Source organism: Leptodactylus fuscus, chromosome 9 (genome assembly GCF_031893055.1).
Source record: "Leptodactylus fuscus isolate aLepFus1 chromosome 9, aLepFus1.hap2, whole genome shotgun sequence".
Classification (NCBI taxonomy): domain Eukaryota; kingdom Metazoa; phylum Chordata; class Amphibia; order Anura; family Leptodactylidae; genus Leptodactylus; species Leptodactylus fuscus.
In genome coordinates, this window is record NC_134273.1 from 2,772,710 (window position 1) to 2,914,159 (window position 141,450).

General features: G+C 41.3%; 1 protein-coding gene and 1 long non-coding RNA gene across 3 annotated transcripts; one reads left to right on the top strand and one right to left on the bottom strand.

Annotated features, from left to right (window-relative positions):
* Positions 1 to 42,881: 42,881 nt before the first annotated feature.
* LOC142218155 (uncharacterized) lies at positions 42,882 to 55,300 on the top strand. Its single transcript, XR_012717446.1, has 3 exons — positions 42,882 to 42,972; positions 53,386 to 53,704; positions 55,134 to 55,300. It is a non-coding gene; the product is annotated as an uncharacterized LOC142218155 (long non-coding RNA).
* Positions 55,301 to 75,940: 20,640 nt separating this feature from the next.
* Positions 75,941 to 116,479, bottom strand: IPO13 (importin 13). 2 transcript variants are annotated; one of them, XM_075287311.1, is made up of 21 exons: positions 116,375 to 116,479; positions 113,085 to 113,149; positions 108,560 to 109,296; positions 101,997 to 102,137; positions 100,364 to 100,505; positions 98,984 to 99,150; positions 98,383 to 98,503; positions 96,596 to 96,743; positions 95,685 to 95,866; positions 94,918 to 94,944; positions 94,692 to 94,826; positions 94,195 to 94,338; positions 93,734 to 93,814; positions 93,197 to 93,334; positions 91,863 to 91,959; positions 85,448 to 85,500; positions 80,537 to 80,603; positions 79,835 to 79,893; positions 78,822 to 78,911; positions 78,073 to 78,254; positions 75,941 to 77,626 (listed from the first exon to the last, which is right to left on the bottom strand). In XM_075287311.1, the coding sequence occupies exons 2-21, from the start codon at positions 113,139 to 113,141 to the stop codon at positions 77,530 to 77,532; spliced, it is 2,865 nt and encodes a 954-aa protein (XP_075143412.1). In that variant the 5' UTR covers positions 113,142 to 113,149; positions 116,375 to 116,479; the 3' UTR covers positions 75,941 to 77,529. The 2 variants fall into 2 exon arrangements, with proteins under 2 accessions (XP_075143412.1, XP_075143411.1); XM_075287310.1 differs by having other exon boundaries at positions 113,085 to 113,407.
* Between the last annotated feature and the right edge of the window lie 24,971 nt (positions 116,480 to 141,450).

The window sequence follows — 141,450 nt, forward strand, 5'->3', positions numbered from 1 at the left end:
ATAACTACTATAATACTACTCCTATGTACAAGAATATAACTACTATAATACTGCTCCTATATACAAGAATATAACTACTATAATAATACCTCCTATGTACAAGAATATAACTACTATAATACTACCTCCTATGTACAAGAATATAACTACTATAATACTACTCCTATGTACAAGAATATAACTACTATAATACTACTCCTATGTACAAGAATATAACTACTATAATACTACCTCCTATATACAAGAATATAACTACTATAATACTACTCCTATATACAAGAATATAACTACTATAATACTACTCCTATGTACAAGAATATAACTACTATAATACTGCTCCTATGTACAAGAATATAACTACTATAATACTGCTCCTATGTACAAGAATATAACTACTTTAATACTTCTCCTATGTACAAGAATATAATTACTATAATACTACCTCCTATGTACAAAAATATTACTACTATAATGCGACTCCAATGTACAAGAATATAACTACTATAATACTACTCCTATGTACAAGTCTATAACTACTATAATACTACCTCCTATGTACAAGAATATAACTACCATAATACTACTCCTATATACAAGACTATAACTACTATAATACTACTCCTATGTACAAGACTATAACTACTATAATACTGCTCCTATGTACAAGACTATAACTACTATAATACTACTCCTATGTACAAGAATATAACTACTATAATACTACCTCCTATGTACAAGAATATGACTACTATAATACTACTCCTATGTACAAGAATATAACTACTATAATACTACTCCTATGTACAAGAATATAACTACTATAATACTACCTCCTATATACAAGAATATAACTACTATAATACTACTCCTATATACAAGAATATAACTACTATAATACTACTCCTATGTACAAGAATATAACTACTATAATACTACTCCTATGTATAAGAATATAACTACTATAATACTGCTCCTATGTACAAGAATATAACTACTTTAATACTACTCCTATGTACAAGAATATAATTACTATAATACTATCTCCTATGTACAAGAATATTACTACTATAATACGACTCCTATGTACAAGAATATAACTACTATAATGCTACTCCTATGTACAAGTCTATAACTACTATAATACTACCTCCTATGTACAAGAATACAACTACCATAATACTACTCCTATTTACAAGACTATAACTACTATAATACTACTCCTATGTACAAGACTATAACTACTATAATACTGCTCCTATGTACAAGACTATAACTACTATAATACTACTCCTATATACAAGAATATAACTCCTATAATACTACTCCTATGTACAAGAATATAACTACTATAATACTACTCCTATGTACAAGAATATAACTACTATAATACTGCTCCTATGTACAAGAATATAACTACTATAATACTGCTCCTATGTACAAGAATATAACTTCTATAATACTGCTCCTATGTACAAGAATATAACTACTATAATACTGCTCCTATGTACAAGAATATAACTACCATAATACTACTCCTATATACAAGACTATAACTACTATAATACTACTCCTATGTACAAGACTATAACTACTATAATACTGCTCCTATGTACAAGACTATAACTACTATAATACTACTCCTATGTACAAGAATATATCTACTATAATACTACCTCCTATGTACAAGAATATAACTACTATAATACTACTCCTATGTACAAGAATATAACTACTATAATACTACTCCTATGTACAAGAATATAACTACTATAATACTACCTTCTATATACAAGAATATAACTACTATAATACTACTCCTATATACAAGAATATAACTACTATAATACTACTCCTATGTACAAGAATATAACTACTATAATACTGCTCCTATGTACAAGAATATAACTACTATAATACTGCTCCTATGTACAAGAATATAACTACTTTAATACTAATCCTATGTACAAGTCTATAACTACTATAATACTACCTCCTATGTACAAGAATATAACTACCATAATACTACTCCTATATACAAGACTATAACTACTATAATACTACTCCTATGTACAAGACTGTAACTACTATAATACTGCTCCTATGTACAAGACTATAACTACTATAATACTACTCCTATATACAAGAATATAACTACTATAATACTACTCCTATGTACAAGAATATAACTACTATAATACTACTCCTATGTACAAGAATATAACTACTATAATACTGCTCCTATGTACAAGAATATAACTACTATAATACTGCTCCTATGTACAAGAATATAACTACTATAATACTGCTCCTATGTACTAGAATATAACTACTATAATACTGCTCCTATGTACAAGAATATAACTACTTTAATACTACTCCTATGTGCAAGAATATTACTACTATAATACTGCTCCTATGTACAAGAATATAACTACTATAATACTACTCCTATGTACAAGAATATAACTACTATAATACTGCTCCTATGTACAAGAATATAACTACTATAATACTACTCCTATGTACAAGAATATAACTACTATAATACTACTCCTATGTGCAAGAATATTACTACTATAATACTGCTTCTATGTACAAGAATATAACTACTATAATACTACCTCCTATGTACAAGAATATAACTACTATAATACTACTCCTAAGTACAAGAATATAACTACTATAATACTACCTCCTATGTACAAGAATATAACTACTATAATACTACTCCTATGTACAAGAATATAACTACTATAATACTGCTCCTATGTACAAGAATATAACTACAATAATACTGCTCCTATGTACAAGAATGTAACTACTATAATACTACTCCTATGTACAAGAATATAACTACTATAATACTACTCCTATGTACAAGAATATAACTACTATAATACTACTCCTATGTACAAGAATATAACTACTATAATACTGCTCCTATGTACAAGAATATAACTACAATAATACTGCTCCTATGTACAATAATATAACGACTATAATACTACTCCTATGTATAAAAATATAACTACTATAATACTGCTCCTATGTACAATAATATAACGACTATAATACTACTCCTATGTATAAAAATATAACTACTACAATACTACTCCTATGTACAATAATATAACTACTATAATACTACTACTATGTACAAGAATATAACTACTATAATAATACTCCTATGTACAAAAATATAACTACTTTAATACTACTCCTATGTACAAAAATATAACTACTATAATACTACTCCTATGTACAATAATATAACTACTATAATACTACTCCTATGTACAAGAATATAACTACTATAATACTACTCCTATGTACAAGAATATAACTACTATAATACTACTCCTATGTACAAGAATATTACAACTATAATATTGCTCCTATGTACAAGAATATAACTACCATAATACTACCTCCTATGTACAAGAATATAACTACTATAATACTACTCCTAAGTACAAGAATATAACTACTATAATACTACCTCCTATGTACAAGAATATAACTAGTATAATACTACCTCCTATGTACAACAATATAACTACTATAATACTACTCCTATGTACAAGAATATAAATACTATAATACTGCTCCTATGTACAAGAATATAACTACTATAATACTGCTCCTATGTACAAGAATATAACTACTATAATACTGCTCCTATGTACAATAATATAACGACTATAATACTACTCCTATGTATAAAAATATAACTACTATAATACTACTCCTATGTACAATAATATAACTACTATAATACTACTACTATGTACAAGAATATAACTACTATAATACTACTCCTATGTACAAGAATATAACTACTATCATACTACTACTATGTACAATAATATAACTACTATAATACTACTCCTATGTACAATAATATAACTACTATAATACTACTCCTATGTACAAGAATATAACTACTATAATACTACTCCTATATACAAGAATATAACTACTATAATACTACTCCTATGTACAAGAATATAACTACTATAATACTACTCCTATGTACAAGAATATAACTACTATAATACTGCTCCTATGTACAAGAATATAACTACTATAATACTGCTCCTATGTACAAGAATATAACTACTTTAATACTACTCCTATGTACAAGAATATAATTACTATAATACTACCTCCTATGTACAAGAATATTACTACTATAATACGACTCCTATGTACAAGAATATAACTACTATAATACTACCTCCTATATACAAGAATATAACTACCATAATACTACTCCTATATACAAGACTATAACTACTATAATACTACTCCTATGTACAAGACTATAACTACTATAATACTGCTCCTATGTACAAGACTATAACTACTATAATACTACTCCTATGTACAAGAATATAACTACTATAATACTACCTCCTATGTACAAGAATATGACTACTATAATACTACTCCTATGTACAAGAATATAACTACTATAATACTACTCCTATGTACAAGAATATAACTACTATAATACTACCTCCTATATACAAGAATATAACTACTATAATACTACTCCTATATACAAGAATATAACTACTATAATACTACTCCTATGTACAAGAATATAACTACTATAATACTACTCCTATGTACAAGAATATAACTACTATAATACTGCTCCTATGTACAAGAATATAACTACTTTAATACTACTCCTATGTACAAGAATATAATTACTATAATACTACCTCCTATGTACAAGAATATTACTACTATAATACGACTCCTATGTACAAGAATATAACTACTATAATGCTACTCCTATGTACAAGTCTATAACTACTATAATACTACCTCCTATGTACAAGAATACAACTACCATAATACTACTCCTATTTACAAGACTATAACTACTATAATACTACTCCTATGTACAAGACTATAACTACTATAATACTGCTCCTATGTACAAGACTATAACTACTATAATACTACTCCTATATACAAGAATATAACTCCTATAATACTACTCCTATGTACAAGAATATAACTACTATAATACTACTCCTATGTACAAGAATATAACTACTATAATACTGCTCCTATGTACAAGAATATAACTACTATAATACTGCTCCTATGTACAAGAATATAACTTCTATAATACTGCTCCTATGTACAAGAATATAACTACTATAATACTGCTCCTATGTACAAGAATATAACTACCATAATACTACTCCTATATACAAGACTATAACTACTATAATACTACTCCTATGTACAAGACTATAACTACTATAATACTGCTCCTATGTACAAGAATATATCTACTATAATACTACCTCCTATGTACAAGAATATAACTACTATAATACTACTCCTATGTACAAGAATATAACTACTATAATACTACTCCTATGTACAAGAATATAACTACTATAATACTACCTTCTATATACAAGAATATAACTACTATAATACTACTCCTATATACAAGAATATAACTACTATAATACTACTCCTATGTACAAGAATATAACTACTATAATACTGCTCCTATGTACAAGAATATAACTACTATAATACTGCTCCTATGTACAAGAATATAACTACTTTAATACTACTCTTATGTACAAGAATATAATTACTATAATACTACCTCCTATGTACAAGAATATTACTACTATAATACGACTCCTATGTACAAGAATATAACTACTATATTACTACTCCTATGTACAAGTCTATAACTACTATAATACTACCTCCTATGTACAAGAATATAACTACCATAATACTACTCCTATATACAAGACTATAACTACTATAATACTACTCCTATGTACAAGACTATAACTACTATAATACTGCTCCTATGTACAAGAATATAACTACTATAATACTGCTCCTATGTACAAGAATATAACTACTATAATACTACTCCTATGTACAAGAATATAACTACTATAATACTACTCCTATGTACAAGAATATAACTACTATAATACTGCTCCTATGTACAAGAATATAACTACTATAATACTGCTCCTATGTACAAGAATATAACTACTATAATACTACCTCCTATGTACAAGAATATAACTACTATAATACTACTCCTATGTACAAGAATATAACTACTATAATACTACTCCTATGTACAATAATATAACTACTATAATACTACTACTATGTACAAGAATATAACTACTATAATACTACTCCTATGTACAAGAATATAACTACTATAATACTACTCCTATGTACAAAAATATAACTACTATAATACTACTACTATGTACAAGAATATAACTACTATAATAATACTCCTATGTACAATAATATAACTACTATCATACTACTACTATGTACAAGAATATAACTACTATAATAATACTCCTATGTACAAAAATATAACTACTATAATACTACTCCTATGTACAAGAATATAACTACTATAATACTATTACTATGTACAAGAATATAACTACTATAATACTACTCCTATGTACAAGAATATAACTACTATAATACTACTCCTATATACAAGAATATAACTACTATAATACTACTCCTATGTACAAGAATATAACTACTATAATACTACTCCTATGTACAAGAATATAACTACTATAATACTACCTCCTATGCACAAGAATATAACTACTATAATACTGCTCCTATGTACAAGAATATAACTACTATAATACTACTCCTATGTACAAGAATATAACTACTATAATACTACTCCTATGTACAAGAATATAACTACTATAATACTACTCCTATGTACAAGAATATAACTACTATAATACTACTGCTATGTACAAGAATATAACTACTATAATACTGCTCCTATGTACAAGAATATAACTACTATAATACTGCTCCTATGTACAAGAATATAACTACTATAATACTGCTCCTATGTACAAGAATATAACTACTATAATACTGCTCCTATGTACAATATTATAACTACTATAATACTACCTCCTATGCACAAGAATATAACTACTATAATAATACTCCTATGTACAATAATATAACTACTATAATACTACTCCTATGTACAAGAATATAACTACTATAATACTACCTCCTATGTAGAAGAATATAACTACTATAATACTACCTCCTATGTACAAGAATATAACTACTATAATACTACTCCTATGTACATGAATATCACTACTATAATACTACCTCCTATGCACAAGAATATAACTACTATAATACTGCTCCTATGTACAAGAATATAACTACTATAATACTACCTCCTATGCACAAGAATATAACTACTATAATACTGCTCCTATGTACAAGAATATAACTACTATAATACTACTCCTATGTACAAGAATATAACTACTATAAAACTGCTCCTATGTACAAGAATATAACTACTATAATACTGCTCCTATGTACAATAATATAACTACTATAATACTACTCCTATGTACAAGAATATAACTACTATAATACTACTCCTATGTAGAAGAATATAACTACTATAATACTGCTCCTATGTACAAGAATATAACTACTATAATACTACTCCTATGCACAAGAATATAACTACTATAGTACTGCTCCTATGTACAAAAATATAACTACTATAATACTACTCCTATGTACAAGAATATAACTACTATAAAACTGCTCCTATGTAGAAGAATATAACTACTATAATACTGCTCCTATGTACAATAATATAACTACTATAATACTACTCCTATGTACAAGAATATAACTACTATAATACTACTCCTATGTAGAAGAATATAACTACTATAATACTGCTCCTATGTACAAGAATATAACTACTATAATACTACTCCTATGCACAAGAATATAACTACTATAGTACTGCTCCTATGTACAAAAATATAACTACTATAATACTACTCCTTTGTACAAGAATATAACTACTATAATAATTCTTTTATTACTTCTGCAGATTTTTATACTAACATGATGGATGTGACCAATATCTGGATGATGGGGTTTAGCAGAATGGTGCGCACCTGGGGCTTTTGTCTGTGTTTAGGTTACAGTGCCCACTAAGCCACTAAGAATAGATGGCGGTTGCTGCTCTTTCATTATTGTGCTGAATTGCAGACAATCTTCTCTCTTTGTGGGATTGCTCCTTTTATGTCTCCTCTGGCAGAAGAACCAGAAACAATTTCAAAGCAGAAGGATTCTGGTCTCCATTAACACAGCGACCAGCTGATCCCCATAATGAGAAGGGTCAAATGCTGGAACTCAGTGACCTTCCTGCAGTCCAACTACATTATGTAATATTTATCCACAGCATCGCTCCGCTACAATGTCTCAACCTGATCCAGAACGTACAAAACTGACATCTATAGATCACAGATGAAGAGCTGCAATACTGACATCCACTGGCAGAGGAGATCTGAACACACCACAGAGACCGTATAAGATAAGATAAGATAAGATAATCCTTTAATAGTCCCACCTTGGGGAAATTTCAGCGTGTTACAGCAGCATAGTAATACAGATACAGGATAATACAGAGTAATATGTTACAGACGTAGACACAGATAAGCTGAGAAGAGAAGATATACTAGGAGTCCATGGCAGCTGAGGAAAAACAGAAGAGAAAGAGGAAGACCTCATGGTCATCCTCATAATCATTAGTTCTCTGTGCGGAGAGCTCTTCGTTTGGTCTGATGTAGATTATACAGCCTGGTCGCGGTTGGAAGGAAGGACCTGCGATAGCGCTCCTTCTCACACTTGGGGTGAAGCAGACGGTCGCTTACAGTGCTGCCAAGTCCCATCAGGGTCCCATACATGGGGTGGGATTTGTTCCCCCGCATGGAGGTCACCACAGACAGTATCCTTCTGTCACCCACCACCTGTACTGGGTCCAAGGGGCTCCCCAGGACAGAGCTGGCCCTCCTGATCAGCCTGTCAAGTCTATTTCTGTCCCTGGTTGATATACTGCTTCCCCAGCAGGCCACACCGAAAAAGATGGCTGAGGCAACCACAGAGTTGAAGAAGGCCCTAAGAAGTGTCCCCTGGACTCCGAAGGCCCTCAGCCTCCTGAGCAGGTAGAGTCTGCTGTGGCCCTTTCTGTGCAGCGCCTCCAGGTGATCAGCCCAGTCTAGTTTATTATTGAGGAGCACGCCCAGGTACTTATAGGTCCTGACTATCTCAATACATGTTCCTTGGATCTCCACCAGATTCGGGGCCCTCCTCCGTTTACTAAAGTCCACCACCATCTCCTTGGTCTTCCCAGCATTAATCCTGAGCTGGTTCTGCTGGCACCATTTAACAAAATCCCGGTTTAAGTCTCTGTATTCCCTATCATCGCCATCAGTGATAAGGCCGACTATAGCAGAGTCATCGGAGTACTTCTGTAAGTAACAGCTGGAGGAGTTGTGCCTGAAGTCAGCAGTGTACAGTGTGAAGAGGAATGGGGCAAGAACTGTACCTTGTGGTGCCCCCGTACTACAGATCACAGTGTCAGACACACAGTCCTGGACTCTCACATACTGAGGGTGGGGTGTCAGGTAGTCTAGGATCCAGTTGGACAGGTGATGGTCCACACCACCAAGGTTCAGCTTCTCCCTCAGTAGTCCTGGCTGAATGGTGTTGAACGCACTGGAGAAATCAAAGAACATTATTCTCACAGTGTTCCCGGGTTTCTCCAGGTGAGAGAGAGCTCTATGAAGAAGGTGGATGATGGCATCATCTACCCCAATGCCTGGCCGGTAGGCAAACTGGAGGGGGTCCAGAGCGGAGCTCACTAGGGGGCGTAGGTGTGTCAGGACCAGTCTCTCTAGGACCTTCATTAGGTGTGATGTCAGTGCTACAGGTCGGTAGTCATTGTAGCCCATCGGGTTGGGTTTCTTTGGGACTGGTACCACGCAAGATTTTTTCCACAGTTGAGGTACCACCCCCAGCTTCAGGCTCATATTGTACATGTGCGTTATAATACCACACAGCTGGTCACTGCACATTTTAAGAACTCTTGCGCTTATACCATCAGGTCCCCCCGCTTTGTTCGCTCTAATATTCTTCATTTCCTTACACACCTGATACTCCTGCAGGATCAGATAGTCAGATTGCAGTTGACCGCAGTTCGGTGGGGGTTGGGTCTTGGAGTGTGAGGGGAGGGCGGTTGGCTGACATGCTGGTGGAGGGAGCATTTGCTTGGAGTCGAATCTATTGAAGAATAGATTAAGCTCGTTAAGCCACTTCCTGTCCCCTACTGTTCGGTGCCTTGTCTTTTCCTTGTGTCCTGAAATTGCCTTAAGGCTGTCCCACACCTCAGAGATTCTACCCTCCCCCATCTGTAGCTCCATCTTCCGTCTGTAGTTGGCTTTCCCTTCCCTGATCAATTGTCTCAGCTGTTTCTGAACCGCCCCCAGGCCATCTTTGTCCCCAGACCTAAAAATTCTCTTTTTTTGCTTGAGGAGAGTTTTAATCTCAGAGTTAATCCATGGTTTGTTATTGGAGAAACACCTCACCTTCCTAGTTGGTACCGTGCTGTCCACACAGAAATTAATGTAGTCCGTTATGCAATGTGTGAGTCCCTCAATGTCCTCTGGAAATGAGTCTTGAAACACTTCCCATAAAGTTATATCAAAGCAGTCCCTTAGAGACTTGACACTTCCCTCTGACCAAATCTTCACGGTACGGGTAACCGCCGGTTCTCTGCGCACCAGTGGAATGTATGTGGGTCGCAGATGTACCAGGTTGTGATCTGATCTGCCTAGGGGTGGTAGGGCAGATGAGTTATATGCATCCCTTATGGTATAATACCGTAAGGTACATATGAAATACAAGTAGTGGATGTGATGTATCCTCTATAAGTGGAAAAGTAATATGTCTGACCAGAATAATTACCAAAAGGTATATTATACATAGGAGCAGTAATATAGTAGTTATATTCTTGTACATAGGAGTAGTATTATAGTAATTATATTCTTGTACATAGGAGTAGTATTATAGTAGTTATATTCTTGTACATAGGAGCAGTATTATAGTAGTTATATTCTTGTACATAGGAGTAGTATTATAGTAGTTATATTCTTGTACATAGGAGTAGTATTATAGTAGTTATATCCTTGTACATAGGAGTAGTATTATAGTAGTTATATTCTTGTACATAGGAGTAGTATTATAGTAGTTATATTCTTGTACATAGGAGTAGTATTATAGTAGTTATATCCTTGTACATAGGAGTAGTATTATAGTAGTTATATTCTTGTATATAGGAGTAGTATTATAGTAGTTATATTCTTGTACATAGGAGTAGTATTATAGTAGTTATATTCTTGTACATAGGAGTAGTATTATAGTAGTTATATTCTTGTACATAGGAGCAGTATTATAGTAGTTATATTCTTGTACATAGGAGTAGTATTATAGTAGTTATATCCTTGTACATAGGAGTAGTATTATAGTAGTTATATTCTTGTACATAGGAGTAGTATTATAGTAGTTATATTCTTGTACATAGTAGTATTATAGTAGTTATATTCTTGTACATAGGAGTAGTATTATAGTAGTTATATTCTTGTACATAGGAGTAGTATTATAGTAGTTATATTCTTGTACATAGGAGCAGTATTATAGTAGTTATATTCCTGTACATAGGAGTAGTATTATAGTAGTTATATTCTTGTACATAGGGGGTAGTATTATAGTAGTTATATTCTTGTACATAGGAGTAGTATTATAGTAGTTATATTCCTTTACATAGGAGCAGTATTATAGTAGTTATATTCTTGTATATAGGAGTAGTATTATAGTAGTTATATTCTTGTACATAGGAGCAGTATTATAGTAGTTAAATTCTTGTACATAGGAGTAGTATTATAGTAGTTATATTCTTGTACATAGGAGTAGTATTATAGTAGTTATATTCTTGTACATAGGAGTAGTATTATAGTAGTTATATTCTTGTACATAGGAGCAGTATTATAGTAGTTATATTCTTGTACATAGGAGTAGTATTATAGTAGTTATATTCTTGTACATAGGAGTAGTATTATAGTAGTTATATTCTTGTACATAGGAGCAGTATTATAGTAGTTATATTCTTGTACATAGGAGCAGTATTATAGTAGTTATATTCTTGTACATGGGAGTAGTATTATAGTAGTTATATTCTTGTACATAGGAGTAGTATTATAGTAGTTATATTCTTGTACATAGGAGGTAGTATTATAGTAGTTATATTCTTGTACATAGGGGGTAGTATTATAGTAGTTATATTCTTGTACATAGGGGGTAGTATTATAGTAGTTATATTCTTGTACATAGGAGTAGTATTATAGTAGTTATATTCCTGTGCATAGGAGCAGTATTATAGTAGTTATATTCTTGTATATAGGAGCAGTATTATAGTAGTTATATTCTTGTACATAGGAGTAGTATTATAGTAGTTATATTCTTGTACATAGGAGTAGTATTATAGTAGTTATATTCTTGTACATAGGGGGAGTATTATAGTAGTTATAGTCTTGTACATAGGAGTAGTATTATAGTAGTTATATTCTTGTACATAGGAGCAGTATTATAGTAGTTATATTCTTGTACATAGGAGTAGTATTATAGTAGTTATATTCTTGTACATAGGAGTAGTATTATAGTAGTTATATTCTTGTACATAGGAGTAGTATTATAGTAGTTATATTCTTGTACATAGGGGGAGTATTATAGTAGTTATAGTCTTGTACATAGGAGTAGTATTATAGTAGTTATATTCTTGTACATAGGAGCAGTATTATAGTAGTTATATTCTTGTACATAGGAGGTAGTATTATAGTAGTTATAGTCTTGTACATAGGAGTAGTATTATAGTAGTTATATTCTTGTACATAGGAGCAGTATTATAGTAGTTATATTCTTGTACATAGGAGGTAGTATTATAGTAGTTATAGTCTTGTACATAGGAGGTAGTATTATAGTAGTTATATTCTTGTACATAGGAGTAGTATTATAGTAGTTATATTCTTGTACATAGGGGGCAGTATTTATTACATATCAATCCAGAGTAAGAGTTATCAGGACACCTCTGGGAAGGACTTGGTTGGATTTGGCTATACTTTCTCCTCCAGATACGATTGAGCCTTTTCAGCGGATGTAAAGTAATTCCGACATCTGAGTGATCAAAGATCTAGAGGCAGCAGTGACATAAATCTTTGGCGCTCGGTGTTGTTATGTGTTGGGATACATTTACGCTCTTGGGCTGCAGAGTCTTTATGTCTCAGCTCCACCAAACAGAGAGGTCAGTTTATAAAAAAAAATATCCTAAAAGTTTATTTTTCAATGAGAAAATTATTTTTTCGACAATAATGGACATTTGTGGACGGTGAAGTCTTGTTGGCACCGGTGGCGCAGTTTAGTCATGTGCGAGTGTTACTGTAACAAACCTTCCATCCAGACGTTGTCTGAGTCATCCGCCTTTCCCTCCCCCTCTCTGGCATTGATGGGGTTAAGGAGGAATCGAGAGAATGAGCGCTTGTTTTCAGTAGCCTCGCGTCATGATTTGGCAGTTTTATGGACTCATTTCCTGCCGTTTGAAAAGCCAACCTTATTTCTAAGTTTAGCTCAGAGAAAAAGCAGCCTTTAATTTAATACTAAAATGAAAACCACCCGTGTAGGTCTCAGCTGACATCAGCAGCGAGCGAACCAACCCTCCCGCCAGCTCGAGGCTCCAGTGTCAGACTCCTTGGGTCACGTCAAGTCTTGGGAAAACAAAGGAATGGGAAGCGAGGCCGCATGCACATTTAGGGCTCAGTGGAAGACCCGCGCTACGTGGAGTTATCATACAGAACCCATAGAAGTCTATGGAGCCCCAGTTGTGTGTCCTATTTCATATAAGCACCATATACAAGCACAACAAGGGCCATAGGGCTGTCATACTACATGTATATAGCTATACGCTGCCTCACATCTAAGCTGACGATTTCTTTAATACTTGTATGTTGGATCAGAGAATTCTTTCCGTATCCTCGGAGTTTGCACCACCACCAAAGTTTACAGATTTACCATTGGCATGAAGCCCATGGGCTAATATAGATGGCCGGATTACAGATCCCTGTATGTATGGAGCAATGAAGTCCTATAGGGTCTCTAACAAACCAGAGCTACAGATAAGTCATGTGAGGCACAGATCCAGAACTTATAGTGGACCTGTCAGCTCCATACGCTGTCCTATAAGGTCCATGTATTATATATAGAGGGCTGTACTACTAGCATTCATAATGGCCCAATGCAGACGGCTAGAAATGCTGAATACATATATACGTAGCCTGTGAGTCCTGTGTGTTCATGAGGACAGCACTTCTGTGTATGTATATACTGTATATATATATTTTACAATCCAATCTGCCTCAAGTTCCTACATACACATAGATATACTGTATTTCCCGTACGTCCTACGGCAGCACAATTACACAAGGGATTTCATCCCCTAGGTACAACCAGAGAGACAGGTTAGTTAGCAATCGTGAATAACCAATTAAACAATTAACAAGGACCCCTCCTATAAAGGTAAGGAAGTAGGCTGGCCCAATTGTGTTATTTAGGGACCTGCAGGGTCATTAATGCGCTGAATCTCCATTTGAGCCACTTCAAGAAGTCTCAATAAATGGCTAAACTTCAAAGTTTCTTCTTAATCGCCATCATATCTACCAGACATATTAGTGTGTTACAGGCTCTCTACTACAAAGAGTCCTATCGGAGTTCCTAGGAGTTTTGTCTTCTCTTGAGAGCCATCCCAGGGTTCCTTCCTAAGGTCCCTCTTTCAAGCAGATCAGCCCGGAAGTTGCCTTGCCAGGGTCTTCCCTAAACCTTAGGGAGAGGAGTAACTAAAGTGGCATCTTTACATGTTACAGAGAACTCCTGTCTGGTTGCAGAGATCCAACAGCTTCAGGAAAGCCAAAATTTTACTGGCAACATTATGGCCCAAATAAGGGGGCAAAGGACAAGTAAAAGCCCCACTGGCAAGATGGTTCAGGGCTGCGGCTGAAATGTGCTACCAACTGAGTGATCTGCAATCTCCGCTAAAGTCAGAGCTCATGCCGCTCGGCCCATGTTCACATCATGGGAAGAAGTGGGACAGATTCCACTAGAACAAATGCACATGGCGGAACCGAATCCTCTTCATTCACATTTATCAAACTCTACAGACTCGATTCACGAGCAGCAGTGCGATCCTTATTAGGCAAAGAGGGGCGGCCGGCATCCCTCCCTATTATCTCATTGCTTCTCAAATCCCTTGTGTAATTGTGCTGCCGTAGGACGTACGGGAAAGAGGAAAATTTACTCACCGAAATTTTCATTTCCCGTAGTCCGTAGGCAGCACAAGCGACCCTCCCTATTGAATGTCTATTGCTTCAAAAAAACACAATTGGGCCAGCCGACTTCCTTACCTTTATAGGAGGGGTCCTTGTTAATTGTTTAATTGGTTATTCACGATTGCTAACTAACCTGTCTCTCTGGTTGTACCTAGGGGATGAAATCCCTTGTGTAATTGTGCTGCCGTAGGACTACGGGAAATGAAAATTTCGGTGAGTAAATTTTCCTCTATACTCACAACATATTATCTATATACAGTCATGACTTACACTAATATCTCGGGGGCAGCTTCCCAGAGTCTTACGGTTCCCCCCTCCTCATGTGTCCAGCCCTCCACTACTGCTGGTTAAGTCAAGTTAGGTGCCAACGCCATACGTACAGGCTCGGTGTAAGACTGTAATGTAAAACAACAGTGTATAAGCCTCATCTTTGACATTATTTGATGCTTTGTTGCAGTTTTTGATGCTTTGTTGCATTTTTTGGCGCTTTGTTGCAGTCAGTTGTTTATCCTGCTGCATTGCACACTGGTGGTTGTGGTGAGGTTTGTGCTGAGCTGTGTGATGGAGACAGATCTAATACAAATCCTCATCAGGATGGATTATTCTGGTAATGATACTTTGCTGTTCTTTCCATTTATGGGGCACACATTGTAATACTTGATGTAATATCCCTCAGGTAATACTACAATGGTGCGGCGATGGCGAGGGTCCGCTGTCAGGGGCAGCCCAGGTGCACAAGTCCTTGCTGCAAAACCAAATGTATGTTTTTCATGGTCTGGTGATAAAGTTTTAGTTTTTTTTTCTTATAACAACAGGGCAAGAAAATGTTTATAGAATTCGGACCTTGTTCACATTTGTGTCAGAGACGCCGGAGATCCTGTTTTTGGACAATATTGATGTGCACTTATAGATCCCTTCAGTCCATGGGGGAAGGTTATTAATATTTTGTGACAAATTTCTGGCATAAAAGTGACTTTAGTCGCCAGTTGTGGTGTAAGTTGTCACATTTTTGCGCCATTCATGGCACTTTCCTGAGAAGGGGCGCAGTGACAGCGTGCGGGGGGCTCTATAGTCTCTCCAAACCTATGGGAGGGTCTGCAGCAAGTCCTCAAAACTGCCCAAACAAAATCCTTGGGTGTGAACAGACCCTGAGTGTAGCGGAGATTCCCCGTCATCCTGCGGCCGCTCTCGTTCCCTCATTTATATTGTGAATGTGAAATGCAAAGAAAATCCACATGACCAAAATAGGACATTTCTGGAGATCGGTGACTCAGGGGACAAGCCGGAACGGAAACTACCGAGGCGGAGGAGATTTTATTTTCCATCATCGGTTTGTGCTTTTTGTCATTTGTAAAACCAGGTGCCGGAGTAAAGATGGCAAAATCCATAGAAACCCTGAAAATCTGGTGACATATGGAATATACGTGCTTATATATGTGTGTGTGTGTATCCGTATCGTCACCCACATCATAGGTATATGTATGTACAGTATGTGTATATATGTGTATGTATATGTATGTACAGACCAAAAGTTTGGCCACACCTTCAAAGAGTTTTCTGTATTTCCATGACTATGACAATTGTAGATGACACTGAGGTCACACATGTGGGATTATAGACTTACCAAACAGTGTGACACCCCTGACAATCTGTCTTCTATTCTCGCTTCCTTTTGCTTTGATTCCTGCTTTGCACACTCTTGGCATTCTCTTGATGAGCTCCATGAGGTAGTCACCGGGAATGGTTCTCACTTCACAGGTGTGTCCTGTCAGGTGTAATAAGTGGGATTTCTTGCCTTATAAATGGGGTTGGACTATCAGTTGTGTTGTGCAGAAGTCAGGTGGATACACAGCTGATAGTCCGACTGAATAGACTGTGAGAATTTGTATTATGGCAAGAAAAAAGCAGCTAAGTAAAGAAAAACAAGTGGCCACTGTTACTTTAAGAAATGAAGGTCAGTCAGTCCGAAAAATTGGAAAACTTTGAAATTGTCCCCAAGTGCAGTTGCAAAAACCATCAAGCGCTACAAAGAAACTGGCTGACTTGAGGACCGCCCCAGGAAAGGAAGACCAAGAGTCACCTCTGCTGCGGAGGATGAGGACCGCCCCAGGAAAGGAAGACCAAGAGTCACCTCTGCTGCGGAGGATGAGGACCGCCCCAGGAAAGGAAGACCAAGAGTCACCTCTGCTGCAGAGGATGAGGACCGCCCCAGGAAAGGAAGACCAAGAGCCACCTCTGCTGCAGTGGTTGAGGATCACCCCAGGAAAGGAAGACCAAGAGTCACCTCTGCTGCGGAGGATAAGGACCGCCCCAGGAAGGGAAGACGAAGAGTCACCTCTGCTTCGGAGGATAAGGACCGCCCCAGGAAGGGAAGACCAAGAGTCACCTCTGCTGCAGAGGATAAGTTCATCCAAGTCACCAGCCTCAGAAATCGCAGGTTACCAGCAGCTCAGATTAGAGAGCAGGTCAGTGCCACACAGAGGTCTAGCAGCAGACACATCTCTACAACAACTGGTAAGAGGAGACTTTGTGCAGCAGCTGCCTTCATGGTAAAATAGCTGCTAGAAAACCACTGCTAAGGACTGGCAACAAGCAGAAGAGACCACAAGGAATGGACATTAGACCAGTGGAAATCTGTGCCAAGGTCTGATGAGTCCAAATTTGAGATCTTTAGTTCCAACCACTGTGTCTTTGTGCGACGCAGAAAAGGTGAAGGGATGGATCTACATGCCTGGTCCCCACCGTGAAGCATGGAGGAGGAGGTGTGATGGTGTGGGGGGGCCAAGCTGGTGACACTGTTGGGGATTTATACTGAACCAGCATGGCTACCACAGCATCTTGCAGCAGCATGCTATTCCATCCAGTTTGCGTTTAGTTGGACCATCAAATATTTTTCAACAGGACAATGACCCCAAACACCTCCAGGCTGTGTAAGGGCCATCTGGTTTGGGGTATAACAGTCCATGGAGTCTCATCTTCCTCTTAGTTGGTGACCGTTATATGGGGAGGTGCGGTGGGGGTGGGGCGGGTGTATTGGGATAAATATAACAGTCCGTGGAGTCTCATCTTCCTCTGGTTTGGTGACAGCTGGACACGTATTGGGCAGCGATCTCCACAGTGGCCTCTTCTTCTCCCAGTAGGATGTAGAGCTTCCTCTTCTCCCAGTCTGGGATGTGGGCAGAGAGTCTTTGGTAGTAGACGGCCCTCACAGCTGAGTATCACACAATAGAAGGACAACCTATTCTGTACTGCACCTCAGGTTTACCGTGTGAGCAGCTGAATGTGGCGAGGGCTACGGTGTGATGGACAGGTAGAATAACACCGTTTACGAGAACAGGAGAGTAGCCATAGGGAGGGCAGAGATACTAGATAGGGAATCCTCCACAGACAAATATCTATCACTTGCAGCAGTTACATCTAACCTCGAGCCTGAGACCCGGAGCAGGTAAGTCCCAGAGCCCTGTAATAACAAGGACACTGTAATATACTAGTTCTAGTTCTGAAAATGGGAAATTCCTCAGCCTTAAAGTGACGTCCAATACTGGAGAACACGCATGGATTTCCCTAATATTGCCCCATTCTGGCCTTTAACAAGTAATATCCTGGGGCTATTCTATAGAAGCCAAGCTTCTCTCACAGCCGCACATCACCTGGCAGAGGTATTCCACAATCCAGGTGGGGGATCTGCTCTCCTAATCCTGAATGGGGTCAGCGCGCTCCACACCCATCATTGTGTTTCATTCAGGAGACATTCATCAGATTCTGTATGACTGACAGACGCCAAATGTTGCTGAAAGACGATAAGAATGCTGCTTGTTTCTTGTCTGTCATCTGCTCAAATATCTCACCTGGAGTAAGGACTGTGCATGGAACCAAGGAGAACAGGAATCTGAGAGAACGAGAAGGACAGAAATCCAGAACTGGAACCAAGACCAAAAATCCAGGAGACCTCAAACTAACAGAAGTTCAGGAAAACCAGAACCAAGAACAGAAATCCTGAAGGCTGGAAATAAGAACAAAAACTCCTAAGAATATGAGATGGTGTAGAAGGGTCTAAGCCGCACCTAGGACCTGGCCCCCCAGTATGGCAGTACAGAGGTCACACCTCAGACCTGTCAGCACACGGCCCTTAGTCACATAAGTATTTTGGAACATGGTAAATGGGGCCCCGATACAGATTTTCCATTGAGTCCCAGGGGTCCTAATTCCACCTCTGACATGGCACATTGTGAGCAGAGTATCATAGAGCCCTATTAAGTTTTGTGTTACAGGGGCGCTCCAGCTCTAGACTATAAGATTGGGTTAGAGGGATTAGAGGGACGCTCCAGCTCTGGACTTGGGTTAGAGGGATTAGAGGGACGCTCCAGCTCTGGACTTGGGTTAGAGGGATTAGAGGGACGCTCCAGCTCTGGAATATAAGACTTGGGTTAGAGGGACGCTCCAGTTCTGGACTATAAGATTGGGTTAGAGGGACGCTCCAGCTCTGGACTATAAGATTGGGTTAGAGGGACGCTCCAGCTCTGGACTATAAGACATGGGTTAGAGGGACGCTCCGGCTCTGGACTATAAGATTGGGTTAGAGGGACACTCCAGCTCTGGACTATAAGATTGGGTTAGAGGGACACTCCAGTTCTGGACTATAAGATTGGGTTAGAGGGGCGCTCCAGCTCTGGCCTATAAGATTGGATTAGAGGGATTAGAGGGACGCTCCAGTTCTGGACTATAAGACATGGGTTAGAGGGACGCTCCAGTTCTGGACTATAAGACATGGGTTAGAGGGACGCTCCAGCTCTGGACTATAAGACTTGGGTTAGAGGGACGCTCCAGTTCTGGACTATAAAATTGGGTTAGAGGGATTAGAGGGGTGCTCCAGTTCTGGACTATAAGACTTGGGTTAGAGGGACGCTCCAGCTCTGGACTATAAGACTTGGATTAGAGGGATTAGAGGGACGCTCCAGTTCTGGACTATAAGACTTGGGTTAGAGGGACGCTCCAGCTCTGGACTATAAAACTTGGATTAGAGGGATTAGAGGGACGCTCCAGTTCTGGACTATAAGACTTGGGTTAGAGGGATTAGAGGGACGCTCCAGCTCTGGACTATAAGACATGGGTTAGAGGGATTAGAGGGACGCTCCAGCTCTGGACTATAAGATTGGGTTAGAGGGACGCTCCAGCTCTGGACTATAAGACATGGGTTAGAGGGACGCTCCAGCTCTGGACTATAAGACTTGGGTTAGAGGGATTAGAGGGACGCTCCAGCTCTGGACTATAAGATTGGGTTAGAGGGACGCTCCAGCTCTGGACTATAAGATTGGGTTAGAGGGACGCTCCAGCTCTGGACTATAAGATTGGGTTAGAGGGACGCTCCAGCTCTGGACTATAAGACTTGGGTTAGAGGGACGCTCCAGCTCTGGACTATAAGATTGGATTAGAGGGACGCTCCAGCTCTGGACTATAAGATTGGGTTAGAGGGACGCTCCAGCTCTGGACTATAAGATTGGGTTAGAGGGACGCTCCAGTTCTGGACTATAAGATTGGGTTAGAGGGACGCTCCAGTTCTGGACTATAAGATTGGGTTAGAGGGACGCTCCAGTTCTGGACTATAAGATTGGGTTAGAGGGACGCTCCAGCTCTGGACTATAAGATTGGGTTAGAGGGACGCTCCAGCTCTGGACTATAAGATTGGGTTAGAGGGACGCTCCAGTTCTGGACTATAAGACATGGGTTAGAGGGACGCTCCAGCTCTGGACTATAAGACTTGGGTTAGAGGGACGCTCCAGCTCTGGACTATAAGATTGGATTAGAGGGACGCTTCAGCTCTGGACTATAAGACTTGGGTTAGAGGGACGCTTCAGTTCTGGACTATAAGACATGGGTTAGAGGGACGCTCCAGCTCTGGACTATAAGATTGGGTTAGAGGGACGCTCCAGTTCTGGACTATAAGACTTGGGTTAGAGGGACGCTCCAGTTCTGGACTATAAGACATGGGTTAGAGGGACGCTCCAGCTCTGGACTATAAGACTTGGGTTAGAGGGACGCTTCAGTTCTGGACTATAAGACATGGGTTAGAGGGACGCTTCAGTTCTGGACTATAAGACATGGGTTAGAGGGACGCTCCAGCTCTGGACTATAAGACTTGGGTTAGAGGGACGCTTCAGTTCTGGACTATAAGACATGGGTTAGAGGGACGCTCCAGCTCTGGACTATAAGACTTGGGTTAGAGGGAAGCTCCAGCTCTGGACTATAAGACTTGGGTTAGAGGGACGCTCCAGCTCTGGACTATAAGACTTGGGTTAGAGGGAAGCTCCAGCTCTGGACTATAAGACTTGGGTTAGGGGGACGCTCCAGCTCTGGACTATAAGATTGGATTAGAGGGATGCGCCAGCTCTGGACTATAAGATTGGATTAGAGGGATTAGAGGGGCGCTCCAGCTCTGGACTATTTGCTGTGTCAGTTGAGTGTTATTCATGTCCCGGTTCCTGCAGCGTGTGACAGGAAGTGTTGACATGTGGGCCGCCTCTATCTTGTCTGTCTGAGGATGAGCTCATTGGGATTAGTTCCTTCTATGTCTGTTTCAGCCACAGTGACGGCTTAGGATCATCTTCCAATGACTTGCATGTCTGTAGTGAGGTTATTTTAAGACTGAGAACATCCCCGTAACCACAAGTTCCATCGCCTCCCGGCTGGCGCGTTCGCTCACTGTACGACCGTGGATCTGTCTGGAATATGAGGTCACTCCTTGTGTGAATGAAGAAATCCCCTGATCTGGCTCTCATTGATGAGATGAGAAGATGAGAAGCTCCAGTAAATCTCAGTCCTGGAGTCAAATAGTTAAATATTTCAGGAAAGCTGGGTGATCACAATATGGCCGCCACATCCTGCACCGCCTGTGAATGGAGAACCTCCCAATTCTATATACAGGAGTAGGAAATATATCCATATATAACACGGCGACAAAGCTGAATTATCCATAAAGTCATCCAGATTGATGCTAACCCAGCTTTCCCAGAAAAAGATATGACAGAGATTTCTGGATCACATCAACAACACAGGAGAAAATACAGAAATCTCGAAAACTGACACAAGCGGGAGGTTTCATCTAGTGAGAAAAATTCTATAAAGGAATTTGGGAAAGTTGGGTGATGACTTGTAATAATTGTCCAGTTTATTTTACAATGTAACACAATGTAACATTATATTGTATAACATCCCATTGTATTACATTACACCACATGAAATATAACCCATGAAAATTAGAAAACTTCACATAGATAAGATGATAGTACCCTGGATCACATGATATAATACTACACTCTGTTATATTGCGCTATTATATACTAGAACATCACATTACATTGCTCTGTATTACACTGTCACATAACACTTATACTTCATGGTATTATCCTACATTGTATTGTTACACTGTATTATGTGGTATCACAACTCATTACATAACATTCTATCATTACACTACAGTCTAGAATATTACAACATATCACATTATATTACACACTAGCCTCTGCCTGAGACTTCGTCTGCGTGTTGTTGGCATCGATGATCCGTCTATATTCAGCAAATTGCTGGCGTTAATGGTTTGCCTGCTCTGGCATTTCGGCAGCTCTTAAGCTGTCCTGCTGCTGAACTTGTTCCTCGCACTGCGCCTGTGATTGTTCCGGCATTTCAGCAGCTCGCTGAGATGCCATATAATGAGCATGTTGTTGGTGTCGGTGATCCCTGTCAGCTCCGCTTGAGGAGAACTCTGTGACTTCTGGCTCCTCGTTGTTTTAGAATTTTACAACAAATTAGATTTTCTTTTTCCCGGCATGTTTAAAAGTAGCAAACTACCAATTTAGATTCAAGGTGTTTCCCCCTCCAGTGTGTCAGCACTGCTTGGAACAGATCAGATAATATGCAAATGCTTGTACACAATGGACTGAGGGTTAGCTGTGTGGTTACATAGAGAGATAACAGACCTGGCTTTATCAGAACCTGAGATAAGCGGCTGCAGGAGCAGTGTAATATAGTATGTGAACATAAATTCATAACAGTAGTGAAGCCATGTCATTTACCGGGATACAAAGTAGCCGATGTGTTACTCCAGGTTACAGAGTATCTATGGGACAAATGTCAGCCAAATCCGCTCAGCCGTTTTTGCGTGATTGAGGAACAAACATCCAAACTGTCACGTATAATATTAGTAGGATAACAATATTACATTCTATTATATTACACTACAGTACATTATATTACATATTATTATATTACAGTACATCACATAGTATTATATTACATGTTATTATACTATATTCCCTTATGTTAGACTACATCATATTCTTTTATATTCTACTATTAAAATCACAATGTAATATATGTTATACTACAATCTATTCTATTACATGATATCATATTATATCACACTACTATCTATTATGTTACACTATTTTTACATTATATTATATTACAGTACATCACATAGTATTCTATTACATCACATTATATTTCATTCTATTACATCACATTATATTTCATTCTATTACATCACATTTTATTGCACTACAATCTATTATATTACACTACATCGTATTCTTTTATATTCTACTATTATATCACATTATATATATGTTATACTACAATCTATTCTATTACATGATTTATTATATTACACTACTATCTATCCATCTTTGCTTATTTCAGTTTACCAGACACCTTGACCTGTAGGAAATGATGTGATAATGGAGAAAAGAGAAAATCCAGAACCCGCCATTAAGATAAAATTAATCCTTTATTAAAGTTTCATAAAAATCTATAATACACAAAATAGAAAACCCCTAAATCAGCGAATGCAGCCGCAGTCCTGGTGCAAAGAGGGAGCAAAGGACACATTACATAATGTACAGGGGCCACTGAGAATACTACAGCTATACAAGGTGCCCCTTTTATATAATGTATCCATTCTGTATAATGTGCCCCCTTACCTATTATATATTCATTCTATATAATAAATGCCCTTATATATAATCTATCCATTCTGTATAATGTATCTTTTTTTTATATCATATACACCTTCTATATAATGTATACCTTTATATACAGTATAATGTAATGATATAGTGTATAGGGGCTCTCTGTCTGCCACTCTCTTTGGCTGACACTGTATATAGGGGCGCTCTCTTCCTTACATTGAATATATGATCACTTTTTGCCTGACATTTCATACAGAATCACTTCTTTTCTGACATTGTATATATGTGCACTCTCTTTCTATCACAGTATATAGAGGCACTCTCTGTCTTACAATCTATATAGGGGCATGCATTACCATAAGATGTATATAGGGTCACTCTCTTCCTTATAAAGTAGATAGGGTCACTCTCTTCCTTATAACGTAGATAGGGGTACTCTCTTTCTGACACTGTATATAGGGGCACCATCTGCCTGAACACTATATATAGGGGCACTCTCTTCCTTATAAAGTAGATAGGGGCACTCTCTTCCTGACACTGTATATAGGGGCACTCTCTGTCTGACACTGTATATAGGGGCACCATCTGCCTGAACACTGTATATAGGGTCACTCTCTATCTTATCAAGTAGATAGGGGCACTCTCTTCCTGACACTGTAGATAGGGGCACTCTCTGTCTGACACTGTATATAGGGGCATCATCTGCCTGAACACTGTATATAGGGGCACTCTCTACCTCACACTGTACATAGGGGCACTCTCTGCACTACAAAGTATATAGGGGCACTCTCTGTCTGATACTGTATATAGGGGCACTCTCTGTCTGATACTGTATATAGGGGCACTCTCTGTCTGACACTGTATATAGGGGCACTCTCTGCCTGACACTGTATATAGGGGACCTGTTTGATGCTGCTCCTTTAGTGTTCCACTCCAGGCATGGTTTTCCCTTCGGGTCAGCATCCTTTTATTGCAGGCATAATGTAAGCGCTGATTTTTGTAAGCCTAGCTGCTGTTTTGCGAGCGATTTGTATATGGTTTGGGGGCAGGAGTTCCCTTTCTAGTCCACCACTGGTCATTGTATGAATGTGCTTGCACTTCTGAAATAGTTCTCCTTCGGGTCCGACGTTAAGAGGCGGGGCCTCAAAAAGTAGGTGTGTTTTCTATGACAGCAAATTCCTTCATAGTTGGTATTTTTGCATCCTCAAAATTTGAAAGGTGAGTGACCTAAAGGGTTAAAATCTATGTGTATGTAAAAGCTCGACCTGTCTATTGGATGTTAAACATGTAAAAGGCGTGAAAAAGAGCCAGCAAGGAGCGAAACATGTTACCTGTCTCATCTACACTTCTAGTCTCTCCCTCTATCATGTTATTACCAATGATGGAATAAAGAATCATTTCTAAGAAAAACAAGACACCCTGGGTGAGAGACCCCCTACATGTGTCTGTACCAGCAGAACAGTGAGCGCAGCTCTGGAGTATAATACAGGATAAGTAATGTAATGTATGTACACAGTGACTGTACCAGCAGAATAGTGAGCGCAGCTCTGGGGTATAATACAGGATAAGTAATGTATGTACACAGTGACTGTACCAGCAGAATAGTGAGCGTAGCTCTGGAGTATAATACAGGATAAGTAATGTAATGTATGTACACAGTGACTGTACCAGCAGAATAGTGAGCGCAGCTCTGGAGTATAATACAGGATAAGTAATGTAATGTATGTACACAGTGACTGCACCAGCAGAATAGTGAGCGCAGCTCTGGGGTATAATACAGGATAAGTAATGTAATGTATGTACACAGTGACTGTACCAGCAGAATAGTGAGCGCAGCTCTGGGGTATAATACAGGATAAGTAATGTAATGTATGTACACAGTGACTGTACCAGCAGAACAGTGAGCGCAGCTCTGGAGTATAATACAGGATAAGTAATGTAATGTATGTACACAGTGACTGCACCAGCAGAACAGTGAGCGCAGCTCTGGAGTATAATACAGGATAAGTAATGTAATGTATGTACACAGTGACTGCACCGGCAGAATAGTGAGCGCAGCTCTGGAGTATAATACAGGATAAGTAATGTAATGTATGTACACAGTGACTGTACCAGCAGAATAGTGAGCGCAGCTCTGGGGTATAATACAGGATAAGTAATGTATGTACACAGTGACTGTACCAGCAGAATAGTGAGCGTAGCTCTGGAGTATAATACAGGATAAGTAATGTAATGTATGTACACAGTGACTGTACCAGCAGAATAGTGAGCGCAGCTCTGGAGTATAATACAGGATAAGTAATGTAATGTATGTACACAGTGACTGCACCAGCAGAATAGTGAGCGCAGCTCTGGGGTATAATACAGGATAAGTAATGTAATGTATGTACACAGTGACTGTACCAGCAGAATAGTGAGCGCAGCTCTGGGGTATAATACAGGATAAGTAATGTAATGTATGTACACAGTGACTGTACCAGCAGAACAGTGAGCGCAGCTCTGGAGTATAATACAGGATAAGTAATGTAATGTATGTACACAGTGACTGCACCAGCAGAACAGTGAGCGCAGCTCTGGAGTATAATACAGGATAAGTAATGTAATGTATGTACACAGTGACTGCACCGGCAGAATAGTGAGCGCAGCTCTGGAGTATAATACAGGATAAGTAATGTAATGTATGTACACAGTGACTGGACCGGCAGAATAGTAAGCGCAGCTCTGGAGTATAATACAGGATAAGTAATGTAATGTATGTACACAGTGACTGGACCGGCAGAATAGTAAGCGCAGCTCTGGAGTATAATACAGGATAAGTAATGTAATGTATGTACACAGTGACTGCACCAGCAGAATAGTGAGCGCAGCTCTGGAGTATAATACAGGATATGTAATGTAATGTATGTACACAGTGACTGCACCAGCAGAATAGTGAGCGCAGCTCTGGAGTATAATACAGGATAAGTAATGTAATGTTTGTACACAGTGACTGCTCCAGCAGAATAGTGAGTGCAGCTCTGGAGTATAATACAGGATATGTAATGTAATGTATGTACACAGTGACTGTACCAGCAGAATAGTGAGCATAGCTCTGGAGTATAATACACGATAAGTAATGTATATACACAGTGACTGTACCAGCAGAATAGTGAGCGCAGCTCTGGAGTATAATACAGGATAAGTAATGTATGTACACAGTGACCAGCAGAATAGTGAGCGCAGCTCTGGAGTATAATACAGGATAAGTAATGTAATGTATGTACACAGTGACTGTACCAGCAGAATAGTGAGCGCAGCTCTGGAGTATAGTACAGGATAAGTAATGTAATGTATGTACACAGTGACTGCACCAGCAGAATAGTGAACGCAGCTCTGGAGTATAATACAGGATAAGTAACGTAATGCATGTACACAGTGACTGCACCAGCAGAGTAGTGAGCGCAGCTCTGGAGTATAATACAGGATAAGTAATGTAATGTATGTACACAGTGACTGTACCAGCAGAATAGTGAGCGCAGCTCTGGAGTATAATACAGGATAAGTAATTTAATGTATGTACACAGTGACTGCACCAGCAGAATAATGAGCGCAGCTCTGGAGTATAATACAGGATAAGTAATGTAATGTATGTACACAGTGACTGTACCAGCAGAATAGTGAGCGCAGCTCTGGAGTATAATACACGATAAGTAATGTAATGTATGTACACAGTGAATGTATCAGCAGAATAGTGAGCGCAGCTCTGGAGTATAATACAGGATAAGTAATGTAATGTTTGTACACAGTGACTGCTCCAGCAGAATAGTGAGTGCAGCTCTGGAGTATAATACAGGATAAGTAATGTAATGTATGTACACAGTGACTGCACCAGCAGAATAGTGAGCGCAGCTCTGGAGTATAATACAGGATAAGTAATGTAATGTATGTACACAGTGACTGTACCAGCAGAATAGTGAGCGCAGCTCTGGAGTATAATACACGATAAGTAATGTAATGTATGTACACAGTGACTGTACCAGCAGAATAGTGAGCGCAGCTCTGGAGTATAATACAGGATAAGTAATGTATGTACACAGTGACTGTACCAGCAGAATAGTGAGCGCAGCTCTGGTTTATAATACAGGATAAGTAATGTAATGTATGTACACAGTGACTGTACCAGCAGAATAGTGAGCGCAGCTCTGGAGTATAATACAGGATAAGTAATGTAATGTATGTACACAGTGACTGCACCAGCAGAATAGTGAGCGCAGCTCTGGAGTATAATATAGGATAAGTAATGTAATGTATGTACACAGTGACTGCACCAGCAGAATAGTGAGCGCAGCTCTGGAGTATAATACAGGATAAGTAATGTAATGTATGTACACGGTGACTGTACCAGCAGAATAGTGAGCGCAGCTCTGGGGTATAATACAGGATAAGTAATGTAATGTATGTACACAGTGACTGTACCAGCAGAATAGTGAGCGCTGCTCTGGAGTATAATACAGGATAAGTAATGTAATGTATGTACACAGTGACTGTACCAGCAGAATAGTGAGCGCAGCTCTGGAGTATAATACAGGATAAGTAATTTAATGTATGTACACAGTGACTGCACCAGCAGAATAATGAGCGCAGCTCTGGAGTATAATACAGGATAAGTAATGTAATGTATGTACACAGTGACTGTACCAGCAGAATAGTGAGCGCAGCTCTGGAGTATAATACAGGATAAGTAATTTAATGTATGTACACAGTGACTGCACCAGCAGAATAATGAGCGCAGCTCTGGAGTATAATACAGGATAAGTAATGTAATGTATGTACACAGTGACTGTACCAGCAGAATAGTGAGCGCAGCTCTGGAGTATAATACACGATAAGTAATGTAATGTATGTACACAGTGAATGTATCAGCAGAATAGTGAGCGCAGCTCTGGAGTATAATACAGGATAAGTAATGTAATGTTTGTACACAGTGACTGCTCCAGCAGAATAGTGAGTGCAGCTCTGGAGTATAATACAGGATAAGTAATGTAATGTATGTACACAGTGACTGTACCAGCAGAATAGTGAGCATAGCTCTGGAGTATAATACACGATAAGTAATGTAATGTATGTACACAGTGACTGTACCAGCAGAATAGTGAGCGCAGCTCTGGAGTATAATACAGGATAAGTAATGTATGTACACAGTGACTGTACCAGCAGAATAGTGAGCGCAGCTCTGGTTTATAATACAGGATAAGTAATGTAATGTATGTACACAGTGACTGTACCAGCAGAATAGTGAGCGCAGCTCTGGAGTATAATACAGGATAAGTAATGTAATGTATGTACACAGTGACTGCACCAGCAGAATAGTGAGCGCAGCTCTGGAGTATAATATAGGATAAGTAATGTAATGTATGTACACAGTGACTGCACCAGCAGAATAGTGAGCGCAGCTCTGGAGTATAATACAGGATAAGTAATGTAATGTATGTACACGGTGACTGTACCAGCAGAATAGTGAGCGCAGCTCTGGGGTATAATACAGGATAAGTAATGTAATGTATGTACACAGTGACTGTACCAGCAGAATAGTGAGCGCTGCTCTGGAGTATAATACAGGATAAGTAATGTAATGTATGTACACAGTGACTGTACCAGCAGAATAGTGAGCGCAGCTCTGGAGTATAATACAGGATAAGTAATGTAATGTATGTACACAGTGACTGTACCAGCAGAATAGTGAGCGCAGCTCTGGTGTATAATTCAGGATAAGTAATGTAATGTATGTACACAGTGACTGCACCAGCAGAATAGTGAGCGCAGCTCTGGTGTATAATTCAGGATGTAACTCAGGATCACTATAAGATGAGTATCTTAAAGTTTTTGCATAGACACACCATATAGGGCACCTCAATATATGAGATATAACACCCAGACAGGACACAGGCAGGGATTGGGATCCCTTTTGGATGTGAGTATGACAGTTGTATAGCGGAAACCAATTACAAGAGGGGATCGCCCCAGTGACCCAGGTGAAGCCCACCCCAGAGAGTCTTCCTCAGGCAGTAGAATGGCTCCACTTGATAAGAGCCAAAGAGCTAGGTTAACACCTTGAGCTTCCCGCCAGCCGCGATGCTGGCAGCCAGATGTGCCGTGTTCACCACAGATGTTTCTCATATGGCAGGAAAAGCTTCTGGCAGAATGTTGCTGGCAGTAACCAGAGGTGGGGCCGGATGGGAGAAAGCCTGAAACCCAAAATTACTTGGAAGTTTCTCTTTTTACCTTTTACATCCCGTACACAGAGCAGCATTATAATAACAAGGAAAACAGGAAAGTCCGAGCTTCAGCTCCCAAAAAAATCACAATCCACCGCCAATGCTGGGAAACAAACTGACCACATGAATCTTTCCAACGTCATCGCAAACACTGGCTCAGAACTTCCTCCGGCTACACAATGACAGACAAACGTGCTGGGTCCGTGCTAAAACGGCACAGACAGTACAAGGATGAAATCCGCTGCCGCCTCTACCGGCCCATCGATGTACTTCAGTGAGCTCCGGCCACAGGACAAACAGGAATAAGATCTGTCCTTAGTCTTGCCTTGAGATCTCAGACCCATATACAGACCTGGGATTTATAGGACCATAGAAAATAATGGTCAGCGGGCTAGTAGTGAAAAACACACCGCACTGACAATGCACATGGTCATGTCCATGAAGACTTAGACGTCCTAAAATTACAGACATAGTAACATAGTAGATGAGGTATATAGAAGCAGTATTATAGTAGTTATATTCTTGTACATAGGAGTAGTATTATAGTAGTTATATTCTTGTACATAGGAGCAGTATTATAGTAGTTATATTCTTGTACATAGGAGCAGTATTATAGTAGTTATATTCTTGTACATAGGAGCAGTATTATAGTAGTTATGTTCTTGTACATAGGAGTAGTATTATAGTAGTTATATTCTTGTACATAGGAGTAGTATTATAGTAGTTATATTCTTGTACATAGGAGGTAGTATTATAGTAGTTATATTCTTGTACATAGGAGCAGTAATATAGTAGTTATATTCTTGTACATAGGAGCAGTATTATAGTAGTTATATTCTTGTACATAGGAGCAGTATTATAGTAGTTATATTCTTGTACATAGGAGGTAGTATTATAGTAGTTATATTCTTGTACATAGGAGGTAGTATTATAGTAGTTATATTCTTGTACATAGGAGCTGTATTATAGTAGTTATATTCTTATACATAGAAGCAGTATTATAGTAGTTATACTCTTGTACATAGGAGTAGTATTATAGTAGTTATATTCTTGTACATAGGAGGTAGTATTATAGTAGTTATATTCTTGTACATAGGAGTAGTATTATAGCAGTTATGTTCTTGTACATAGGAGTAGTATTATAGTAGTTATATTCTTGTACATAGGAGTAGTATTATAGTAGTTATATTCTTGTACATAGGAGGTAGTATTATAGTAGTTATATTCTTGTACATAGGAGCAGTAATATAGTAGTTATATTCTTGTACATAGGAGCAGTATTATAGTAGTTATATTCTTGTACATAGGAGCAGTATTATAGTAGTTATATTCTTGTACATAGGAGTAGTATTATAGTAGTTATATTCTTGTACATAGGAGGTAGCATTATAGTAGTTATATTCTTGTACATAGGAGCAGTATTATAGTAGTTATATTCTTGTACATAGGAGTAGTATTATAGTAGTTATATTCTTGTACATAGGAGGTAGTATTATAGTAGTTATATTCTTGTATATAGGAGTAGTATTATAGTAGTTACATTCTTCTACATAGTAGTATTATAGTAGTTATATTCTTCTACATAGTAGTATTATAGTAGTTATATTCTTGTACATAGGAGCAGTATTATAGTAGTTATATTCTTGTACATAGGAGGTAGTATTATAGTAGTTATATTCTGGTATATAGGAGCAGTATTATAGTAGTTATATTCTTGTACATAGGAGTAGTATTAAAGTAGTTATATTCTTGTACATAGGAGCAGTATTATAGTAGTTATATTCTTGTACATAGGAGTAGTATTATAGTAGTTATATTCTTGTACATAGGAGTAGTATTATAGTAGTTATATTCTTGTACATAGGAGCAGTATTATAGTAGTTATATTCTTGTACATAGGAGCAGTATTATAGTAGTTATATTCTTGTATATAGGAGGTAATATTATAGTAGTTATATTCTTGTACATAGGAGCAGTAATATAGTAGTTATATTCTTGTACATAGGAGCAGTATTATAGTAGTTATATTCTTGTACATAGGAGTAGTATTATAGTAGTTATATTCTTGTACATAGGAGGTAGTATTATAGTAGTTATATTCTTGTATATAGGAGTAGTATTATAGTAGTTACATTCTTCTACATAGTAGTATTATAGTAGTTATATTCTTCTACATAGTAGTATTATAGTAGTTATATTCTTGTACATAGGAGCAGTATTATAGTAGTTATATTCTTGTACATAGGAGGTAGTATTATAATAGTTATATTCTGGTATATAGGAGCAGTATTATAGTAGTTATATTCTTGTACATAGGAGTAGTATTATAGTAGTTATATTCTTGTACATAGGAGCAGTATTATAGTAGTTATATTCTTGTACATAGGAGGTAGTATTATAGTAGTTATATTCTGGTATATAGGAGTAGTATTATAGTAGTTATATTCTTGTACATAGGAGTAGTATTAAAGTAGTTATATTCTTGTACATAGGAGCAGTATTATAGTAGTTATATTCTTGTACATAGGAGCAGTATTATAGTAGTTATATTCTTGTACATAGGAGGTAGTATTATAGTAGTTATATTCTTGTACATAGGAGTAGTATTATAGTAGTTATATTCTTGTACATAGGAGTAGTATTATAGTAGTTATATTCTTGTACATAGGAGCAGTATTATAGTAGTTATATTCTTGTACATAGGAGCAGTATTATAGTAGTTATATTCTTGTATATAGGAGGTAATATTATAGTAGTTATATTCTTGTACATAGGAGTAGTATTATAGTAGTTATATTCTTGTATATAGGAGCAGTATTATAGTAGTTATATTCTTGTACATAGGAGTAGTATTATAGTAGTTATATTCTTGTACATAGGAGTAGTATTATAGTAGTTATATTCTTGTATATAGGAGTAGTATTAAGTAGTTATATTCTTGTACATAGGAGCAGTATTATAGTAGTTATATTCTTGTACATAGGAGCAGTATTATAGTAGTTATATTCTTGTACATAGGAGCAGTATTATAGTAGTTATATTCTTGTACATAGGAGCAGTATTATAGTAGTTATATTCTTGTACATAGGAGTAGTATTATAGTAGTTATATTCTTGTATATAGGAGTAGTATTAAGTAGTTATATTCTTGTACATAGGAGCAGTATTATAGTAGTTATATTCTTGTACATAGGAGCAGTATTATAGTAGTTATATTCTTGTACATAGGAGCAGTATTATAGTAGTTATATTCTTGTACATAGGAGGTAGTATTATAGTAGTTATATTCTTGTATATAGGAGCAGTATTATAGTAGTTATATTCTTGTACATAGGAGCAGTATTATAGTAGTTATATTCTTGTACATAGGAGCAGTATTATAGTAGTTATATTCTTGTACATAGGAGGTAGTATTATAGTAGTTATATTCTTGTACATAGGAGCAGTATTATAGTAGTTATATTCTTGTACATAGGAGGTAGTATTATAATAGTTATATTCTGGTATATAGGAGCAGTATTATAGTAGTTATATTCTTGTACATAGGAGTAGTATTATAGTAGTTATATTCTTGTACATAGGAGCAGTATTATAGTAGTTATATTCTTGTACATAGGAGGTAGTATTATAGTAGTTATATTCTGGTATATAGGAGTAGTATTATAGTAGTTATATTCTTGTACATAGGAGTAGTATTAAAGTAGTTATATTCTTGTACATAGGAGCAGTATTATAGTAGTTATATTCTTGTACATAGGAGTAGTATTATAGTAGTTATATTCTTGTACATAGGAGTAGTATTATAGTAGTTATATTCTTGTACATAGGAGCAGTATTATAGTAGTTATATTCTTGTACATAGGAGCAGTATTATAGTAGTTATATTCTTGTATATAGGAGGTAATATTATAGTAGTTATATTCTTGTACATAGGAGTAGTATTATAGTAGTTATATTCTTGTATATAGGAGCAGTATTATAGTAGTTATATTCTTGTACATAGGAGTAGTATTATAGTAGTTATATTCTTGTACATAGGAGGTAATATTATAGTAGTTATATTCTTGTACATAGGAGTAGTATTATAGTAGTTATATTCTTGTACATAGGAGGTAATATTATAGTAGTTATATTCTTGTACATAGGAGTAGTATTATAGTAGTTATATTCTTGTATATAGGAGTAGTATTAAGTAGTTATATTCTTGTACATAGGAGCAGTATTATAGTAGTTATATTCTTGTACATAGGAGCAGTATTATAGTAGTTATATTCTTGTACATAGGAGCAGTATTATAGTAGTTATATTCTTGTACATAGGAGCAGTATTATAGTAGTTATATTCTTGTACATAGGAGTAGTATTATAGTAGTTATATTCTTGTATATAGGAGTAGTATTAAGTAGTTATATTCTTGTACATAGGAGCAGTATTATAGTAGTTATATTCTTGTACATAGGAGCAGTATTATAGTAGTTATATTCTTGTACATAGGAGCAGTATTATAGTAGTTATATTCTTGTACATAGGAGGTAGTATTATAGTAGTTATATTCTTGTACATAGGAGCAGTATTATAGTAGTTATATTCTTGTACATAGGAGCAGTATTATAGTAGTTATATTCTTGTACATAGGAGCAGTATTATAGTAGTTATATCCTTGTACATAGATGTAGTATTATAGTAGTTATATTCTTGTACATAGGAGCAGTATTATAGTAGTTATATTCTTGTATATAGGAGTAGTATTATAGTAGTTATATTCTTGTACATAGGAGTAGTATTATAGTAGTTATATTCTTGTACATAGGAGGTAATATTATAGTAGTTATATTCTTGTACATAGGAGTAGTATTATAGTAGTTATATTCTTGTGCATAGGAGTAGTATTATAGTAGTTATATTCTTGTACATAGGAGTAGTATTATAGTAGTTATATTCTTGTACATAGGAGGTAATATTATAGTAGTTATATTCTTGTACATAGGAGCAGTATTATAGTAGTTATATTCTTGTACATAGGAGTAGTATTATAGTAGTTATATTCTTGTACATAGGAGCAGTATTATAGTAGTTATATTCTTGTATATAGGAGTAGTATTATGGTAGTTATATTCTTGTACATATGAGGTAGTATTATAGTAGTTATATTCTTGTACATAGGAGTAGTATTATAGTAGTTATATTCTTGTACATATGAGGTAGTATTATAGTAGTTATATTCTTATACATAGGAGTAGTATTATAGTAGTTATATTCTTGTACATAGGAGCAGTATTATAGTAGTTATATTCTTGTACATAGGAGCAGTATTATAGTAGTTATATTCTTGTACATAGGAGCATTATTATAGTAGTTATATTCTTGTTCAAAGACATGACAGGATAGTCACCACCTTCAGCTGCTTTGTCTACAATGTTTCGGGTGGTGGTCTGCCTTGTACTGACACCTGTCAGTAGGCTTTTTTCAGCAGTAACTTTTCCATGGGATCGGACCAGGCGGTTTAGTCTTCTCTCCCCTTGCAATGAGTCTTGGGCACCTATCACCCTGTGGCCAGTCCTTCCTCTTCCTTCCTACTAACCACTACCTATGAGAAGATTTGCTGACTTGCAGAATCTCTGATCCTTACACTAGCTCATTTCCTCATTCTTACATATCTTCTTTAAAGGGATTCTACCATTAAAACTTTTATTTTTGTGAATAAGATGTCGGAATAGCCTTTAGAAAGGCTATTTGTCTCTTACCTTTATATGTGATCTCTGCTGCGCCGTTCCTTTGAAATACCATTTTTAGACCGTTTTTAACTGTATGCAAATGAGTTCTCAGGCAGCGATGAGGGCGTCCCCACTGCTGCCAGAGAAGGGTCTCCAAGCGCCGCCTCCTTCTTCGTCCGCCGCAAGCGGCCATTTTCCCGTCACCTTTGCGCCTGCGCAGTCTGCTCTGCTAGAAGTTATGAGCCTGTGTCGGAAGATGTCTGAACATGACGTGGCGGACGAAGAAGGAGGCGGCGCTTGGAGACACTTCTCTGGCAGCGGTGGGGACGCCCTCATCGCTGTTTGAGTGCTGGGGCCCGCCCCCGTCGCTGCCAGAGAATGCATTTGCATACCGGTAAAAACCAGTATTTCTGAGGAACAGCGCGGCGGAGATCACATCTAAAGGTAAGAGATGAATAGCCTTTCTAAAGGCTACTCCGACGTCTTATCCACAAAAAAAAGTTTTAATGGTAGAATCCCTTTAATGTTTCACTTGTTCTCCTTCTCCGACAGACTCCTTTATCACCAGATAATCAGTGTTTTTCACTTGCCCTGGTTTTGTCTTATGGTATATATGGTGCTGTATGGTATATGGCGCTGTATGTTATATGGTGCTGTATGCTATATGGTGTGTACAGTCATGGCCAAAAGTTTTGAGAATGATACAAATATTAATTGTTACAAAGTCTACTGCTTCAGTTTTCGTAATGGCAATTTGCATATACTCCAGAATGTTATAAAGAGGGATCAGCTTAACAGCAATTACTTGCAAAGTCAATATTTGCCTAGAAAATGAACTTTATCCCCCAAAACACATTTCAACATCATTGCAGCCCTGCCTTAAAAGGACCAGCTAACATCGTTTCAGTGATTGCTCAATTAACACAGGTGTGGGTGTTGATGAGGACAGGGCTGGAGATCAATCTGTCATGATTAAGTAAGAATGACACCACTGGACACTGTAAAAGGAGGCTGGTGCTTGGCATCATTGTTTCTCTTCTGTTAACCATGGTTATCTCTAAAGAAACACGTGCACTCATCATTGCACTGGACAAAAATGGCCTAACAGGGAAGAGTATCGCAGCTAGAAAGATTGCACCTCAGTCAACAATCTATCGCATCATCAAGAACTTCAAGGAGAGAGGTTCCATTGTTGGCAAAAAGGCTCCAGGGCGCCCAAGAAAGACCAGCAAGCGCCAGGACCGTCTCTTAAAAGTGTTTCAGCTGCGGGATCGGGCTACCAGCAGTGCAGAGCTTGCTCAGGAATGGCAGCAGGCAGGTGTGAGTGCATCTGCACGTACTGTGAGGCGGAGACTATTGGAGCAAGGCCTGGTCTCAAGGAGGGCAGCAAAGAAACCACTTCTCTCCAGAAAAACCATCAGGGACAGACTGATATTCTGCAAAAGGTCCAGGGAGTGGACTGTTGAGGACTGGGGTAAAGTCATTTTCTCTGATGAATCCCCTTTTCGATTGTTTGGGACATCTGGAGAACAGCTTATTGGGAGAAGAGGAGGTGAGCGCTACCACCAGTCTTGTCTCATGCCAACTGTAAAGCATCCTGAAACCATTCATGTGTGGGGTGGCTTCTCAGCCAAGGGAATCGGCTCTCTCACAGTCTTGCCTAAAAACACAGCCATGAATAAAGAATGGGACCAGAATGTCCTCCAAGATCAACTTCTCCCAACCGGCCAAGAGCAGTTTGGCCATCAACAATGCCTTTTCCAGCATGATGGAGCACCTTGCCATAAAGCAAAGGGGAGAACTAAATGGCTCAGGGAACAAAACACAGAGATTTTGGCAAGCAAATAAAGAAAAAAGTTTTTGGAGCTCACCATGTATGTAATGGAACTCTTCGGGGTGCACGAGACTTCTCCCTCGGACTCTGAGGGCTTCAACATAAGCAGGAAGGAATAGAAAAAAGCTCTGCAACTCTCCGAGGTTTTCTTTTCATTAAAAAATTAGTTTTTATTCCATATTATAGTAAATACTTATACTTACCTGCATGTATAAAAGAAGGTCTTTGTGGTCATTTTGCTATGCCATGACTAAGGAACAGTAGGTTCTGAAACGCGTTGGCGTTTTTTTTCTCTTGTTTTTCTTTTTTTTTTTTGTATGTCCTCTTTTTTACTATAATATGGAATAAAAACTAATTTTTTAATGAAAAGAAAACCTCGGAGAGTTGCGGAGCTTTTTTCTATTCCTTCCTGCTTATAGAGATTTTGGGTCCATGGCCTGGAAACTCCCCAGATCTTAATCCCATTGAGAACTTGTGGTCAATCATCAAGAGACGGGTGGACAAACAAAAACCTACAAATTCTGACAAAATGCAAGCATTGATTGTGCAAGAATGGACGGCTATCAGCCAGGACTTGGTCCAGGAGTTGATTGAGAGCTGCCAGGGAGAATTGCAGAGGTCCTGAAGAAGGGTCAACACTGCAAATATTGCAATGCCGCATTAACTCCTTCTAACTGTCACTATAAGCTTTTATTACTCAGAATATGATGGCAATTCTATTTCTGTATGTGATAAAAACATCTGACAAACACACAGAAACCAGAGGGAGCAGATCATGTGACAAGAGAAGATTTGTGTCATTCTCAATACTTTTGGCCATGACTGTATGTTATATGGCGCTGTATGTTATATGGCGCTGTATGTTATATGGTGTGCATGTTATATGACGCTGTATGTTATATGGTGTGTATGTTATATGGCGCTGTATGTTATATGGTGTGTATGTTATATGGCGCTGTATGTTATATGGCGCTGTATGTTATATGGTGTGCATGTTATATGGCGCTGTATGTTATATGGTGTGTATGTTATATGGCGCTGTATGTTATATGGTGTGTATGTTATATGGCGCTGTATGTTATATGGCGCTGTATGTTTTATGGTGTGTATGTTATATGGCGCTGTATGTTATATGGCGCTGTATGTTATATGGCGCTGTATGTTATATGGTGTGTGTTATATGGCGCTGTATGTTATATGGTGTGTATGTTATATGGCACTGTATGTTATATGGTGTGTATGTTATATGGCGCTGTATGTTATATGGTGTGTATGTTATATGCCGCTGTATGTTATATGGCGTGCATGTTATATGGCGCTGTATGTTATATGGTGTGTATGTTATATGGCGCTGTATGTTATATGGCGTGTATGTTATATGGCACTGTATGTTATATGGTGTGTATGTTATATGGCGCTGTATGTTATATGGTGTGTATGTTACATGGTGCTGTATGTTATATGGTGTGCATGTTATATGGCGCTGTATGTTATATGGTGTGTATGTTATATGGCGCTGTATGTTATATGGCGCTGTATGTTTTATGGTGTGTATGTTATATGGCGCTGTATGTTATATGGCGCTGTATGTTATATGGCGCTGTATGTTTTATGGTGTGTATGTTATATGGCGCTGTATGTTATATGGCGCTGTATGTTATATGGTGTGTATGTTATATGCCGCTGTATGTTATATGGCGTGCATGTTATATGGCGCTGTATGTTATATGGTGTGTATGTTATATGGCGCTGTATGTTATATGGCGTGTATGTTATATGGCACTGTATGTTATATGGTGTGTATGTTATATGGCGCTGTATGTTATATGGTGTGTATGTTACATGGTGCTGTATGTTATATGGTGTGCATGTTATATGGCGCTGTATGTTATATGGTGTGTATGTTATATGGCGCTGTATGTTATATGGCGCTGTATGTTATATGGTGTGTATGTTATATGGTGTGTATGTTATATGGTGTGTATGTTATATGGTGTGTATGTTATATGGCGCTGTATGTTATATGGCGCTGTATGTTATATGGCGCTGTATATGGGACTCCAGTATTTCTGGCCCCCGGCCGCTGCTGCCATGGATTAGATACAGTGAGATGTTCGATGCGGTTACAGGTTCCTGTATTATGGAATGTGCAGAGCTCAGCGCAGAGTGGAAAGAAGAAGTGAAAACCTGAAATCTGAAGACGGTGACTTGGGGCATTGTGGAATTTAAGGTGGATCCGCCTGATGTGTGACAGATCCGATGGTCTTTGCTTTACACGCAGTGACAGCTGGAAATTCTTAGCTCACGCTTCCTCATTACTATGTGAATGTATAGAATTACATATTATTATTACTCAGTAATGGAACCTTCTATGCAGATACGCCCCATGTTATTATGAGGCCTATGGTGCAGGGCCCCTGGGGCCCGACTGCCACATGGTAATCGAGGAGGTTGCAGACATAACTCACCCTCAGGAATGTATTATGTCAGACACAATGGCGCATTTATTAAAGGGGTTGTCCAGAGACTTCTCATTAGTTTCTTTATGTAGGACCTGGAGGGTCCAGGCTAGTTCTGACCCTGGGTCATGTGATCAGACAAGCCCCACCCCCCTTGGTCACGTCGCCTCCTACTTTGTCTTCCATTTTCACAGGCAGATTATAGTAAAACCATCACCTGTAAATAGAAAAAGCAATCCGGGGGACGGGGGAAAGGGGCCGGTCCGAACACGTGGGGTCAGAACTAACCACAAACCTCCAGGTCATACATGAAGAATCCGCTGGCCAAAGAAGGTCACATAGAAGTATCTGGAGAACCTAAGCCTGGATTCTTGTATATCAGTCTTAATAAAGGCTCCGAGATCTCATAACTCAGCCGCGCCAATTGGGATCTGCTGTAGATCGCCTGTGCGGCTCCTTGTGCCAGGCGGATATCACGTTATTACACATGGACGCTCAGATACTTGCTTAGATCCCTGAGGGGCTGCAACTCCATCATTGGTGAAATAGGAATTGTTCATGTTGCATGAAGGTGACAAGTGACAATCCTGCAACATTTACCTTAGTCATGGATCGCTCTCTTACATATCACATCTGTATAATTATAATGAAGCATCATTGTCTTTGCTCCTCCCTCTTAAAGGGCCACTGCTCCTTTATATTATCGGGGAGATGGTCAGACACCCCCAGGCCTCTGAACTTTGCACCGCTGATGCGTGACTTTCCTTGCAGGATGTGTTTTGGCTGTCTTGTTGGACACTGTAAATATGTGGAGTGATGATGGCGGAATTGTCAAGCCATATAACGGGGTGCTAGGAGGCTGTCAGGGCAGGTGGTGTGCCTGCTGGGTACAGCTGCAGCGCCCTGTATTCTCCTCGGCCGGGTGTGGTTCTTCAGTCTGAGTGACTCATCCCCAGGATTTCCTTGTTGCTTCTGTGGTTTTAGCTCAGGGCTGCGCTCATGTAAGGGGGGGGGGGGGGGGGGGGCAAAACTATGTGATGTGAGCGACACAACCTGAGCAGCACAGAGAGCGGGGGAGACCGAAATATGACAGCTGGAGGGTCAACAGTGTTAGTCAAGACCTCTGACATCTTCTATCTATCTGTCTCCTATCTATCTATCTATCTATCTATCTATCTATCTATCTCCTATCTATCTATCTATCTATCTATCTATCTATCTCCTATCTATCTATCTATCTATCTATCTATCTATCTATCTATCTATCTCCTATCTATCTATCTATCTATCTCCTATCTATCTATCTATCTATCTATCTATCTATCTCCTATCTATCTATCTATCTATCTATCTATCTATCTATCTCCTATCTATCTATCTCCTATCTATCTATCTATCTCCTATCAATCTATCTATCTATCTATCTATCTATCTCCTATCTATCTATCTATCTATCTATCTATCTGTCTGTCTGTCTGTCTGTCTATCTATCTATCTATCTGTCTATCTATCTATCTATCTATTTATCTATCTATCATCTATCTATCTATCTCCTATCTATCTATCTCCTATCTATTTATCTATCATCTATCTATCTATCTATCTATCTATCTATCTCCTATCTATTTATCTATCTTCTATCTATCTATCTATCTATCTATCTATCTATCATCTATCTATCTATCTATCTATCTATCTATCTACTATCTATCTATCTATCTCCTATCTATCTATCTATCTCCTATCTATTTATCTATCATCTATCTATCTATCTCCTATCTATTTATCTATCATCTATCTATCTATCTATCTATCTATCTCCTATCTATCTATCTATCTATCTATCTATCTATCTATCTATCTATCTCCTATCTATCTATCTATCTATCTATCTCCTATCTATCTATCTATCTATCTATCTATCTATCTATCTATCTATCTATGTACCTCACCTGTGCACAGACAAAGACACCTGAGGTTATATGGAGGCTGCCCCTGGCCGCTCCCCGGAGGCTGCCCCTTGGCCTGCACCCCTCCTCCCCTCGGCCTGCACCCCTCCTCCCCTCCTCCCCTCCTCCCGGCCTGGGTGTGTCTCTTATTCTAAAACTATAAAGAATAAAGTGTTTCTGTCAGTGAGTGACAGCCGGGGGCTGATGTGGCTGCTGGTTGGATGAGGCAGAGCCGGGGCTGTTCCTTCTCATTCACTTCTTCATAAAGTAAAGTGTTGCAGGACCAGAGTTGTTTCCGCTTTACTCTCGGCTTCTCTCACTGACTCTTTGTCTCTCCTCATCCAGGTCACTAACTTTCTGCTCACTAAGTTACTGCAGCTAACTCTGCCATATGAGGCGCGAATGTCTCCTATAAGTGTCCTGGAGTTTACCCATCCCCTATGGATACATTACAGCCCGGCCGCCTCCACATTGTGTAAGTACACAGTTTATTCTGCAGCTTCTCGCATTACCGTAAAACTGCGATTTCACCATAAATCAGTCGCCCTAAAAACGGAATTTGGAATTTGTGGAGTAAAAATCAGGAAAGATCACATTTTTTACTGGAAAGAAAAACGTAGCCCGCACCGGTATATCTGACGGAGGACATGAATCAGCGCTGCGGCAAATCTGCGCTCACTATTTCAGTGCAAATTCGGACAAAGCCCAATGGGAGAGAATGGGGAACAGGAAGAATCGCAAGTTGTAGGAACGTTCTGGTCTCGCTTGTGTTCACACTAGGCTGTCTTAGTGAGGAGTCTTTGCTGATACATGTGCGCCATTTCTGCTCACCGTCCTCCGCTGACTCTCGTGGAATTGGAAAGAAACCCGTCATTATTTCTTACACGTTGCGGCCTGCGCTGGGCTTTCCAGTAAAAAAAAAATACATTTTCTGATGCCGTTTTGTTACATTGTTGCAAAAGATTTGATTGACTTTATTACTTTTGCGCCACATTGACCGCAGCCGTATTGTGCACCAGTCTCACCAGTAACCCCACAGCGGGTACTGGACAGACCACTAGGAATTGGATGCCAAGTTTGTGGATTCGGGTCTGATACCCCGTGTCCCGGCATCACTGCATGGTTACATAAGGCGTCTTATATAATATACAAGGACCACAAGACCAAACATCAAGATGGCGCTGGCCTAGGTGCGGCTCCCTGAGTAATGGCTCTCATTAAAGGCATGATGGCGGAAAAGACGCACTAGTTTTGTGGGGTGCACAGGGGGGAGGGGTGCGAGGCCCCCATGTATGGACCTGAGTATAAGTGCACTATAGTAAGAAGGGAAATGGGGCAAAAACAGATCATGTCAGGACAGTTTGGATTGCAGAATATTTTGTGTGAAAGACGGAGTAAAGGTCTACACATCATATATATATACACAGAGAGGGAGAGTATATAGTACAGTATAGTATATATAAGGTGTACTTGGCTTTCTGCAGTGCGATATCTTATCACATATAGAGAGCTAATACTGTAACATTGTAATGTTGGGAGGTTTTCATGTACTTATGTTAACCTTTTGCTCCACTGTAAGTGTGCCTGACCTTATATATACGTACAGAGAGGTCTATATATGGATATTCGTAGGTGTGTGTACTATATGTCTTATTGATTCTGTGTATGAATGTGCCTTTGTTTTGGCTGTGCCGTCAGTGGTTTCCGTGTATTCATGTATATGTGCTGCACACGTGCTGCTGTGACTGTCTGTGTCTTTGTTAGTGTTTTTACATATGAATGTATATGTGTGTGCGTGTAACTTGTAGACGTATATACTATATGTGCGTGTAACTTGTAGACGTATATACTATATGTGTGTGTAGCTTGTAGACATATATACTATATGTGTGTGTAGCTTATAGAGGTATATACTATATGTGTGTGTAGCTTATAGAGGTATATACTATATGTGTGTGTAGCTTGTAAACGTATATACTATATGTGTGTGTAGCTTGTAGACATATATACTATATGTGTGTGTAGCTTATAGAGGTATATACTATATGTGAGTGTAGCTTATAGAGGTATAAACTATATGTGTGTGTAGCTTGTAGACGTATATACTATATGTGTGTGTAGCTTGTAGACGTATATACTATATGTGAGTGTAGCTTATAGAGGTATATACTATATGTGAGTGTAGCTTATAGAGGTATATACTATATGTGAGTGTAGCTTATAGACATATATACTATATGTGTATGTAGCTTATAGAGGTATATACTATATGTGTGTGTAGCTTATAGAGGTATATACTATATGTGTGTGTAGCTTGTAAACGTATATACTATATGTGTGTGTAGCTTGTAGACGTATATACCATATGTTTGTGTGGGTTTTAGATGTATAAATACTACGTATTGTGTAGGTTGTAGGAGTATATACTATGTGTTTGTGTAGTTTGTCTGTGTATTTGTAGATGGCAATTTTTCCATCAGACACAACAAAGTGAGGAAGTGTTTCTGCCACTTACGTGTCTATTATATCTCTAGTAGGTGTCTATTATAACTCTAGTAGGTGTCTATTATATCTCTAGTAGGTGTCTATTATATCTCTAGTAGGTGTCTATTATAACTCTAGTAGGTGTCTATTATAACTCTAGTAGGTGTCTATTATATCTCTAGTAGGTGTCTATTATATCTCTAGTAGGTGTCTATTATAACTCTAGTAGGTGTCTATTATAACTCTAGTAGGTGTCTATTATATCTCTAGTAGGTGTCTATTATATCTCTAGTAGGTGTCTATTATATCTCTAGTAGGTGTCTATTATATCTCTAGTAGGTGTCTATTATATCTCTAGTACGTATCTATTATATCTCTAGTAGGTGTCTATTATAACTCTAGTAGGTGTCTATTATAACTCTAGTAGGTGTCTATTATATCTCTAGTAGGTGTCTATTATATCTCTAGTAGGTGTCTATTATATCTCTAGTACGTGTCTATTATATCTCTAGTACGTGTCTATTATATCTCTAGTAGGTGTCTATTATATCTCTAGTAGGTGTCTATTATATCTCTAGTAGGTGTCTATTATATCTCTTGTAGGTGTCTATTATATCTCTAGTAGGTGTCTATTATATCTCTAGTAGGTGTCTATTATATCTCTAGTACGTGTCTATTATATCTCTAGTAGGTGTCTATTATATCTCTAGTACGTGTCTATTATATCTCTAGTAGGTGTCTATTATAACTCTAGTACGTGTCTATTATATCTCTAGTCGGTGTCTATTATATCTCTAGTAGGTGTCTATTATATCTCTAGTACGTGTCTATTATATCTCTAGTAGGTGTCTATTATATCTCTAGTAGGTGTCTATTATATCTCTAGTACGTGTCTATTATATCTCTAGTACGTGTCTATTATATCTCTAGTACGTGTCTATTATATCTCTAGTAGGTGTCTATTATATCTCTAGTAGGTGTCTATTATATCTCTAGTAGGTGTCTATTATATCTCTAGTAGGTGTCTATTATATCTCTAGTACGTGTCTATTATATCTCTAGTAGGTGTCTATTATATCTCTAGTAGGTGTCTATTATATCTCTAGTACGTGTCTATTATATCTCTAGTAGGTGTCTATTATATCTCTAGTACGTGTCTATTATATCTCTAGTACGTGTCTATTATATCTCTAGTCGGTGTCTATTATATCTCTAGTACGTGTCTATTATATCTCTAGTACGTGTCTATTATATCTCTAGTCGGTGTCTATTATATCTCTAGTCGGTGTCTATTATATCTCTAGTACGTGTCTATTATATCTCTAGTAGGTGTCTATTATATCTCTAGTCGGTGTCTATTATATCTCTAGTAGGTGTCTATTATATCTCTAGTAGGTGTCTATTATATCTCTAGTAGGTGTCTATTATATCTCTAGTACGTGTCTATTATATCTCTAGTACGTGTCTATTATATCTCTAGTAGGTGTCTATTATATCTCTAGTACGAGTCTATTATATCTCTAGTAGGTGTCTATTATATCTCTAGTACGTGTCTATTATATCTCTAGTCGGTGTCTATTATATCTCTAGTACGTGTCTATTATATCTCTAGTACGTGTCTATTATATCTCTAGTACGTGTCTATTATATCTCTAGTACGTGTCTATTATATCTCTAGTCGGTGTCTATTATATCTCTAGTACGTGTCTATTATATCTCTAGTAGGTGTCTATTATATCTCTAGTAGGTGTCTATTATATCTCTAGTAGGTGTCTATTATATCTCTAGTAGGTGTCTATTATATCTCTAGTACGTGTCTATTATATCTCTAGTACGTGTCTATTATATCTCTAGTAGGTGTCTATTATATCTCTAGTCGGTGTCTATTATATCTCTAGTAGGTGTCTATTATATCTCTTGTAGGTGTCTATTATATCTCTAGTAGGTATCTATTAGCTCTCTAGTACATACCTATTATATATTGTCACATGACTACTCTATGTCTGTCTCTTATATCCTATTGCTATTCTATGTCTGTCTCTTATATCCTATGACTATTCTATGTCTGCCACTTACAAGTCTCTTCTCTGCCTGTTATTATAGTGTTAGGTTTGTTATTACTATGCGGTGTGTGATCAGGTTTGTCGTGTTTGTGCGGTTGTTCATTCCCTCTTTTATAACAACCTGAGCAGACTCCAGTTGATCAGATTCTTAGTAAATAAGTGCCCCCCTCCATTGTCTGTGGTCTCGCTGTACGAGTCATTGTGGGATCTGCTCAGCAGGAAGCAACAGAATAAACAAAAGTAACTGAAGGATGTTCAGAATCTTCATTCTCCAGCAGCTGTGGAACTACAACTCCCAGCATGGCCTGTCAGCCACACAGTCCAATGATTCATGGGATTCTATTACATCCTGGGCAGATCGGGCAGTCATTTCCCATTCCAGAGCCGATTTCCTCAGATGCCCCTCTATGTCATCAGATCTGAAGGCTGCTAGTTCTTGGCACCCACCCAGCTTTCCTACACTCCTGAAAAGTATTACAGAAGTGCAACCTCAAACTTCATATTGATGCATACAAATTCTTTTCTACTCATGTCTGTTCTTAAGAAAGCTGGGTGACAACCAGCCTGGAGGTTCTTACTACCTCCACAGGCATTGCACTAAACTTTCCTGGAATTCTGAATGGCAAGTCGTTATTTCTGATTAAGGGGTAGAGAGAAGACCCAGAGGAGGATACAGCCGGTTATTATATGCTATTATGTGGTTCCTCCCTCATAATAGCATATTAGCATAATAGCAAAACATCCAAAATGTCATAAGCAGAATTGATGGGAACTCATCAGGTCCATTCAGGGCCTTAAAGGGATTCTCCATCTGTTATCACATTTTATCATCCGCTAATCAACTTCTTAATATATTGTTATAAAATGCCATTTTCTGGGAACAGAGCTCCAAATCCCCTGCCCTGACATTCACTCACATGAATACATTCTGTCTCCCTGCAGCCACCACTAGGGGGAGCTCAGGAGCTTACAGTATACAGGTCATAGACGGAGCCCTGTAAGAACAGTCCACACTGAGCTCCCCCTAGTGGTGGAGCTTATACAGGTCATAGACGGAGCCCTGTAATAAGTCTGCACTGAGCTCCCCCTAGTGATTGAGCTTACAGTATACAGATCATAGACGGAGCCCTGTAATAACAGTCTCCACTGAGCTCCCCCTAGTGGTGGAGCTTACAGTATACAGGTCATAGACGGAGCCCTGTAAGAACAGTCTGCACTGAGCTCTCCGTAGTGGTGGCTGCAGGTGGCAGAAAGTTGTCATGTAACTAGGTCAATGCAGAGGATTTGGAGCTTTGTATCAGAAAAACAACTATTATAGAGATATCTAGTGAAATGAATCAGCACTGCATTCTGGGTGTATTTAGTGTGAATGTGTCATAGTGTGTGTATATACATGTGTGTATGTAGAGATTCAGTATGTAAGTAGTCTGTGTGTCAGTTTATGTATGTGCCGCTCCTCTCTCCTCTGCTCGCAGCTCCTCTCTTTTTTGCTCCTCTCTCCTCTGCTCGCTGCGCCTCTCTTCTTTGCTCATCGCTCTTCTCTGCTCATCGCTCTTCTCTTCACTGCTTGCCTCTCCTCTGCTCGCCGCTCTTCACTCTTCTGGTCACCTCTCCTCTGCTCCCCTCTCCTCTCTGATGGCCTCTCCTCTTGCCTCTGCTCACCGCTCTTCTCTCTTCTGCTCGCCTCTTCTCTCTCCGCTACTCGCCTCTCCTCTCCTCTGCTCCCCTCTCCTCTCTGATGGCCTCTCCTCTTGCCTCTACTCACCGCTCTTCTCTCTTCTGCTCGCCTCTTCTCTCTCCGCTACTCGCCTCTCCTCTGCTCGCCTTTCCTCTCTCCATCGCTTGCTGTTATTTTCCCCTGAACTAAGCAAAAACAGGAGCCATAAAAATCTTCTGCGATTCTGTTTTCTCCAAACCACCTAAACATTTCCATCCAGCAGAGCAGATGCCAAGTGCAGAGCCCGTCTGTCTAGGCGCGGGGGGAGGGGGCATCAGACGCCCACGTGTCCTGACCTCTAGCCCAATATAAAGGCCACTGAAGGAATCCGCAACCACCGGGCAACAACATCTGATGTAGTATAAAAGTCTGGGAGAGGAGGGCGGTAATAAATGTCAGCGCCAAGTGTAAAAAAAACACAAATCTGGCTGCAACGTTATTTTCTAATATTGAAGTCAGTGGAGCAGCTCAATGGCAGCAGGATCCGATTTTCACGTACATGCTCAAAAGGTTTTGCAATGGTTGAAGTTTCTGCAATTTATTGTCCTTTACGTTGAAGTCCGTGACCGAGTCACGATAAGGCGACAAACACATCATGCATAAAATAGGAAAAAGTAGAAGTACAACGCGCAGTATACGGTATGCTAGGAATAGAACTGCGCCAATCCATGGAGCAAACGTCTGCGTGGTTATCATCTATAGGGTAAGCGAGGTCTATAGGTCCATTCAATGCACAGTCAGAACCCTGAATGTCAGCCTGTCATTATCCTGTACCCCAAGTATCAACCTGTCATTATCCTGTACCCCAAGTATCAACCTGTCATTATCCTGTACCCCAAGTATCAGCCTGTCATTATCCTGTACCCCAAGTATCAGCCTGTCATTCTCCTGTACCCCAAGTATCAGCCTGTCATTATCCTGTACCCCAAGTATCAGACTGTCATTATCCTGTACCCCGAGTATCAGCCTGTCATTATCCTGTACCCCAAGTATCAGCCTGTCATTATCCTGTACCCCAAGTATCAGCCTGTCATTATCCTGTACCCCGAGTATCAGCCTGTCATTATCCTGTACCCCAAGTGTCAGCCTGTCATTATCCTGTACCCCAAATATCAGCCTGTCATTATCCTGTACCCCAAATATCAGCCTGTCATTACCCTGTACCCCAAGTATCATCCTGTCATTATCCTGTACCCCGAGTATCAGCCTGTCATTATCCTGTACCCCGAGTATCAGCCTGTCATTATCCTGTACCCCAAGTATCAGCCTGTCATTATCCTGTACCCCGAGTATCAGCCTGTCATTATCCTGTACCCCGAGTATCAGCCTGTCATTATCCTGTACCCCGAGTATCAGCCTGTCATTATCCTGTACCCCAAGTGTCAGCCTGTCATTATCCTGTACCCCAAGTATCAGCCTGTCATTATCCTGTACCCCAAGTGTCAGCCTGTCATTATCCTGTACCCCAAGTATCAGCCTGTCATTATCCTGTACCCCAAGTATCAGCCTGTCATTATCCTGTACCCCGAGTACATTGTTACCACCTCTGCCGATTGTTTGGTCGGACCCCATGATCGTCCATCTATGGTGATATTTAGGAATATAGAGCCATTTTCTATAGGTTTCTATTATCTTGTCTTTTCTACCTAAATCTTTCAATCAGAGAGATGATACATAAGAGCAGATTTCTGGCTTGTGGCGGCCGCAGACCCCGCGCTCCACATCTGATGAGCACTTTGTGTACTGAACCATCGGCCTGATGAGAATCTTCAGATGTTCTTGTCATTGTCTGGATAAATCACTTATATCATTATCATTAGCAAGAAATTATCTGCCGGCTCTGAGATCAGGACTGGGGGGGCTTCAGGGACACTTCAGGGTGTCGCTCATATCGTTCTCTTGGGCTGAACATGGGGAGGGGATGACGGCAGCTTACAGGCGTCTCCACTACCAAAATCTCACCTGCACTCCCATCCGCTGTTATAGGGAACAGAATGTGCAATCTTACTGCTATCTGTGAAATATCGTCCTCTAATCTGTATGCAGATGAGCCGCTCGGTGCACCCCCAAGGGCGAGAGCCCCCCCCCCCACCCCCACTGCCCTTGTAGGGTGCCCACAGGCAGATGCAGCTCATTGCATATTGATGAAAAGTTGATTTTCTCAGCTGCAAGATTGCTGTTTAACTCAAGTAAGATACAGCACTGTGCAAAAGTTTTAGACAGTTGTGCAAAAATGCTGCTCAGTAAGAAAGCTTTCAGAAATAGAAGGGTTAATATTTATCTTTCTTGTCAATTAATAAAATGCAAAGTGAATGCAGAAAAGAGAAATGTAAATCCCATCAGTACTTGGTGTGACCTTTGCCTTCTTCTCGGTACTTGCAGACAGTGTTTGGCAGATGTGGGCAGGTTGTAATTTAGCAGAATTTGGAGGATTAAGCCCAGATCTTGTGGGGATGTTGCTTACTCCAATCCTCCTGTCTCTTCATGTCATCCCAGACAGACTGGGCTACATCTGTGGGGGCCACATCATCACCCCCAGGACTCCTCCTCCAAAATACAAAGGCCACATCATATAGAGCAATGTATATAGACAGGGGTGTAACTATAGGGGTGCAGGGGTAGCAGTCACTATGAGGCTCTGGAGGCAGAGGGCCCACAGGCTTCATTACAGTATAGTAAAGCAGATTTTGGCCCGGGACCTCGGAGCTTCTAGTTACACCTGTATATATAATATATAATATCCCTCCATGATGAGGCCGGTGCGCGACGTCTCCTCTGGTGGTAGACACTAAACACACCGGAGGATCAAAGGGAGGCCAACACCCAAAAGCACGCTCAACATCAAAGGAAGGCGCCATCTTTTCTATTTTTTTCACAGCACCAATTTATGAGGCCTATTTGCAGATAATGGCCGCCGTCTGTGCGCACTTCCTTGTGGCTGATCACAATGTGGCTTAATGAAGTTTCAGAAGAGCTCAGGGCGCGGTCACATGGCGGTAGCAGACGCTCGGCCCAGGCTGCAAGGCATTATATATGGCAGCCAAAAACTCACCAAGTTATAGAACGGAAATAAAAATGCAATAATGTTGGCAGCGACCGGTCAGAGAGAGCACAATAATACCGGGATATTGACTTACTGAGTGCAAGCCATAGAAATGTACAGATAATGCACAAGCCGGGCCACGCGACAAACTCAGCTCTGCTGCAAGATGGTGGAGAAACACAAAAGTAGCCAAGACTCACTGACACACACGCCCGCCCAGCCTGATCCTACAGAAGAGCTACTGCACACACAGGACATCACAGCTTGTGTATATGGAGTAGTCACAGACCGGTTAGAGCGTCCATGCTGACCCCTGACTACTGCTGACTATGATATAAGGGTCAGTACACACAGGACAGCACAGCTTGTGTATATGGGGTAGTCACTGACTGATCCCTTTAATGGGCATGTGAGCATCAGAAATGGAGCAATGGTCTTATGGACATCATGTGGATAACCGGGTGTGCGTGTGTCACTTACCTGGGGAGGACATGGCTCCCGGTGGGCTATAGTAATACTCTGGGCAATGTTCCTAATGATGTGTACAGTGCTGTAGTATATGTTGGTGCTATATAAATACAAATATTATTTATTATCAGATGGATGTGACCTAAATGTTGTACAGACTAAACCCCCTCCATGGCAGCGGTGCCCCCTAGTGGCAGGTGACTCTACCAGCAGGATCATATTCCATTATACACTGCAAAGATAGTCCAGGAATAAAGAATGTGACGAAGATGAAAAGGTGATGACTCGGCCCCAAATATCCAGATCTGAGTCCATTCGATCATTAATAGGATGTACTGGAAAACCAAGTCTGGCCCCGGAGGCCGCAGCTTGTAGGATTTCCAGGACTTATGTGGAATATTTGCTAAAACATCACACCCGGGGGATCGGCACAATATTAGGCTCTTGTGGATTTAATGTTATGGCTGATTGCTATATGTGACCCGAATAATGTCACCATAGAGTACACAAGTAATCCTTCCATCTCCTAGGACGTATCCGAGTAATAATAGTATATAGTGTATATAGTTTATGTGTATGGTATATAAAACCTCCACAGAGTTAGCCGAGGCTCCTCGATGGTGGACGCCATGATGTATCAGCCCCTCCGGCCATGACATACACACCATGATGTATCAGCTCCTCCGGCCATGACATACATAGGTAGTTGGAGAATTCTTCTTCTTCATTGATACATTTAGGTTTGGAAACAAATACAGAGTCAATGAGATGTCCCATTTGGAGGACCTGAGGGTGTTCGCCTGTTCTTGGCTGTCATACTTGGCCACACATGGGCAGATATCTCATCGGCCTTGAGGTTGTGAGATGTGAATGGTGAGAAGAGTAAATATGTCCTGGAATCTGAGGATAGCCACGTCAGTGAGGGGCGGCTGAGGGCCTGGTCGGACTGTCATGGCGGTAGCGTGGGCCAGTGGCTGCCATTGACTCGCGGGGCTGGCGGAGGATGTTGCTTCACAAGTGGTTCCCAGTGACTCATCTCTTTGTGTTGTTGTTAGGCGTTGACATGAAACCCGTTTCTATGTATCTAATCACGGATATTTCCATGTGTTGTAGAAGGCGGCGGATGCGTCATAGTGGAGGATGAGAGCAACGACTGGAAGTCCTACAAAGGCCTCACAAGACTCCGAGACAAGATCTACGCCTCCCGCAGGACAGATGGCCATACAATCATATCAGAGGGATGAAGGCCATACAGACTGTAGGTTGTAGACCACTGAGGTCCAGTATGTGGGCGTCGTGTGAACCTCAAGGATTATTTTTACGCCCTTCCCCAACCCAAGGCTACAAAACTCATTGATCACAGTCTGGGATTATAAAGTCAAAACCACTGGGGTCAACTCAGGCCAAGAGACAGCCATAGTCAGCAACGTAGGTAAGTGTCCCCGGGGTCTCCGAGCAGAATAAGCAGTGGTTCCCCATAATATTTTTGAGTCAGTTCAACCAGCGGTCGCTATTTTTGGGCTATTCCAGGTTCGGCACGTAATGTGCGCCCCATACATAGATTTCCTCTATACGTGTAATACCAATTTCTTCTGCTTGTTCTCGGTGCGATCTCTCATTGGTGGCAGCCCAGGGATAAATTTCTGTCCTGGTTATGGGATGGACACACGGGTGTTACAAGGTGCAGCTCTTTTAGCCGAGCATCCATGTGCCCATCACATGACCAGATTTAAACACTACACCTATGTATGACAGGTGTCTGATCACAATCGCACATATATGCAGATTATATACACATACAGACCTCTTATATACGTACTGTCCGTACATGCAGCCGCCATTACTCACCTCCTCCAGTCTCGGAGCAGCAGGACGAGGACACCCCCAGGACTGGGACTCTTCTTAATCTGGGATCAGCTGGCTATGGAGCTTACTTGAGCAGGAGGAGGCGCTGCTGTTGTGTATTACAGGGCCGCAGACCTGACTCCTATCACACAAAGTGAATAGCCATAGGCTGCTTAGAGTCCTGGCTGGGCCCCTCTCCCTCATAGGGCCCGTGCTGCGTGCACCGCTACAATACAGTGCTGCTCAATACTTATGTTATACTGCGATACAGTGCGTATATAATAGTACATGGTGTGCAAATAATACCACCAAATACTGCCAGCATAATAGTGCCATACTGTCCCAAAATGACACCACAATATAGAGCTTATATAATATAATACATAGGCACACGGTGTACAAATAACACCACTGCTTACAGAATACCGTCATACTGTGAATATATATAATATTCCCGCTTAGTACCCAAATAAAAGTGCTATACAGTGCTGCTTACTATACCGCCTCCTGGGTTAGGCGAGGTGGAGACCTAGGGAGGACAGCGACTGTGTTAGACAGGAATTGTGTTATTTAGGCTGAACCTTCTGGCTGGATAAAATGCTAGCACTGCAGTGAGGACTGACACTAACCTGGCTCGTCGTCTCAGACTGTGATTTCTCCATCAGAGGATTATGACAAGTCTGGATATTATGGCCACAACATGTGCGGGGGAGGGTGGAGGACATTGGGTCTTATTCCTCTTTTGTATGACCTAAGTGGTGGCTGACTGATGATGATGAGTGTGGTCTGTACGCTGCCAATGGTCTCACACCATAATATATGCTGTCCATATAAACACAGTAGGGGTGAGGGGCTAAGTATATACATCTGTACTGACATATCCTCATCCTGGATCCTCATGTCTATCTATTAGTTAGGACTAGGTGTTCGCTGTAGTGCTGGCATTATATTCATGAACCAGGAGGCTCAGGCTGGACATTCCTTGCACAGCTCATTGTATGATATTGTGTTTGCAGGCTCCTCATCCAGACATGGACTACAACCACCCCCACCATCCTTCGCCGCTGCTGCTGACGTTGACATTCTGGATTGTGCTGTGGCTTACGGGATTCCTGGCAGAGTGATTTGGAAATGTATCTATAAAATCACATTGCCAGGGATTTCCAATCAGTCGCAGATCTGTTGTCGTGTCCCGTCGTCCATGTGAAGTCTCTCCAGACAGCTGGGGCCCCGGCAGTGGATTCGGATGGCGAGGATTCCTCCGGTCCAGAGGGGCAGGACTTAGCTGGCTCTGTGAACAGGTCTGTTGGGTTTATGTTCACAGTGGCTAAGTTCCACCTCGCTGGAACCGCAGAGCTGGCCCAGGGAATAGCGCCCACTATCTGTATATGGTGGTAAGTATCGACTGCTACAATGTATCAGTGCAGAGGATTGTAGCAAACTGTACTCAGCAAGTAATAAAGTTACATCAGTATCTCTACAGGCTGAGAATGTGACACGACCCTCATACGTGTAACCCGTCCTGTACCCTTATGAAACAGGGTTATAGTAATGAGCTATCCTTAGGAAAGGTCATCAATATGTGATCAGTGAGGATCAGACGCTCAGGACCCCCACAGATCAGCTGCTGCAGTCTCTTCTCTGTGTCTATGATATCACATTCATTGGTCACGTTACAGCAGCAGCTTAGTCCCATTCAAGTCAATGAGGCTGAGCTGCAATACCAAGCACAACCACAATACAATGTACAGCACTGTGCTTGTTCCTCAGAGGCTGCAGTGCTCAGCCCCAATGCTGCCTCTCTAACCAGCTGATCTGTGGGAGCCCCAGATATAGGGCATGATCTCAAGGTCAGGTCAGGGGTATATAAGTCCTGGAAAGCCTTTTCAGCCGTGCTGTATACGTCTCTCCCATTCAGAGCTGCATTCACAATTCTGCTGTCAGTGTCACTTGAGGGGACATTATTACTGTAATACGGCCCTAATACTGCCCAGTTCCCCCCACACAGGTAATATTACCTATAGGGAGGGCATGTAAGTGGTCCTTGGTACAAAGAAGGTTGGGGACCACTACCTAAGATCACATTAGTGAGAAGGATTTGTATTTTTCTATAATGCCGCACTACAACTCCCACAATGCAATGCAGCAAAACACATTCAGAGCTTGAGTATATGAAGCACATGAGGCTGCCGCACTACATCTCCCACAATGCACAGTTATAGAGCTTTAGTAGAAATCACACAACACACAGATTTGAGGTCGGATTCAACACTCCAGCACTTGTGAAACTACAACAGTCACTTCTGTGGCTGTTCTGAGAATAGTAAGTGTGCATGCTCGGACGTGCTGCAGGTTGCTGACCCCATCCTAGGACCTGGAGTGACCCTTGTATGGACATTGTATCTGTGGAAAAGCAAATTTAGGACTCGTCCAAACCTAGAAAAGACCTAAAGTGCGTCCAGAACTGAGTGAGCAGATCCGGGAGTCAAATACGTCCCATCTATGCAATCCCATCAGTGTCCAGCTAGAAGGGCGAGCGCTCAGGCGCAGTCATCACGTTGTCACACGCACTTGTGTCACGTTGTATCCAGCAGAATCAATAGAACAAGACACAATCCAAGGGTAGGAAATGACATGTCATTTATAGACAATCCAGGGGGTCCGATAATCCGGCAAAGTACTGGAATTCAAATATGAATATGTCATTCAGGAGCCTGGGAAAGTTGGGTCACAACCTCTGCCAGATCTGTAATGGTGATAGAAATACGGTAGCAACTAAACTAAATTATTAAGAAGAGAGAACGAAAGAAAGGAAAGCGTTAACTAGAAGCAGAGCTTGGGCGGGACAGAATTCCCAGACAGACGGGGGATCCCAAAGCGATGAGGTCTGAGTCACCCAGGGAAGGAGGGAGGGGGCGGCTGTACTAACAGTGTCTCCCCTGGCATCTCAGGCCATTGCTGGCTTTTTGAAGTGGGTTTGCCCCTGGCAAGTGAGTCTGCAGTTCCCTCACATGGCGCCAGAAAATGCTCTTTCATCTCCTGGAGCCCCAAGAGTTTATCCCAGACACGATGGAAAGGATGGAAGTGATCCAGCTGGATCCATGTGAGGTCTACACCCAAACACCCCGCCAGGCAACTGCAGAACACCTGAAATAGCCAGACTATGGGGCAGCTGACCCCAAAGCCCATAATGTATAACAGGGCGGCTGATGTCAATCACGTCATAGATAGGATGGAAATTCTCTGGAGGTTCCCAGCACTGAAGATATGAGACAAAGCAGTGATCATGAAGGGAAAGGAAAATTCTGCACTTCTTGTCACTCATCCCTTTAAATAACACAACAGCCAGAATAACAGATTGTATTCCCCTGTCCTACAGTCGGCCTTTCCTCTCCTGACGTGGCTGATAACAGATAGTAATAGATTGTATTCCCCTGTCCTACAGTCGGCCTCTCCTCCCCTGACATGGCTGATAACAGATAGTAATAGATTGTATTCTCCTGTCCTACAGTCGGCCTCTCCTCTCCTGACATGGCTGATAACAGATAGTAATAGATTGTATTCCCCTGTCCTACAGTCGGCCTCTCCTCCCCTGACATGGCTGATAACAGATAGTAATAGATTGTATTCTCCTGTCCTACAGTCGGCCTCTCCTCTCCTGACATGGCTGATAACAGATAGTAATAGATTGTATTCCCCTGTCCTACAGTCGGCCTCTCCTCTCCTGACATGGCTGATAACAGATAGTAATAGATTGTATTCCCCTGTCCTACAGTCGGCCTCTCCTCTCCTGACATGGTTGATACCAGATAGTAATAGATTGTATTCTGCTGTCCTACAGTCGGCCTCTCCTCTCCTGACATGGCTGATAACAGATAGTAATAGATTGTATTCTCCTGTCCTACAGTCGGCCTCTCCTCTCCTGACATGGTTGATACCAGATAGTAATAGATTGTATTCTGCTGTCCTACAGTCGGCCTCTCCTCTCCTGACATGGCTGATAACAGATAGTAATAGATTGTATTCCCCTGTCCTACAGTCGGCCTCTCCTCCACTGACATGGCTGATAACAGATAGTAATAGATTGTATTCCGCTGTCCTACAGTCGGCCTCTCCTCTCCTGACATGGCTGATAACAGATAGTAATAGATTGTATTCCCCTGTCCTACAGTCGGCCTCTCCTCTCCTGACATGGCTGATAACAGATAGTAATAGATTGTATTCCCCTGTCCTACAGTCGGCCTCTCCTCTCCTGACATGACTGATAACAGATAGTAATAGATTGTATTCCCCTGTCCTACAGTCGGCCTCTCCTCTCCTGACATGGCTGATAACAGATAGTAATAGATTGTATGCCCTGTCCTACAGTCGGCCTCTCCTCTCCCGACATGGCTGATAACAGATAGTAATAGATTGTATTCCCCTGTCCTACAGTCAGCCTCTCCTCTCCCGACATGGCTGATAACAGATAGTAATAGATTGTATTCCCCTGTCCTACAGTCGGCCTCTCCTCTCCTGACATGGCTGATACCAGATAGTAATAGATTGTATTCTGCTGTCCTACAGTCGGCCTCTCCTCTCCTGACATGGCTGATAACAGATAGTAATAGATTGTATTCCCCTGTCCTACAGTCGGCCTCTCCTCCCCTGACATGGCTGATAACAGATAGTAATAGATTGTATTCTGCTGTACTACAGTCGGCCTCTCCTCTCCTGACATGGCTGATAACAGATAGTAATAGATTGTATTTCCCTGTCCTACAGTCGGCCTCTCCTCTCCTGGCTGATAACAGATAGTAATAGATTGTATTCCCCTGTCCTACAGTCGGCCTCTCCTGACATGGCTGATAACAGATAGTAATAGATTGTATTCCCCTGTCCTACAGTCGGCCTCTCCTCTCCCGACATGGCTGATAACAGATAGTAATAGATTGTATTCCCCTGTCCTACAGTCGGCCTCTCCTCTCCCGACATGGCTGATAACAGATAGTAATAGATTGTATTCCCCTGTCCTACAGTCGGCCTCTCCTGACATGGCTGATAACAGATAGTAATAGATTGTATTCCCCTGTCCTACAGTCGGCCTCTCCTGACATGGCTGATAACAGATAGTAATAGATTGTATTCTCCTGTCCTACAGTCGGCCTCTCCCCTCCTGACGTGGCTGATAACAGATAGTAATAGATTGTATTCCCCTGTCCTACAGTCGGCCTCTCCTCTCCTGACGTGGCTGATAACAGATAGTAATAGATTGTATTCCCCTGTCCTACAGTCGGCCTCTCCTCTCCTGACGTGGCTGATAACAGATAGTAATAGATTGTATTCCCCTGTCCTACAGTCGGCCTCTCCTCCCCTGACATGGCTGATAACAGATAGTAATAGATTGTATTCTGCTGTCCTACAGTCGGCCTCTCCTCTCCTGACATGGCTGATAACAGATAGTAATAGATTGTATTCCCCTGTCCTACAGTCGGCCTCTCCTCTCCTGACATGGCTGATAACAGATAGTAATAGATTGTATGCCCTGTCCTACAGTCGGCCTCTCCTCTCCCGACATGGCTGATAACAGATAGTAATAGATTGTATTCCCCTGTCCTACAGTCGGCCTCTCCTCTCCCGACATGGCTGATAACAGATAGTAATAGATTGTATTCCCCTGTCCTACAGTCGGCCTCTCCTGACATGGCTGATAACAGATAGTAATAGATTGTATTCCCCTGTCCTACAGTCGGCCTCTCCTGACATGGCTGATAACAGATAGTAATAGATTGTATTCTCCTGTCCTACAGTCGGCCTCTCCTGACATGGCTGATAACAGATAGTAATAGATTGTATTCTCCTGTCCTACAGTTGGCCTCTCCTCTCCTGACGTGGCTGATAGATAGTAATAGATTGTATTCTCCTGTCCTACAGTCGGCCTCTCCCCTCCCGACATGGCTGATAACAGATAGTAATAGATTGTATTCCCCTGTCCTACAGTCGGCCTCTCCTCCCCTGACATGGCTGATAACAGATAGTAATAGATTGTATTCTGCTGTCCTACAGTCGGCCTCTCCTCTCCTGACATGGCTGATAACAGATAGTAATAGATTGTATTCCCCTGTCCTACAGTCGGCCTCTCCTCTCCTGACATGGCTGATAACAGATAGTAATAGATTGTATTCCCCTGTCCTACAGTCGGCCTCTCCTCTCCTGACGTGGCTGATAACAGATAGTAATAGATTGTATTCTCCTGTCCTACAGTCGGCCTCTCCCCTCCCGACATGGCTGATAACAGATAGTAATAGATTGTATTCCCCTGTCCTACAGTCGGCCTCTCCTCCCCTGACATGGCTGATAACAGATAGTAATAGATTGTATTCTGCTGTCCTACAGTCGGCCTCTCCTCTCCTGACATGGCTGATAACAGATAGTAATAGATTGTATTCCCCTGTCCTACAGTCGGCCTCTCCTCTCCTGACATGGCTGATAACAGATAGTAATAGATTGTATTCCCCTGTCCTACAGTCGGCCTCTCCTCTCCTGACATGGCTGATAACAGATAGTAATAGATTGTATTCCCCTGTCCTACAGTCGGCCTCTCCTCTCCCGACATGGCTGATAACAGATAGTAATAGATTGTATTCCCCTGTCCTACAGTCGGCCTCTCCTGACATGGCTGATAACAGATAGTAATAGATTGTATTCCCCTGTCCTACAGTCGGCCTCTCCTGACATGGCTGATAACAGATAGTAATAGATTGTATTCTCCTGTCCTACAGTCGGCCTCTCCTGACATGGCTGATAACAGATAGTAATAGATTGTATTCCCCTGTCCTACAGTCGGCCTCTCCTCTCCTGACATGGCTGATAACAGATAGTAATAGATTGTATTCCCCTGTCCTACAGTCGGCCTCTCCTCTCCTGACATGGCTGATAACAGATAGTAATAGATTGTATGCCCTGTCCTACAGTCGGCCTCTCCTCTCCCGACATGGCTGATAACAGATAGTAATAGATTGTATTCCCCTGTCCTACAGTCGGCCTCTCCTCTCCCGACATGGCTGATAACAGATAGTAATAGATTGTATTCCCCTGTCCTACAGTCGGCCTCTCCTGACATGGCTGATAACAGATAGTAATAGATTGTATTCCCCTGTCCTACAGTCGGCCTCTCCTGACATGGCTGATAACAGATAGTAATAGATTGTATTCTCCTGTCCTACAGTCGGCCTCTCCCCTCCCGACATGGCTGATAACAGATAGTAATAGATTGTATTCCCCTGTCCTACAGTCGGCCTCTCCTCCCCTGACATGGCTGATAACAGATAGTAATAGATTGTATTCTGCTGTCCTACAGTCGGCCTCTCCTCTCCTGACATGGCTGATAACAGATAGTAATAGATTGTATTCCCCTGTCCTACAGTCGGCCTCTCCTCTCCTGACATGGCTGATAACAGATAGTAATAGATTGTATTCCCCTGTCCTACAGTCGGCCTCTCCTCTCCTGACATGGCTGATAACAGATAGTAATAGATTGTATTCCCCTGTCCTACAGTCGGCCTCTCCTCTCCTGACATGGCTGATAACAGATAGTAATAGATTGTATTCCCCTGTCCTACAGTCGGCCTCTCCTCTCCCGACATGGCTGATAACAGATAGTAATAGATTGTATTCCCCTGTCCTACAGTCGGCCTCTCCTCTCCCGACATGGCTGATAACAGATAGTAATAGATTGTATTCCCCTGTCCTACAGTCGGCCTCTCCTGACATGGCTGATAACAGATAGTAATAGATTGTATTCCCCTGTCCTACAGTCGGCCTCTCCTCTCCCGACATGGCTGATAACAGATAGTAATAGATTGTATTCCCCTGTCCTACAGTCGGCCTCTCCTGACATGGTTGATAACAGATAGTAATAGATTGTATTCCCCTGTCCTACAGTCGGCCTCTCCTGACATGGCTGATAACAGATAGTAATAGATTGTATTCTCCTGTCCTACAGTCGGCCTCTCCTGACATGGCTGATAACAGATAGTAATAGATTGTATTCCCCTGTCCTACAGTCGGCCTCTCCTGACATGGCTGATAACAGATAGTAATAGATTGTATTCCCCTGTCCTACAGTCGGCCTCTCCTGACATGGCTGATAACAGATAGTAATAGATTGTATTCCCCTGTCCTACAGTCGGCCTCTCCCCTCCTGACATGGCTGATAACAGATGGTAATAGATTGTATTCCCCTGTCCTACAGTTGGCCTCTATCTTTCTGACATGGCTGATAACAGATAGTAATAGATTGTATTCCCCTGTCCTACAGTCGGCCTCTCCTCTCCTGACGTGGCTGATAACAGATAGTAATAGATTGTATCCCCCTGTCCTACAGTCGGCCTCTCCTCTCCTGACATGGCTGATAACAGATAGTAATAGATTGTATGCCCTGTCCTACAGTCGGCCTCTCCTCTCCCGACATGGCTGATAACAGATAGTAATAGATTGTATTCCCCTGTCCTACAGTCGGCCTCTCCTCTCCCGACATGGCTGATAACAGATAGTAATAGATTGTATTCCCCTGTCCTACAGTCGGCCTCTCCTGACATGGTTGATAACAGATAGTAATAGATTGTATTCCCCTGTCCTACAGTCGGCCTCTCCTGACATGGCTGATAACAGATAGTAATAGATTGTATTCTCCTGTCCTACAGTCGGCCTCTCCTGACATGGCTGATAACAGATAGTAATAGATTGTATTCCCCTGTCCTGCAGTCGGTCTCTCCTGACATGGCTGATAACAGATAGTAATAGATTGTATTCTCCTGTCCTACAGTCGGCCTCTCCTGACATGGCTGATAACAGATAGTAATAGATTGTATTCCCCTGTCCTACAGTCGGCCTCTCCCCTCCTGACATGGCTGATAACAGATAGTAATAGATTGTATTCCCCTGTCCTACAGTCGGCCTCTCCTGACATGGCTGATAACAGATAGTAATAGATTGTATTCTCCTGTCCTACAGTCGGCCTCTCCTGACATGGCTGATAACAGATAGTAATAGATTGTATTCCCCTGTCCTACAGTCGGCCTCTCCTGACATGGCTGATAACAGATAGTAATAGATTGTATTCCCCTGTCCTACAGTCGGCCTCTCCCCTCCTGACATGGCTGATAACAGATAGTAATAGATTGTATTCCCCTGTCCTACAGTCAGCCTCTATCTTTCTGACATGGCTGATAACAGATAGTAATAGATTGTATTCCCCTGTCCTACAGTCGGCCTCTCCTCTCCTGACGTGGCTGATAACAGATAGTAATAGATTGTATCCCCCTGTCCTACAGTCGGCCTCTCCTCTCCTGACATGGCTGATAACAGATAGCAATAGATAGCGGTGTATTTCTGCATCAGGCTCCTATGTGCTATGTCTGTGCACTCGGTGTTTCGGTCTGGTACTTGGTCGCCTCCTCGCTGACATGTTCGCCGTCTCCGGTCTCCATGTTTCTTCCGCTCACGTCTTCCAGGATCCATCCTCTGATGTTCCGGAGCTCTCAGTTGTTTTTCTAGTTCTTGGTCACGGCTCATAAAGAGTTAACGGCAAATGGAGAAGAATTTCCGGTTTCTCTGATTCAGATGCAGAAACATAAACTTTGTATTTCTGCATTTTCTTGTGTCCTAAAAACTACTTCAGCTCCAGAATGAATTCTCACAATTTGTAGAAAAAAAATTTTTAAGAGCAAAATCCAACTTTTTCAGAAATTTTGGGGCAGGAGTAGGGTTAGAGCGCAGTGGGGGTTTGGGGTCCACTTTTGGAGTCGCCCCTCATGTGATAGACATTTGTTCCCTATTTACTGAAATAAACCGCGTGGCCTAATTAACACTCGCATGGCCAAGAAGCTGGTGGAATGTTTGTACGACGTCCATGCCCATCCGCAGCCAGTAATGGGGCGCTCCAGCAGCTCGCACCGCCCTGTAAACGCCGCAGATTCACACCACATGTGCTCAGGTCTACCAGGAATACTTTACTTTTCGCGGCTACAGAAACATTTCCACGAGTTTTGCAGGCAGCGGATTACACAGAAGAAAATGAAATGGAGACACGGATGTCTCGGGGACCCGCCGAGAAGCAGGGCGCCCCCGTGTGGCCAATACTGACTCTGGGTGACAACGACTAATGGCCGCCATTATAGCAACCACAAGTAATGGGCTGTCGTACAAGATGTGGGCCTTAGATAGTGACATAGTCATATCTCCCACATCTCATAACTTTTATCCCCCCCACCCACTTCTGCTGAGGGTCCCACAGAATAATTTCTGGATGGGGATAGAAGAAGGAATAATATGATCTTTATGTGCCCCAAAAAACGGGCTCCATGACCCCAACGGCACTCAAGGGAGCCTGGTGTTAGCAGATGAGTATGTGGGCCCTCAGGTTATTAGCCTAGGCCCCTGACTACAGTACCCTGGGGGTGGCCCTGCAGAGAGACCCTAAATGGTCCAAGCAATATAACCAAGACCCCAGGCAGTTGTGGGCTCTATGTTATGGAGACCCCCACCCTCCCCACCTCTTGTTCAAACAGAGCCAAAGTCCTACCAAGACATCACCAGAAAGGACTGTAGGGCCCCGTACACACCACAGTGCAAACAGACGCATATCCATTGCTTTTATCCATTTTTATCAGTTTTCCCAGGTCCTTTGCGGGTCCTTTGTATAAGATTCGTTGTATCGGATTTACATCTGTGTTTGGGTCAAAAAAAAATTGGCCAATGAAATTCATCCGAATTCTTATCTGACAAGTAAAAATGGAGACAAACCGAAAAACTGCTGGAACCTAAAGGAGAGGCTGATAGGACAAGGAGAGTGTCTGAGGTTGTCTTGTCACGTAAATGGCGAGATACGATATAAGATGGAGGCTGTCACTGCCATCAGGGACGCGGCAGCGGATTCTGAGATGTGCGGAATTTCTCAGAAGATTTTATAACCGCTCTTCATTTGGATTTAATCAGATAAATTTGTGGTGCCAAAATATTCACCTTGAAGGACACATTGGCGCAGCGAGCGCGGCCTACGTAATGACTGCGGGCACCGCCTCTGACCAGGAAATTACTGGGAATTATCTGACCTTCATCTGCAGAAAGATTAGAAGGAATTGTCCTTAGAACTTGGGTTATTACAGGTTTGTAGCTTACAATGGATCACGATTGGGAGGGGGGTGATATCTGTAGAGACGCGGCGGGCCAGGACAGAAGACGTCTCAGACTCTCAAGAAAATGATAGAAATAAAACGTCTTCATTTATAGCAGGGACAAGATGCTCAGGGTCAGGTCAGGAATAGCAAGAGAGCTGCAATGTCACCCTGTTATGTGGGTGCCGGGGGGCGGGGACGTCTTCTCTTCCTATTAGGACTTGTTCTCTATTAGTTATCTACTTCAGGGAATCTTCTCCCTCTATCACTTGATATAACAGTCACATCTGCCGTGCTCTTATATCACAGGTACTGCAGCGACACCCTGTGGCCAGCAGCATGTTTGCACTGTGTCTGGAACCTGGTCTCAAACTATAGTCCTCGCCTGAAGTAAGCTCCAGCAATATTTGGCCAGGGACATAATGTCCACAATTCGGGCTCTGCGGCCACCACATTGGATGTGAAGATACAATTGCAGTGAAGACTTTCAGCTTTAACACAAGGGCTGAACAAAAATATCTTGTGAAACACTTAATTGGACAAACTCTTATTCCCATAAATAACATCTTCATTTCTGAGACTTTGCAGAGAATCCTTTGCAGTCTGGACGTCCCCAGACACTCGGCGTCCTCCATTGTAATGGCCTTTACTGTCTTCAGTCGCTGCTTGTTTGTGGGTCTCTGTGCGCTGGACCTGGAGGAGGAGATCTGGTGACTGGGCCGCTGCAGAATACTTCACTCATTTGCCGGTATATTTTGGGTCATTGTCCATCTGTTCTGTGCAGCTCCGTCCAGTAATCCTTGCTGCATTTGGTTGGATCTGAGCCGGAAGTCTCTCCCTGGACCCTTCAGGATTTATCCGGCAGCTTCTGCCACATCACCTATAACTACCAGTGACCTCGGCCACTGGATCCTGCCCCGGCCATCACACGGCCCCCACCATGTCTTCCAGAGGAGGTGCTGGATAAGGAGCTGTTCCAAACCTTCTCCAGACTTTCTTCTTCCCATTATTCTCGTACAGACTGATCTTAGTTTCATCTGTCCGGTCCGCCATTTTGGTGTAGTTCACTATATACTGCTCAGTTCTATAGTGAGCCACACCAAAATGGCGCTCCGACATGTGAAGCGGTATTGCACATGCCTGAGATTTCAACAACACCTGAACAGTATTTCTAAAGGTTATTCGGGCATATGTTTAGCTAAAAAAAGCATTTTCTGAATGATAGAATCCCTTTCATACAGACTGTGGGATTATATACTGCTAATGTACATATACATATATATAAATATATACACTGTGGGATTATATACTGCTAATGTACATTTATATAAATATATAGATACTGCAGTATTATGTAGTGATAGTGAACGTATACAGTATATATGTGTATACATAATGTAGGATTATATAGAAATAGTGTAGGTATATATTTATATATACACAGACTGTAGGAATATGCAGTAGTAGTATATATACAGTGCCTTGCAAAAGTTTTCACATCCTTTGAACTTTTTCACATTTTGGTAACAACCATACACTTGAATGATTTTCTTGAGCTTTTCAGTGATAACAACACGATATGATAAGAGTATACAACAGAAAATTGTTCCAGTGAATGCGGCTACATCATTGTCTCTGTTTAAGCTTCAAGGGTTTTTATCCTTCGTATCCAAAAAGCTTCAATGTCAAGTTCCAGTTACCACCACATTGTGGCGTCCTTATATGTTCTAGGACTTGAGAACATAGTTGGTAAATGGTGGTTATACAGGGATGGGCAGAAGGATTTACAGAGATATGTTTGATGTTGATCTGGATTTTTTCAACTAGATTGAACTTTGTGAGTTTCCTTGAAATATTTCCTGAAAACCGTGGCAGGCTTGAAAATGAGAAGTAGCAAAAGAAGCTTAGAGACGCTACATACGTGAGCTGGGGTAAAGAAAAATGTCAAATTTCGCTGCGTCTTTCAGGTTGGAACGGCCCCGTCACAGTCCAGACCCAAATCCCATTGAAGTGACTGATCACAGACACTCCATCCAATCTGACTGCAAAGAAGGGGTCGAAATCTGATTTCTAGGGGTTCAAAGACCGAGCCCAAAAGATTTGTAGCTGGGATTGTAGAAAAAGGCGGCTCCACAAAGTATTGGTATAAGGGGGCTGAAGACTTTTGCACGTCACACTTTTCACAGTTTTATTTGATTAAAATTTTGAAAACCTTCTGTGATTTTCCTTCCACTTCATAATGATCTGCTCCTTTGTGTTGCCCATCACTTAAAATCTCAATAAAATATATTTCAGTTTGTGGTTGTAAAGTGACAAAGTTAAAAGGGGAATGAAAATTTTTGCAAGTCATTGTATATACATATATACAGACTGTAGGATTACGTACAGTTAGTGTAGGTGTATATACAAATATATACAGACTGTAGGATTATGTAGTGGTAGTGTAGTTGTAAATACATATATACAGACTGTAGGATTAAGTAGTGGTAATGTAGGTGTATATACAAATATATACAGACTGTAGGATTATGAAGAGGTAGTGTATGGTGGCGGTATTATTCTCTACCTTGTTACTTAGCCATTTCTGGATACTCTGATGAGCCGTTAATGAGTAGCAGGGGAGCGGGAGCTCCATTAGCGCTTCTTGCACATCTATTTATTGAGTGGACTATGCAGCACTTACCTTGATGTAGATCTGGCAGTGACTCAGCTTCAATAATAAGTCAATGAACCTGTAACCTGCAGAGGATATTGTGAAACATCTCAGGGAGCACAAAACACAACTGCACAATTCACATGTAATACATTATATACTAAAGTAGAATCTGGTGCTACTTACCTGCTGTAAGTTCTGGCTCATTCGTACATTTCCACCTATACTAGCTTTGGCTTCGCTGCATCACTCATTGGAGTCTGTGACTGTTCCACGCCCTCTCTCAGAGTCTCCGGGGGCTTCGCTGTATCTCACATTTTCTACTCTAAAGCTCTGCTTGTTCAGACTGGCTGCTGTGTATAAGCACAAGTGCACTAGCTAAGGGGAGGAGCCAATAAACATGAGGGAGGAGCCTGGAGGGCTTGGCTTCAATTGTAAGTTACAGAATTAAGCAGATGTTACTTTGTAAGGATAAGATTTTAGAAATTCCATTCAAACCTGTAGGAACCGGAAGAACCTCTACCATTACCAGTGACCAGAGAACTCTCACAATGCACTGTCTTCATGTGTCACATGATCAAAATGTAGATTTTACTTCCACACAGACTACTCAGAGTTATGGGCCATGAGATGACTCCAACCATCCTCATCAATCTAGATTCCATACCAACAGTAACACAAAGCAAATGTCACAGAAATGGACACTGGAACAACGGATTATAAAGCTGAAGCGTCACAACTCACAGCCAACGTCCTCTCACTGTAACGTCACAAAAATAGCTGCACGTATAACAATGCTAGAAATACCGCGGGGATAAATATATCATCACTAAACAACCACCAGCATATTATACTATTATACCAGCTCTATGCTTACCATAACAGATCACAAAGTAATATAAACTACTATAATACTGCTCCTATGTACAATAATATAACTACTATAATACTACTCCTATGTACAAGAATATAACTAATATAATACTACTCCTATGTACAAGAATATAACTACTATAATACTACTCCTATGTACAAGAATATAACTACTATAATACTGCTCCTATGTACAAGAATATAACTACTATAATACTACCTCCTATGTACAAGAATATAACTACTATAATACTACTTCCTATGTACAAGAATATAACTACTATAATACTACTCCTATGTACAAGAATATAACTACTATAATACTACTCCTATGTACAAGAATATAACTACTATAATACTACTCCTATGTACAAGAATATAACTACTATAATACTACCTCCTATGTACAAGAATATAACTACTATAATACTACCTCCTATGTACAAGAATATAACTACTATAATACTACTCCTATGTACAAGAATATAACTACTATAATACTACTCCTATGTACAAGAATATAACTACTATAATACTGCTCCTATGTACAAGAATATAACTACTATAATACTGCTCCTATGTACAAGAATATAACTACTATAATACTGCTCCTATGTACAGGAATATAACTACTATAATACTACCTCCTATGTACAAGAATATAACTACTATAATACTGCTCCTATGTACAAGAATATAACTACTATAATACTGCTCCTATGTACAAGAATATAACTACTATAATACTGCTCCTATGTACAGGAATATAACTACTATAATACTACCTCCTATGTACAAGAATATAACTACTATAATACTACTCCTATGTACAAGAATATAACTAATATAATACTACTCCTATGTACAAGAATATAACTACTATAATACTACTCCTATGTACAAGAATATAACTACTATAATACTGCTCCTATGTACAAGAATATAACTACTATAATACTACCTCCTATGTACAAGAATATAACTACTATAATACTACTTCCTATGTACAAGAATATAACTACTATAATACTACTCCTATGTACAAGAATATAACTACTATAATACTACTCCTATGTACAAGAATATAACTACTATAATACTACTCCTATGTACAAGAATATAACTACTATAATACTACCTCCTATGTACAAGAATATAACTACTATAATACTACCTCCTATGTACAAGAATATAACTACTATAATACTACTCCTATGTACAAGAATATAACTACTATAATACTACTCCTATGTACAAGAATATAACTACTATAATACTGCTCCTATGTACAAGAATATAACTACTATAATACTGCTCCTATGTACAAGAATATAACTACTATAATACTGCTCCTATGTACAGGAATATAACTACTATAATACTACCTCCTATGTACAAGAATATAACTACTATAATACTGCTCCTATGTACAAGAATATAACTACTATAATACTGCTCCTATGTACAAGAATATAACTACTATAATACTGCTCCTATGTACAGGAATATAACTACTATAATACTACCTCCTATGTACAAGAATATAACTACTATAATACTACTCCTATGTACAAGAATATAACTACTATAATACTACTCCTATATACAAGAATATAACTACTATAATACTACTCCTATGTACAAGAATATAACTACTATAATACTACTCCTATATACAAGAATATAACTACTATAATACTACTCCTATGTACAAGAATATAACTACTATAATACTGCTCCTATGTACAAGAATATAACTACTATAATACTGCTCCTATGTACAGGAATATAACTACTATAATACTACTCCTATGTACAAGAATATAACTACTATAATACTTCTCCCTATGTACAAGAATATAACTACTATAATACTACTCCTATATACAAGAATATAACTACTATAATACTACTCCTATGTACAAGAATATAACTACTATAATACTACTCCTATATACAAGAATATAACTACTATAATACTACCTCCTATGTACAAGAATATAACTACTATAATACTACTCCTATATACAAGAATATAACTACTATAATACTGCTCCTATGTACAAGAATATAACTACTATAATACTGCTCCTATGTACAAGAATATAACTACTATAATACTGCTCCTATGTACAAGAATATAACTACTATAATACTGCTCCTATGTACAAAAATATAACTACTATAATACTACTCCTATATACAAGAATATAACTACTATAATACTGCTCCTATGTACAAGAATATAACTACTATAATACTACCTCCTATGTACAAGAATATAACTACTATAATACTACTCCTATGTACAAGAATATAACTACCAGTGGCGTAACTACCGTGGTAGCAGCAGTAGCAGCTGCCACAGGGCCCGGGCCATTAGGGGGCCCGGTGACAGCCGCTACCGCTGCGGTTTTTTTTCAATAGGCAGTTACGGGCCCTATTCACTTGCCGATCCTGGCTGGGCCGGGATCGGCAAGTGACACCGCGGGCCCCACAAGGGCTATCATTATACTCGGGGGTCTTTGCAGACCCCCGAGTATAATGATCGGCGGACCGGCGAGGTAAGGGAACATAAAAAACTGTTACTTACCTCTCCGCGATCCTGCCAGGCCTCCGTCCTACTGTTGTCTGACGTCACATGAACCCGGCATGCTTCCCGGGTCATGTGACGTCTGACGTCATTAACGAAGGACGGGAGAGGAGGACAGCACAGCACAGGAGCCGGGGAACAGGTAAGAAGCAACAGTGTTTTTTTTTTTTTTTTTTTTTATGTTTTTATTTCCCGGGTCTCCGATTATTATACTCTGGGGTCTGAAAAGACCCCAGAGTATAATAATTGTTTATGGGTGTCCACAGAGGAACGTAATACTGTGTACAGGGGACACTATTGGGGTTAATACTGTGTGTGCAGGGGACACTATTGGGGTTAATACTGTGTGTGCAGGGGACACTATTGGGGTTAATACTGTGTGTGCAGGGGACACTATTGGGGTTAATACTGTGTTGTGCAGGGGACACTATTGGGGTTAATACTGTGTGTGCAGGGGACACTATTGGGGTTAATACTGTGTTGTGCAGGGGACACTATTGGGGTTAATACTGTGTGTGCAGGGGACACTATTGGGGTTAATACTGTGTTGTGCAGGGGACACTATTGGGGTTAATACTGTGTGTGCAGGGGACACTATTGGGGTTAATACTGTGTGCAGGGGCAAGTAAGGGACATAATAGAGTGCGGAGGAGGGGGTCGGTCGAGGTCTTCGGCGTCAGTTGGGATGGGGGGGGGGGCATGTCAAAAGTTCGCCACGGGGCCCCGCCATTCCTAGTTACGCCACTGATAACTACTATAATACTGCTCCTATGTACAGGAATATAACTACTATAATACTACTCCTATATACAAGAATATAACTACTATAATACTGCTCCTATGTACAGGAATATAACTACTATAATACTACTCCTATATACAAGAATATAACTACTATAATACTGCTCCTATGTACAAGAATATAACTACTATAATACTACTCCTATGTACAAGAATATAACTACTATAATACTACTCCTAATGTACAAGAATATAACTACTATAATACTACTCCTATGTACAAGAATATAACTACTATAATACTGCTCCTATGTACAAGAATATAACTACTATAATACTGCTCCTATGTACAAGAATATAACTACTATAATACTACTCCTATATACAAGAATATAACTACTATAATACTACTCCTATGTACAAGAATATAACTACTATAATACTGCTCCTATATACAAGAATATAACTACTATAATACTACCTCCTATGTACAGGAATATAACTACTATAATACTACTCCTAATGTACAAGAATATAACTACTATAATACTACTCCTATGTACAAGAATATAACTACTATAATACTGCTCCTATGTACAAGAATATAACTACTAGAATACTGCTCCTATGTACAAGAATATAACTACTATAATACTACTCCTATATACAAGAATATAACTACTATAATACTGCTCCTATGTACAAGAATATAACTACTATAATACTACTCCTATATACAAGAATATAACTACTATAATGCTGCTCCTATGTACAAGAATATAACTACTATAATACTGCTCCTATGTACAAGAATATAACTACTATAATACTACTCCTATATACAAGAATATAACTACTATAATACTACTCCTATGTACAAGAATATAACTACTAGAATACTACTCCTATATACAAGAATATAACTACTATAATACTACTCCTATATACAAGAATATAACTACTATAATACTACTCCTATGTACAAGAACATAACTACTAGAATACTACTCCTATATACAAGAATATAACTACTATAATACTACTCCTATGTACAAGAATATAACTACTATAATACTACTCCTATATACAAGAATATAACTACTATAATACTACTCCTATGTACAAGAATATAACTACTATAATACTACCTCCTATGTACAAGAATATAACTACTATAATACTACCTCCTATGTACAAGAATATAACTACTATAATACTACTCCTATATACAAGAATATAACTACTATAATACTACTCCTATGTACAAGAATATAACTACTATAATACTACTCCTATGTACAAGAATATAACTACTATAATACTACTCCTATGTACAAGAATATAACTACTATAATACTACTCCTATATACAAGAATATAACTACTATAATACTACTCCTATGTACAAGAATATAACTACTATAATATTACTCCTATATAGAAGAATATAACTACTATAATACTACTCCTATATACAAGAATATAACTACTATAATACTACCTCCTATGTACAAGAATATAACTACTATAATACTACTCCTATATACAAGAATATAACTACTATAATACTACTCCTATGTACAAGAATATAACTACTATAATACTGCTCCTATGTACAAGAATATAACTACTATAATACTACTCCTATGTACAAGAATATAACTACTATAATACTGCTCCTATATACAAGAATATAACTACTATAATACTACTCCTATGTACAAGAATATAACTACTATAATACTACTCCTATATACAAGAATATAACTACTATAATACTACCTCCTATGTACAAGAATATAACTACTATAATACTACTCCTATGTACAAGAATATAACTACTATAATACTACCTCCTATGTACAAGAATATAACTACTATAATACTACTCCTATGTACAAGAATATAATTACTATAATACTACTCCTATATACAAGAATATACCTACTATAATACTACTCCTATGTACAAGAATATAACTACTATAATACTACCTCCTATGTACAAGAATATAACTACTATAATACTACCTCCTATGTACAAGAATATAACTACTATAATACTACTCCTATGTACAAGAATATAACTACTATAATACTACTCCTATGTACAAGAATATAACTACTATAATACTACTCCTATGTACAAGAATATAATTACTATAATACTACTCCTATGTACAAGAATATAACTACTATAATACTACTCCTATGTACAAGAATATAATTACTATAATACTACCTCCTATGTACAAGAATATAACTACTATAATACTACTCCTATGTACAAGAATATAACTACTATAATACTGCTCGTATGTACAAGAATATAACTACTATAATACTGCTCGTATGTACAAGAATATAACTACTATAATACTACCTCCTATGTACAAGAGTATTACTACTATAATACTACCTCCTATGTACAAGAGTATTACTACTATAATACTGCTCCTATGTACAAGAATATAACTACTATAATACTACCTCCTATGTATAAGAATATAACTACTATAATACTACTCCTATGTACAAGAGTATTACTACTATAATACTGCTCCTATGTACAAGAATATAACTACTATAATACTGCTCCTATGTACAAGAATATAACTACTATAATACTGCTCGTATGTACAAGAATATAACTACTATAATACTACTCCTATGTACAAGAATATAACTACTATAATACTACTCCTATGTACAAGAATATAACTACTATAATACTACCTCCTATGTACAAGAATATAACTACTATAATACTACCTCCTATGTACAAGAATATAACTACTATAATACTACTCCTATGTACAAGAATATAACTACTATAATTACTACCTCGTATGTACAAGAATATAACTACTACAATACTACTCCTATGTACAAGAATATAACTACTATAATACTGCTTCTATGTACAAGAATATAACTACTATAATACTGCTCCTATGTACAAGAATATAACTACTATAATACTGCTCCTATGTACAAGAATATAACTACTATAATACTACTCCTATGTACAGGAATATAACTACTATAATACTACTCCTATGTACAAGAATATAACTACTATAATACTACTCCTATATACAAGAATATAACTACTATAATACTGCTCCTATGTACAAGAATATAACTACTATAATACTGCTCCTATGTACAAGAATATAACTACTATAATACTACCTCCTATGTACAAGAATATAACTACTATAATACTCCTCCTATGTACAAGAATATAACTACTATAATACTGCTCCTATGTACAAGAATATAACTACTCTAATACTACCTCCTATGTACAAGAATATAACTACTATAGTACTACTCCTATGTACAAGAATATAACTACTATAATACTACTCCTATGTACAAGAATATAACTACTATAATACTACTCCTATGTACAAGAATATAACTACTATAATACTGCCCCCTACAGGAATAGAACTACTTTATTAATGACGCTTATTTAGTTTTAGTTTATTTAAATAAACATGTTATTTTTTTTAAACACAAACTTTTAAAAAACTTCATAAAGTAAAATGTAATAGTTTAGATAAACACAGATGATCGATCACATCTACTTTTTACGGATTTTGGTCTTTACCAAAACCACAATTTCTCTTAGGGGCAGTTCACACGGAGTAATGCACCGCTCATTTCAATGCGTATACACGTGTCAGAGCGCAGTGCTTCTAAACTGATCCCATTCATTTCAATGTGTGCCGACATACGCGCGATACACATTGAAATCAATGGGAGGCTTTGTAACCCATTGATTTCAATGTATATCACGCATATGCCGGCACCCATTGAAATGAATTGGATCAGTTTAGAAGCGTCGCGCTCTGACAAGTGTATACCTGTCTAAATGAGCGGTGCGTTACTCCGTGTGAACTGCCTCTTAGGGCGGGTTCACATCTGCGCCCGGTTTCCGCTTTAGGCAATCCATCTGGGTTTCCGCCTTCTGCCCCGAGAAACTGGACAGGGGATGGAAACCCGGCAGTGGGCGCCCATCAGCGTTTTGTACCTGTCCGCTGCGAAACCATTCTTTTTTTAACCGGACTTAAAGTCCTGCATGTTCGACTTTGTGTCTAGTTAAAAAAGAACGGTTTCGCCGCAGACAGGTACAAAACGCTCACAGGCGCTTACTGCCGGGTTTCTATCTACTGTCCAGTTTCTCGGGGCAGAAGACGGAAACCCAGCTGGATTGCCTAAAGCGCACACGGGCGCAGGTCTGAACCCGCCCTTAGTCAGTTGGTAGACTCCATATAATGTGCTTGTTTTCATTTGTTCTTCACCTCATCTTATACTGCGTGAAGCAGAACCACTGCTGGGCGGACAGAGATGCCTTCAGGGATTAGAATAAGAGGGCTGATAAACTTTCTCCTCCCCCAGAAACAGCGCCACCACTGTTCATAGGTCATGTCTGGTATTTACGATAATAGGGAGGAACTAATACACCAGACAGAGTTCCTGGGCAGATGTAGAGTCTGGAGTTCTCCTATACAGAGACACTTCACTCTACAGAACTAGTCCTTATGTGTTAGGTGCAGGAAGTATCTAATAATCCTGCTGGGATACACCTCAGTGGGCCGGATACTAATGCCGCTACTGAGAACCCAAAGGTGCAAATAACTGTTTCTCTGAGATTTGTGGTGTCCCTAAACTGCCTTGTGGTTCCCTACCATGGAACTGCTACTGGAGCAATTTACAACATGTTGGTAACATAGGTGAGAAGAATAAATGACACAGATCAGGCACCTACAACAGGGGCACGGGTGCAGCAGAAACAGAAGAGGTTGGTTTAATAGTGGTTAGGCTGGCATGCTTTTGCAGTGTGTGTAATGAGAAACATAGTTTAATGGAAATCCCTGGGTTCAGACACAGAGAGGACATGTAAAACCATTGCCCTCTATTCCATATCTTAGAGGTGAGCGGGTCTGTGAGACATTGTGACATTATATGTAGTAAAATCTGTAGACATGCTTGTTAACAGTAGTTACAGTCAGAGTGGAAGCAGCAGACGTCTCTCAGCTCCTGCTCGTGTCTTCCCTGTACATATCCTACAAGCAGTCAATGGAGTTTGTGTGTAAACCCCCACAATATCCTTATAAGCCTTCTCCTTCTCACTGCAGTGATTATATATTTCCAAGTCTTACAAGAATGAGGGCAAACCTGGAAGTTCCAATAGTGATAAGCACCCAGCAAGCAAGTCCCAAATGCTGGAACGTTCAGCCATTCCCCAACCTTCATATGCACCAGTGGGGAAATGGTGAAAGGATCCACATGGTTTACACTCACAAGAGGAAAGTCAATCGGCTCTGTATGAGGACTGATGCAGCAGAATCGCAGGTAGGTGGGCACTCCAGCCAGCTCTGAACAGTCAGTAGTCTGCAGTGTATTCTGTCCCATGTAATCCACGGCAAAGCAAAGTGAACTCCTTCACTATGTCTCGTATTCTGCGCTTGTTCACACGCTCCCTATAGGATGTGTTACAGGTTAGTGCTGTATCAAATAATCAATAGGTAAAATGTAGAAAATTGTATCACAGCTTTTAGGATTGATCAGTCCACATGAAAGGCCATAAATGTATATCTAAGCCTTAGGACAAAACCAAGCTGTCACTGCAGCCCCATCACTACTGTCCAGTCACATGGCTACTCAGCACCATTCTTTATGGACCTTGTAGTTGATTGACCTGCAAGTATCAGACACAACTACATATGTCTGTATTGCAGTAACGGGGCTGCCATGGTCTCATGGCTCTGTCTAATTGCTATAAATGTCATATTCCATGAAATTGCCCTTATAATGGTTTTCTTTTTGCATTATGTGCTATTAATATACTGAAGCTGAGTTTTTGCAGCGGTTCCACTGATAGTCTTGCTCAGTCCTGTAGGTGCAATAACTTCATAAGCTGACCTACCTTAGGATGTGCTGAGTGAAGTTATTCTTCTGCTCCTGCGTCACTCGGGGGGAGGGAAAACCACTTTGCTGCATCAACTCTTTCAACCAGACCGTCAAGTAAGAGAAGCAGTTCTTATTGAGAGAGAAAAGGATATCCGCAAAAGAGTCCATGAGATTGCGCGAGGCTTGTCCACCAATTCCCTGGACACAGAATTAAGTGATAGTTATGACACTGCAATGAGTTCACCGTATTAACAAACAACATGTAACCATCACTGAATGCACGGGGCGTACGGGGCGTACGAGGCCGGCTCAGGAGCTAAACCTGTTCCACAACTAACAAAGGAAGAAAGGAAATTCCAAAGGCCAGAAATGTTCCTTGGTTACCTCATCTTCTCATAAGAAAGCAATGAAAGGTCTTAAGGCAACATATGATGATCACTGCACAGAGAATGCTGGAAAGTCCTAAAATACAAATGGGCAAAAGCAACATCTCTGCAAGGGAACAAAGTGCCCCCTTCCCCTGACCTAGTCCGGCTGATACGGCTTGTTACCATGTAAGTAATTCTATGTGAGTAGAACACCACTTCTATCTGTTGGACCACGTATTAGTATCTATTAATGTATCTCAGCCTGGAGTACAAGTTATATAGCAGAAAAGTAACATTACTGCAAACAAAAGAATGTCTCCATTGGGTGACAGAAAGCAGAAATACTGAAAATACAGTAGAATCAAAACCCAAAATCTTTCAGAGTAGAGCGTCTCACCTCCAGTGCAGCCTGAAGCAGCAGCTTGCCATCCTCGTGCACCACGAGCCCAACTGGTGAAAGTTCTCCACATCTTGGTAAGAATTCCATCTAGCATAAAGGAAGAACCCATAGGGGGACATTACTAAGAGTGGCGTTACCTCCCACAGTCCTAAGTCACTGGGGAAATATGTGAGTGAATTCAGAGGCTCCGACCTCTTCATAATTCGGATACATATTGCGAGGTCCAGCCAGGCCCTGGTGTAGATTTCAGATATAACTCATGCAAGATCTCTGCCATGAGTTATTATAAATCTATAGGGTGAGGCCTAATAAATCTGCAGTAAAGTAAAGTAAATCTGCTGGGAGTAAATAATACATTTATATTTAGTAAGTTTTTTAGCGCCCCCTTCTGGTTTCTGCAGGAAGATAAACCATTCTCACTTAAAGGGGCTCTATCACAGGCTTTAGAAAGGCAATTCCACACCTACCTTTTGTATGTAAATCGCCTCAGTAATCTCAGTGAGCACTGTGTGCTGTGTGTGAGAGCAGAGAGAGGAGTCATCAGCAGCTGCAGCCTGTGCTGTACATACAGGAGACAGTGCTCGCTGACACTTCCGGAGCTCGCTGACACTTCCGGCGCTCGCTGACGGCTAATTAGCATATGAGTAAAAATGGGCTCATTCAAAAACTACTGAGGCGATTAACATACAAAAGGTAGGTGTGGAATAGACTTTCTAAAGGCTATGCAAGTATGTGCTTAGTTGAAAATGACTTTTCTCAATGATAGAGCCCCTTTAAAGGGGTTTTCTGGGAATACAATATTGATATGTCTGTCCTAAGGAGGGGCCACCAATATCAGACTCCTGGTCCTCCAACAGATCAGCTGATTAAATTAGCTGTGGTCCTAAAGATCGACCGTCAGTATTGTCATCCCACATAAACTCTCTAACTCTATGGCTATCAGAAAAAAAACTATGCAAAAAAAAAATTGCCTAGGTTTTTTAGCCTCTTATTTCTATGTATGTACTCACAAAGAACTGGCAGCTGGACTTGACAGTTGTTGGCTCAGGGAATTTCAGAGAGAGGACTCCTGGCAGAAACAAAGAAGCAGGTAACAAGGCGTTATACGGTGCACAAGTGTATGAGAGACATAATGCGGAGAAGAATATCACAGTTCTTAAAGGGGTTGCCCAAATCTTTAAACGGATGACCTTAGGACAAGTAATCAATATGAGATTGGGGGGGTGGCTTAACACCAGGCACCCTCACCGATCAGCTGCTGTATCTGCCAGACCTGTACACAACAGATAAACAGCTGTATGAAGAGACAGCAGCCTTTGGCGAGCACCTCTTCACAGGTCATGGGACATCACATCAGTCATATGGTCTATCTGCAGCTCAGTCCCACTGAAATGAATGCAATACATATATAGTAGTGTGCTTGGTAGTCAGGGGAGAAGGTGCAGTGCTTGTTCGCATGCTGCACTCTCTTCAAACAGCTGATTCTGGATTTTACACCTCTGCCAATCTATGACTGATAACCTATCCAAATGACAGGTCAACAACACTACAAACCCCAGCAAAGGCATAACATAGCATTGATACTGGAATCACATAATAATGCCACAGGGGCAGTGAATGAAATGATAAAATCTCATTAGGTTTTATACAAGATCAGGCAACCTGATCAGACAGGACAAGAATACAGTGAAATGAGCCAGGCGCTGCCTTACCACACTGAAAAACCGCCTTGACGTCCAGCTCAGTGGACATGAAGAGACACGGCTTGCGCTTCAGGGCCTGTAAAATGTAAGAGACAGAGAGATGAAGACTTGGTTTGGGCCATCACATGAGAGCACCTTCAGTCACTTACCTGCGGCTACCACAAGACCCGAACTGGCCAAAGGATGACTTTCTTCAGAACCAGTAATGAAGACAGTATGAAGGTAACGCAGAAAGTGTGAACTGAGCGCTAGACAGTCCATCAGCTGTCACCTACGCACACCTCAGATACGAGCTCCCATACTGTGTCCTAAGTCAGGAACTTCAGACATTTAAGGCCTTTCCAGATTTCAGTAAATAAAGCTTAACCATGAGAACATGGACTTATCCACTGCCAGTATAGACTCTGGATTTCAAGACCTCTGCTTGCTGTTTGTTAATGGGAACGTTTGCCTTTCCTGACCAAGTTCTACTCGCACAGCTGAGTGTTTGTTACAATGAAATTCAGTGTGTGAGCTACAATGTGGACTCCAGGATGTGACATTACCAATCTACTATTACATGTGAGAGCTCTATGTAGATGTGTTTACCTTCATACTGACTGTCTGGCCTAGATACAAGTGTAACACAATGTCATATAGAGGCTGCAATCACATCCGCACTAGTATATCAATAGCACTGCTCAATTGTTATAGGAGCAGGAAAAATACAAACAAAAGCTGCAGCCGATTCATTTCAGGAAGGACACAAATGTACCCAGACAGGCCCCACTGAATATGAGGGGTTTGCTACGTTACGCTCAGGGAGCCCAGCATTTTAGCATAGAAATGGCAGTAAATGGTGCAGTTATTTTTGTGCAATTTTTAACTGGATGCGCAGCGAAACCTCCAGATGTAGCACAAGTAGAATTCGCTCTGAGGGTCTCTGGATATAAGCCAAAATGTTCCAGATGCCAGCAAAAAGAGATCTTGAAAGCGGAAACGGTGACACAAAGTCTTCTAGAAAGTTATTATACAACGTGGAGCTTTAGTTACAAAAAACTGGACACGGATCCTTTACATTGTGAGCTGTGAAGTCTCCTCTGTGCGTAGGTGATGGGTCCATGATACAGTGCTATGTACATCAGGATCCTGTATATAGCTGAGCGCAGGGAGTCACAGCCGTAGTATATGTGCAATGTAGCCGCAAACAATATGAAATGAAGACACTCCTGGAACAAACGTTACATGTAACCCTGCAATAATACAATCTCTGCACCAACACTTCAAGGTATGAAGACTGCAACACCATTTTACGGTTTACATACAGAATTATTCAACAGGGACACTACAGTCAGTAGGTAAACACATTAGTAATCCTGTACCAAGCTAAATCTATTATACTCCAGAGCTGCGCTCACTATTCTGCTGGTGCAGTCACTGTGTACATACATTACATTACTTATCCTGTATTATACTCCAGAGCTGCGCTCACTATTCTGCTGGTACAGCCACTGTGTACATACATTACATTACTTATCCTGTATTATACTCCAGAGCTGCACTCACTATTCTGCTGGTACAGTCACTGTGTACAAGCATTACATTACTTATCCTGTATTATACTCCAGAGCTGCGCTCACTATTCTGCTGGTACAGTCACTGTGTACATACATTACATATCCTGTATTATACTCCAGAGCTGCGCTCACTATTCTGCTGGTCACTGTGTACATACATTACATTACTTCTCCTGTATTATACTCCAGAGCTGCACTCACTATTCTGCTGGTACAGTCACTGTGTACATACATTGCATTAATTATCCTGTATTATACTCCAGAGCTGTATGTATGTATGTACACAGTGACTGTACCAGCAGAATAGTGAGCGCAGCTCTGGAGTAGAATACAGGATAAGTAATGTAATGTATGTACACAGTGACCAGCAGAATAGTGAGCGCAGCTCTGGAGTATAATACAGGATAAGTAATGTAATGTATGTACACAGTGACTGTATCAGCAGAATAGTGAGCGCAGCTCTGGAGTATAATACAGGATAAGTAATGTAATGTATGTACACAGTGACCAGCAGAATAGTGAGCGCAGCTCTGGAGTATAATACAGGATAAGTAATGTATGTACACACTGACTGTACCAGCAGAACAGTGAGCGCAGCTCTGGCGTATAATACAGGATAAGTAATGTAATGTATGTACACAGTGACGGCACCAGCAGAATAGTGAGTGCAGCTCTGGAGTATAATACAGGATAAGTAATGTAATGTATGTACACAGTGACTGCACCAGCAGAATAGTGAGCGCAGCTCTGGAGTAGAATACAGGATAAGTAATGTAATGTATGTACACAGTGACTGTACCAGCAGAATAGTGAGCGCAGCTCTGGAGTATAATACAGGATAAGTAATGTAATGTATGTACACAGTGACTGTACCAGCAGAATAGTGAGCGCAGCTCTGGGGTATAATACAGGATAAGTAATGTAATGTATGTACACAGTGACTGTATCAGCAGAATAGTGAGCGCAGCTCTGGAGTATAATACAGGATAAGTAATGTAATGTATGTACACAGTGACTGTATCAGCAGAATAGTGAGCGCAGCTCTGGAGTATAATACAGGATAAGTAATGTAATGTATGTACACAGTGACCAGCAGAATAGTGAGCGCAGCTCTGGAGTATAATACAGGATAAGTAATGTAATGTATGTACACACTGACTGTACCAGCAGAACAGTGAGCGCAGCTCTGGCGTATAATACAGGATAAGTAATGTAATGTATGTACACAGTGACGGCACCAGCAGAATAGTGAGTGCAGCTCTGGAGTATAATACAGGATAAGTAATGTAATGTATGTACACAGTGACTGCACCAGCAGAATAGTGAGCGCAGCTCTGGAGTAGAATACAGGATAAGTAATGTAATGTATGTACACAGTGACTGCACCAGCAGAATAGTGAGCGCAGCTCTGGAGTATAATACAGGATAAGTAATGCAATGTATGTACACAGTGACTGTACCAGCAGAATAGTGAGCGCAGCTCTGGAGTATAATACAGGATAAGTAATGTAATGTATGTACACAGTGACTGTACCAGCAGAATAGTGAGCGCAGCTCTGGGGTATAATACAGGATAAGTAATGTAATGTATGTACACAGAGACCAGCAGAATAGTGAGCGCAGCTCTGGCATATAATACAGGATAAGTAATGTAATGTATGTACACAGTGACTGTACCAGCAGAATAGTGAGCGCAGCTCTGGAGTATAATACAGGATAAGTAATGTAATGTATGTACACAGTGACTGCACCAGCAGAATAGTGAGCGCAGCTCTGGAGTATAATACAGGCTAAGTAATGTAATGTATGTACACAGTAACCAGCAGAATAGTGAGCACAGCTCTGGAGTATAATACAGGATAAGTAATGTATGTACACAGTGACTGTACCAGCAGAATAGTGAGCGCAGCTCTGGAGTATAATACAGGATAAGTAATGTAATGTATGTACACAGTGACTGCACCAGCAGAATAGTGAGCGCAGCTCTGGAGTATAATACAGGCTAAGTAATGTAATGTATGTACACAGTGACTGCACCAGCAGAATAGTGAGCGCAGCTCTGGAGTATAATACAGGCTAAGTAATGTAATGTATGTACACAGTAACCAGCAGAATAGTGAGCACAGCTCTGGAGTATAATACAAGATATAGCTCAGGATCAGTAAAGAATAAGTAATGTAATGTATGTATATTTAATTCTGTATTAACGCAATAAAATGTTGTTGAGCAGTGAATAGACCCATATTAAAACATTTTAAGACATTATAAACTGCAGACATTCATCTTCTCAATAAGGATTGACATCTTAGGGGTGCGACTACTCGGTATCACTGAGGTTGTAGTAGGAAGTCATCTGGAACTGTTTGTGGGGATTCAGCCAGAGCCCATAAGATCCAAACATAGAGAATGCAAAACCAAGCTGATGCATCTCTCTACGTTTATACCCCATACTGAAGGACTAGCAAAACAAGAGGCAAGATTAGATGACATAACTTATATATGAGATCGCAAAACAGCACCGTGAGGGCGACGATCCACCACTTGTTATCATCCTTCTGCTCCCTTATTTTCATACGCTATGAACAGGCCACGTATATATGTAGCCATAGTTTCTCCTGTTGTAGATACATACAGGGCTCATGTGGACTCTGCTGTAAACAAATCTCATTATTTTATAACTCATCACACTTGACCTTCCTTTAGTTGTTAGGAAGTCTTCTATCTGTACCTGGAAAAGCTGGATGACACCAATGAAGCTGCCTTCCAGCTTTTCTATTTTGACAATTTTGTCCAATTATGCAGCAAGAATGATGAAATAATGGGGCAAAATTAGCCATTCAGGACTCCGGGAAAGCAAAGTCACCATGTCTGTGGAAGCTGTAATGGTCTCCATCCGGCTTTCTAACAAATTACACAAGCACCATCTTTCCCTACAGCTTGTTCATTACTTGCACATTTGTCACTCTCGGATGTCTAATATCCATAACAACACAGAGAAGACAACATTGACATGAGCGTAGGATGAAGAGCGTGCGACCATCTTAGAACATCTGGAGTGTCAGCAGTCCTGACACCTGACATGGTGGACGCCCAGTCTGACAACCATGACCTATGTCCTGGCACTAACTCCTAGTCGCCCAGAGCTCCAGCTCTTTACAGACACACAGGATATTGGTTTATTTTTTGCTTTCTGTGAGGGTGTCTCAAAGAAAGAACTGGAGCAAAACTTGATGGAGAAAGGCTACAGAACATAAAGAAATCATAGGGGGAGGAGGGAAGATAACAGAAAGCTAAATTGAATCAAATAAGGAGGAAGAGAGAGAGAGAAAGAAAGAAAAGTGAATGAAATAAACCCAAAACACACCTGTGCCAGGAGTTGCATAAATGAATCAACAATATCAGGATGGTCCCTGGGTCCTAAAAATATAATAAAGATGTAACTTAAGAGAAAATTATACAAACAGCAACTTAATCTCATATAAGTCATGTGGTACAGAAAGAAGTTCACAGGGGAGATGTGAGGGGGAGGGGAAAGGACGGAGGGAGGGGGCCGGGACGTGGATGGGAGGAGGAGGAGGATAAAAAGACATGAACAACTTGTCAAAGAAACAAAATTATGAGACTTGGAAAACCCAAAAAATAGAACGAACAAATTAAAAAGAAAGATGCTTCAGACCCTGACCATCCCGCACACTCAAGACATCAGTGATGGAATGCGGAAAGAGGACGTGGACGAGCCAGTGGTCATGGAGCGCTGCCCCCTACAGGCTGAGGGATGGGGGGCCCCTGAATAGCCCCCAGGTTAGATGGCTGCTGATCTGCACCACAGCTTTAACTAGGATAAAGCTCGGAGCTCCAGTGCTTGGCGTCTCATCTGTCAGAAGCCAGTGACATTGTCCGGTTTTCTGGGATTTACAACGTTCTCGCGTACACTTTGTACAATTTCCCACCATTGTGAAGATCTTGCTGTCAGTGAATAAACCATTCAGAGACTACGAAACAAAATCTGCAGAATTAAATGGGGTTTCCAGGGCTTACATATTGATGGCCTATGCTTAGGACTACACAGCTGACAATAACCTTACAATGCAATCAGTGGAGGCAAAGACAGCGGCAATACAGATGGTGAAGGTTTCCTACAATGCAGCAATAAGAGCTCAGCCGCAACGTTCACCTGCCACAAGCATTTGCTCCAAGTCCTGGGCACAGCTCGCAGGCTTTCCACAGTCTTACACCAGGCTAGGACCTATTGTCAGCCTTCTGGACAAATACAAGAATGTTCTCATTCAATGACAGCAAACTCTGGTAGAGAGATTATTCTAAAGCTGATAAAATATTGAAGCTTTTTCCACATTTGCCTGGCCGGGCCCCGTGAGGGCAACCTTCTGGTCCAGACTCAATGTCTACAGACTGAGGGTGACTGCATGCAATGCAAAAGAGGAAAGAGAAAGCAGAACACTGACAAGCAGAGAGAAGAACATGGACTACACCCCGGGGGACAAAATCACTCCCTTAGGGTGCATGCACACTACGTAACGCCGGGCGTGTATGAGAGCCGTACACGCCGGCGTTACAGCAGGGCTGCCGAACACTTCCCATTCACTTCAATGGGAGCGCTCGTAAACGCCGCTGTTACGAGCGCTCCCATTGAAGTGAATGGGAAGTGTTCGGCAGTCTGCTGTAATGCCGGCGTGTACGGCTCTCATACACGCCCGGCGTTACTCAGTGTGCATGCACCCTTACAGGATAAGCACAGTTTATTGCTCCAAAACTGTTGTATATTTTGGTATATACAGCACCAGTGTGGACCTGTGTATATATATATATATATGCACTGAATACAAGCTCCACCTCTTTTTGTAGACTCTTGGCTATACATCAGACACCTATAGCAGCGCTTTAGGCTTCTCTGAATATTGGCAGCGGCAATGCTGGAGCTCTTAGGGTGTCCGAGTGCTGAGATAAAGGTATATACTGTTTGCTGCCCAGATAGGGTAAGTAAATAATTGTCAGACAAGTACAGAGTACAAGCAGCGGGTACTCTCGCTTCTGTTAGAGGTATATGCCAGGGATTATATAGATAGTTTCCCATAGCGGCAGATCAATCACTAGATCATGAAGAGGTTATAATCTGTTCCATGTCACCATTTCCTCTACTTGCTGTCAGTGAATGGCATCAATGATTTGGCTGCTTAGGATGTTTCAGCAGAAGGACGGGATCTGGATATAGGCTAAGTTCACACGTCTATCGAAGGCCCAGAACAATGGGCAAGCGGACCGTTAAAATAGAGGTAACATATGGACCCCATCGGGTGCCCATTGTCTTTAAACTACAGGCAGATTCTCATGGAGACTCAGACACAGATAGAACGCAGCCTAACATGGATTGCCTAGGATGATACATTGAAACAAAGTCATCAGCTGAACAAGGTCAGGACAGATTTCCTATTCAATAACAGCAAGCAGAGATCTTGAGGACGGTTAGTGATTGAGAGTATAGTGTGTTGTCATTCTACAATGATTATGTGTTACTCAGACTACTGCAGAGGGGTGGAGGACAGCGCTACAGGCAGAAATGGTATACAGGTCCTATAGAAGTATATAGTAAGCAGGCCTACAGCTCCGTCACACACAGGAGTATAGTTAGCAAATACATTTTAAGTGTAATCCACTAACAATTTATCGGCTCCCGGGACCGGAGAGGCATTTGGCTCACCATCTGGACCTGAATATCTTGTGGCCTGTGCTGGACCAGTCTCGGTTGTTCAGGGGTAGGCTTTTGCCCATTCATACTCTGGCGGCGCAGGTTTGGGCGCAGGCCCGGAAAGTATCTTCTTATTCGGACACCCCTGCAGAGACCCCCTTGTGGGACAATCCTGGCTTGTCTGATCTATTCGTGTTACCTGATGCTAGGTCTTGGTCACGATATGGGGTGTCTACTCTAGCGAATTTATATACACAGGGGGTGTTTGTTACTTTTGACTCTTTGACCGCATCACATGCGATACCAAGACACCAGTTCTTTAGGTTTCTTCAGATACGCCATGCCCTTTCCTCGATATTTCCTGCCCAACCGTGTGCCATTTCCGAATACCCGCTCATTGGTGTGCTACGCTCTCAGGGCCCTGGGGGTCTTATTTCGGTTCTATATAACCATCTAATTCATGTAAAGGTATCTCTGGCTGAGTCCCCGGCTCTGACGCGTTGGCGCACCAATATCCCGGAATTGACTGATGAGCTGTTTCAGGAGGTTTTGGAATCTCCTCTTTATGTCTCTCCTTCAGCTAATAATAAATTGATCCAAATTTTTATCATACACCAATGTTATTTGACCCCTGTCCGTTTGCACAGAATGGGCCGTATGTCTAGCTCGACTTGTCTCAGGTGTCCATATCCTCGTGCAGATTTTTGGCACATGATGTGGGGTTGTCCGGTGGTTCGCACCTTTTGGAGGGGAGTGGTAGACCTTCTGGCAGATGTCCTGGGCCGCCCAGTCCCGTTTTCTCCCGAAGTCTGCCTGTTTGGCGTTTTGGAGGAGGAGTTGTGGCAGCATCATACTCGAATTTTTCTTAGAGAGTGCTTGTTTTATGCTAGGAAAGCCATCGCCTTGCGGTGGATGGCCCCTAGATCCCCATCTGTCTCCCAATGGCGGAAAATGGTTAACTCGGTTCTCCCATTTAATCAGATTATATATAAAGGGAGGGGCTGTCCCCAGAAATTTACTACGGTATGGGGTGCGTGGTGTGATTCTCCCGTGACCCAATACTCTGCTCCCATGATGCGTTTGGCCGTAGACACCTTTGCTCCATAAATAGGAGCTACTGCCAGATAGGTTTGTGACTCCTCGTGTGGGGAATATATGTGACTGTTGTAACTTTGTTGTTGTGTCATGTGATATTGTGTTCAGAACTGTGTTGTGGTCGGGGTGGTTGGGTTGGGGTCGGGATGGACCAGTGCTGTGGCTTGTTTCTGGTTAACTGTATGTTTCTTGTGCTTATACTGTACCTGTGTTTTTCTTTTGTTTTGATTGTATTACTTGCTTTGTTATGTAATCTTCAATAAAACGAGTTTAAAAATCCACTAACAATTTTCTTGAAAATAGCCAGCTAATAATGCAGCAATGTGCACAAAGCGTCCCATGTAAATACAATGCACAGTCTGCCATGGACAGAAGGGACTAAGCTGCAGTGAGTGGCCGCTGCTCTGATGCAGACAGCACATACTGGGGTTATGGCAGAGACAAACTGTTCTGAGTATTTCCCAGATGTGATGTTACATTATCTCCAGACTAATACAACCTATTAGAGAGAACCACTCAAGTAACACCCGTCTACTACACCATACCCAATGTGGCCGTCACTGGTCTCCCTCTCTATCCCCATGAAGACCTGCAGCATCAGTAGTGACACCTGCTGGCCATTACTGGTTCTACTGCAATCACCATCAATCTACACGGTGCAAAAAATACAGGTTAAGGGTTTTTCTCTTAAAACAAATTTGTGCATTTTACTTTTAATGCAAAATAATAAAATGTATCATCAGTGAGGAGATCAGCTCAGCAGATCCTACAGGCTGCACCATACTGTAACATTATTTAGCAGCTGGTGATTATTATTATTGTTTATTTATATAGCACCATTAATTCCAGGGTGCTTTACATTTGGTGATTTTTATATATGCTGAAATGTCTTAAATAATACCAACCTGCTTAGATAGCTATTCTCCCAATGCAAACCGTTGCTCCTTGTGAAGCAGAGACTTCGCGCCATGTACTGATCACACACCAACATGCAGTAGAGGGGACTGTCTGCCCTGCACTGATCACACCATCATGTGTTAGAGGAGGCTGTCTGCCCTGCACTGATCACACACCAACATGTGGTAGAGGGGACTGTCTGCCCTGCACTGATCACACCATCATGTGTTAGAGGAGGCTGTCTGCCCTGCACTGATCACACACCAACATGTGGTAGAGGGGGCTGTCTGCCCTGCACTGATCACACACCAACATGTGGTAGAGGGGACTGTCTGCCCTGCACTGATCACACCATCATGTGTTAGAGGAGGCTGTCTGCCCTGCACTGATCACACACCAACATGTGGTAGAGGGGGCTGTCTGCCCTGATCACACACCACCAGGAGGTAGAGGGGACTGTCTGCCCTGCACTGATCACACACCAACATGTGGTAGAGGGGGCTGTCTGCCCTGCACTGATCACACACCAACATGTGGTAGAGGGGGCTGTCTGCCCTGCGCCATCTATGTATCTGCACCTCCAGAGACAGCTAAATGATGGAATGCTTCTAATGTATGTGGAATCGCCAACTCCTTATATTTTCTATTAGGGCCCCTTCACAAGGAGTTTACGCTCCGCTCATTCAGACACATATACACGAGCGCTTCTAAACACATCCCATTCACTTCAATGAGAGCACACAAAGCCGGCTTTACACGCACTCCCATTGAAGTGAATGGGATGTGTTTTGCAGCGCTCATGTATACGTGTCTGAATGAGCGGAGATTAAACTCCGTGTGAAGGGGCCCTTAAAATGCATTAGTTCAGTATTACGTACAAACAGGAGACCACGCTGACCGGCCACTGCTGCAGTGTTAGCAGCCTAACAGATTTAGGACTAAAAGGCTGCAAAAATCAGCAACATCTTACAGCAAACTGGATGAGACTAAAACTTCATTCTCAAAGAAAAAAAAAAAGCACATTAAATTCATGTGGAAATGAACCTGCAACGCAGACGGCAAATCTGCAATATGTCAATTATATGCAGAAGATATAGGCGCCAACCAGAGGTCAGAAAATGAAGAGGAATCTGAGGCAGACATTTTGTTGTGGCTTTCCACTAATGATTAGGCCTGGATGAACGGACCTAACCAGCATGGACTGTAAAGGAGGAGCGTCCTGCTGCAATCTCTACATCCCACTGAAAATAGTGGGAGGAAGAATCAGGGAAAACTGCAGACTTTGGGGCAGAATTTGTCTCAACATCATCGTCAAATTTCACCATGTGAACAAGGCCTTACTGTGGATTTCACCCTCTCCAATGTGAAAGGTGAAATCTGCAGCAAAGGTGAACCATTTGGTGTGTTTTTTTGACTGCAGAACATCTCCTGCATTTCAGGCCTTATAAGTTGTGTTATAAATATTCTCAGTCTGTTATTCACCTCGTCCACAAACACATAAACGCTTTTAGACGGTCAATCGTGTTCCAAGGTGGTCAACATAGACAAAAACATATTGTAAATGAGAAGCTAACCACAATATGTAAAAATAAGATATCCAGATATATCATTGTAGGTCCTAACCTAATCCTACAACCAAGGGAGTAGATATAGGAGGTGTAGTGTTAGCAAAGGTCCCTCTGCAACATAAAGTATACCAGTATTATAAATGGCACATGGCATGTAGGGGCCACATTACAAATTTGGCATTGGGGCCCAGGAGCATCTAGTTACACCTCTGCTAACAAGAGCATCAACCACGTGCATTTCCTTTTAATGACTCTATGTTTGTGCATTGTCACGCTCAAGCACAAAGGTCTCATTTTGATTTTATCCATCTTGTAATATTATATTGTCCGCAGCCTTTCCAAGAACACTTTGGTATTTTTGTTTCCCCTGGACCGTTCCCTATGATAAGCGTCGCCCTATGGATCAGATATTATAGGTACAGCCTATATCTCATGAACATCTCAGGCAGCCTGTCATTTATGAACAGAGAGTCTGTAGACAGAGCGTGCAGCGCCTCCATCCTGACGTGACTAACCTTGCTGAAACAGCGACAGAGTCAGTGACGTGACCAACAGGAACAACGATCTGATGGGAGGAAAGTGCGCCGGCTCATTGGCGAAGATATGAACCATCTGTAAGAGAAGACAAGTAGATAAATCCTCAGTGGATAGAGCCAGTGCTGCACCAATAATGGATATATAGTGGATATGTAAATATGGATTATTATTGTTATGGTGTCTTATGTCTCACTTTGGCCAGAGGTACACATCAGGATCCCATCGACCCCAAAGTATAAGCATACAGAGTCATAGCTTGCCCAATGACTCCCATTGTAAAAAAAAAAAAAAACCCAATACATCCTACACTCATTTGGTATGTGGATAGGCGAATTCATTTATGTGTCTGGTGAGTGTGCTGTGAGGCCAGACTGGAGAGTAATGAATACAATTCTAATATAACAGCGTAACAGGGTCTGGTCAGAGTCAGTCTCCAACTTCCATCACAATTTGTATTTTCTGGTTGGTAAATCCAGGCGGACAACCCTTTATGAATGTTCTGGCACAGTCAGTAGCTGCAGAGAGTTGTAAGATTGGACTCTCGAAAGAGACGCTAAGGATGCTTTTATTACAGCCCCTGCCCTGATGATCACTGGGAAGTAAATAAAATTAAGAGGGGAGAAAAAAAAACACTCAAAAAACATGAAAGGTTCTAGCACTAACCCTATGACACAAAACTGTCACCTGCATAAAAATTAGAACGAATTAAAACCCTTTTAATAGCCGGATAGCAGATGTGAATACAACAGATATTTTCCTTAGCCCCGCCTCCTGTCTGTCCTGTTGTGGGGGGAGCGGGGGGTCACATGTCAGAGTTTGATGCTGAATTTGTCAAGCAGAAAAATTCGGCTTCAGGAAGTTGAAACAGATTTTTTTTCTGCTTGACAAAAATTGACGCGGATTTTGACGCAAAATTTGGAGAAGAGTGCCAATGTGTCTTGCCTTTCTTGGGCAGGGCCAAATTCCAAAAGCAGATTTTCTTGCAAAAAATTGGTCAAAATCTGTGCTGGCAGAGAAGATGGATTTTCTGCCTCCCATTCATTTCATTGGGAGTCCTTAGGCAGAATCTGAACGAGCAGGACGCTTATTTTTGCAAATAGACAAATAAATAAATAAATAATTAATAATAATAATAAAAATAATAAATCAGCTACTTCTTCCCATTGTAATGAATGGGGGAATGATTTCAGGCAGTTTCCATCTCAATTTCAGCACCAAATTCCTGTGTGTGAACATCCCCTTAATAAGCAAGTATCTAGAATCTATAAGTTGGGTTCTGAGAACTACTTTACAGCTGGAATAAATCACTTACCTGCCGTGTCAGGTCAATGGCAGAAGCCTGGGGAACTGTACTATACATCTGACCCAGCATCTCACATAACTGAGGAACAATGGGGGCAAAGTCATCCAGAAGGGTCTTCACCGACTTCTCAAATATGGTGCACACTGCCTGCAAAGTAAAAAAAAGAGGAACATGGATAAAGGAGTCCACAGAGCGGGAAAGCACTAGAGAGATGGATATCCCTAGGTCTGGTCTGCTGCAGCACAATATGTAGGGCAATGGCACATAACATGGGTAACAGCGTTCCGACCTGACGTTCTCTTACATTTATAAAGCAGTTGTCCAGTATAGGGCAAATAAATGTTCCTGTTTGCATACAATGTTATATTGGAAGATTCTAGAACTTTTCGTTATACACACAATACACTTATTCGTTCATAACTCATCACTGTAGTAATTCTCGCAAAGAAAATATAAGAGGGATGAACGAATTGCAACCTAGAAGGTGAATACTCCCCGACTACACAGATGTGACCCAATACAATGGCCTGAGCTTCTGTCACTTACCTCAACAACCTGAGCATCATTCAGCCAAGTGCTGAGAACCTTCCGGATCAGCTGGAACACCTGCTGCAGAACCAGGACAACCTGCCAAGACACAGGACACAGCAATGTCAGCGGGAGCTAAATGTATTGCTTACACTAACTACGTGTTAGAGTCTGTGTTAGGCAGCAGCTGCCCATAACCACATGTTCATACCTGTATAATTGTGGGATCATTTTGGTGCCGCAGCACCAAGACTCCCCATAATTACCCGTAACCAACCTTAGATCACCAGAGATAATATTGATCATTCGGGGACACAGAAGATAACCTTGGGTATACTATAGCTGTTGCAAAGGTTATCAGCTATGTCCTTCAATAACACAGATGAATATGAACAATGTGACACCATATGGAAACAAAAAGGAACCCATCATAATACATCCGATCTGAATTGTCCTCCTGCCCAAGGAAAAAGACTTACTGGGTTTGGTCCCTGCACTACAGGTAACCTTTTGACCTCCGTTGCCTCATGATCATCATCATGGCAGCTAATGTCCAGAGTGGCGAATAAGTTAGAGAGAAGCCCGAGGATGTGGATAATTGCTAATTTATTGGAAGGATTTGGCTGCACAGAAAACAAGAGAATCACGTTATGAAATAATGGAAAACATTGCTGTGATTCAATTTTACAAAAAAAATAATAATTTCCTTCTGTAAAGGGGATTAGTACAAGTATCAGGACAAGACGGAGATCATGACATGGTGAAGGACTGACACATGAAATATATAAGAAAGTGGAAGCATACAATGAGATTTATTGGCATAAAATAAGAAAATTCCTTTAAAGGGGTTGTGCCATTAAGGACAGGCCCAGCAGCCCCATAGCAGTGAATGGAGCACTGGAGACATGGGAGACGTCCAGACACTGTCCCTTCTACCTGTGGATAGGGGATGAGCGACCTTATAAGTTCCACTCACCGTCTCATCAGCCAGTTTCTCCAGCTGCTGGATATATGGAGTGATGAGTAAGTGTAAGTTGCTCAGGATTTCCTCCACCTGCAGTGCTGACAGCAAAAAGCCGAGAGCCTGCATCAGCCACATACACTGACTGGTCTGTAAGAGAACAACATACAGCCATTATTAGCAGCCCTGGTGACACACAGACATGACATTACCTGTCACACGGAGAGAATACCAACATTACCTTGTGGATCTGTTTCAACAGCACATCCTGCAAGACAAGACATTACTAATTACACACATATCATTTCCTTCTTTATAGCATAATGGATTATGTCACACACAGTGACGGAGGCGCAGCAAACACACAGAAGACCAGGCAACAGATCTGCCACAAGTACATAAGGCTGAGGTTCCACGTTGTGAAAATGCAGTTTTTTTGTAGCAGATTTTGCTGTACTTTTTTGAGTCAAGATACCCTTTAAAGATATGACCACACATACAAATTTTTAACTGTGAATTCTGTGCCATAAACTTCGAAGTGGGATTCCTACATGTGGATTGGTCATTTAGTTTTGAAGCTCCATGACTCTGACCCCGGGTCCATGACACTGACCCCGCCATCCTGAGCACAATATACTTGGAATCCTTTCAATTCTTCTACAAGCCTGCTGTGCAGTTTTGGTGCAAGTTTCAGAAAAACAAACATGGCTTTGTGACAGGCCTGCCTAATGACAGGTAATCGGCCGGCCATTAAGCCTTTCAATTTGTAAAAACAATATGGTAGAATACGACAATTTGTGGCACTGCCCTTACATAGAAGAACGGGCCACATATTTATGGCAACTGGACAAGATCAAAAATGGGTTTCTTAATGTAAAAAATAAAAATTTCATCCAATTAAAGCAAGCAGAAATCTTGTCATTATACATGGACTATACTTTAGTGATAAGTAACCTGGAGAACCTCATAAAGCTAAAGGATTAGTACAACGCAGGCATTCACAGTTACCTGGGACACAGCAACAATATTGGCAGCGTAGGGAAGAAGATCATATTTGCACTCCCGACAGATTTTTTTCAAGGTAGAAACACTGGACACTGACAGCTCAGGATTCCCCAAAGCATGGAGGACTAATGGCAGAACTTTACTGATCATCACCGGGTGGTCAGCCAGCCATTCGGCCAGCGCTCCTAATAATACAAGTTACAAAGTCAGTCATTATGAACTCGCACATGCTGGAGGGAAAGGTTTATACATGTAATAAATCTAACCTTACAAGTACTAAAAACTACAGAAACCATTACAGGTCCTGACTTTAATGGGATCTGGGCTGCAGTACTTGCACCTGTGTAAAGTCTGGGCCCCAATGGTCAAATAATTAACGCCTATGGCAAGGATAGACCATGAAAACCTAAATCCTCATAAACCCCTTTAAGCTGCTGGAGTTTAGGGCCCTAAACCTCTGAATCATGTCGCCACCAGTATCCTTCAAAATGAAATGGTGAAGAACCCCGATGCGGCTGAGAGGAGTCCACTGAAGGTCTCTGTGTGCAGTGAAGATGAGGTCAATACATCGGAGGTGCAGGGCACACACAGTGAGGCAGTGAGCAGCGACCTCGACTTCACTGTATATAGTGTGCATGTGCCAGGGGCCCTCAGCAGACACCGGGGATCTTCAATCTTTCATTACCAAGAATACTGGTGGAGCGTAGCAACAACATGCGCTAAAACCATCTGGTTACCTGTACATTGGCGCAGATCAGGGATCCCAAAAAGCCTGACAAAGTCTTTTTAAACTTAAATTAAAAAGATGTCTGACATTTTCTAAGAAACACATGACTAAATCATAGGCACCCCCGAAACATAAAATCTACAAGAGATTCCTAATATAACAAGTTGCCATTATCGGCCATCCTTACCAATAGTGAACATGACTGTATCTGCAAGCTGCACATTATTGATGTTGATCCTTGGGATGAGGCCAATAAGTCCAGGGACGACATCTGAGTAGTTGACATCAACAGTTTCAGCAATGGACTGGAAACCAAAGAGCAAAGCTTCTGTGTGCTGCAGGAAAGAAGAGATTTAGCTGTTACACCACCATCACTCCGGGGACCCTACACATATCAATGCATCATTCTAGGGCTCCAAAACATAACCTGCATGGGTGTAATCCAAATGTTTGCCATATTTAATTAGGAAGAAAAATGTTGCAAATATGGTATATAACTGCAAATATCATGGTGAATGCTCCTACATAAAAGCCTGCACCCCATTTACAATACATTTACTTGTAGCATTTGTAGTAAATCCACAGAATCTGCACAAGAGCACATCCTGCTCCTGAGTCCGATTCATTCCCAAGAATACAACAAATCGTCTCGTATGCTTTTTATAAAACCTTGAATCCTATAAATACATTGATTTACCAGAAGTTAAACAAGTTCGCTGCCAAAATGAAATCTGCACTGTGGTTCTGTCTCCTATCTCTAATGCAATTATGAAGAAGCCGAGCCGCCCCTGTACTGTCAGCAGTTCTTGTGCTGCAGCAGCAGAATGCAGGCCAGAACTGATAGCTGCAGGTTACGTTAAAATATCACCTTATACAAACCCCTAAGGAACAGAGTAAAGTACCCAGTCAGCCATATTCAAGCCCCCGTCTTTCACAGGACAAGTCAGATCTTTTTTTTGTTAATAAAGTACAATGCTGCCTACATATAAGGAGATGGACACATGACACAATGCACTATATGTCACTATTACATAGTCAGTAGGTGAAGTGTTTAGGGCCGATTATTCCGCTGCCAAGGTCTTCAATTACAGTTATTGATTAATGCTTGTTGCCCTGTCAGCGCCAAAAACAAACATTTGGTATCAACCGAACATGCAATGATCAATAAATTCAGGTGAAAATGCCCTCTGCACCCTAAGTGTGTGTTTACACGGTGCTTCTTTTGCTGAAGGAGAACAAGCATTTTTTATTTTAGTAATGCACATGTTACCGTGGATGTCACCTGTATTACTAACTACTATTAAACCTGTCCTGTACTTGCTGTTAGCATACACGTGGTTGGTCCTGACTGTATACAAGGCCATGTAATACTACCTTTATACTCATTTTAGCAAGCTTTCATATGTCACAAATACTTCAAATAGAAAAGCTGGGTGACCACTACTTTATAAGCTGTCATGGCAATCAACAAACATCCCCATAATAATATCCAAGTACACAACTTCACAGAATACAGTCTCAAAAGTTCTGCTTAAAGGCAAATTTTACAATCTAAAATTGGTGTGACCTTTGCCCACATGAATCCTGGACGTGATGATATGGCCCCCACAAATATAGCCCTGATCTCAACATTATCCAGTCTGTTTTGGACTAGCTGAAGAGACAGAACGATTGGACAAGCAACATTCACAGAAGTTCTCCAAGAGGTTATGTTAGTTAGAAAACTCCTTTAAGACTGAGACCTCACATTGCAGAAACGCAGTTTTTTTGGTTGCTGTGTTTTTTTGGATCCAATGTCAGGAGTGGCTTGAGCAGAAAGGAGACGTAGGAGAAGTACAAGAACTTCCTACAGGTTTCCCAAAATACCGCAACAAAAAAAGCTGCTATTCCACAAAGTGGGGCCTCAGCCTTACAATGCCACAGGGACATGCTGCTACCATATTAGGACGCTCCTAATGAGTTACTTAGGTTTACCTGCCATGACGTGGGGTGTTCTGAAGATGTCAAGAGTCGCCCGAGTTTATCATACAAGTTGCTGAGCAGCTCTGCTCCCAGCATCTCATACACGTACATAAGCGTGTCAGATATGTCCACCCTACAAGAAAAAAAAAGAGAAGGTAGTTCAGATTGTAAATTATGTAAGGCCTTATTCACACCTCTATATTTCATGTACTGGTAGTGGCCTCATTTTCCACGGGAACCATAAGTTCCCATTCAGTTCCATGTGTTCAATTGGATGTCCATGTTTTTTTGTGAACCACAGGCTCACAAGAAAGCGACAGCGGAACAACCACCTTTTCTCCACTTATGCTGATGCATCACAATCCATGTGTCATTCTTTTTTCACTGACCCAGAGTCAAAAACCACAGAAAATGAAACCAAAAAAGTTGATCTTTTTGTCACAACCAAAGACAGCAGCCATTTACGGATGTGGGAATGAGGCCTAAATCTAGTGCACTTTTGTGCTACATGGTATTATCATATTGGTTCTCCACCCCCTTCTTTTATAATCAGTCTTTTGGGGATGCAAGCGATTTGGACAAACACACATGAACCACAAGAAAGCCGCTGTACCTGTAGATTCGGAACTGCTCTTTCTCATCTGATGACCAGGAAGCGTACTCATCATCAGCAGGAAACTGAGCTTTCTGGAGCAAAACATCGACTAGTTGAAAATAGACCGGACGATAAACCTGCAAGTATACGGACTGCTTGTCTGTCTCGAAGGAGAGGATGTCGTCCTATAAAGAGAGAAAGCCATCAAAGCCTGCACTGTGCAAACATTACATTATACTGATCAGACTATTATACTGAATCCAGGTTCTCACATGGTAAAAAAAATCTCTGCTAATGACTTAAATTACATTTTCCAGGCTCAATATTATAAACCATGCAGGGCCCAAGATTTCCAGCAGACACTGCAGAGATACATTGGAGCACGGGGCCTGGTCTGACAACTTTATCCTCACACTCCTGCTTCATGCAGTGACCTGAATTATTCTTCATTACGTTCAGAGGTTGAGAACACTTCATAAACCAGGCCCTGTGTCAGAAGGAGGAGGAAGAGGAGTTTCAGGAGGAGTTTTCCACCTTTGGCCACTTTTACTTGGTACAAATCTCCCCAATATACTTTTTTCTCTCTGTAGGTTTCACTCCTGATTTTGGCTTAGATATCCTGATGCAAAATACTGTCCACGTGAAAGTAACCAGTGGCTGTAAGGCCACATGCACATCTGCACTGTCTGCTGCAGAGTCTCTCAAAAACTCAACTTTTTTTTGTCCAATGATGTCAGAGAGAGAACAAGAGATACCCGGCAGACCCACTTATTGTTAATTGTGTCCCTTGGGATCTATGGTCATGAGTCATAGAATGGATCTGCCTTTATTAATCTGTTCTTATGTTCATAGAACAGATTAAACAACACAGGAGTGAACATGACGCAGGCCTAGTAAAACTAGCAATGCACTGACATAAAGGACATTTATACAGACTGGTTTAGTTTTCTACACTCACAAGTGCTGAGAAAAGAGTGAACATCAAGTGCAAGTTTCCTGAGCTCATTTTGTGCCTTATGAACCTTTCATTATACAAGGAGTTTTACTTACATTAAACTACATAGTCCCCTCTAATGAACACTCTCTATGCCAAAATTATGGAGGGACTTTCGTTATAACTGCACATTGTTATTCCTCTGTTATTCCTGCTGGAAACATTTCAATAAGCGGACATATTTCCTGACACAGTGATCGGACAGCATCAGTGTGCAGGGACACCCCCAACTAGTGACCCCCTACTGGGACAATACAACACAGATACAAGAAAACATGCTCCACATCTGTGACATTATGGAGAATACATGTATTTACTAAAACTGATATGTCAGAGAAGGTGATCGATCAGAGACTGCCTTGGAAGTGATCCCACTAGACGGAAGCCATGAAGAGACCACCTACCTGCAGCGTGTACCAGAATGTCAGGGTGAGAGAACTGGTGGTTTCATTAACTGGATAGTGACCGGGAATTCCAGTGCAAAACATGATCATATTCACCAGTGCCAGGAAGCTTTGCCAGTGATCGACTTGATCCAGAAGTGCCCTGCAAAAGATGACATGAGGATTGACACTTGACCAATATCTAGTGAACCGTTGCTGAGGACTACAGTCGTCAGGCACAACTTTTTGTTATTTTCTTAGTTAAAGGGATTTCTAACATTGATGGCCTGTCTGTATTGTGTACATATCGTGAGCCACAGAAACTGTAATGAATAGTGTAAGTATTACAGCGCTGACACATAGATTTCAGTTCGCAGTATGTAAACAATACTAAGAGCCGCACCAGCCACATCTGTGGGGTCCTGGGTGTTGGACATACGCAAATCTAATATTGAATATAGCATATTCATTTTAGCTGCAATTTAACAACAGAATGCAGAGGCAGAGTTTTATATATATAACACAACATTTATGATATACTTATGAATAGTGCACACCAGAAAGAAGACTTATGAAATGTGTGTCCCAGAATGGGTGTGGTTTATAATAGGCGTGGTTTACAATGGGTGTGGCTTACACTGGGTGTGGTTTATAATGGGAGTTGTTTATATAAGTGTGGTTTATAATGGGTGTGGTTTATAATGGGTGTGGTTTATAATGGGTGTGGTTTATAATGGGCGTGGTTTATACAAGTGTGGCTTATAATGGGCGTGGTTTATATACGTGTGGTTTATATTGGGCGTGGTTTATAATGCGAGTGGTTTAGAAGCATGTAATGTTACGACACAGGTAAGAAACAGAAAATAAAGCATATGGCGCAGATTTTCTTGTGCAAAGTAGGCCATCGTGTGAACCTACTTAAAGATTCACTTGAGTCAGAATTTTCGTGCATGGCAATGGAGACAATTTTTTTTTGGCGCATCAGAAAAATGAGAAAGATATTTTGACACATTGAAAAGTGAACCAGAGTTACAAATATTTCTTAAACAATGAACAGGATTTGTAGTTTTAGACAGTGAAAAGTTTGACAGGATATTGTATGTGAATATTAACCGCCAATGGAATACTGATATTAGCCACTGACTGGGTTATTTGCCATTTATTTAATGATCCACATACAGTTCTTGCCAGTAGTGACTGGGTTAATCGCACGGCTGAACTCTGTATTTGTAGATTGGATTGCATGGCTCTACCTTTATGTCGCAGTCAGTTTTCCAACATATTGATAATCTATAGGTTCCTTGGTTCTTATTGTGGGTTTTGTATATTAAACACACTCCGTTACATAATCCTGCAGACTATTGTGTATTAGTTGCCACCTCCGGCCCCCGGTATCTTTTGCAGGGCTCTCTCTTTTTCAGGGAACTATGTTGAATGATATTTATTTCAGTCCTAGGGAGCTTTAATAGTAGAAATAGAAGTAATTTTTTTAGTTTTGTTACTCTTACCTTCAGTGAAGTCTATCCTGTGGTATATAAAATGAGACAACCACTATAAGTATAGGCCAAGTAATGCTATGTGATTTGGAGCCTTCTATTAGCACCTACAAAACAATCTTAGTATTCATGAGATTCTATCATTGAGCGCTACATACCGAGAATGGTTTTCCCCTAGAGCCACCACAATTCGGCAGATCCCATGGGAAGTCTCGATATCCCCATTCTGAACTGCTTGATGAAGCTGGTCTTGTAAGCCGAGCGCCTGAGGAATCAGCTTGAGAAGTGTGTTCACATACCTGAGGAAACAACAAGGAAAACATTTCACACACACAAATATAGTCTAGATTAGAAGAATCACATATATATATATACTTTAACATATACTGAGCTTTGTCTGTCAAACAGGCCATGGAGACGACAACACTTACAGAGGTTTTTCCATTACAACTAAAAGACGACAAACATTACAGTCACTATCTGAAGGGTTATTCCCCCTATAGACATTTATGGGGCCGCCAGAACATGGGCCACTCCCAATTTGGTCAGGCAGTGAACAGTTGTCACGAGACGTGCAATCAGTTATGTCCATCTATCTTTATAGGACCAGAGATTCCACTACAGTCACCAGTGGGGTGCCACAGGGGACAGTATAGGAGAGGTCACAGTCACCAGTGGGGTGCCACAGGGGTCAGTATAGGAGAGGTCACAGTCACCAGTGGGGTGCCACAGGGGTCAGTATAGGAGAGGTCGCATTCACCAGTGGGGTGCCACAGAGGTCAGTACTGGGTCCTCTTCTTTTAAATACCTTTATTATTGACCTGGTAGAGGGTTTGCAGATTAGGATCTCAATATCTGCAGATGATATTAAGCTGTATAAAGTAATCCCCACAGAGGAGGATAATATAATATTACAGAGAGATTGGGCAAAGAGTAATAATATGGATAAATGTAAAGTTCTGCACCTGGCCATAGAATCAAGTCTTACGATTATGTATTAAATAGTGAAACACTTAGTAATAATCTAGCTAAACAAGACCTGGGGATATTGGGGACAGTACACTATATTTTAGCAACCAGTGCCAGGCAGCTGCCACCAAGGTAAATAAAGTAATAGGTGGTCATGAACATAGTTAGGCCTCTATACAAATCACTGGAACGTTCACATGGAGAGCATTTTGCAAGTGCATGGGCAGATTATTGTATAAAGACCGGTTATCAAACTCGGGCTTGTTCATTTGGAAAAAAGATGTTTTAGGTGCGACCTAACAACAATGTACAAATACATAAATGGACAGTACAGAGATCGTTCCTATGACCTCATTACACAGAGGCCTGAAACTGTGACAAGATGGCCTCCTCTATGTCTAGAGAAAAAAATAGGTTTTCCCATGGTCCTAGGTGAGACTACGGCACTGCCACAAGATGGTGACGGCTGGTAAATAAGCTTGGATGACTTCCTAGCTAGCACACTGAGCCATTCTAGTCTTATAGCCCCATAGGCATGTCCATATGATATCACGGGTCTGCGTATACCGGACCATTTTACAATCTGGGCTCACTGATGAAAATCAATGAGTCCAGGGAGGAAAGGACAGCACATGATATTAGCCATGTCCATGTATCACCCGCACAGGCAGGAGAGGAGGCTTGTCACCTCTTTACTCCTTTCATTTTTAGCAGTAGACAATTAATCTTTGAGCCAGAACTTTGCAGCCACATTTTGGTGCTCGTTGTCACATTTATCCCACACCCCTTTCCCATGAATCCATCGTTCTCCCACAGTCAGCCATGTCCACATGGGACATACACACTTCACGTCTTCTGCTGCACAATGGAAGAAAATCTGCAGAGGTTACTGGAGGAGAAAATTGGTTGAGACTTTACCAAATCCCATTCAGAAGTTGTGGGGAAAACCCCCCCCAAAAAACTCAGCATAAAACTGGTGCAGAAAGGTTGCCCTGCAATGCGGAGTTTACATCCACAGCATGTCAATACATGTTGGGAGATTTTCACAGCAGATTACACGGCAAAGGGGGAAATGTGTGGCGTGGCAAACCCACCAGAAATCTGCACATAAGTAATGCAGCAAAATCCAGGGCTGTGGAGTCAGCAGGCCAAACATGGACTCAGATCCCTCTATTTATTAATCCAAATCTAACTCCTTCATAAATGACTGACGGCCAGACAGAAGCAGCAAAGATCCTGTAATTCATTAACAGCCAGCGATTCCTTCCTATGAAAGTGAATAGGTAGCAAAATATACAGCGGAGTATACAATAAAGAATAGGATTGAAAATCATGAATTCCTCTTGAATCTTGACATTGCTGCAGATTTTTTTTTCTCCTCAATTTACATCCCTTGTGACCTTCAGGAACATTATAGTTACAAACGCACATTCTCACCAAAATGGCATTACATTTTTTTGTTATTTAATACAAACGTCATAGTGGCACTGGCACCCTGGACTCATATAGAATACATGTAGGATTTGCATTAATAACAATGATGTGAACAGTAAGATTTTTCCAGGTGGCACACTCTAAAACCAGGGCTATGGCTATACTATGGCCAGGTGTATGTGCAGAGCAGCCCGGCCTGGGGGCTACGGGGTATGTGCGGAGCAGTCCGGCCTGGGGGCTACAGGGTATGTGCAGAGCAGCCCGGCCTGGGGACTATGGGGTATGTGCGGAGCAGTCCGGCCTGGGGGCTACGGGGTATGTGCGGAGCAGCCCGGCCTGGGGGCTACGGGGTATGTGCGGAGCAGCCCGGCCTGGGGGCTACGGGGTATGTGTGGAGCAGTCCGGCCTGGGGGCTACGGGGTATGTGTGGAGCAGTCCGGCCTGGGGGCTACGGTGTATGTGCGGAGCAGCCCGGCCTGGGGGCTACGGGGTATGTGTGGAGCAGCCCGGCCTGGGGGCTACGGGGTATGTGCAGAGCAGCCCGGCCTGGGGGCTATGGGGTATGTGCGGAGCAGCCCGGCCTGGGGGCTACGGGGTATGTGTGGAGCAGTCCGGCCTGGGGGCTACGGGGTATGTGCGGAGCAGCCCGGCCTGGGGGCTACGGGGTATGTGTGGAGCAGCCCGGCCTGGGGGCTACGGGGTATGTGTGGAGCAGTCCGGCCTGGGGGCTACGGTGTATGTGCGGAGCAGCCCGGCCTGGGGGCTACGGGGTATGTGCGGAGCAGCCCGGCCTGGGGGGGATGCAGCCTTTGTCCTTCCAATGACCTTGCACTAGACATTTTAGTATGCCTAGTCCATAGCTAGGGGAGCGTTCCAGTCTCCCAGCAGCCTCTGCAGCAGGGTTTGGGCACATACAAGCTGCAAAGCATCTTCTAGCATTCTCTGCAATGATAGTCAGCTGTCTCGTATCCTCTGGCCAGCTGTGAGAGGGTTAATGAAGCGACATTCCCCAGACATGGAGGAATATACAGCGGCTCAGCTCGGCAATTAAGTTCCTTTTATTATTGCTGGTGTGAACACAGGAGTGAGCTAGAAGGAAGGGGAGAGGAGACGATAAGTGGTTGCTAAGCAACTGGAAGGTCGAGCAACCAATCACTGGGCCGGGTTTGTGGTCACGGCAAGTACCAATTCCCAGGGATGTAAGATGGAAGCTGCTCGGATCACAAGCAAGATCTGCACCTTCCCCCAATATCACACACCTTCAAAGAGAAGGCAGCAATATGGGGGGTGGGGGAGGGGTGTCTAGTCAGCCCACATGGTACAACATGGAAACTGAAGTGTATTACAGAACAGAAAATCCTATTCATGTACACAAGTCTTATAGGAGGGTAAGGGATGAGGAGGGTCAGGCACTGACTATTATATACGGGTCTATATTCAGTGTGTAGATGGTTATAGTGTTCTGGGCAGTGATACAGTGAGAAATTACAGGAGCGACGGTCCCAATACTGGACATCAGAGGTCTCTATTACCCCTTGTGCTCGCGCTCTCAGACAGCTGAGGGTTTGTTACAGCTGCGTCCAGTCTAGACAGTTCTGTGGGTAACAATCCTTCGGCTGTGAGTATTGCTTTAGGATGGGTCATCGTAGTCACATCCACGGTCTCAGACACCATCTGAAAGGTAGATTAGAAACTTGCAAAATTTTTAATAATTTATCCTTGTGTTCTGCTATAAAAGCCATTCATTGTGAATCTACTGAATCTAGGAATACAACTGGAGAGAAAACGGAGGCGACGTTCAGATGCAGAGTTCAGATTCACGTACAAATTAGCCTAAATGACAGTACATGTGGATAACGTTGTAAAGCGCCATCCACGAGAGAATCCAGAACTAGGCTGTGCAGAGGAGAGAGGCCGCACGGATGTCGGACATGGAAGACATAGTAAAGACATTTTTGAAGGCTCTGACGTCGTTGTTTACTATTTAGACAGCCAAGTGTCGTCCATTTTTAATAGGCCATTCAATAAAAAAAAAAAAGAATTTTATCGTTCTTTTGTCTTTGACCTAACCCACAGATCTGTTTTAACGCCTGCAAACAAATGTCACATCCATTCCAGATCCATTGAGTCTGTGTGTCCATTAATACGGAAATAAAGCAGGTCTGTGATATAAACTGAACATAAGACACATGAATACACTCACTAACTCATTGTTTATAAAACCGCCATGGTGTGTGAATAAGCCCTATAAACTCAGTACATGTATTGTGGAGCTTTGTCACCAGTCTGTTTTTCTGGCTCTAGTCACAGATCCCTTAATAGACTCAAACCAAGGAGGGATCCCATGAAATGGGGGCCCCACGAATCCAAATCTGTCCATTGGTTGTGTGAATATAACTTTCATCTGTAGCACAATTCACAGCCAAATGATGAAAAGATTTGTGGCAGAAAAGTTCTTGGAGTAAAGGGATGATGAAACTACAAGACATGGACACTAGAGATGAGCGAGCAGTAACTATTCGATTCCCCTCCCGTCTTCCCTGGCGCTTTTTTTTTTTTTTTTTTTTTTACAACAATAACCTATGCAGAGGAGGTATTCAATCAAATACAGTCGCTCATCTCTAATAGACACCCATCTGTAGTACCCCCTTTATTAGCAGAGAGTGGGGCCACTGAGCTGTGGGACAATCCCAGGCAGGTGGCGGTGAGGTGACAAAGTGTCTGCACTTCTCCGCAAGGTAGTCTAAAGGAGCTCTGGATATTTGCTTTCTTTGCAATCTTAAAGGGTAGATTCAGATTTTGCAGGCTTATTTATTTTAATAGGAGTCAAGAGCAGATTTTTTTTCTCTAGCTAAATTTTTAGCTAGAGGAAAAAAAAAGCTGTCATGATCTATCTTGAGGTGGATTTTGCTTTGGAAAACCCCCCAAAATTTTTGAAAAAATCTCTCCCACTGAAATAATTGGAAGATTTGGGAGGTGTTTTTTTGAGGCAGATGTTAAGACCGATTTTACCTCAAAAATCCACCTGCAAAAAACTCCATTTTGAACTTACCCTATAAGGAGTCTGTCACCAGGAAATTTGACATCAAACTTGTCACAGTATAGGAAACATTATACGGAGTACCAGCATGCCTTTAGATCAGACCTGGGCGTGGTACGGCCCGCGGGTCACATTAGGCCGTCTGACTATGTCTGACCAGCCCGCATAGGGTATAAGCTAAATGGTAGGATAAAGGTAGATGCTAAAGGACCTATGATGACGCCATCAAAGGTCCTTTAGCCTACTAGGAGATGATCAGACTCTTCAGTGGGCGGAGCTTTTCTTGATTGTACAGGACAGTGTGGCTGGTGTTACGCAGAAAGAGCGAGCTGCTGGGAATGGAGACTGATTGAAGATAAGGAGGAGAGAAGAGACTGTATGTGTGAGCAAGAGGGGGAAACTGGGGGCAGTTAAACTGAAGACAGATAAAGGGGCAATTAAACTGAAGGCAGCTGGAAGGTGACATTTTATTGGGGTCAACCGGAGGAGGACATTAAACCATGGGGGGTAGCTGGACGGGGACATATCTGCTTCTAGTTGTCCCCAGTTTACTGTCCCCCTCCAACTACCCCCACTGTTTAATGTCTCCCTCCAGCTGCCCCAGTTTAATGCACCCCTCTACTTTCTGTACGTTTAAACTGGGGCACGAGTAGAGAGACTTAATACCGTGGGGCATTTGGAGGGGAACATTATAATATGGGGGCATATAATGTTGCATAGAGTTAAATGATACTTAAGTATACCAATCTACTTAAAGGGGATGTCCACTTTCAGAAAATAAAGATTATTGTTTTTCCAATATACTTTCTGTATTATTTCCACAGTTTTCTAGACCTCTGCTTGTTGTCATTCATTCTATTTACTTCTAGGGGATACAACTCAGTCCATAGTCTCCTGATATATGGTCCATGGTTGTGTGACATACGGTCCATGGTCATAAGATGGACACACTGGTTACAAGACAAACCTCAGATTACTGTGTACTCATCACATGACCATGGACTGTCCATCGTAAAGAATGACAGCAAGCAGAGATCTAAAGAACTGTGAGGAATTCATACAAAAATTATATTGGAAAATTGAACATATTTTTATTACGCAAACAATAACATTTGCTGAAATTGGAAACCCCTTTAAAAAGACTTTCTCGACTGATACACAGTGACAATCCTGTAACCCTATGTTGACTGTAGCTTATGAATGTAGTTTGGAATAAACACAAAGGGGGGGGGGGGACGTCATAACAATCCATAATACACGAGAAACGTCACATCTCACCTTTGTGCATCGGGCTGAGATATTGTATTCACTAAAGCCTCCACTGCAGAGTCAAACAGTTCAGGGTCCCGTAGAGCAGAGAAAGCCGCCATGGTCAGCTCCTCGCACTCTGTAAGAGGGATGCCCAATTGGGCCCAACTGGAAAAACATTTCAGCACCTTCTGCTTGACAAATCCTGGGGAGTCACTCTGCTGTAAAAGCTGGCGCAGCAATGGGAAGACGCATGCACACTCCTGAGACAGGCAGCTGCGTACTTGTCCTTTCCGGAAAGGTGGGAGGCGGCTGGTTTGGAACTCCTCAGGCAAAACAGTTAACAACTCCAAAAGTGCCAAACAGCGAGCTCTGCCATCTGTCTGTCCATCCTCAGTCTGGAATACCCGTACCATGTCCGGAACTGCGTGGGGCCACGTGTCCGGCATCATATTCAATGCCAAAGATGCCAGCGCCACACAGAGTCGAGTAAGGACAATCTTGGAGCCACTGGCAAAGGCAGAGATCTGGGAGAAGAGCTGTGATTTGAGGGTATCGTACTGGTTTGAGGGTATATCACCCCAATAGCGGGATATCTTGATGTGCAGTGCACTTGCACCAAAGTATTGGATTTCTGGGACTTTGCCACCATTCAGGAGCTGCCAGCTAAACTGCCAGGCCTGAGGGGACAGCTGGGCCTGCATTAACCACTTCTGAGCCAGGTTCTTATTGTCAATGTTGGGATCGTAGTATAACTGGTGAAGAGCCTGTACAATAGGAGACACAAACACAGGGATACAATGAGAACATGTCATAAAGTCGTCTCAGCTGGAAGGAAAATGTCTGTTCTCATTTGTGAGCAGGAGAGTTTACGCAATGTTTTTGGGATATATATATGTATATATGTATATATGTCATGCTTATATCACTAAATACAATGGATTGAACAGACCCCTAAAAAAAACTATTAGGCTTGGGCTCTGCTCACGTCTCATTTTAATCCTACGTGGGAAGAATCTGTTAGAGGAATCTCCAGATGAAGCCTCTGATGGAAGACTGCGACATATCCCAAAATATAAGAATACAGCAAGATACCTCACCTTGAGCAACCATTGCAAATAGAAAAGTATACCATGTGATAGGTTTCTTTACGATGCATTCCTATAGAGTGGTGCACCAGTCCAGTATACACACACCAAGGCTCTAATAAATGTCACTATTGTTTTCCATCCAGCTGTGTCACAATGATGATGACAACAGGGATATTAATTATCTCTTTATAATATGGAGGCCGATATTATCTTGTATGTATGTGGCCTTGTATTCTATAGGTGATGTTCAGTGGTACACTGCGTTACATACAGTCACACCATACACCATCCCCCTTAAATTCTATAAACACTGTTAGATCCTCCTCTGAAGGCCCTAAAAATAGCGACTCCACAGCATTAAGGACGTATTGATTTTTGAGCATCTTAGAGCTGAGCTGCTTGCCCTGTTTATGTGTCATTCATGCCCCATGCCAGGAGGATCCTGTCACCATGAGGGAAGGGGGGGGCACAGCTGGCGATGTCCCCGGAGCACTTGGTAACGTCATGTTGTATCAGGGAGCTCACCCAGTGTCAGAGAGAGACCCACATGCTCCATGTACTTCTGCAAGAAACCTGCAGCTGACAAGAAGATGCACTAAGAGTCCCTAAGGGCCGGATCACTGGAATATATGGTAGGAAATCCTACAAGACTACACGGGGAGATGCCGTAGCCTGGAGACTGTAGCCAGGAAGCTGCAATGACATCCCAGTGACACTGCAGAGTCAGACATTACACCACTAAGTGGCTGTGGCCTTGCCTACCATCAGCCCAATGTACAAAATATCTGACGCAACCTCCGGATTCAGACAACACCGTTGTTTATTAAATGACCATGAAATAGTCCTATTAATATTACACATCACATCCGATGACATAAGCAGCCATCATCTCCTGCTGTGACATAAGCTTCTGGATTAATGTGCATATTCACTGCCGTCACCGCTATTACCAGGCTCATAACAAAAGCCAAATGTACTTCAGTTATAACACCCCCCTCCCCCATAGAGCGGCAGAGCAAGGCACAGCTGTACCCAGCATCGCTCTGCAGACATGAAGCAGTGAGGCGCATTCACGTAGAATAGCAGATATCTGTGCACCCCATGGGTTACTTAAGGATCAATGCTGCATCATGTCACAGAACAGACATCACTGGGTGATATATACAGGATATACCTGCCCTGGCAGTGTGTGATAGATACAGAATATACCTGCCCTGGCAGTGTGTGATAGATACAGAATATACCTGCCCTGGCAGTGTGAGATATATACAGAATATACCTGCCCTGGTATTGGGCAATATATATGGGATGTAGTGCCCTGGTACTGGGCAATATATATGGGATGTAGTGCCCTGGTACTAGGAAATATGTGCGGGATATAGGGCCCTGGTACTGGGCAATATATATGGGATGTAGTGCCCTGGTACTGGGCAATATATATGGGATGTAGTGCCCTGGTACTGGGCGATATATATGAGATGTAGTGCCCTGGTACTTGGCAATATATATGGGATGTAGTGCCCTGGTACTTGGCAATATATATGGGATGTAGTGCCCTGGTACTGGGCATATATATAGGATGTAGTGCCCTGGTACTGGACAATATATATGGTATGTAGTGCCCTGGTACTGGGCAATATATATGGGATGTAGTGCCCTGGTACTTGGCAATATATATGGGATGTAGTGCCCTGGTACTTGGCAATATATATGGGATGTAGTGCCCTGGTACTGGACAATATATATGGGATGTAGTGCCCTGGTACTTGGCAATATATATGGGATGTAGTGCCCTGGTACTGGGCAATATATATGGGATGTAGTGCCCTGGTACTTGGCAATATATATGGGATGTAGTGCCCTGGTACTTGGCAATATATATGGGATGTAGTGCCCTGGTACTGGGCATATATATAGGATGTAGTGCCCTGGTACTGGACGATATATATGGGATGTAGTGCCCTGGTACTGGGCAATATATATGGGATGTAGTACCCTGGTACTGGATGATATATATGGGATGTATTGCCCTGGTACTGGACAATATGTATGGGATGTAGTACCCTGGTACTGGATGATATATATGGGATGTATTGCCCTGGTACTGGGCAATATATATGGGATGTAGTGCCCTGGTACTGGACAATATATATGGGATGTAGTGCCCTGATACTGGGCAATATATATGGGATGTAGTGCCCTGGTACTGGGCAATATATATGGGATGTAGTGCCCTGGTACTGGACAATATATATGGTATGTAGTGCCCTGGTACTGGGCAATATATATGGGATGTAGTGCCCTGGTACTGGACGATATATATGGGATGTAGTACCCTGGTACTGAGCAATATATATGGGATGAAGTGCCCTGGTACTGAGCAATATATATGAGATGTAGTGCCCTGGTACTGGACGATATATATGGGATGTAGTACCCTGGTACTGAGCAATATATATGGGATGAAGTGCCCTGGTACTGGGCAATATATATGGGATGTAGTGCCCTGGTACTGGACAATATGTATGGGATGTAGTGCTCTGGTACTGGGCAATATATATGGGATGTAGTGCCCTGGTACTGGACAATATGTATGGGATGTAGTGCTCTGGTACTGGGCAATATATATGGGATGAAGTGCCCTGGTACTGGACAATATATATGGGATGTAGTGCCCTGGTACTGGACAATATGTATGGGATGTAGTACCCTGGTACTGGATGATATATATGGGATGTATTGCCCTGGTACTGGGCAATATATATGGGATGTAGTGCTCTGGTACTGGACAATATATATGGGATGTAGTGCCCTGGTACTGAGCAATATATATGGGATGAAGTGCCCTGGTACTGGGCAATATATATGGGATGTAGTGCCCTGGTACTGGACAATATATATGGGATGTAGTGCCCTGGTACTGGACAATATGTATGGGATGTAGTACCCTGGTACTGGATGATATATATGGGATGTAGTGCCCTGGTACTGGACAATATGTATGGGATGTAGTACCCTGGTACTGGATGATATATATGGGATGTATTGCCCTGGTACTGGGCAATATATATGGGATGTAGTGCCCTGGTACTGGACAATATATATGGGATGTAGTGCCCTGGTACTGAGCAATATATATGGGATGAAGTGCCCTGGTACTGGGCAATATATATGGGATGTAGTGCCCTGGTACTGGACAATATATATGGGATGTAGTGCCCTGGTACTGGACAATATGTATGGGATGTAGTACCCTGGTACTGGATGATATATATGGGATGTAGTGCCCTGGTACTGGGCAATATATATGGGATGTAGTGCTCTGGTACTGGACAATATATATGGGATGTAGTGCCCTGGTACTGAGCAATATATATGAGATGTAGTGCCCTGGTACTGGACGACGTATATAAAGCTGTACATACCATGGCATGTATACGTGCGATGTACTAATCATCACTTACTTTCTCCACATTGTCCATGGTGAAGTCCAGGTTCTGCTGCTCCTGCCTGCGCTCCATCTCTGGACCTGGGGGGAGGGGGAGGAGGTGATCGTGAATCTGTTTGTGCTTCCAGATGAGAATGACGGTGAATCAGCACATCCCAGCGTTGCGCTTCATCCCTGCTCCGCTCCTCTCAGTGCAGCTCACATACAGCACAGAGGGGAGGGGCAACTCCTAGCCGCCTCCCAGCTGAGTACAGAGATGACAGTGAAGGTACCCCCCACCACTCTGCGTGCAGTGACAGCACCACTGCCAATGTGCAGGTATTCCGAGGAAGGAGGACCCTGCGAAAAGTGCAATCAAATGAGTGAACACTCTCCTGTATGAGCCTGTCACTCCCAATAATACAATGTCCTGCACCATAAGCCGATCTCTCTAAGGTATACCGTCTCCTGAGCGATTTCCTTGTTATTACTGAGTGTGCACTCTCCTATATAAGGAATCTCTTAATCTTAAGTCTTATGTACCTGGTGTCTGTCTCTTCTCAGTGTGCAGTCTCATATACCTGGAGTCTGTCTCTCCTTAGTGTGCAGTCTCATATACCTGGAGCCTGTCTCTCCTCAGTGTGCAGTCTGATGTACCTGGAGTCTGTCTCTCTTCAGTGTGTGCAGTCTCATATACCTGGAGCCTGTCTCTCCTCAGTGTGCAGTCTGATGTACCTGGAGTCTGTCTCTCTTCAGTGTGTGCAGTCTCATATACCTGGAGCCTGTCTCTCCTCAGTGTGCAATCTCATATACCTGGGGTCTGTATCTCCTCAGTGTGCAGTCTCATATACCTGGAGCTTGTCTCTCCTCAGTGTGCAATCTCATATACCTGGAGTCTGTCTCTCCTCAGTGTGCAGTCTGAAGTACCAGGAGTCTGTCTCTCCTCAGTGTGCAGTCTCATATACCTGGAGTCTGTCTCTCCTCAGTGTGTGCAGTCTCATATACCTGGAGCCTGTCTCTCCTCAGTGTGCAGTCTCATATACCTGGAGTCTGTCTCTCCTCAGTGTGTGCAGTCTCATATACCTGGAGTCTGTCTCTCCTCAGTGTGCAGTCTGAAGTACCAGGAGTCTGTCTCTCTTCAGTGTGTGCAGTCTCATATACCTGGAGTCTGTCTCTCCTCAGTGTGCAGTCTGAAGTACCAGGAGTCTGTCTCTCTTCAGTGTGTGCAGTCTCATATACCTGGAGCCTGTCTCTCCTCAGTGTGCAGTCTCATATACCTGGAGTCTGTCTCTCTTCAGTGTGTGCAGTCTCATATACCTGGAGCCTGTCTCTCCTCAGTGTGCAGTCTCATATACCTGGAGTCTGTCTCTCCTCAGTGTGCAGTCTGATGTACCAGGAGTCTGTCTCTTCTCAGTGTGCAGTCTGATGTACCAGGAGTCTGTCTCTTCTCAGTGTGCAGTCTCATATACCTGGAGTCTGTCTCTCTTCAGTGTGTGCAGTCTCATATACCTGGAGCCTGTCTCTCCTCAGTGTGCAGTCTCATATACCTGGAGTCTGTCTCTCCTCAGTGTGCAGTCTGATGTACCAGGAGTCTGTCTCTTCTCAGTGTGCAGTCTCATATACCTGGAGTCTGTCTCTCCTCAGTGTGTGCAGTCTCATATACCTGGGGTCTGCCTCTCCTTAGTCTCATATACCTGGGGTCTGTCTCTCCTCAGTCTCATATACCTGGGGTCTGTCTCTCCTCAGTCTCATATACCTCGGGTCTGTCTCTCCTCAGTCTGATATACCTTGGGTCTGTCTCTCCTCAGTCTCATATACCTGGTGTCTGTCTCTCCTCAGTCTCATATACCTGGGGTCTGTCTCTCCTCAGTCTCATGTACCTGGGGTCTGTCTCTCCTCAGTCTCATATACCTGGGGTCTGTCTCTCCTCAGTCTCATATACCTGGGGTCTGTCTCTCCTCAGTCTGATATACCTTGGGTCTGTCTCTCCTCAGTCTCATATATCTGGGGTCTGTCTCTCCTCAGTCTCATATACCTGGGGTCTGCCTCTCCTTAGTCTCATATACCTGGGGTCTGTCTCTCCTCAGTGTGCAGTCTCATGTACCTGGGGTCTGTCTCTCCTCAGTCTCATATATCTGGGGTCTGTCTCTCCTCAGTCTCATATACCTGGGGTCTGTCTCTCCTCAGTCTGATATACCTTGGGTCTGTCTCTCCTCAGTCTCATATACCTGGGGTCTGTCTCTCCTCAGTGTGCAGTCTCATATACCTGGGGTCTGTCTCTCCTCAGTCTCATATACCTTGGGTCTGTCTCTCCTCAGTCTGATATACCTTGGGTCTGTCTCTCCTCAGTCTCATATACCTGGGGTCTGTCTCTCCTCAGTCTCATATACCTTGGGTCTGTCTCTCCTCAGTGTGCAGTCTCATATACCTGGGGTCTGTCTCTCCTCAGTCTCATATACCTGGGGTCTGTCTCTCCTCAGTCTCATATAAATGGGGTCTGCCTCTCCTTAGTCTCATATACCTGGGGTCTGTCTCTCCTCAGTCTCATATACCTGGGGTCTGTCTCTCCTCAGTCTCATATAAATGGGGTCTGCCTCTCCTTAGTTTCATATACCTGGGGTCTGTCTCTCCTCAGTCTCATATACCTGGGGTCTGTCTCTCCTCAGTCTCATATACCTGGGGTCTGTCTCTCCTCAGTCTCATATACCTGGGGTCTGTCTCTCCTCAGTCTCATATACCTGGGGTCTGTCTCTCCTCAGTCTCATATACCTGGGGTCTGTCTCTCCTCAGTCTCATATACCTGGGGTCTGTCTCTCCTCAGTCTCATATACCTGGGGTCTGTCTCTCCTCAGTCTCATATAAATGGGGTCTGCCTCTCCTCAGTCTCATATACCTGGGGTCTGTCTCTCCTCAGTCTCATATACCTGGGGTCTGTCTCTCCTCAGTCTCATATACCTGGGGTCTGTCTCTCCTCAGTCTCATATACCTGGGGTCTGTCTCTCCTCAGTCTCATATACCTGGGGTCTGTCTCTCCTCAGTCTCATATACCTGGGGTCTGTCTCTCCTTAGTCTCATATACCTGGGGTCTGTCTCTCCACAGTCTCATATACCTGGGGTCTGTCTCTCCACAGTCTCATATACCTGGGGTCTGTCTCTCCTCAGTCTCATATACCTGGGGTCTGTCTCTCCTTAGTCTCATATACCTGGGGTCCGTCTCTCCACAGCCTCATATACCTGGGGTCTGTCTCTCCTCAGTCTCATATACCTGGGGTCTGTCTCTCCTTAGTCTCATATACCTGGGGTCTGTCTCTCCACAGTCTCATATACCTGGGGTCTGTCTCTCCTCAGTGTGCAGTCTCAGTAGTGTTGATGATGAGACCTCCTTCCCAGGCTCTGTGGTCTCCCGGCCTCCTTCCCTCTGGCCGGCGCCGTTCTCTCTCCCCCTCTCTATGACACACACCAGCAGGGGGTCCTTCCAGGCTGCGGGTTGTCCTAGTAAATGCCTGATTATTAGACTCACATCACACCCCGGGGACCTCCAACCCCTCGGCCCTACTCCCGGGAAACGCAGTAGAAACGTACAATCGTGATCGGTGTCTGTGGACAAACCGGCAAAGAAGACGGGAGAGAAAGGACCTGCCGCAAGGCTTTCTGGGAGATGTAGTTCCTGTCTGCATTCTGAACCTGATCCCTATGTGCTGTGCAGTTGGATAAAACCTAGTGTCCTCTGTTATCAGCCCCGTCAGGTGAATCCACTGCCTAGCTATGTCCCATCCCTATGGTGTGTGTACAGCACTGTAGTATATGTAGGTGCTACATAAACCTCTCAGCATACCTGGTACTGTATAGATGGGCTGACGCTGTACATCAAGGCCGAGTTCACACACTGGAAAGTGAAGAAGAATCGTCGCGGCTCTTCAGGCTGCTCTCTGGGACTTTTTGCTCTCACGCACTGATCGGTCTTAGATGAATGGGACGATCGGCCGCTAAAAACAACACAAGGCAGATACTGAGTCAGAATCCGTGTGAATTTACGCCGAGGCCACACGTTGCGGAAACGTAGCTGTTTTTGTTGCAGATTTTGCTGTGGTTTTTTGAGCCAAAGCTAGGAGTGGACTAAGCGGAAGAGAAAAGTAGAAGAACTGCCTAGATACGTCTCTTTCTTTTTGTAGCCATTATTGACTTTGCATCAAAAAAATCACATCAAAATCTGCAACAAAAAAAAATAGCTTATCTGTAATGTGGGGCCTTAGCCCGAGTCTCCTGGAACCTATCCAAGACCGGGGTAACGTCCCCGGGGTCCCTGAAGAGCGGCCAAATCTCTCAGGCCTGGTGTAATATCCAGAATGTGATCAGGGGGTGTCAGAAATGTGTCCCGATAAAAAATGAGTTAAGTTTACTTTTCTTAGTTATAGTTACAAATAGCAATGTGAAGGAGAGCAGACCTATCCCCTCCAAAACTAAGGGTCCATTCACACGGATTAACGCGGCGCTGATTCTGCCACGATAACTCGCGGTGGAATCAGCGCTGATAAAAAAGCCTCCCATTGACTTCAATGTGTTCCGTGCGGAAAACGAAACCTATTGAAGTCAATGGGAGTCTTTTTATCAGCGCTGATTCTGCCACGAGTTATTGTGCCAGAATCAGCGCCGCGTTACTCCGGGTGAATGACCCCTAATAGTGTGGGGGACGTCATCTCCGCTCACACAGCTGTGTCACATCACATGCACAGATATCTCCACACATACATCAATATTAGATACAGAGCTGCAAATTCTGTTGTTAGATAATAGTAAATTCTCTTGTTGGGATTGGGATCAGCAATATAAATGTAGATGACCCCTCTAAATAAACCAAGGGGCGATGCTGAAAGATGAATAGTACCCTATATAAATTAGGTATATAGTGCCCTGGGTCATAGTCATAAGCCAAGCTCCAAGGAGAAGAATGGCTAAAATTCACCCCGATCCACCTCAGTATGTTAGGATGGGGCAGGAACAAAAGATAAACTTCCCTTTAGGTCACCCAATGTCAGACTAAGCCCTCATAGTTCATAGTGAAGGTGTGGAGCTATCTGTGCATGTGATGTGACATCCGCCGCACTATTAGTTTTGGAGGGGATACGTCTCCTCTCATTCACGTTACTTGTTTTTTACTGTAACTAATAGAAGTAAAGTTTTATTTCTTATTTCGACCTCCCCTGATCACATTCTAAATAATAAGGTAATATTATAGGATTGTCTCACAATCTAATATTCCGCATGGCACAGACCAAAACAGGGCATGGGATATCCTGAAAACTTTGTGCAATGTTCTCCCGGAGGGGCCTTCACATATATTGATAGGTATGGTGTATGTGGGCATGTCATGGCTGACTATATAGGGAACGTGGTGTGGCTGTACTACAGGATACCTTGGTTGGACATAGCATGGGTTACTATGTACGGACATTATTGATGGGTCAGTCACGAACACGCTGGCTCCGTGTGCTGTCACTATCACAAGACCGATGGGATTCTGCTTCTGACTGAGAGGTAACAAATTACCCCATCCAAAAACCCTTTTAAGGGTTCATTCACACGGAGGAAAATTGTGAGGAATTTGGTGTGGAATTTCAGCGCTGAAAAAAAGCCCCTTATTGACTTCAATGGGTTCCTTTTTCAGCGCTGAAATTCCTCACTATTTTTCTCCGTGTGAATGGACTCTAACTTCTCAAATCCAACAATCAATGCTCCCCACATTATATTATTTTACAGATGGAGGGGTCTCCTGTGCCCCTGTGGGATAACAATGGCCCCCAATTTTGCCACATACCATAACCTATTAAGATACTTGTGAGTATGAGGCCCTTTCACTGGTAGTATATGTTGGGAAGACTTGCAGATGTATACCTCCCTTGTACTCCACTGTATACCATGTGTACCTCCCATGTATACACCACTATATACGGTACCTCATGTATACTACTGTATACTATGTGTATCTCCTCTGTATACCACTATGTACCTCCCGTGTATACCATGTGTACCTCCTGTGTATACCATATGTACCTCCCGTCTATAACACTGTATACCATGTGTACCTCCCATGTATACCACTATATACCTCATGTATACCACTGTATACCTCCCGTGTATACCACTGTATGCGCTGACATATGTGCCTAGTCCCACTGTAACAAAACGTATATTAGCCATTTTACTAGTGTACCATGCAAAAGGATCCCAAAAGAAACTCTGTTGGTCTTCATCTGCACTAAAGGGGCCTAGGTATACAATGGGGCTCATTTACCATTAAAGAACTAACAATTTTCTGTCTACATCTGCACCAAAATTTATAGAACTTTGCATTTACATCATATTTATGACCAGCGAGTACCTGATAGAACCGTAAGATACCACAGGCTCGACATCTCTGAAAAATGTGCCCAGAATGGGTGTGGTCTACAATGGGTGTGGTTTATAACGGGCGTGGTTTAGAAGTGTCTCACTTTACAACAAATTTATTAACCCTTTCCCAACCCTTTCTCTGCCGTACTAGTACCAGTACACCGTACTGCTTGGAAGCTGAGTGTCCTCCATAGCTGCTGGGTGTCTGCTATATTATACAGCAGACACCCGCACTAATGCCAGCTGACCAGTGCGCCATTTTACCAGCAGCGTGTAGGCACCGCCATTTTGCCAGGGATCACCGGCACCTACAGCAAGCTCCAGGGCCGGCATCCCATTACCATGACAGCCGGAAGGAAGCCTTGAGAAGGCTCTGAGGCCTGTATGTAATTTGTTTCTATTGCAGGCTACACTCTCACAATAGAAGGGCCGATAATTTGAAATGCATTGCAGTGCATATCACTCCCCCTTTGCCTAGAAAACATATAAAAGTACTAAATACAGTGAAACGCATACACATTAGATGTCCCTGTGTCTGAAAACACCCGCTCTACAAATGTCTAAAAATATTTTTCCTGTACAATAAACGCCGTAGTGGGAAAAAAAATCAAAAGTGCCAAACCGCCGTTTTTTTTCCCTGTTTCTCTTCCGATAAAAATTTGAAGAAAAAGCGATCAAAGCAAAAGCAATTCCCAAAATGGCATAACTAAAAAGTACACCCAACCCCGCAAAAAAAGACGCCCTATACATCCTGTACACAGCAATATAAGAAATTTATGGGTGTCAGAATATGGCGAATTTAAGAAAAAAAAGCAGCACTTTTCTCTCTGCGTGTTTCATGCGGAAGCCACACGGACCTCATTATAGTCTATGGGATCGCGGGTTTTCCCAGGTAACTGATTTTTTTTATGTGAATAGGTTTCCATTCGGGGGTTCCCAAGCCTTGTAAAGGTTCCCCGGCCGGTCTGCAGTGATTTTCTTTTTCAGGCTGCTCTATGCAGCCTGCAAAAGAAATGACATTTTTTTGCAATGCATTGCATTAGTGATCAGACCCCTGGGTTTCAAGACCCATAGGGGGTCTAATAAATGCAAAAATAAATTTAAAAAAGTTAAAAAAAAAAAATTAAAAAATTTAAAAGTTTTAAAAATTCAAATCACTCCCCTTTGCCTAGAACACATATAAAAGTAGTTGAATACTGTGAAGGACCTACATGTTAGGTATCACCGTGTCCGAAATCGCCCGCTCTACAAATCTATAAAAATATTTTACCTGTACGGTAAATGCCGTAATGGGAAGAAAAAGTCAAAAGTGCCGAACTGCCGTTTTTTCACTGTTTTGATAAAAAGTTGAATAAAAAATTATCAAAGCAAAAGCAATTCCCCAAAATGGTAGAACTAAAAAGTACACCCGGCCCCGCAAAAAAAAGACGCCCTATGCATCCCCGTACACGGACGTATAAAAAAGATATGAGTGTCAGAATATGGCGACTTTTAGAAAAAAAAAATTGTGGAAAAGCTGATGCGGCCCAGCCTCACCCAGACTCTACCTCCAGCGGCCCCCGGGGAAATTGAGTTTGAGCCCCCTGGCCTAGGGCCTCTTTTCATCTAAATAAACAGAGTAAACGCGTGAGTATTTTGGCAAAATACACGTGTAAAAATAAGACTCCCGTTGACTTCAATGACATTTTACACGTGTATTTTGATGTGTTTTTTTTACACATGTAAAAAAATATAATTGAAGTCAATGGGAGTTTTATTTTTACACGTGTATTCTTTACACGTGTATTTTGCCAAAACGAGCGCACGTTTACTCCGTGTGAATGAATCCTTAGACTGTGAGTTTTTGTGTACAGATTTTGGTGACACTTTTCGTCCCTATAATAAGATTCATAAATGTCTAAAACCAGGAACAGGAACGTTTTATCGATAAATGCGCCGCGGTCAGAGGTCGACTCATTTTTTAAAGTTTTTGTTTTAACTTAATACTAAATCCTGCAATTTCCACTCTAGCACAAAGCCTATTAATAGGCTGACAATGGCATAATAATGAACGCCATCACAAAATACCACCATATTTGTCACAAAGACGTAATCTGTACAGGACGTGGACCTGAGCTCTGATCTGCACGAGACAGACATGGATGTATTATAAGGAAACTACATGGATGAGATAAAATACCGCTATAGCTGGCGGCCATGTCACGGCGTCTACAAACCGCCATGATAAGTGAGCTTCTGCTATTTCCTATTAGAGCTTGTCTGTAATGTTATATTACTATTACAATGCTCCTGCTGGCCAGATAGTAGTAGTATAGCAGTGATATGTTATACAGCACTAGTACGACCTGACAGGACTCCTGTCCTCACATCACCACCTTGTACACAACATGTCCGCTGAGGAGATGGCCCGCCTCCTCTCTGACTGACACACAGCTCAGCCAATCAGAGCGGCGGATTGCAGCGACAGGTCCGATAGGCGGAGAGGCGGGAAAACTGCCCCTGAGGAGAAATGAGCGGGAGGCGACGGGGAGGAGTGACGCAGGTAATGGCAGACGATGGCAGATCTCCTGACTGACAGACCGCCTGGGGCAGGGCCGTGCTGGACCATAGAGGCCGCTCAGGAAGAACTGCATGTGAGGAGAAAAAAGGACTGGAGGCGCCCGGGGCTGACTATGATGCGGGTAATGGCGCTCTCAGGTATTGTCTGCTGAAGGGACATCAATGCGCCCCGGCCTGACTGACCGATAGCTCAACCAATCAGCGCAGCCTCGAAGATTGGCGGGAAGACAACCTCTGAGGAGAAGAGAGCGGGATGTGACGGGAGGAGCGAGTGACCCGCAAGTAATGGCGGCTGAGGGGACCGCTCCTGAGGTAACCACTCACCAGACTGACAGAGGCCGCTCACAGGGAAGACAACCTCTGAGGAGAAAAGAGCGGGAAGTGACGGGAGGAGTGAGTGACCTGCAAGTAATGGCGGCTGAGGGGACCGCTCACCAGACTGACAGAGGCCGCTCACAGGGAAGACAACCTCTGAGGAGAAAAGCGCGGGAAGTGAAGGAGTGAAGTAATGGCGCCGGGAGACTGTGAGGTAAATGTCATGACACGGCCTGCTTATGGTTTTATTGTATGTTACACGGCTATTTGGCTCTTCATTGTCTCCATCTTTACATCTGTGTCATTATAGTTGTATTTATTTAGTGTAATGGCCGAATTCTCTAAATTCAGGGTGAAAAGTGATTCTTAAAAGTGATGAGAGTTATATAATTTATTGTTATGCATGAGGTTATTATATGTAATTATTAGGTTATTGTATGTAATTATTACTATGTATGAGGTGAGAAGCTGCAGAGAAATCTGTAATTTACTGTATATAACGTTCACTTATATATCATCTTACCTCGTGTCCTCCGTTACCTCCGCTCTTACCGCGTGTCCTCCGTTACCTCCGCTCTTACCGCGTGTCCTCCGTTACCTCCGCTCTTACCGCGTGTCCTCCGTTACTTCCGCTCTTACCGCGTGTCCTCCGTTACCACCGCTCTTACCGCGTGTCCTCCGTTACCTCCGCTCTTACCTCGTGTCCTCCGTTACCTCCGCTCTTACCGCGTGTCCTCCGTTACCTCCGCTCTTACCTCGTGTCCTCCGTTACCTCCGCTCTTACCTCGTGTCCTCCGTTACCTCCGCTCTTACCTCGTGTCCTCCGTTACCTCCGCTCTTACCTCGTGTCCTCCGTTACCTCCGCTCTTACCTCGTGTCCTCCGTTACCTCCGCTCTTACCTCGTGTCCTCTGTTACCTCCGCTCTTACCGCGTGTCCTCCGTTACCTCCGCTCTTACCTCGTGTCCTCCGTTACCTCATGTCCACACGTATTATCATGTGCATGTTTATGGAGCTGTAAGCCTCAGGCAACACTCAGGACAGGTCCTACACCTTTCCGTATTGGGTCTCAAGTTCCCTGAAGTAAATTAATAGGTCTGAGGTGGTGCTGGTGTCAGGCAGACATTATCCAGGGACCCTGGACATGCACAATATCGTGTGCATGAGGCCTAAGGGGGCATTCACACAGTTTTGTTGCGCTGATTCTACAATAACTCGCGTAAAAATCAGTGCTGAAAAAAAAGACTTCCATTGACTTCAATGGGTTCCATTTTACGTGCGTAAAATGGAACCCATTGAAGTCACTGGGAGTCTTTTTTTCAGCGCTGATTTTTTATGCGAGTTATTGTGCCAGAATCAGCGCCGCGTTTACTCCGTGTGAATGCCCCCATTGCAACGGACACAGGATATGTGACCTACAGTCCATGATCAAGTGATGGACACAGGTGCACAGCTTGTTACCAGACAGACATTGGATTACTGTACTATGACTGCAACGAACCGTGCACCTGTGTGTCCATCACATGACCTTATGTCACATGACCATGGACCGATTTGTATTCTCTGAAAGAAAGCAAAATAGGTTACAGCAAGCAAAGATCTAGAAAGCAGTCAGGAATTAGCACTGAAAAGTTATCGCAAAATTATAGAACTTTTCTTTATACAAGCAATAATTGTTAGAAACAAACATTTATTTGTCTCCACCTTCTTTCCAACTACTTCATGAACAGGCAATTTTCCCAATTATCTTTTTTTTTTTTTTTTTGGTACATGCAGCTTTGAAGGCTATGCCAATTTTTTTATTTAGGTTTATAAAAATAATTTTTGCATATTTTTATTGCTTTATTACCGTATTTTTCGGACTATAAGACGCACCTAGGTTTTAGAGGAGGAAAATAGGGAAAAAAATTTGGAAGCAAAAAATGGTAAAATATTTAATATATGGGAGTTGTAGTTTTGCAACAGCTGCAAGGCCACATTGACAGGTGACCCTGCAGCTGTACGGGGACGTATAGAGTGTTTTTTTTTGCGGGGCCAGAAGTACTTTTTAGTTATACCATTTTGGGGAATATCTATTGCTTAGATCACCTTGTATTGAAAAAAAACCCGGTGGTTTATGATCTATGATTTTCTACTTTTATATTATATATATATATATATATATATATATATATATATATATATTATATATTCTAGGGACAGGAGGTGATTTAGAACTTTTATTTATTTCATATTTTTATTATATATTTTTAAAGCTTTTTTTTTATTTTTTTTTTAACTATTTTATTCCCCCCGGGGGCTTGAACCTGCGGTCACTTGATTGCAAGTCCCATAGACGGCAATACAACTGTATTGCCGTCTATGGGAAATTCTGTCTATTAGTATTACGGCTGGTCATAGACCCAGCCGCAATACTAATACAGCAGTGACAGGCCTGGGAGCCTCATTAGGCTCCCGGCTCTCACCCGAACAGGTCGGCTCCTGCGATACCGCCGCGCAGGAGCCGGCCTGCAACTTCACAGGTACGGGGCCGGTGGGGACCAGCCCCGGGAGAGAAGGGGCCACCGATACTGATCCGGCATCCGCTGTACTAGAGAGGCGGATGCCGGCGAGGGATAGACGCCATCACAGGTGCCGGGGCCTGAGACATCGCTGCGCTCCTCTGCCCTGCATGAAGCCAGCGGCGGGGGGACGGAGGAGCGGAATAGCATCGCCGCTGCTGGCTTCATGCAGGGCAGAGGAGTGTAGCGATGTCTCAGGCCCCGGCGTCTATCCCTTGCCGGCATCCGCCTCTCTATTACGGCGGTTCCAGGCGCCACATTCGGACTATAAGACGCACCCTTCTTTTCCCCCCAAATTTGGGGGAAAAAAAGTGCGTCTTATAGTCCGAAAAATACGGTATATTGCATCTTTTTTCATTTTTTTTTAATATCTGTAAAACTTTTATAAAGAAGAAATCTTTTCTTTTTTTAACATTTTTCTTAACCCCTTAATGACACAGGATTTTTTTCTGGCCGCCTGCGACACAAAAAGACACAATAGTACATCCTGTGTCGGCCGGCCGCTCATATAGGGCAGGTGTTAAAGGGGTTCCACTAGAATAATACCATCCATTGCCCCACATCTCATCTTGCTAAAAAACAGCCCTCATATGGCCACAGCACAAAAATCCCCCCAAATCACCAAATCATTAGAACAAAACTGTCAGGAAGGGAATGTATAAGCTGTGCAAGCGTATATTAGAGTGCCTCACAGATTTAGGGCTTATAATTGAAAAGACACCAGAAATAACGCCCAGAGTGACCCCCCCAATAATAGGGACTACTAAAGACATAGTAGGGAATTTGGTGCTCCCAATGTACTCCACGCAGCTTACATATTCACTCTTCACCAATCGCTGTGCAGTCATGTCTGGGATGATATTAATTCTCACTACACCCCTTCATATATTCTTTGAGGGGTTCAGTTTTCAAACTCCTTTCTAGTACCTTACAGGACCTGCAAATATGATATGACGTCCAGATACCAAACATCTAAATCTGCTCTTCAAAAGCGGCATAGCGCTCCTTCCCTTCTGCGCCCTGCTCAAGGGCTCAAGCTGCAGTTCATGCCCACATGTATGACACTGGTGTACCCAGGATAACATACGGAATGTCATATATGTGGATATAAACTGCTGTTTGGGCACAGGAGGGAAGGAGCACTATTTGGTTTTTGGAGCACAGATAGAGATGGTTTGGTTTTTAAACGCCATGACACTTTTGTAGTGCTCCTGAAATGCCAATAAAGAGGAATCCCCTTGTATGTGACCCCATTCTGGAAATTACACCCCTGAAGGAATTTATCCAGGCGTACAGTGATCATTTTCAACCTCCAAGTGTTGCATTAATTTATTTTCCAGAAATGAATATGCAGCTGATGGTGAAAGATGAAAATGGTAACTTTTCCAGGAATACATCATTTCAGTGCGTAATATTGTGCTCGGCTTGGAGATGAACGCTCCAAAGGCTGTTGTGCCCGAGATTCCCACTTATCAGTTTTGGGAGTGTGGTCACTGAAATGGCGAATCTCTGGAAAAATTTAACTTTCACTTTTCATTATCAGCTGCACATTCATTTCTGGAAATTAAATTAATGCAATACTCAAAGGTTGAGAATCGAACTTTACTGGCAATTCAGGGGATCTGCATAAGTGGAATGATGTCCAAAATCCAAACTGTGCTCCAGAAACCAGTATAGCTCTCCTTCCCTTCTGTGCCCAAACATCAGTTTATACCAACATATGGCATTAAGAAGGTCATCCTGGGTACAACAGTATCATAAATGGGGGCATTAACTGCAGTTTGGGCACACAGCAGGGCACAGAGGAGAAGGAGCACTATGTGCTGTAGGAGCGCAGATTGAGATTTTTGGTTTTTGGACTCCATATAACATAGAAATCCTAAAATTTATCCTACAAAAAAGGGTCACCTCTTGGGGAATTCCAATTTACTGGCAACTCCAGGGCTCTACAAAAACAACATGGCATCCAAAGAGTCCCTCTAAATCTGAACTGCGAAAGCTAAAGAACCGCAGAACTTTCTTTCTGAGCTCTGCTGTGTGCCCAAGCAGCAGTGTACACCCACATATATAACTTTTTTTGTATTTGGGATAGCCCACTTTATAGTTTAAGGATTATGTGTCTCTGTTGATACAAAGTGGGTGCAACATATTGGGCACTGAAATTGCATATTTCTATAAAAATTTCAATTTTCACTTTGTACATTAATTTTTGGGGAGCACCCTTGAGTTCAAAATGATAATACCCCCCCCTGCAAATGCGACATGGCACCTCAAATATTGGTCAGAGGAAAAATAGGCCCCTGAAAGCTATTCCAGCAGAATATTCTCTCCGAAATCCAAATAGTGCTCTTTCCATTCTGAGCCCCACCACATACCCATACAGCAGTTTACACACATATGGGGTATTACTGTGTTCTGGAGAAATTGAGTAACAAACTGTGGCCATCAATATTTGTTATTGCAGAAACCACTTTATGCCGGGGCTACGCATTGTGACTATGCAACGTGGAAACCCCACAGCAAATAACACCGCACGTGACAGTCCCTGCAAAGTGAATGGGATTCATGGCAGAAAAAAAAAAACGCAGCCACAATGCTGTGACTCCAGAAACCGTTGTGTTTTTGTAAATCACAGCATGTCAATTTTATCTACAGAAATGCTGGTGGTTTCCATATAGGTATAAGAGAGGCAGAAAGTCTGCAGAGGAAAACTGCTGAAATAAACTGGCCCAGCATGTACAGGTTTACTATAGGTAGGGTATTTGGCCCTCTACACCACACTGGTCTATAAGGACGTGTTGATGGTTTAGTGTCCCAGATACCCCTGAAGCTGTCTGTCCTACTCTACATGTTCTTCTATTCATTGCATTTGATAAGGAGACATATTCTCTGTGCTATGTCCTTATCACTATTGTTATTATTTCAGGTGTTCAAGTTTATTTCTATTGGATTCTCTGTCAAGCTGCAAAACCAGATGTGATTAGGTAATTAAAGATATTTACAACTTAATCCATTTATTCTACAGTACATTTTACAAAGGTTTCCTAGAAATTTAACCTAGAGCTGCTTGTTTCAACGTTCGGCTTTTAGCTAAGAAACACCTGTGTAATGGTAAGGGGTGTGCTTATGTAGTTGCTGAAGAATTTCCTCTACTCGATAACTAGAGGAGGGAATTGTTGCATCGTCACAATTAGCAGCTCTGATAACTGGGCTTTAAGTAATAATATAGTATAAGATAGTCCCTGGAAATAAACAAAATGTGGTGGCAAACTGAAAACTGTGACTGATCCTGCAGCCTATCCAATATTATCCCACATGGACAAAAGCCTTCCATAATATCAAAAAGATCTTATGCCTTTGTGGAGAACACCGACAGCATAAGCCTTCATTCACATGACCCAGGTGAAAGACACTCACTTTTCACATCCGTGTTTTCACCAGAGGGGCGACCATTTTCACAGATCGCTCATACATTTGAGTGTATTGAGGAATCGGTGAAAACAGATAAAATAGGACATCTTTCATTTTTTGAGGGTCCATGGAAATGGACTGTCAAAAAAGGTTGGTTATGTGACTAGTCCGCTTTCAGATGCATTGAATTTAAAGTTGTCATGTGGCGGCCTTTAAAAAGGTGGCGTGAATATGAGGTAAGTCTGTTAATTAATGGAAATGTGAACAGGTTCTTACACAGCAGGCTTCTTGCTGTACTTATATTAGGGGGCATTCACAGTTGCACCACTGTCCACCTGCCTTGATTCTGCCGAAATTGCAGAAAAAAACAGCTTGAGGGAGCCTTCACACGGAGTAAACGCACGTGTATTTTTGCAAAATACACGTGTAAAAATAAGATTCCTATCGACTTCAATGATATTTTTTACACGTGTAAAAATATGCCTGTAAAAATACGCCTGTCAAATATCATTGAAGTCAATGGGAGTCTTATTTTTACACGTGTATTTTGCAAAAATACACGTGCGTTTACTCCGTGTGAAAGCTCCCTGACGGTGGTCAGTTTAAAAACCCATTCATTTCAATGGGTTTTTAACACAAACTGCCGGTGTCCGTACGCAGCCTCTCCACCATGAAACTGCTTTTTTTTTTTTTTTTTTTACATGGACACAAAGTCAGACATGCAGGACTTTGTGTCTGTGCAAAAAAAAAGTGGTTCACGGCGGAGAGGCTGCATATGGACACCGGTGTTTTGTTTTGAATACCCATTGAAATGAAAGGGTTTTTAAACTGACCATATGCAAGCCGTCCCCAAGTTGTTTTTCCTGCAATTTCAGCGGAATCATGGCAAACGGTCAGCGCGCAAATGTGATCACCCCCTTAAAGGTGTCATATGGTATATTAGTGGTGGATGCGGAGCAGAAAGATGTCTTATCTTACTTCCTTGTACATTGCCAGTGATTGGCATCATTTCTTTGTGCTGAGTAGTGTGCAGTAATAGCTGCCAGTCACTCACTTAGAGAAAAGGATAAAGCTGAAGTCAGAGGTTGTAGAAGATTTATTCTAAAGGAGGGAGAAATGCCCACAGACACTATTAGATACCATAGTCAAATTATTATGTACGTGTATTTTACTGCTTACAGGCTTGTGTGAATAAAATGTCCCTCCATACCTGTAACACTTGCTGTTGCATTTATTTTATACCTGGGATAATTTCCAGCTTTTTTGTCTGTCAAGATGGAGCAGATTATGTTGGCATTAATGGATTTGGGCGCAAGTACTACATATTGATGCACACCTAGCAAAATCAGTCCTAGAAGCAAAGAGCATTGCAAGAAAGGGAAGCAGTGATATAAAAAGTTATCAAATAAATCTTACAAAATGTATGAGAGGGTTACCAAACACTTCCAACACATTATTATCAGACCAAATTACTCTGGGGGATTACTTGTAGCTTTTTTCTGCTTTCCTGGTTACATGTGCCTCTTTGCTGCGGTCTATTTCCATGTCCGTAGATTATTTAAAAGGGACATGATACGTAATAAAAAAAGGTGAATTGTGATCTGTCAGATTATTCAGGTTTTTTTGCTGTTGCGCCTCTACTAAAGGTTCACGTTGCCAGTGCCTTGGAAAATGTTACTACAGAAAAACCAAGTCACATTCCCTGTCTAAAAACCAAAGTGAGAAACCTTGTGTAAGTGATAATGGACTCGAAAGAAAGATAAATCCTGCACAGCCAGAGTATATCATGAAATAATGTGTAAAAGAAGAATAAAAGGAGAAAGAGGCTTGATAAATTCCCCCCAGTATGTATAGACATTTCTAGAGAATTTTTTCAAAATAAATGCATATTTACAACAAAAACACATTATATCTTTTTGAAAAACTTAGTGTTTGTCATTTTAGAGATATTTCCACACTACAATACGTTGGAAGGTATTTTATGCATGAAGTGCAATAATCCAGAGACAGGGATGAATATCTGCATACTTTATGACTATGGGGCGTGTTGTTTGCATCAATTTTATTTCACCTCATAAAGTAAGTTGCAATAGTAGACAGAATCTGATGTCAGGTTGTCATTATTTTGCATTGCCACTAGATGGCAGATCTGGAATTCATCCTGTTCAGTTTCCTATTTCTGATAGATCAGTTTTAGAAATGGCTGGTATCAGAAGTCTTTACCTAAAGGGTCCATCGTGGTTGTAGAAAAAGAAAATAAAAAGAGAAAACTGCAGTACAAAATTGAATTACAACATCCCTTAGTCTTCAGATCTTATATTATCAAATGTTTACTGTAGAGTTTTTGTAGGATGCAGTTGTTAACCCTATATTCTACTGTAAGGAATAGTGTAAGGGGATGAAAATATGAAACAAAAAACATGGCTAAACATTGAGCTGAAAAGGCAAACAAATAGGGATTTCTCTATGTTGATAGATGAATAATAGTTATGTAAGACATTGTGGTGGTATAATTATGTTGTAGGAAGGATTATCTGCAGGAGGCCCTGAAAACCTTGAATACTCACTGGTATTTATGTAGCGTACAGTTTAGAGGCAGCTGAAATACAGGGAAATCATAGAAGAGAACTTGTTGCTGGTTGCAAGAGGGCTGTTATCTGGTAAAAAATCTAATTTACCTGACCTAAAACACAAGGCTATTGTAAGGGAATTGCTAGAAGAGCAATTCCCCAGTAGCTGCTTGTGAACCCTGGGAGGAGGGACATGACAGGACAGTGAGCCCTAAGCTGAACCTTCCCTTGTCCCTGCCTACTTGCTGTACTTCCCTGGGCGACAGAGGACAATGAGGTGACAGTCCCTTCTTAGATATGAGTGATGACACAGAACACAGACAAGACAAACAACATAAAGGAGGTCAGCTAGCCAAGGCATCAATACCAGTCAGGCAGCGCAGTACAGAATCCAAATACGAGAGAATAGTCAAAGGTAAAGCCAGAGTTCAGGAATATGTGTAGAGATCATAAACAGCAAAGAGTAAAAAGCCAGCACGTATGAAGCAATAGCAAGCAACAAGGTGAATTTGAGCAAACAAACAGGAAGGAAGAATCCACCCAGACCTGTAGTGTCCTCCTGATAACCAACCAAGATGTCCGTATTGTGGTCGGGTTATCTTCTCATACATGTAGCGTCCTCCTGATAACCAGCCATGATGTCCTTATTGTGGTCAGGTTATCTTCTCATATATGTAGTGTCCTCCTGATAACCAGCCATGATGTACTTATTGTGGTCGGGTTATCTTCTCATACATGTTGTGTCCTGATAACCAGCTATGATGTCCTTATTGTGGTCAGGTTATCTTCTCATACATGTAGTGTCCTCCTGATAACCAGCCATGATGTCCTGACCACAATAAGGACATCATGGCTGGTTATCAGGAGGACACTACATGTATGAGAAGATAACCCGACCACAATAAGCATATCATGGCTGGTTATCAGGAGGACACTACATATATGAAAAGATAACCTGACCACAATAAGGACATCATGGCAACCAATCAAGACAAATTACTGTCACCACTATGATGGTTAGAGAAAATCTTAAAAATGCTGCAAAATTTTAATTATTTTTTTTCCAAAGACCTCAACTGAGAACAAGAAAATTCTGCAGGTTTTTTTTTTTTTTTTTTCAGATTTCGCTGAGTTTTTCATTAGTGCCAAAGCCAAAAATGGCTACAAAAGGAATGAGAAATATATAGGTAGTTCTTATAGTTTTTCCTTGTGCTAATCCACTCTTGACTTTGGCTTAAAAAACCTCAGCAAAATCTGAACTCTCCCCCCCCCCCCCAAAAAAAAGAAAAAAACCCCAAACAAACAAGAAAAACCTGTTTCAGCCTTTAAGCTACATGGGGCCGCTGGCCTGAGGCTGTAATCGCTGCCATTGCTGTATCTATGTAGTCTTGGTATTAAGGGAATTATTATGGAATGAAATCAGTAGGAATTTATGATTTTTCACCTCCATACAGTCGGCCAATCTGCGATGAAGTCACAGGCTGATGGTATTGTAGGACACTTTTCAGTAATTAGATCATTGGGGATAATGCCACGTAGGTGCGGAGTGATCACATGGCCTGTTATCATTCTGTTCATCTCTATCCAGCTAAAAACCGTTCATTTACCTTAAATGGAAATTGACAGGAAGGAGAGGTTATGAGATGTGTAACATGTATATACTGTTTATGGAAATATTTAGCCATGTATGACCGTCCGTGAGCGGGAACTAATTTCCTAAAACTGGGTTGTTATTCCTTTATTTTTATTTTTCCCATACGAAACCAGATGCACAGTCCAACTGAGTGCACATGTGCTTTTTCTGTGACTAGGAATATGGGAAACTTGTATCTAATATTAATTAATATGCAAAACTTCTGCCAGCTTTCTGTATCATAAACATTCAGCTTAGGGAAAGGATCTGTATCCACTTAGCTATGTAAATGAGAGATCTTAGCATCAATAAGTCCACTAAATATATTTTCTATTTTGGTTGTGGACAAAATCCTCATTAGACATGTCAAGTTTTTTTTTCTCTGGAAGTCAAAAATGATCCCACATAACAATAATAATTGGAGCTGAGAAAATATTATGGTTTAGTTTTCTCAAGAATTTAGTGTTTTATTTTTGTAGTCTATTTTGTTGCCAATAAATAAACTAATGTATTATTATGTTGCCTGATACTGATAAACTTGTCACATCTTTAAACATCTCTGGAGATGTTTCACCACTTGTACACTGGAGTGAGATTGTACACAAGTGTTGTGACTCCTACATTTCAGAAATGGCCACTTTACTCTTCACATTTACAAGCTGACATGTATGGCAAAGATTACTCTGAAGCATATGAGACACTAACGGGGAGTAAGATGTGGCAGAAAAGGCGCAAGTGCATTGATAAACTTGGGACAGAATCTCTACATTAGGTTAGACTGTGATGTTAGGTTAAAATAGAAGTGACATCAGCCTGTGACATCACAAGATGAAAGCAGTGAGAGGTGTTATCTGTGATTAGGTGATGATGTCACACAAGGAGTACAACAAGGTCACATAGTCTGTTGTTGGATGCTGATGTCACATATTGAGGGGAGTGATCTCACACATATTTAGTATATTAGTTTACACATTTAACATAGCAATGTAGTCTGTGATTGGATGATGATGCCACAGACTAAGAACAGGCTGCCTATAAACAATCATCTGTCATCAGGAACCTCCAGAATAAACCAGCCACAGTGGACGTGATGCTGATCAACATCATATATTTAGATCAGTTCAGTACATGCACTACATACTGTGTATATATATATATATATATATATATATATATATATATATATATATATATATATATATGTGTGTGTGTGTGTGTGTATTTTTTTTTCTTTATAAAGAAACCTGGTATCGTAAATATGCAAATTACTCAGGGTTCACACCTGTGTTTGGGTTTCTATTCTTCAGGTCCTCTTGAGGACCCGAAATTCGGAATCCCAATCTGCTTAAAAGCGTTTACCCTTGGACTATATGCTATAATGGGGTCTGACAGATTTCCAACTGAAAAATGCTTGCAGGACTTTTCTCTCCACATATAACAAGCTGATTCGGGGATAGAATCCTCCAACCGGGGACCAGGCACCGGTATGACTCCAGCATTAGGCTCAGGTGCAGTGGAGGAGTGCCATAGCCTGCTAGAGCTGTATACAGGCAGTAAACATTGCACCAATTGCACTTGATCCACATTTGCAAACTTCTTAAAAAAAAAAGACATTTTCAAGGAAATGTTGCATATGATCAGCCTACAGTGTCCTGGCTTATTGCCAGGATCTTTAACCTCCATTCAAATGATGGTGACAATTGCCAATGTTATGGACATTTTTATAATGTTGATCACACGGCTGCATTAATTTCACTGTATGTGAATGGGGCTGCTCACATGACTGTTTTTTTTTTTTTTAATGTCATGTCCCATTTGTGTCTGTTTTTCATGAATCCCTCAATGCACTAAAATGCATGAGCTATCTGTGGAAACCTGCACCCCTATGGTGCAAAATGTGTGGTGAGAATGGACGGTTTTCATAGCCCTTTTGTACTTTGTTCGTCTGAATCATTGAGCTAAGTAAAGCACCAATTTGATTATGATGTCCCAAAGTGAGGACAATGATGTCACACAGCCTGTGACTGAATAACGTCACATAGTGGGGACAGTGTGGTCACAGTCTTATAGTGCTGCATGTACTGTCATATACTAGACTGGATTCACCGTCACACAAGTTATTTTGTTCAATTCGGTCATTTTGAGAACTCTTTGATTTCATTATCTATTCGCGTCTGTGTTTTTTTTTTGCCAGACCATTTTTCATGAGCATCAGAAAATTGACACGCTCTCTCTTTGTACTTTTTGATGAATACAAGGATCCAATAAAAATCAATGGATCCATTTTTAAAGACCAGAGGATGCAAATCAAAGACAATGGAAAAACCGAATGGATGTAAAGTGGAAGTTTGTGGTTATTTTTTCATGGCTGTTGGATCTGTCAGATATATCACCGTTGTGTGAATAAAATTTAGTTTTTTAAATGGCCACTACACGGTTGTTGAGAGTAAATGAGTGTATTCACTGGTCTGTTTTTTTTTTTTGATGGAGAGAAAAAAATAGTCAGTAAACGCGCCCCCCCCCCCAAACTGGCATTATCTATTTTTGTCTGTTTTGATAAACTCACAGACCCAACAGAAATGTATGGATCTATTTTAATGGATTGATGTGCGAATTATGTCCATTAAAAACGAATCAGTGAGCTGGGTCAAAAATGTAAGACCAACGAAATTCATGTGTTTAACAGCCCATTACAAATGGATGCAAGGCGGATGATACTTGGCCATCAAAAACCACATTGATGCTAAATGGCTTTTCACTGTTGTTAGATCCATCAAAAATGACACTGCTGTGTGAATAAGGCTTTAGGAAACACCCTTTTGGTATTACATAAAGACCTTGATAATGCACTGGCTTTCCCCATACCTGGTTACACTAGGTTCACACTAGCATTTGGGGACTCCATCCCCCATTCCGCATGACTTTTCTCTCCACTGATTTTAGTACAAAATCATCGGAAACCTGATGGATCCCATTATATACTTTGGGATCCGTGGGGAACCACTTTTTAAAAGGATAAGGTTTGGGTCCCTAAGTGTACACAAAGGACAGAAACCCGAATGCTAGTGTGTACCTAGGAGCTGTAAAATCGGAAGGGACTGATCATGTGACAAATTCTCTGCTGTAAGAGTCCTTTAATATTACAGGAGAATGGGAACAGACAGTGGGGAAGGCTTCGTCTTATCCTTTCCATCCTTCTGGTGAAGATCTGACAAATGTTAATGTGTCCTAGGATAGTGCTGGGAGGGAATCAGATGTATAGAGTATTGAGACAGGGCAGCTGTGCCTCCATTTTTTTTGATGATGTAAAATGGGGGGTAATAATTTTGTGAAGTTAAAAAATACCGTTACTTTCCTAATAGAATGAGCAATTGTTAACAGTAATTATTTTGCTGATCTGTTTAGGTCACAAACAATTGTTTCTTGGGATTCAGATTTAGTTTTAACTATTATTGGTAATTACAATCAAGCCCCCATTTATATACCACTCTGTACACAGCACTCCAACACATGAACCAAATGAAAGATCAGCATCACACAGCATTGGAATCATCATTTTCCATTTAATTTTGTCACAAAATTTAACACACACTCGCACCTATTTAGTAAATTGGGAGCACTGAATATTGGGGCATAGATAAGGCACATGGCAAAAAAAGTTTAAAATCGACCCCAATAGTGAATTTCCTGCCTAAAGATAAAATCTCTTTTTCAGCTTAAGTCTTTCTCAATATTCGCTTTTTGTAACCGTTTTATTGGTTTATTATCCCTGGCACAGTAGATTGTACTTTTTAGATGACATCTGTTCAACAGGAAATAGGAATGTAAAATTGGCAGTGAAACACATGACAACAATAAGGTATGTGTAGCTTTCCAAAAGGAAATGCAAATCTAAGGGTATAAAACCTAGAAGTAGGAACAACCAGAGGGGAAATGCAGTATCTCACCTCACCATGCGTCACTCCGCCGCTGGGAGGACTCTCACGTGACACGTCCAGCTCTCATTCTATTTTTTCACCTGATAACTAGTGGTAGTGACGCAGCCTCAGGCCCTGGCCATGGAATTCAATCAGATCGCAGCTAAGAAATTGGTAAACAGGTTTCACATTCCTGGGGCAGTTTGTTCTTTACTTCTGGTTGGTCTGCTTTAGAGTATACAAGGGGTTGGTCTCTTTGGACAGCCCTTCTGATTATCACCAGTCACTGACAGATCCTCAGATACCTCTAAATAAATACGTCTCCTATTCTCTACCGCAGTGTTAGGCTCTGTTCCCATTGAGTAATGGGTTATAAAGCCTCCCATTGATTTCAATGTGTAGCACACGTAAGCCGTCACCCATTGAAGTCAATGGGATCTGTTTTGAAGTGCCTCGCTCTGACACGTGTTTACGTGTCTAAATGAGCGGCACGTTACTCCGTGGGAGCGGAGGCTTAATGTTTGTGTATATTAGGGTGGACGCAAGTCAGACTGAAGAGAAGGCACATCCAGATGGTACTAAAAGGTTTACATTTTTGTAGTGGAGTTTTTTGCGTTCCTGTTTATTCAGAATTGCAGACTGCTTTCTATGTATGACCAAAAAACCAACACTAAACAAAACTCTTGAATTTAATGTCATGTTTAAAACTCAAACAAATTGTGGTCAGGATTTTGTATCTGTATTTGTAAATAAACCAGAAAGCAGCGTTATATTTTTTTCTTTGTGCATGTTGTGCTCCTGGATTTGGCTTATACCCACGTGAACGTGGCCTAACCAAGTTTGTCAGTACATGTACTGTGTGCGTCCCTGCATATGTTACTGCATTTACAACTTTACACTTGAAAAGAATTCAGTGATTAAGTATCAACTTTATTTCTATAGTAAACAGGCATCTATACAAAAATAGATTTTTATTGCAATAAAAACAGTAAATATGTTAATATTACTATAAAACAGTACAAAATGTCTGACAATATTCTTAATTTTACAGTCCAGAACAAGCTGAATGTAACCAATTTATTGCTTAATAATGGTTCAGTGGTTTATTTTGCCCCCACAAATACATAGAAAAGGAACCAGCAATGAATGTTTGACTCATTGTAACACATACAGGATTAATGCCGGCTGACAAAATGTCACACATAGACTTTAAATAGGAACTGGTATAAAATATAGACATAGTTAAGAGATAGGTTAATAAATAAATTCTTGAAAAGGGAAAATGTATCATACAAAACACAACAAATAAATAAATAAGTTAGATGCAATAAATAGACGCTGATGTCATGAAAGGGCAAGTAACAGATTTGATAGCAGAGAGTCCGTGGTGTTCTGTGCACTTTACAAGCAGTGGCCGCTGCTCTATCATTGCAGGGATGAAGTGTACAACAAAAACTGGCTTTATGAATGTTAGGGTCCATTCACACAAGAGTTTTTGGGTGCAGATTTTGACGCTGACTCTGCGTCAGAATCCACGTGGAAAAACACTCCTCCCCATAGAGTTCTATGGGTTCTGCTTGCCTTATTTTTCTACTCACAGAATTTTTCCACTAGTGGAAAAAAGCTTCCTCAGGCGGATTCCACCTGTAAAAACCAACACAGTCAATGGGAGGTGGAAAATCCACGTTGCAAATTTGGGCACGGAATTGGCAAAAAACACGTGGAAAAATCGCTAGTGATTTTTTTCAAGGTCCATACAGTGTGCTGGAGGAAAAAAAACAAAAAGTCTCCACAGAAATCTAATTCAGGGATTCAATTAATCCAAAAAAGAAAAATAGCAAGATATAAAACCTCAATTTATTGATATGCATTATTAGGTTTTATATCTTGCCATTTTTCTTTTTTTGGATTAAAGGGAAAAAAAAATCCCAAAAGCTAAAAGAGCCTCAAAAAACACTCCAAAAACCGCTTCAAAAAACCATTTCCTAATTCCTGAAGTGGATTTTTTTCCTCGCCAAAAACGCGGACGGAGGAAAATGGTAAGGAACCCATTGAAGTCAATGGGAGGCTTTTTTTCAGCGCTGAAATTCCAAACCAAATGCCTCACCATTTTCCTCCGTGTGAATGGACCCTGGGTGCATTCACACGAAGGTAAATGTTGCTGAATTTGATGGGAAATCTGCCTCACATTCAGTGCTGAAGTTCTATTGGCAGACTTTTTTTGGAAGCTGATTTTAAAGCAGTTTCAGTGATAAAATCCTTGCCAAATTCCTCCGTGTGAATGCAGCCTTAGGGAGCCTTCACACGGAGTTACGCTCCGCTCATTCTGAACGTAAAAGTCACATAAAAAACAGCTCCCATTGACCTGAATGGGTGCCAGGATACGTGCGCTACCCATTGAAATCAATGGGAGGCTTTTTTCCCTTTTTGCTTTCAATGTGATACTCGTGTATGCCGGCACTCATAGAACTCAATGGGATCTGTTTTTTTACGCTGCTCACTCAGAACGATTACATCCAGAATGAGCGGAGCTTAACTCTGTGTGAAGGCTCCCTAAGGGTGCATTCACACTGATTAAACGTTAGCTTATTTTGTAGAGTAAAATTACACTTGTAAATTTTGCTATCCCATTGACTTCAATGATATTTTTTTACAAGTGTAAAAATACGCCAGTAAAAAATACGCCAGTAAAAAATACGCCTGTAAAAATACGCCTGTAAAATATCATTGAAGTCAATGGGATAGCAAAATTTACAAGTGTAATTTTACTCTACAAAATAAGCTAGCGTTTACTCAGTGTGAATGCACCCTTACTGAGGAATTACTGAAATGAACACATTCATCAGATTTCCCTAACCAACTTTTTAACTGATAACAAATGTGTTTTCTTTGAGATATTGCAGTTTAAAGGACCAGCAATAAAATGTCTCATAATCGCAAGGACACGTGTGGTATTGATCACCATCCTAGATCAGCGGTCTCCAATCTGCGGCTCTCCAGCTTGCACTGATTGAAGTTGCAGTTTCCCAGCAGTTTGTAGGTCGCTGCGTTCCTAGAGCCCACCAGTAGAAGTCATTGTGTAGCTCGTACATACATGAAAATATTACCTGCTATTTTCAGGCCTTTGCATAGAATCTTAATGCAAGATGAAAGATGAAAACCGCGATGAAACAAAATGTGAACATTGAATAAAACTAAATGAACAAAAATGATCATGAATCACTCCAGCACCCCCATATGTAAACCCAGCTTAATAAAACCCAAAAGATGTAATAACCTTTCTTGTCATGATTAAGTATGGTGTCATACAGATCCAGACCCATGTGCTACTGTATGATGGACTTTTAGTACAGCATGCAATGGATCGTGGCACCATTGTTTTTTTTAAGAATCTCTGAGTCTTATGGAGGGTTAATAGTTGTGTAAGGGTACTGTACTACAGATCCATACAAAAAAAGAGGTTTGCATGGATCCGTAATATAGTTGTTTGCATGAGGTGTAAATGTAGCAGCAAGTAACTTCAACAGAATCTTTAGGTTTTAGTGGTAGAAGAATTTGGTGAATGGCGGATGAGTCAGATGTCATGAATTGGGCGTGGAGAAATTGTTCGGGAACAGTATAGTGTATAATAGTGTAGAACCTTCTGTATTGATCAGTTTGACTTTTGATTATCCCTATCCTGGGAGTGACAGATACCTAATAATTCTAATACATAGTACATGACCTCTCATATGTAGAAAAGTTACCTTATGTAAACCATACAGGACACAATACATTGCTGTATACATTCTCTTACATTGATACTTTGTTACTTCTTGCTCTTTGTTCTCACAGCTCTTTGTATTAAATAAAAACTAAATCCCCCTGTCCCTGCCTTATGTAAAAAAGGGAAAAAACAACTCCAAATAGCAGAACGTAGTAACATAATAGATGAGGTCCATGAAGCCCACCCTATAATGGGTGACATGATATCACTTGATATATTGAGGTGCAGAGTGTTTCTGATGAAATGACAGTCAGCCATTTCTCACCTACATAGAGCTTTACTCTTGGTTCATATATCTTTATTGCCTTTTATCTTTATACTGAATGTATTGCTGTTGGTAAATATATTTTATGTTATATCTGAATATTTGTATGTTTTACATTTGTGAGCCTACATCTTCACTCCATGCTTTTCTATAAGTCGAGAACCCTTTGTTATAAATAGGGTTGGATCATTTTTACATACAAATAAAATATCAATTCTATTGAAGCTTATGGGCGAATCTTGATTTTAGTCTCAATTTTCTTGTTTTAGAAACTAAAAAAAAAAAAAAATCATTTAGCTGTTCCAATGAAGGGTGTGTGATCTATCTGATGCTGACTTTGGTTGTAGCTTGTGGCGGAGGATAGAGCCTGAATATATCTGTTTCCAGGGTAGTACGAACATCGATTTCAGAAGCGTGCTTCTCTGAATTGGCAAATTAATTAGATTAGAGGAGTTGTCCAGCTCTAGATGCATGTTTCATACCGAGGAGCTATCCACCAGATAGGACAACAGTATGTAATCTGTGCAGGTCCGACAGCTTCACAGATCAGTTATCCCAGCAGTCTCTGGGGCTGGATGCTGCTAATGGACATGGAGTTGAAGCAATGGGATCTTACTGAAGTCCTAGTAGCAGAGCAGTATCCCCATCCGCTGTATAGCAGTGGTGTCTATTGTAATAGGAGCGGACTGCTTTTGCTCCTTGTCCACTTCAGCAGTTTCCGGATCACCTGATCTATGCAGGGTCAGGGTATCAGACGTCTACACGTCACCTGATGATAATCTATCTGTGGATCAGTCACATGCATTTGGGGCCAGAAACCCTGTATACTTGTATAGTTCAGAATGTGACCTGATTGGGTTGATTAATTATTAATGTTGATGGTGGGATTGTATAAATGATTCTATCATTAATCCTATGTATGCAACACGAGTGTCCAAAATCTACTGTGTATGACCAGCTAAATGAAGCTTTCATCATCTCGGTCTCTAGACAATGCTCAGTTAGTTCTGCTTAGTC

Coding starts and splice junctions, on each gene's coding strand:
- IPO13 (XM_075287311.1), bottom strand. CDS start 113,141: ATGGAGCGCAGGCAGGAGCAGCAGAACCTGGACTTCACCATGGACAAT. Junction 98,504..98,983: donor GAGCAGTTCCGAATCTACAG/GTACAGCGGCTT, acceptor TTTTTCTTGTAG/GGTGGACATATCTGACACGC. Junction 91,960..93,196: donor CCATTGACCTGACACGGCAG/GTAAGTGATTTA, acceptor CTTCTCTTACAG/ATGGTTCATATCTTCGCCAA.